Genomic DNA, 144179 nt, shown 5'->3' with positions numbered 1-144179 from the left:
GGTCTCCCAGATTGCAGGTGAATTCTTTACCAGCTGAGCCACAAGGGAAGCCCAAGAATATTGGAGTGGGTAGCCTATTCTTTTTCCAGGGGATCTTCCCAACCCAGGAATCAAACTGGGGTCTCCTGCATTGCAGCCGAATTCTTTACCAACTGAGTGAGCTACAAGGGAAGCCCAAGGCAGTGATCAAAACCATCTCCCCAAAAAGGAAATGCAAAAAGGCAAAAGGAGGAGGAGGCCTTACAAATAGCTGAGAAAAGAAGAGAAGCAAAAAACAAAGGAGAAAAGGAAAGATATACCCATTTGAATGCAGAGTTTCAAAGAATAGCAAGGAGAGATAAGAAAGCCTTTCTAAGTGAACAATGCAAAGAAATAGAGGAAAGCAATAGAATGGGAAAGACTAGAGATCTTTTCAAGAAAATCAAAGATACCAAGGGAACATTTCATGCAAAGATGGGCACAATAAAGGACAGAAACGGTATGCATCTAACAGAAGCAAAAGATATTAAGAAGAGGTGTGCAGAATACACAGAACTATATAAAAAAGATCTTAATGACCTGGATAACCATGATGATGTGATCACTCATCTATAGTCAGACATCCTGGAATGTGAAGGTAAGTGGGCCTTAGGAAGCATCACTACAAACAAAGCTAGTGGAGATGATGGAATTGCAGCTGACCTAGTTCAAATCCTTAAAGATGATGTTGTTAAAGTGCTGCACTCAATATGTCAGCAAATTTGGAAAACTCAGCAGTGGCCACAGGACTGGAAAAGGTCAGTTTCATTACACTCCCAAAAAAGGGCAACGCCAAAGAATGTTCAAACTACTGCACAATTGCACTCATTTCACATGTTAACAAGGTCATGCTCAAAATCCTTCAAGCTAGGGTTTGACAGTATGTGAACTGAGAACTTCCGGATGTACAAGCTGGATTTAGAAAAGGCAGAGGGATCAGGGATCAAATTGACAACATTTATTGGATCATAGAGAAAGGAAGGGAATTCTGGAAAAGTATCTACTTCTGCTTCATTGCAGAAGCCTGGCATGCTTCAGTCTAGGAGGTCCCAAAGAGCAGGACACAACTAAGAGACTGAACAGTAACGCTATGAGCCACATATTGTGCCAGGTGCTAGAGATAAAGGTTTGAGCAGCATATGCTTACCGCTATTTTGAAGCCTGGAATCTGGGACAGAGGAAGAGCATTAACCGATTAATGTACAGGTGCTTCCAGAGTTAGGACAAAGCTGAGGGGTGCCCCAACGAATATAATGGGAGACCTGTGGTGTAGAGAGCTAGGGACCATGCCCTATCAGAAGTGATTTTTGAGTTGAAGCCAGAAAAATAGATAGTTTTATGAGTGCATTTATATGAAAGATCCAGCATGGGCGAAACTAGAAAGACCAATGGTATACTAGTGAAAGTGACTACTGGTTGCTTAGGGATGTTGGATGGGGGACTGGGGTTGGTAATGACTAAAAGATATGAGATTTCTTTTTTAAATGATTAAAATTTCTAAAATTGACTGTGGTGATGGTGTGAAACTGTGATTGTACTAAAAATCATTCAATTGTATACTTAAATAGACAAATTGTATGATATATAAATTATGTTTCAACAAAGCTGTAAAAAGTTCTGCTAAAAATTTTGCTGAGAAAGAGCCTCCAAAATAGTGGGCAAAATAACTAAACAGACATTTCACTAAAGAAAACATACAGATGGCTAACAAACACATGAAAAGTGCTCAACATCACTCATTATTAGAGAAATGCAAATCAAAACCACAATGAGGTATCATCTCACACCAATCAGAATGGCTGTCATCAAAAAGTCTACAAACAATAATGCTGGAGAGGGTGTGGAGAAAAGGGAACCCTCTTACACTGTTGGTGGGAATGCAAACTTGTACAGCCACTGTGGAGAACAGTGTGGAGATTCCTTTAGAAACTGGAAATAGGACTGCCACATGACCCAGCAATCCCACTGCTGGGCACACATCCTGAGGAAACCAGAATCTAAAGACACACATGTAGCCCAGTGTACACTGCAGCAATATTTACAGTAGCTAGGACATGGATGTTGGAGAAGGCAATGGCACCCCACTCCAGTACTCTTGCCTGGAAAATTTCATGGACAGAGGAGCCTGGCAGGCTGTAGTCCATGGGGTTGCTACGAGTCGGACACGACTGAGCAACTTCACTTTCATGCATTGGAGGAGGAAATGGCAACCCACTCCAGTGCTCTTGCCTGGAGAATTCCAGGGATGGCGGAGCCTGATGGGCTGCCGTCTATGGGGTCACACAGAGTCGGACATGACTGAAGCGACTTAGCAGCAGCAGCAGCAGGACATGGATGCAACCTAGATGTTCATCAGCAGACAAATGGATAAGGAAGTTGTGGGTACATATACACGATGGAATACTACTCAGCTATAAAATGGAATGCATTTGAGTCAGTTCTAATGAGGTGGATAAAACTGAAGCCTATTATACAGAGTGAAATAAGTCACAAAGAGAAACACAAATACTATTAATGCATATATATGGAATTTTGAAAGGTGGTAACGATGATCCTAAATGCAGGGCAGCAAAAGAGACACAAGTGTAAAGAACAGACTTATAGACTCTGTGGGAGAGGGTGAGGGTGGGATGATTCGACAGAAGAGCATTGAAACATGTATATTACCATATGTAAAATAGATGACCAGTTCAAGTCTGATGTATGAAGCAGGGCACCCAAGGCTGATGCTCTGGGACAACTCAGAGGGATGGGGTGGGGGGGGAGGTGAGAGGGGTTCAGGACGGGGTGACACTGTGTATCCGTGGCTGATACATGTTGATGTATGGCAAAAGCCATCACAATATTATAAACCAATTGTCCTCCAATTAAAATTAATTAATTAATTTTTAAAAGTCCTCCAATGCTTCCAATTGTGCTTGGAAAATACCCTGCCTTAACCCACCAGGCTCTTGCCAATCTCTCAGCTTTCAGTCTGGCACCCTTATGCTCCAGTCACACTAGATTTTTTCTGTTTCTAGTACATCCCAAATTTGTCACCAGCATAGAGTTTTGGATTTAGTGTTTCTTCCCTGGAACTCCACACCTCCACAACCTCTTTAGTTATTAGTGAATAACCAGACAGCCTCATCCCCTTACTTCCCAGGTGCTCTAGGCCAGTGAAATCTTCTTCCCTGGTCTCCCTTCCTACCCTTCCAATATGTACTCTGACTTCCAATTTGGGATTAGCAACACTTTCTAAATATTCCTATTGTTAAGACCACCCAAGAGAGCTTTTATTGTAGGGCCTGGGTACTCCTGGCAAATGCTGCATTTGCCTGAGGCTTTCTCTCTGTAGATGCTAACTTGCACACAGGATTCTGTAACTTTTTCTTCAGCAATAGTTTGAATTCAAACTCAGATAATAAATAAGTTCTTAGCTTTTAGTGATATAATTAGGGAGAGTTATGAATGGGCAACCTAGCCCAGGAATGCTAGGACTCGTACCTTTGAGAAAAGTCATGACTACAAAAGTCCCATGAAAAGAAGCCCCTGAACCCCCATCCTGGAGCAGACCTGTCCATGGACAGGCCTTTGGCTGTTGCTCGAACTTGTTGAATTTCTTCATGGTGTTCCTTCTCCGTCTTGGGACTGGATGGCATAGACTCACTGTGTCTCAGGAAGCTGCAAGCTGCAGGAGTGACAACTGCCTGTACTTTGTAGTCTGCCTAGCATGTGCGGTGTCAGGGTGGGCTGCAACCCTCTTGGTGCCTTTTGCCTTCCCACAAAAGACTTCCTTTTGTTATAATTATTAATAGATCTGGTGAATCTGGCTCTCTGTATCCTCAAAGTACAAATAACAGCTCTCACAACTGGGAGATCAGTCTTGAAGCAGTGGAAAGTTTATTTACCTGCCTTTCAGCAGGTGCCCTTCATCTCCTTGACTTCGCTGACTTCTGACTACTCCCTGAGGACCTTATTTGTTTTTTCACCCTCTCAAGTGGAGGCTACATGTTTTTCACACCTCTCTTACATTGGGCTAGGCTTTACATTTCTCTGTGGAAGCTACTTCTCCACTATTTCTTTCTCTCCGTTTGGGGGAAAAAATTAAAAACTGCCCCTTTGACATTCATGCTCCTTAGGTGTACAGGTATCCATGTCTTTGTCACAGTCGTCTGCCTTTTCCTAGTCCTCCCACTTCCATGATGACTATAGCTTCTAGCTCAGCCTTCTGCACTCTGTTCCTACCATCATGCTCAAGGGACGACTTATTTAATATGATGAACCTCAGGTCCTTGACATTAACCTCCACTTTACCTTAACTACACATTCTTGAAATCATATGTGAGAACTTGACATCACCTGAGATTACAGAGTCTCCAATTGTCCTGATTTCAAACACCTTATGGTTGAGTCACCAGCCGGGCCTTCACCACACTTGCTTTACTGTCCACAGTCCTATAATTTTATCATTCAGATACCAGCCTATTGGACCGCACCCTTTTCTCGGTTTCCATCATCTCCTTCCTGTCTTTACTTTCTGCGTTACCAGGTTATTATCGTTATTACTTCCTAAAAAGTATCTTTGATTCATTTCTTCTCTTCTTCCAGTACACTTGTCTGGCAAAATCAACTCTAATTGAATCGAATTACCCACATCATCAGTGCCTATGCCTATGCTTCGTTTATTGGGTTGGCCAAAATATTCATTTGGGTGTTTCCATAACATCTTATGAAAAAACTCGAACAGCTTTGGTGGCCCACCCAGTATCAACACAGACCTTAAACAGGCGCCCAGCATTACCCAGAACGTCTTCCGCATTTCCCTTGGTAAGTTTGCTTTCCATTCCTAGACACGAGTTTCACAGCTTCTCCTTCTTTTCCCATGTGCCAACATGCAACCTCTGTTTCCACTTCGTCTTTAGGAAAGAACTGCCTCCATCATCTCACAGCAGCAAATCAATAGCTTTAATGACAGCTTTAGCCATTCTTCCCTGCTGATAAAAAGGTGAGAGTATCCTAACATCTATGTAAGGCCAACCTACAGTGGCTTATCATTAGCGCTCTAACAGACTAACTGAACCCTCACACACATGCTACTCCGCTATGAGCAGGTCTCTGTTCCTCCTGTCATTACTCCATTTATATGTCTCCTTTAACAAAACTTCTGAGAACAGCTGCTATACATGGTGCCTCTGTTTTTTTTTTTTTTTTCTTATCAATATCCACTCTGGTTTCTTCTATTTCCACAGAGGAAGCTTTAGCTGCAAATCAGCTTGTCTCTCAGTATCAAGCTTGATACTATTCCTCTGTTTCTTATGTGACAAAACTATCAGAAATTGCATATCTTTTGTCAAACACTGTGAATCAAAAACTGTTCTCAAAACCCTAAAGTAAACTACAGAAAGAAAATTCCAACAAAGTCAACCACACCTTTTGCAGAGCATAAATATGAGAAGGGCACCAGAACCCACAGTACTTCAGAGACTGTTAAGTGTGATTTGTGCTGCAATGCATTGATTGAGGGTTTACAGTTTCATCTGTCCAGGGTTAACTGTCAGTGCCTTACTCTAAGTCCAAGGGCCCTCTTCAAATATACCAGAACCAAGTACCATTATAGAAAATTAATGCTGACTGAGGCCAGGGTGGCTGGGGTGGGAGGTGGGCAGGACACTGCTGCCTACTCCTTCTGCCCATTCCTGGAATGCTGCTGGGGTTGAGCTGGGGCTCCAGCCTCAGTGATGATCAAGTGCCCCATTGCAGAAACTGCAAGCATTATTTTGGACTGCTACCTGCTACTGAATGCCAAGATGGTGAAACTTAAGGTCTTCATTCAGAAGAAGTAAGGCAAGAAAAACCCAAGGCTCACGTGCTCCTGAGCTGCTGTGAATGGCCTCAGTGTTCCTTACCACTGTTTTGTGTAGGATGTCACTGAGATCTCTGAAATGGAGCCTCCTGCTGCCGTCACTCCTGAGTTTCCCAGATGTGGTACCTTAGTCTGCCCTACTGCAATGTGATAAAACAGGTGAACTGGACATACTTCTGTGAGTATGAGCCCAATTACAGATAAAACTTCTGCTTCACACTTTGAGAGTATTCAGACTGCTCTCATTAAAACCCATTTCTTGTCATCCTGGTGACCTCACACCCCTCAGATGTGAAGGCTAGGCAGGCCATTAGACTTATGAGGTTCTTACATTTTTCTTTTTAGGCCAACAGACTGAAAGGAAGACAAAGTGTTAGCATTATTCTTCGAGGATGAGCACTTCCTTTATGTGGACATAATAAGACAAGGTAAAGCTCCAGTACTTTGGCCACCTGATGTGAAGAGCTGACTCAATGGAAAACACCCTGATACTGAGGGCAGGAGGAGAAGGGAGTGACAGAGGATGAGATGGTTGGATGGCAGCACCAACTCAATGGACATGAGTTTGAGCAAACTCCAAGCGATAGTGAAGGGTAACAAGGACGACTGACATTGCACTTGACCTGTGGTTTATTTTAACAACAATCAAGTTAAGCCTTTTGAAGATGATATTCAGTGGAATTAAATCTTATTAAGGAATGGGATGTTTTTGTTAATAAAACTAATAGGACCAAACAGTTTGGATATGTTATTCTATAGACTAGAGCTTCTAAAATGGATTTCACTGAGTTATAAGCTCATTTGTCTATAACAACAAAACAATGTGGAGTCTTATTCATTGAATAATCTAGGCAGTTCAAAATTTTGTGTATATCTTACGTGATTACGAGTTTAAAAAAATATTTAGTTCTGTTTAGAAAAAAATGAAGTTACACCAAGCAAAATTTCATCTGTTATTCGTCATTTGGAAGGTATTTCAAGATGCTGCAGTACTAAAGAATTAACAATTATTATTTAGTATTACTTAGAATTTTGTACTTCATGGATGTTTGAATGTTTTGGTTGTTTCAATACTGTATAAATAGTATAAAATTTTTCCATTTACAAAAAGAATTAGTGTTGAGGGAAGGAAGGAGGGGCAAATGGGGTAGTGTATTAAAAGGTACATATTATGTATAAAATAAATAAACTACAAGGATATATGGTACAACACAAGTAACATGGTCAATCTTTGCAATAACTATAAATGGGATATGACCTTGTAAATTGTAGATCACTATTTCATATGGCTGAAACTTACATGATAATGTACATCCACTATACCTCAACAAAGGCAAAAAAAGAACCTGGGAAAAACTATTGGTATATGGAACAAAATTAACTAAATAAGCCAGGCAATGTGCTTACTACTAGGGATGTAGAAATGAAATGACACTTCAGTTTCCTAAGAGCTCAAATTCTCAATGGGAAAGACAGCAGACTAATAAGACAACAGACTGGTTCCAAATAGGAAAAGAGAGTACGTCAAGGCTGTGTATTGTCACCCTGCTTATTTAACTTATATGCAGAGTACATCATGAGAAATGCTGGGCTGGATGAAGCCCAAGCTGGAATCAAGATGCTGGGAGAAGTATCAGTAACCTCTTTGCAAGGACATATTCTTCATATCTCTTGTTTATATACCTAGGAGTGGAATTACTGGGTCATATGGTAACACTGTGTTTAACAGTTTAAGAACTGCACACTGTGTTCCAAGGCAGCTATGCCGTTTTGCAGTCCCACCAGCAGTGCACAAGTATTCTGATTTTCCACATCGTCATCAATAATTGTTATCATCTATCTTTTTTATTATAGAAATCCTAGTGTATGTAAAGTAGTATCTCACTGTGAGTTTTTGAAAATTATAGTATTAGTTTCAGGTGAACAGCAATGACTCAAGATTTTTGCAGATTATACTCCATTAAAAGTTATTACAAGATAATTGCTCTACTCTCCTGTGATGTACAATATCCTGGTTTCTTGTCTATTTTGTGCATTGTAGTTAGTATCTCTTAATCTTCTCCCTCTAATTTATCCCTCCCCATCCCCCCTCCATTTTGATTACCACTAGTTTATTTTCTGTGTCAGTAAGTCTGTTTCTGTTTTGTATACATTTGTTTGCATTATTGTTTAGATTCTATGTATAGGTGATATCATACAGTACTTGTCTTTCTCTGACTGATTTATTTCACTAAGCATAATATTCTCTAGGTCCATCTTCAGTGTGGTTTTGATTTACATTTCCCTAAAGAGTAATGTTGAGCATTTTTTAGTATGTTTATTGGCTATTTGCATATTTCCTTGAGAAGTGCATTTATAGATCCTTTGCCCCCTTTGCATTGGGTTATTCATCTTTTATTGTTCAGTTGAAAAAGTTCTTTGTATATTTTGGATGCAAGGCCATCACCAGTTATATGATTTGCAAATATTTTCTCCCATTATGAGTGGTCTTTTCACTTTCTTGATAGTGTCTCTTGAAGCACAACAGTTTTTAATTTTGATGAAATCTAAGTTACCTATTTTTCTTGTTGTTGTTGCTCGTGCTTAGGTGTCATACTTAGGAAACTATCACCAAATACAAAATCATGAAGATTTACCTTCATGATTTCTTCTAAGAGTTTAATAATTTTTGCCCTTTACTTAGTCCATTTTTAAAAACTTTTAATTTTGTTTTGGGGTATAGCTGATTAACAATGTTGTGGTAGTTTCAGGTAAACAGTGAAGAGACTCAGCCATACATATATATCTATTCATTTTCTCCCAAACTCCTCTCCCATCCAGGCTGCCACATAACACTGAGCAGAGTTCCACGTGCTATATAATAGGTCTTGTTGGTTGTCCATTTTAAATATAACTGTGTGTATGTCCATCCCAAACTCCCTAACTATCCCTCCCCCCATCCTTTCCCCCTAGCAACCATAAATTCCTTCTCTGAGTCTGTGGGTCTGTTTCTGTTTTGCAAGTTTTGTAAGTAACTTCATTTGTTTTATTTCTTTTTAGGCTCAACATATAAGGGATGTCATACAATATTTCTCTGCCTGACTTACTTCAAGCACTATGACACTCTCTACGTCCAACCATGTTGCTATAAAGGGCATTATTTCACTCTTTTTAATGGCTGAGTAATATTCCATTGTGTATGTATATACCACATTTTCTTTATCCATTCCTCTGTTGATGGACGTTTAAGTTGCTTCCATATCTTGCTATTGTAAACAGTGCTGCAATGAACATTGGTGTGTGTGTGTGTGTGTGTGTGTGTGTATATATATATATATATATATATATATATATATATATAGTTTTGGATCATGTTTTTCTGTGGATGGATGGGCTTCCCCTGTGGCTTAGCTGGTAAAGAATCCTCCTGAAATGGCAGTGCAGGAGACCTGGGTTCGATCCCTGGGTTTGGAAGATCCCCTGTAGGTGGGAAATGCTACCCACTCCAGTATTCTGGCCTGGAGAATTCCATGGACTGTATAGTCCATGGGGTCGCAAAGAGTCAGACACGACTGAGTGACTTTCACTTTCTCTGGATAAAGTGAAATCCCAGGGTAGGATTGTGGGATCATATGGTAACTCTATTTTTAGTTTTTAAAGAAACCTCCATACTATTCTCTATATGCTATCATTGTGTCTTTTCCCATATCTTTGTATTCTTTCTTTTCTGCCCCTTTTATATTGGGCAATATTGAATAACGGTGGTTGTAGTAGGAACCTTACTCATCCCTGGCCTGAGTGAGGATGTTTCTAATGCTTTATCATTAAGTGTTGTGGATTCAGACAATTATCACTGAACTAAATCTTAAAAGGATGCAAGAGAGGCGGTCCTAAGATGGTGGAGGAATAGGACGGGGAAACCACTTTCTCCCTCACAAATTCATCAAAAGAACATTTCAAGCTGAGCAAACTCCACAAAACAACTTCTGAATGCTGGCAGAGGACATCAGGCACCCAGAAAAGCAGATCATTGTCTTAAAAAACAGGTAGGAAAAAATATAAAAGATGAAAAAAGAGACAAAGGAGGTGGGGAGGGAGCTCTGACCCAGGAAGGGAATCCCGTCCCGGGAAAGGACTCTTAAGAAGAGAGGTTTCCAAACACCAGGAAACACTCTTCCCGCCGAGTCTGTGGCGAGCCTTGGAAGCACAGAGGGCAACATAACAGGAAGGGAAAATAAATAAATAATTAAAACCAACAGATTACAAGCCCAACAGTAACTCCCCCAGTGGAAAAGCAGCACAGACACCTGCATCCGCCACTAGCAAGTCAGGGCAGGGCAGGGAGGCTCGGGAGGCGCAGGCTGCAGTGCTTTTTAAGAATCGGGCAGGACCGCCCCGCACGTAACCAGAATGAACTAACTTGGGCTAGCAAAAAATTGCAAGCAGGCTTCTTTGCTAAGACTTCTGGGGGTTCTGGACAGTCACCATCTGCCTCACAAGGGGCGCCAGTGGTACACCCAGAAAACTGAGCAGCAGAGATGGGAAAGGTGGTAAGTCACAGCGACCGTGCTTGCCAAACACCTGAGCTACTCAGACCTGGGAAGGGCACAAAACACAGTCCCAGCCAAATCTGCGCCTCTGAGGGCTACCTGAGTGCTGAACCTGAGCGGCTTAGACAGGGGAGGTGCATGCAGCCTAGGGCCGGCCTCAGACAGTTCCCAGCGGAGCAACGTAGAGCCTGAGCAGTTTGTGTGCCGCTAGCAGGGGCAGGCCCAGCGGGGCTGAGACACTGCATGCACACGACAGTGTTATTTGTTTTCAGCATCATTCCCTCCCCACAGTGCGACTGAACAAGCGAGCCTGAAAAAAAAAAAGTGTCTACCATTGCTCCCCCTGTGTCAGGACAGAAATCAGACACTGAAGAGACCAGCAAACAGAAGAAGTTAAACAGAGGGAATCGCCTTGGAAGTGACCCCACACTGCCCACAACACCAGAGAAAGGGCCAGATATATCTTTACCATTTTTAAGATCATTCTTTTTTTTTTGTTGTTGTTGTTTTTTGTTGATGTTGTTGTGTGGTTGTTTTTTCTTCTTCTTTTTTTTCTAACTTTTTAAAATTGTTAAGTCCTCTATTTCTCCTTTAATTTTTATTTCTATAACCTACAATTACTTTTCAAAAAAAAAAGACCGTATTTTTTAAAGCAAATGCCATATATAGTCTATGTGTGATTGTTGTTGTTTTTTAATAATTCTTGTGGCTTTTTTTTCTTTCTTCTTCTTCTTCTTTTCTTTAATATTGTATTTTTGAAAATCCAACCTCTACTCTAAATTTTTAATCTTTGCTTTTTGGTTTTTGTTGTCAATTTTGTACATTTAAAAACCCAAACTTCACTACCCAATTTTACCTGAGAGCGAGATTACTGGCTTGATCACTCTCTCCTCCTTTGGACTCTCCTTTTTCTCCACCAGGTGGCCTCTGTCTCTTCCCTCCCTCTTCTCTTCTCTACCCAACTCTGGGGATCTCTGTGTGTTCCAGACGGTGGAGAACACCTAAGGAACTGGTTACTGGCTAGATCTGTCTCTCTCCTTTTCATTTCCCTCTTTTATCCTCCTGGCCACCTCTATCTACTTCCTCCCTTTCCTCTTCCCTGCATGACTCCATGAATACCTCTGAGCGGTCCAGACTGTGGAGTGCACATAAGGAAGTGATTACTGGCTAGCTTGCTCTCTCCTCTTTTGATCCCACCTCATCTCATTCCAGTAACCTCTAACTACCCCCTCCCTCTTCTCTTCTCCGTGTAACTCAGTGAACCTCTCTGGGTGTCCCTCAATGTGGAAAAACTTTTCATCTTTAACCTAGATGTTTTATCATTGGTGCTGTATAGATGGAGAAGTCTTGAGGTTACTGTAAAAATAAAACTGAAAACCAGAAGCAGGAGGCTTAAGTCCAAATCCTGAGAACATCAGAGAACTCCTGAATCCAGGGAACATTAATCAATAGGAGCTCATCAAACACCTCCATACCTACACTGAAACCAAGCACCACCCAAGGGCCAACAAGTTCCAGAGCAAGACATACCATGCAAATTCTCCAGCAACACAGGAACACACCCCTGAGCTTCAATATACAGGCAGCTCAAAGTTACTCCAAACCATTGATGTCTCATAACCCATTACTGGTCACTCCATTGCACTCCAGACAGAAGAAATCCATCTCCACCCACTAGAACTCCAACACAAGCCTCCCTAACCAAGAAACCTTGACAAGCCACTGATACAACCCCACCCACAGTGAGGAAGCTCCATAATAAAGAGAACTCCACAAATTCCCAGAATATAGAAAGGCCACCCCAAACGCAGCAATATAACCAAGATGAAGAGACAGAGGAATACTCAGCAGGTAAAGGAACAGGAGAAATGCCCACCAAACCAAACAAAAGAGGAAGACATAGGGAATCTACCTGAGAAAGAATTCCGAATATTGATAGTAAAAATGATCCAAAATCTTGAAATAAAAATGGAATCACAGATAAATAGCCTGGAGACAAGGATTGAGAAGATGCAAGAAAGGTTTAACAAGGACCTAGAGGAAATAAAAAAGAGTCAATATATAATGAATAACGCAATAAATGAGATCAGAAACACTCTGGAGGCAATAAATAGTAGAATAACGGAGGCAGAAGATAGGATTAGTGAAATAGAAGATAGAATGGTAGAAATAAATGAATCAGAGAGGAAACAAGAAAAATGAATTAAAAGAAGTGAGGACAATCTCAGAGACCTCCAGGACAATATGAAACACTCCAACATTCAAATTATAGGAGTCCCAGAAGAAGAAGACAAAAAGAAAGACCATGAGAAAATCCTTGAGGAGATAATAGTTGAAAACTTCCCTAAAATGGGGAAGGAAATAATCACCCAAGTCCAAGAAACCCAGAGAATTCCAAACAGGATAAACCCAAGGTGAAACACCCCAAGACACATATTAATCAAATCAACAAAGATCAAACACAAAGAACAAATATTAAAAGCAGCAAGGGAAAAACAACAAATAACACACAAGGGGATTCCCATAAGGATAACAGCTGATCTTTCAATAGAAACTCTTCAGGCCAGAAGGGAATGGCAAGACATACTTAAAGTGATGAAAGAAAATAACTACAACCCAGATTACTGTACCCAGCAAGGATTTCATTCAAATATGAAGGAGAAATCAAAAGCTTTACAGACAAGCAAAAGCTGAGAGAATTCAGCACCACCAAACCAGCTCTCCAACAAATGCTAAAGGATCTTCTCTAGACAGGAAACACAAAAGGGTGTATAAACCCGAACCCAAAACAATAAAGTAAATGGCAACGGGATCATACTTATCAATAAGTACCTTAAACGTAAATGGGTTGAATGCCCCAACCAAAAGACAAAGACTGGCTGAATGGATACAAAAACAAGACCCTTATATATGCTGCCTACAAGAGACCCACCTCAAAACAAGGGACACATACAGACTGAAAGTGAAGGGCTGGTAAAAGATATATCACGCAAATAGAGACCAAAAGAAAGCAGGAGTGGCAATACTCATATCCGATAAAATAGACTTTAAAACAAAGGCTGTGAAAAGAGACAAAGAAGGCCACTGTATAATGATCAAAGGATCAATCCAAGAAGAAGATATAACAATTATAAGTATATATGCACCTATATATAGGAGCACCTATATATATATGCACCTATATATAGAAGCACCACAATATGTAAGACAAATGCTAACAAGTATGAAAGGGGAAATTAACAATAACACAAGAATAGTGGGAGACTTTAATACCCCACTCACACCTATGGACAGATCAACTAAACAGAAAATTAACAAAGAAACGCAAACTTTAAATGATACAATAGACCAGTTAGACTTAATTGATATCTATAGGACATTTCACCCCAAAACAATGAATTTCACCTTTTTTCAAGTGCTCACGGAACCTTCTCCAGGATAGATCACATCCTGGGCCATAAATCTCACTTTGATAAATTCAAAAAAATCGAAATCATTCCAAGCATCTTTTCTGACCATAATGCATTAAGATTAGATCTCAATTACAGGAGAAAAACTATTAAAAATTCCAACATATGGAGGCTGAACAACACGCTTCTGAATAACCAACAAATCACAGAAGAAATAAAAAAAGAAATCAAAATATGCATAGAAACAAATGAAAATGAAAACACAACAACCCCAAACCTGTGGGACACTATAAAAGCAGTGCTAAGAGGAAAGTTCATAGCAATACAGGCATACCTCAAGAAACAAGAAAAAAGCCAAATAACCTAACTCTACACCTAAAGCAACTAGAAAAGGAAGAAAAGGAGAACCCCAGAGTTAGTAGAAGGAAAGAAATCTTAAAAATTAGGGCAGAAATAAATGCAAAAGAAACAAAAGAGACCGTAGCAAAAATCAACAAAGCCAAAAGCTGGTTCTTTGAAAGGATAAATAAAATTGACAAACCATTAGCCAGACTCATCAAGAAACAAAGAGAGAAAAATCAAATCAATAAAATTAGAAATGAAAATGGAGAGAACACAACAGACAACACAGAGGTACAAAGGATCATAAGAGACTACTATCAGCAATTATATGCCAATAGAATGGACAACGTGGAAGAAATGGACAAATTCTTAGAAAAGTACAACTTTCCAAAACTGAACCAGGAAGAAATAGAAAATCTTAACAGACCCATTACAAGCACAGAAATTGAAACTGTAATCAGAAATCTTCCAGCAAACAAAAGCCCAGGTCCAGATGGCTTCACAGCTGAATTCTACTAAAAATTTAAAGAAGAGCTAACACCTATCCTACTGAAACTCTTCCAGAAAATTTCAGAGGAAGGTAAACTTCCAAACTCATTCTATGAGGCCACCATCACCCTAATACCAAAACCTGACAAAGATGCTACAAAAAAGAAAACTACAAGCCAATATCACTGATGAACATAGATGCAAAAATCCTCAACAAAATTCTAGCAATAAGAATCCAACAACACATTAAAAAGATCATACACCATGACCAAGTGGGCTTTATCCCAGGGATGCAAGGATTCTTCAATATCTGCAAATCAATCAATGTAATTCACCACATTAACAAATTGAAAAATAAAAGCCATATGATTATCTCAATAGATGCAGAGAAGGCCTTTGACAAAATTCAACATCCAGTTATGATAAAAACTCTCCAGAAAGCAGGAATAGAAGGAACATACCTCAACATAATAAAAGCTATATATGACAAACCCACAGCAAACATTATCCTCAATGGTGAAAAACTGAAAGCATTTCCCCTAAAGTCAGGAACAAGACAAGGGTGCCCACTTTCATCGCTACTATTCAACATAGTTCTGGAAGTTTTGGCCATAGCAATCAGAGCAGAAAAAGAAATAAAAGGAATTCAAATTGGAAAAGAGGAAATAAAACTCTCACTGTTTGCAGATGACATGATCCTCTACATAGAAAACCCTGAAGACTCCACCAGAAAATTACTAGAGCTAATCAATGAATATAGTAAAGTTGCAGGATATAAAATCAACACTCAGAAATCCCTTGCATTCCTATACACGAATAATGAGAAAGTAGAAAAAAAAATTAAGGAAACGGTTCCATTCACCATTGCAATGAAAAGAATAAAATACTTAGGAATATATCTACCTAAAGAAACTAAAGACCTATATATAGAAAACTATAAAGCACTGGTGAAAGAAATCAAAGAGGACACTAATAGATGGAGAAATATACCATGTTCATGGATGGGAAGAATCAATATAGTGAAAATGAGTACACTACACAAAGCAATCTACAGACTCAATGCAATCCCTATCAAGCTACCAGCCATATTTTTCACAGAGCTAGAACAAATAATTTCAAGATTTGTATGGAAATACAAAAAACCTCGAATAGCCAAAACAATCTTGAGAAAGAAGAATGGAACTGGAGGAATCAACTGACTTCAGGCTCTACTACAAAGCCACAGTCATCAAGACAGTATGGTACTGGCACAAAGACAGACATATAGATCAATGGAACAAAATAGAAAGCCCAGAGATAAATCCACACACCTATGGACACCTTATCTTTGACAAAGGAGGCAAGAATATACAATGGAGTAAAGACAATCTCTTTAACAAGTGGTGCTGGGAAAACTGGTCAACCACTTGTAAAACAATGAAACTAGATCACTTTCTAACACCGCACACAAAAATAAACTCAAAAAGGATTAAAGATCTAAATGTAAGACAGAAACTATGAAACTCCTAGAGGAGAACATAGGCAAAACACTCTCAGACATAAATCACAGCAGGATCCTCTATGATCCACCTCCCAGAATTCTGGAAATAAAAGCAAAAATAAACAAATGGGATCTAATTAAAATTAAAAGCTTCTGCACAACAAAGGAAACTATAAGCAAGGTGAAAAGACAGCCTTCAGAATGGGAGAAAATAATAGCAAATGAAGCAACTGACAAACAACTAATCTCAAAAATATACAAGCAACTCCTGCAGCTCAATTCCAGAAAAATGAATGACCCAATCAAAAAATGGGCCAAAGAACTAAATAGACATTTCTCCAAAGAAGACATATGGATGGCTAACAAACACATGAGAAGATGCTCAACATCACTCATTATTAGAGAAATGCAAATCAAAACCACAATGAGGTACCACTTCACACCAGTCAGAATGGCTGTGATCCAAAAATCTGCAAGCAATAAATGCTGGAGAGGGTGTGGAGAAAAGGGAACCCTCTTACACTGTTGGTGGGAATGCAAACTAGTATAGCCACTATGGAGAACAGTGTGGAGATTCCTTAAAAATTGCAAACAGAACTGCCTTATGACCCAGCAATCCCACTTCTGGGCATACGCACCGAGGAAACCAGAATAGAAAGAGACACATGTCCCTCAATGTTCATCGCAGCACTGTTTATAATAGCCAGGACATGGAAACAACCTAGATGTCCATCAGCAGATGAATGGATAAGAAAGCTGTGGTACATATACACAATGGAGTATTACTCAGCCATTAAAAAGAATACATTTGAATCAGTTCTAATGAGGTGGATGAAACTGGAGCCGATTATACAGAATGAAGTAAGCCAGAAAGAAAAACACCAATACAGTATACTAACACATATATATGGAATTTAGAAAGATGGTAGCACAGGGTATGGTGATGGACTTTTGGACTCTGAGGGTGAGGGTGGGATGATTTGGGAGAATGGCATTGAAACATGTATACTATCATGTAAGAAATGAATTACCAGTCTATGTTCGAGGCAGGATACAGGATGCTTGGGGCTGGTGCACAGGGATGATCCAGAGAGATGATATGGGGTGGGATGTGGGAGGGGGGTTCATGTTTGGGAACTCATGTACACCTGTGGTGGATTCATGTCAATGTATGGCAAAACCAATACAGTATTGTAAAGTAAAATAAAGTTAAAAAAAAAAAAGGGATGCAAGAGCAATCCAGAGAAAGTAGTGGAAGGAATTGTGGGGGCGTTTGAATCAGTGGAGAGGAGGACATTCTTGTCAGGGGTAATAGCATGAACAAAGACTTCATGTTGAGGGACAGTAAGGATATGTGTAAAAAACAGCAAGAAATTTTATGTTGTGTAGCATAAATTTTAAAAGTAGAGAATAGGGAGAGAAGAGACTGAGGAGCTAGGGAAGGATCAATCCTACAGGATCATAATGGCCATATTGAGAAATTTGAATTTTATTCTTTTTACTTTGGAAAGCCATGGAAAGATTTCAAGTAGGGTGTTGACACTGTCTCTGAGGGTCTTTATCATACCTTCTTTGTTAAAAGATGTTTAATTATTTTCATGGTTACAGTATGTCTGACTAGGTAATGAATCAATAGGAATTCCAGAAACACAGCAAGATTCTCTGGTACTTTCTTACCGTTGAAAGCATCTCCTCAGCCAGAAAGGCCTTCTGTCCACTCTAAGTCAGGTAAGGCATGACTACATGTCCCCTGTACTAACTGCTGTCAATGCATTTACCAAGTTGCTTGGTAAATGTACAAGCAATTACAAGTTAGTGTAATTGTCCACTGGCTCGTCTTTCTTACTCTTCTGAGTTCCTTGACGCCAGGAAGAATGCTTTTTTTCCCTGAAACCCATTGAGGGTATATAATGGAGAAGATTTAATAAAGGAGCAAATAAATGTAGTTGTGGGTTGGCAGGGAGAGAATTATAGAGGAGTTGGGAGAGGTAACGTCATACAGCTCATTAAGGACAGAATTGGTTAGAAGACTGTGTCTCAGGTCTCACTTTGCTCCCTCCCTGTACCTTAAAGTTGCTGAAGTGGGTAAAGGTGCTTCTACACCTTGTGCAGTCCTGGTGCATGGAAAAGCTTTATGGCATTATTGGACTCACACTCTCTAGCTCTCCCTGAACTCTGTTATGCTGTGCAAATTGGATGGGGCATGCAGTTCCTCTCTATCCCTTGTTTGCTGCTGAAAGCCTGGGTGGTTGGGAGCCATCTCTCTGAATAAAATAGTCAGACTATGGAGGGAAAGGGAGCGAGCCTATGAGTAATGAAGTGCACAGAGTTCTGGACAAGCCTCTAAATTTCATGATGAGCTCAATAAAATGACTTCAGGATATTTTAATCCCACAGTTTTGATCCCATGTTTAGGAATAAAAACATTTACATCTCTGAAACTAACTTGAAAGTGTATCTAAAAAGTTTTTTCCAGAGAAAGCCTCATTAAATAAATTTAATATTTTTATCAATTTTTTGCACCTTACAGTTAATTGTTTCAATTATTCCCCATCTTTACTCTGATACAGTGTTGTTGCTGTTGTTCAGTCACTATGTCATGTCCAACTCTTTGTGACCCCATGGACTACAGAGTGCCAGGCTTCCCTGTCCTTTATTATCTCTCAGAGCTTGCCAAACTCTTGTCCAATGATGCCACCCAACCATCTCATTCTCTGTCTCCTCCTTCTCCTCCTGCCCTCAATCTTTCCCAGAATCAGGGTCTTTTCCAATGAGTCAGCTCTTCCTGTCAGATGATCAAAGTATTGGAGTTTCAGCTTCAGCATCAGTCATTCCAATGACCATTCAGAGTTGATTTCCTTTAGGGTTGACTGGTTTGATCTCCTTGCAAACCAAGGGACTCTCAAGAGTCTTCTCAACACCACAATTTGAAAGCATCCGTTCTTCAGCAGTCAGTCTTCTTTGTGCTTCAACTCTTACATTTGTACATGACTACTAGAAAAGCCATAGCTTTGACTACATGGACCTTTGTTGGCAAGGTGATGTTTCTGCTTTTTAACACCCTGCCTAGGTTTATCATAGCTTTCCTTCCAAGGAGCAAGTGTCTTTTAATTTCATGGCTGCAGTCACTGTCCATAGTGATTTTGAAGCCCAAGAAAATAAAATCTATCACTTTCCCACTATTCTCCCATCTATTTGCCATGAAGTAAAGGAACCGGATGCCATGATCTTCGTTTTTTGAATGTTGAGTTTTAAGTCAGCTTTTTCACTCTGCTCTTCACCTTCATCAGGAGACTCTTCAGTTCGTCTTTGCTTTCTGCCATTAGAGTGGTATCATCTGCATATCTGGGGTTGTTGATATTAGTCCCAGCAATCTTGATTTCAGCATGTAAATCATCCACTCTGGTGTTTCCCATGATGTTCTGTGCATGTAAGTTAAGTAAGTGGAGTGACAATATGCAACCTTGATGTACTCCTTTCCCAATTTTGAACCAGTCCATTGTTCCATGTCTGGTTCTAACTGTTGCTCGTTGACCTGCAAATGGGATTCTCAGGAGACAGGTAAGGTGGTCTGGTATTCCCATCTCTTCCAGAATTTTCTACAGTTTGTTGTGATCCACACAGTCAAAGGCTTTAGCATAGGCAATGAAGCAGAAGTTTTTCTGAAATTCCCTTGCTTTCTCTATGATCCAGTGAATGTTGGCAATTTGATTTATGGTTCCTCTTCCTTTCCTAAATCCAGTTTGTATATCTGGAAGTTTTCAGTTCATGTACTGTTGAAGTCTAGCTTGAAGGATTTTGAACATTACCTTGCTAGCATGTGAAATGAGCACATTTTGCATGGTAGTTTGAACATTCTTTGGCATTGCCTTTCTTTGGAATTGAAATGGAAAATGACCTTTTCCAGTTCTGGAAAACACTGCTGAGTTTTCCAAATTTGCTGGCATGTTGAATGCAGCACTTTAACAGCATCATCTTTTAGGATTTCAAATAGCTCAGCTGGAATTCCATCACCTCCATTAGCTATGTTTGCTGTAATGGTTACTGAGACCCACTTGACTTCATAGTCTAGGCTGTCTTGCTCTAGGTGAATGATCACACCATTGTGGTTATCCAGGTCATTGAGACCTTTTTTGTATAGCTCTTCTGTGTTTTTGCACCTCTTCTTAATCTTTTCAATTTTTAATGATGACAAGCATTTTTTATATGAAAATCAATCTTTTTATCTGCATCATGAACTGTCTTTCATGACCACTTTTCCTGCCAGGCTCAATTTTACAGGATACAAATTTTGTCAATTTTCATTCTATCATTTTTTTTATAGTCAATTAGTTAAATCTATGATTTTTCTAGTAGTCATGTATAGATGTAAAAGTTGGACCATAACGACGACTCACTGCTGAAGAACTGGTGCTTTTGAATTGTGGTGCTAAAGAAGACTCTTGAGAGTCCCTTGGACTGCAAGGAAATCAAACCAGTCAATTCTAAAGGAAATCAACCCTGAATGGTTGTTGGAAGCACTGGTGCTGAAGCTGAAGCTCCAAAACTTTGGCTACCTGATGCAAAGAGTTGACTCATTGAAAAAGACCCTGATTCTGGAAGAGATTGAGGGCAGGAGGAGAAGGAAGTGACAGAGGATAAGATGGTTGGATGGCATCATTGAGTCTATGGACATGAGTTTAAGCAGACTCAGGACACTGAAGGACAGGGAAACCTGGCTTGCTGTAGTCCGTGGGATTACAGAGAGTTGAACACAACCTTAGCAATTAAACAATAATTGTACTGTCAATTTGCACTACTTTTAGTTGTCTTGTCTTGTTTTCTGTCATATTTAATTTTCCTAAGTTAATTGGGAGTTTTCAATGTTACCAATTGTTCTGTTGCTCAGTTGTGTCCAACTCTTTGTAATGTTACCAGTACAATCTGATTGTTTTCAGAAGATTGTTTAACTAAAACAGTGTCATGAATGAAATTAGAGCTTTCCTAGTATTATTATGTGTGAACTGGATAAGAATCACATAGTTTGTGTTTACATCTGGAAGCAAAAAGCAGGACAAATGAGAATCTGGATTTTCAGATGGTTCAAAATAATAAAGTTGAAAGAACATGCTTTGTGACAAATATGCTGGCTTTTTAAAGTTAGAAATCTTTGTTTTGTATTGTGCTAAGTTGTTTCAGTCTTGTCTGACTCCTTGCGACACTATGGACCATAAGCCCACTAGGTTCCTCTGTCTCTGGGATTCTCCAGGCAAGAATACTGGAGTGGGTTGCTGTGTCCTCCTCCAGGGGATCTTCCCAACCCAGGGGTTGAACCGCAACTCTTACATCTCCTCCATTGGCAGGCGGGCTCTTCACCACTGACGCAACCTGAGAAGCCCCACCAGTATTGAGTTGGCCAAAAATTTCCTTCCGGTTTTTAAGTTAAAATGAAAGATGCATTTTTCATTTTCATCAAGAACCATTTTGTTCCACTACCTTCTGCCATTTTTTCAGACAATGATGGAATTCCATCCTCCCCAGACTTTTTGTCTCCTTGAGCAAAGAACTATTCCAGGTGCCTTTTACAGTCTTCCAGGGAAGTGTAAAATTTTTCCATTAAGAGAATTTTGTAAAGACTGAAGTAAATGGACATCCAAAGGTACATTGTCTGGTGAATACAATGAATGAATCAGAACTTTCCACCCAAGCTGTAACAGCTTTTGCTTGGTCATCAAAGAAACATGTGGTCTTGCATTGTCCTGATGAAAGATTATGCCTGTTTTGTTGACTAATTCTGGATGCTATTCATCAACTGCTGCCTTCAGTTGGTCTCTTTTGTAGCAGTACTTATTGGAATTAATCTTTTGGTTTTCCAGCAGGAGCTCATAATAGAGAACTCCCTTCCAATCCTACCCTATATACAATATCACCTTCTTTGGATGAAGATAGGCCTTTGGTATGGTTGTTGGTGGTTCATTTCCCTTGCCCCACTATCTCTTCCATTCCACATTGTTGTACAGTATCCGCTTTGCATTGCCAGTCACAATTTGTTTTAAGAACACAATGCTTTTTATATCTAAGTAGAGGATTGCATGTGGAAATATGGTCAAGAATTTTTTGTTTTCGTTTAACTTATGTGAAACTCAAACATTAAAAGTAATTAACATAACCAAGCTAGTGCAAATGATTTTCAATGCTTTATTTGGATATTTTGAGTATGCCAGCTCTCTCCCACATGGTAAAACATTGTTTGATCACAATTAATGTCTTGATTTGATTGTTGCCAACTTCAACTGTTCTACCAGATAGTGGAGCATTGTCCAGCAAGAGATTTTCAGCATAAAACTTTGCAAACCACTTTTGATATGTTCAATCATGGCATCTTGTCCATACACTACACAATGTTTTTTTACATTTCAATTGTATATTTACCTTTCTTGAAACAATAAAGCATAATATGCCAAAAACGTTGCTTTTCCCTTCCACCTTCAATATTAAAACAGCTAGACCAATTTTAATAATTTTTTAAGATGCATGTGACAGCACAGGTGTCACAATATAATGCAGCAAAATTGTTTCAAATAAAGTTAAAGACAAGGAAGTGCTACTAGAACCATCTTACACAGAAGAGCTACTAGAGTCATCTTACACAGAAGAAATGTGCAAAAAAGCTCTTAATGACCCAGATAACCACGATAGTGTGGTCACTCACTTAGTCAGACATCCTGGAGTGTGAAGTCAAGTGGGTCTTAGGAAGCATTGCTACGAACAAAGCTAGTGGAGGTGATGGAAATCCTAAAAGATGATGCTGTTAAAGTGCTGGACTCAATATGCCAGCAAACTTGGAAAAGTCAGGAGTACATGAACAGAGAACTTCCATATGTACAAACTGGATTTAGAAAAGGCAGAGGAACCAGAGTCAAATTGCCAACATCTGCTGGATCATAGGGAAAGCAAGGGAATTCCGGGAAACATCTACTTCTGCTTCATTGCCTATGCTAAAGACTTTGACTGTGTGGATCACAACAAACTGTGCAATGTTCTTGAAGAGATGGGAATACCAGACCATCTTTCATGCTTCCTGAGAAACCTGTATGCAGGTCAAGAAGCAACAGTTAGAACTGAAGATGGAACAATGGAGTGGTTCAAAATTGGGAAAGGAGTAAGGAAAGGCTGTATATTGTCAGGCTTCCCTTGTAGCTCTGTTGGTAAACACTGTCTGCAATGCAGGAGACCCAGGTTCGATCCCTATGTTGGAAAGATCCCCTGGAGAAGGAAATGGAAACCCAGTCCAGTATTCTTGCCTGGAGAATCCTGTGGACAGAGGAGCTTGGCAGGCTACCTACAGTCCATGGGTCAATATATTGCCACTCTGCTTATTTAACTTATATGCAGAGTACATCAAGTGAAATGCTAGGCTGGATGACTCAAAAGCTAGAACCAAGATTGCTGGGAGAAATAACAACAACCTCAAATATGTAGATGATAAAGGCATAAAGTGAAGAGGAACTAAAGAGCATCTTGATGAAGGTGAAAGAGGAGAGTGGATTAAAAGTCAACATTCAAAAAACTGGAAGATCATGGCATCTGGTCCCATCACCTCATGGCAAATAGATGGGGAAAAAGTGGGAACAGTGTCAGACTTGTTTTTCTTGGGCTCCAAAATCACTGTGGACTGTGGCTGTAGCCACAAAATTGAAAGATGCTTGCTTCTTGGGGAAAAAGCTATGACAAACCTAGACATTGTATTAGAAAGCAGAGATGTCACTCTGCCAACAAAGATGCATATAGTCAAAGCTATGGTTTTTCCAGTAGTCATGTATGGATCTGAGAGTTGGACCATAGGGAAGGCTGAGCACTCAGGAATGAATGCTTTCGAACTGTGGTGTTAGAGAAGACTCTTGAGAGTTCCTTGGACTGTAAGGAGATCAAACCAGTCAATCCTAAAGGAAATCAACCCTGAATATTCATTGGAATGACTGGTGTTGAAGCTGAAGCTCCAATACTTTGGCCACCTGATAGGAAGAACTGATTCCTTGGAAAAGATCTGACGCTGGGAAAGATTGAGGGCAAGACGAGAAGGGGACAACAGAGGATGAGATGGTTGGATGGCATCACTGACTCAATGGATATGAGTTTCAACAAACTCTGGAGACAGTGAAGGACAGGGAAGCCTTGCACACTTCTGTTCATGGAGTTGTAGAGTCAGACATGTCTTAGAAAAAAGAGCCATCTTATGGAAAAAACCGAATGAACATTTTCATCAGCCCAATAAATGTGAAAGACTTCTGGTTTCTATACTTTCTTGTTATTCCATTTTTTCATAAATATATGAAAATTTCTCTAACAAGGTAAAATTTCCCCCAGTTCTTCTAAGGGGATTTTCTATCTAATGCTCTTCTATTCAAGGTCTCCTGTATGAATTTCTTTATGGTGGAATTTGGGCTTTTCTCATAGCTCAGTTGGTAAAGAATCCGCCTGCAATGCAGCAGACCCTGGGCCAGGCAGATCCCCTGGAGAAGGGATATACTACCCACTCCTGTATTCTTGGGTTTCCCTTGTGGCTCAGCTGGTAAAGAATCTGACTGCAATGTGGGAAACATGGGTTCAATGCCTGGGTTCAGAAGATCCCCTGGAGAAGAGAGAGGCTACCCACTCCAGTATTCTGGCCTGGAGAATTCCATGGACTGTACAGTCCATGGTGTTGCAGAGTTGGCCATGACTGAGTGACTTTAACCACCACTATGGTGGAATTTTGTTTATGAAAATAATCTTCTTTAAAAACTTAATTAATTAATGACTGCGTTGAATCTTCATTTCTACTCAAGGGCTATTCCTTAGTTGTGTGTGCACTTCTCATTGTAGTGGCTTCTCTTGTTGTGGCCAGGCGCTTGTAGGCTGAATAGTTGTGGCACACGGGCTTAGTTGCCCCCAACATGTGGAATCTTCCCCTACCAGGGATGGAACCCATCACTGGACTACCAGAGAAGTCCTATGACAATAATCTTCTAAGGCCTTTTTCAAATTTCACATTGAGGTCCAGGAGAAGAGTAAAGTTAGATTTATTTTTGCAGTTGATTCCAGATACTGAAAGTGAAACAAACAAACAAAAAACCAACAAAAAACTTGACTATTCATTTCTATTTACCTTTCTCAAAGGGGGGAAAAAAACCTTTAAAAAAGAGAGATTATAAAACAAAGTTCTGAGGAACTGATGAATCAAGACAGGGCTTAAACTCTAGGATTCCAGAATTAGAACCATCTAAACTTCCATTCTGGAAGAGCATTTGGTTTGGGGAGCGCTCAAAATACCATAACAACTGATAGAGTAGAGCACAGATCTTCACCACCTGTCTATGAACTATTGCTCTATTAATGCTTCACATTACATCCTCCAATGTGGCCATCCTGCTGTTGCCTTGAGGCTTAACTAAACAAGTAAAGGTTTTAAACGCGATCATTTTTTAGTGGGTAATTGCAATGGTTCCTCCAGTTAGGAGACATTCCTGGTAGGGTTGAGATAGGGGTTAGTCTAACCTGCTGTGGAAGCACGTAAATTAAACCATCGTTTTTCAGACTTTTTGGTCTCAGAACCCACCCCTATATGCTCTTAAAAATTACTGAGGGAGTTCGTAGACTTTTTGTTTATGTGGGTTAGTTACATGTATTGATATTTACTGTCTTAGAAATTAAACCAAAGGACAATAAAGAACATTTAAAAAATAACGAAATACATTGTTAACATAAATATTTATTATGAAAAATACATTCTCCAACAAAACATAATGAAAGAGTGGCATTATTTTAAATTTTTGCAAATATCCGCAGTGTCTGCCTTAGTACACAATGGCTGAATTCTCATATCTGCTCCTGCATTAAACTGCTACACGCTGCTTCGGTTGAAGGAGACGAAGAAAATTTAGTCTTCGACAGTTGCAAGAACTGGAGACCCTTTGAAACGTCTTGGGGCCCTGCAGGAAACCTATGGCCACCGTTGAAAGCTGCTGAGTTAGATCAGGGGCACTTGGAGGAGAAGGAGGCCTCTCGAGTCCTGAAAGCAGAGAGGATAGCTAACATGAGCAAGCAGAGGGCGAGGCGGTTCACGAACGGACTGTGGTGCAGGGCCAGCAGGGATCCCCCGGCTCGGGGTCGATCGGTTCCGCCCTCGCCAGCCATTCTGAGATCCCCCCCGTTCATAAAGAGCAGCGGAGGGGGAGAGACGTGCCCGTCAGTATCACACTGAGCAGGCGGTCACCGAGCCGCGGAGGAAAGAGCGCGCGCAGCTCCGGCGGGCCCGCGGGCGGGCCGCGCCCTCGGAGGCCCGAGGCCTGCAGCGCGCAGGCGCGGCGCTGCCCCGGAACGGTAAACAGTGTGGTCACGTGACGCGGCCGCGCTCCAGCCGCCGGGCCGCCGCCGCACGCAGATGGCCTCGGGGTCTCGCGCCGCTGCTCCGTCCCCACGAGGCGCGCTCTGCTGGGGCGCTGAGCGGCGGCGGCGGCTGCACGAAGGCTGAGGAGGGCGGCGCGGAAGCCGGGGCGCCGGGGTCCGCGGCGGCCAGCCGGCCGTGAGGAGGAAGAAGCCTCGGCAGCGACGCCTGCGTCCCGCGCGTACCCCCTCTCGGCTCGCCGGCCCCCTCCTCCGCGCGGCGCGGCCACCATCTTCCCTCGCTGCCTGAGGTAGCGCTTGTCGGCGGAGCTGGTGAGTGGCGGCGCGGCGGCGGCCGGCGACGCGCGGCCCTCCCCCTCTGCCCCGCACCCCGCGGCCTCCCGCCCTCCGCCGGCCGGGCTCCGCGCCTCCCTCCCGCGCAGACCGGGGCGCCCCCCGGCCTCTTGCGCAACGCCTCGGCCTGCCCGCGCCGCCTCGGCCGCCCGGGACCGTTTGGGCCGCGGTGGCGGGGCCGCCCGGCTAGGGTCGGGCCGCGGCCTCCCCGCCGGCTCCGCGCCCCCGCCTCGGGTGAGTCCCGCCGCCGCGCAGGCGCTCGGGCGGGGAGGCGCGGCGGCGCGGCCCGGAGGCCCAGCCCGCAGGCCTCGCCCCGGCACTGCAGCGTCGAGCCTGGGGCCCGGGTCCGGCCGCGGAGCCGAGCTGGGTCCCCGCCGCCGGAACGCGGGGCCGGCGCTCCATCCTCCCTCCCGCGGCCGCACGCTTTTGTGGTCGGGCCCCAAACTGTCTCCTCCTTTTGCATAGTTTGAAGTGAGGAGCCCGGAACCTGGCCTTCCACAATACGTGTAATTTAATGAACCACTTGTCGACCCGTGGGTGTTAATGGTGCTAAAGAGCTGGTCACCTGACCGGGGGCGGGGAGGACGGAGAAAGAGGGAGAATGCTGGTGCTGCACAGCGCCCCTGCTTCTCCCCAGCCGTGTATCGCGGGGTCCGAGGGTTCGTTCCCATCTTTGAGTTTTTAAATGCTGTTTTTCGAGACTCTGATTCTAAGAAGAGTGTGTGATTATTGGTGCTGTTTAGGAATTATTTGCATGATTATGAATAGTGATTACTGTAGGCGGCAAGAACGCTTTAATATCTTCCCAGTCCTAATTTTCAGTGCGTTTATTGACACTTAATTTAAAATGAAACGGAGGTAATTGAGCCTTCGCAAATGCTATCTTTACCAAGTTATTTTAAGCTGGTTGGGGGGGAGGTACTTAAATACTACATTGTTTCTGTTTAGTTACTATTTTGGATTCGAACTTGTCTTCCCTCTTCTAAGCTGGTTGAGATCTTCCAAAACTGTTTCCATTCATTAGCTACCATTTTTTGACTCTTGAATGAAGTGTTTGGGATTGAGAAAATGTTTGTAGATGTGTTTTTCTGGTAGGCGAGAGAGGAGTCAAAGAACCAGGAAATTTTTGCAGCATTCTTATGTTATTGAACTTGTATCTTCATTCCAGAGCACACATGGTGTGTTGTGAATATTATTGTTTGAAATAGTGATTTCTTTATCATGATTAGACCTTTCCTTTATTATTTCTATCCAGTTCTGTTTACTGGACGTATATAACGATGATGAATTTTCCCTCCATCAGCATCGTCATCATCACTATTTTAAAATATATGCTCCATTTCCCCATGATAGTAACAGAATTGAAGGAGGTACTTTTAACAGTTCTTACTGAGCTGATGAAACCAGTAACAGTTCAGTCAGTTCCTTAGCAGCAGAAAGACATCCACTCAACCGAGGTGAGCCTCTTGTTAAGTATGCAGAACTACAACCTTAGAGTGTAAGCTTTATTTGGTAGCTGTACCGGAGATTTGTGAGGAGTTAGTGATGGACAGAGGAGCCTGGTAGGCTGCAGTCCATGGGGTCGCGAAGAATCGGACACGACTAAGCGACTTCACTTTCACTTTTCACTTTGATGCGTTGGATAAGGAAATGGCAACCCACTCCAGAGTTCTTGCCTGGAGAATCCCAGGGAGGGTGGAGGCTGGTGGGCTGCCGTCTATGGGGTCGCACAGAGTCAGACACGACTGAAGCGACTTAGCAGCAGCAGTAGCAGTGATGGGACAAGTTTCCCGGTTTCATGCATGATTTGTAGGTCCATTTGTTGAAGAACATGGAAATGTAAATAATACTGCTTTTGCATCCATTGGGAGGATAGTGAACTTCCTTAACAATCACACTGAATTAGTTACGCTTTCAGTGCTCTTGGGGTAGACGTCAGATAAGTGTCTAGCTGATCCTGTGACATATTCATCTGTTGCATACTCAGATAAGTCAAATCTATGAGAAGTGGTCTGTGTAAATGTAGGTGAAAAATCACATTGGTTCAAAGCAACGTTCAGGATGGACATATGGAAAGGAAGTTGTCTTTATTTAAAACCGTAATGTTAAAATCATAATTATTTTGAGTACTAGAATCGGGAAGGGTTGATAATTTTTGACTTTATAATAGCAGTTAATAAAACTTTTTAAAATTAATTTTTCACTGAAGGATAATTGCTTTACAGAATTTTGCTGTTTTCTGTCAAACCTCAACATGAATCAGCCATAGATATACATATATCCCATCCTTTTTGAAACTCCCTCCCATCTCCCTCACCATCCCACCCCTATAGGTTGATACAGAGCTCCTGTTTGAGGCAGTTAAAAAAATTATTTTTGATGAAAGTTAGTTTTGGGTACTAAAATATAAATAATGGTTATCTTTCTTGACATGGTAACTTTTTACCATTTTGATATGTTTTCGTTTCTTAAAGGTGTTTTTTTTTTTTTTTTTAATCTTTACACAGATATCTCATGAAATCTTTTTTAGTTAATTTTTAAGGATAATAATCTGGAGGTAAGATCTTTATTATTTTTTTAATGAGGAAATATAGTTATTGATTAGCCTCTCAGGTTTGTGGATCACCACCAAAGTGTCAGGGAGTACAAGGTTCTTGAAGTGCTGACTTCTGAATGTTTTTATTCATCTACATTTCATCAATTCTTTTGGACTTGCGGTTGCTGGCTTTCTTTCTTGGAACAGGACATCTTAGGCTCTGCTGCTTTCATTTTTTAGAGCACCCTGTGAGAATCCTGTAATATCTTTTCAGAAGTGTAGATATCTTATTTTTTAACTACAAAAATAATTTGGCAAATTTTTACATATTTCTAGCCCTTGCATTTTTAAGAACAGTAAAAAAAAATTCTCCTTGAATGTTTCCCTTTAATTACATAGGGAATGATATTGACAGTATTGATTTGATTCAAAATATTTGAGACTCAGGTACTATTTGTATTCTCATGGAATGTATTCTAGGTTGAGAAACCAGATTCAGATGGGTGCTATTAAATCATTGGATTAGAGTTAAAAGAGGAAGATATTTCAAGAGTTACAAAACACATTCTATGAGGAATTGTCAAATGTATAGACTGGACAGTTATTGCCATGGATTGTGTATTTAATCTAGATCATTTTTAATGATCAAGATTTAAATATTTAGGATTATTTGTATAATGGAGTGAGGGTGAAGAGAAACAGTTAAGCAAAAACTTAAATAGTATCCTGACATTTTATCTTTTGTCGCAGTCTAACTTTATTAGACAGAATTTTGAATGGCATAGTGGATTGTACACAAAGGCTTAAGTTTTAATTCACTCATAACTTGTGTGAGATGGTCACATGAAAACATTCTAAAATTGTAGACTTTGAAAATAAATTGTGAAGTTTGTGGTTCATCACTTCCGCAATGATGATGTACGCACTAAAGATATCTATTTTATTTTTTATATGTAGGGAGTGGCTAAGTACATATTTCCCAATTTATTTTGGAAGTGGGCATGTCACTTTGTTTTCAATATTTTAATGATTTCATTAATGATATAAAGATTGATATATGTTATGCATGTAGACTTCATAAAGTACAGTAGGTTAAAAGTGCAGGCTCGGGAATCTTGCTGCCTGGATTCCAGTTTGGGTATAGAGACATACCTCTTTTATTGTGCTTTGCAGATACTGCAGGGTTTTTTTTTTTTTTTAAACAAATTGAAGGTTGTGGCAATCATGTATGGAGCGAGTCTTGCCGCCAGTTTTTTTTAAACAGCATTTGCTCACTTTGAGTCTTCTATATCACGTTTTGTTAATTCTCACAATATTTTAAACTTTTTGTCATTATTGTGTTATTGCTTTGTGATTGGTGTTGATGTTAATGTTGTCATTTTGGGTTACCTCAAACCACAACCCTAATAAGATGGTGAAGTTAATTGTAAATGTTGTGTGTGTTCTGACACCTCCACCGACTGGCTGTTCCCTATCTTTCTCCCTCTCCTTGGGCCTCCCTAGTCATTGAGATGCTATAATATTGAAAGTAGGCCAATTAATAACCCTGCCATGACCTCTTAACTTTCTGAGTAAAGAGTCCATGTCTCTCAGTTGAAATCAAAAGTTAGAAATGACTGAGGTTAATGAGGAAGGCATATTGAAAGCCAAGATATCTCCCAAAGTAGGCCTCTTGTGCCAAACGGTTAGCTGAGTTGTGGATGCAAAGAAAAAGTTCTTGAAGAAAGTTAAACGTGCAGCTCCAGTGAACATATGAATGAAGAAAGTAAAACGACCTTATTGCTGATACAGAGAAGGTTTTAGTGGTGTGGATAATCAAACCAAACACAACATCCTCTTAAGCCAAAGTCTAATCTAGAGCAAGGCCTTGCTGCTGCTAAGTCGCTTCAGTTGTGTCCGACTCTGTGCGACCCCATAGACGGCAGCCCACCAAGCTCCCCCATCCCTGGGATTCTCTAGGCAAGAATACTGGAGTGGGTTGCCATTTCCTTCTCCAATGCATGAAAGTGAAAAAGTCAAAGTGAAGTCGCTCAGTCGTGTCCGACTCTTCGCGACCCCGTGGACTGCAGCCTACCAGGCTCCTCCGTCCATGGGATTTTCCAGGCAAGAGTACTGGAGTGGGGTGCCATTGCCTTAACTGTCTTCTGTTCTTTGAAGGCTGAGAGATGTGGGGAAACACAGAAGAAAACTTGGAGCTAGGAGAGGTTGGTTCATGAGGTTTGAGGAAAGAAACTGTCTCCATAACATTAAAGTACAAATGTGTGAAGTAGTGCATGCTGATGTGAAAGCTGCATCAAGTTATCCAAAGGATCTAGCGAAGATAATTCATGAAGGTGGCTACCCTGAACAACAGATTTTCAGTCTAGTCAAAATAGCCCTCTGTTGGAAGAAGGTGCCGTCCTGGATGTTCATAGCTGGAGAGGAGAAATCAGTGCCTGATTTTAAAGGACAGGCTGGTTCTCTAGTTAGAGACTAATGCAGCTGGTGACTTCAAGTTGAAGCCAGTGCTCATTCTAAAAGTCCTAGGGTCTTTAAAAATTACGTTAAATCTACTCTGCCTGTGCTCTGTAAATGGAGCAACAAAGCCTGGATGACAGCACATCTGTTTACAGGATGGTTTACTGAATATTTTAAGCCCACTGTTATTCTGTTGCTTAGAAAAAGGTTCCCAAGTGTCATTGCTCATCGACCTGGTCTGCACCTTGTAATGCCTGCTCACAACAACATCCGTTCTGCATCGCATGGATCATGGAGTCACTTCGACTTTCAAGTTTTATTTTTAAGAAATACCTTTTGTAAGGCTATAGCTACCATAGATACTGATTCCTCTAAGGGATCTGGGCAAAGTCAGATCAACATTCAGAGGAGTTTGGAAGAAGTTGATTCCAATCCTCATGGATGGCTTGGAGGGTTTCGGAATTTCAGTGGAGGAAATAACTGCAGATGTGGTGGCAATAGCAAGAGAACTAAAATCAGAAGTGGAGCCTGAAAATGTGACTGAATTGCTGCAACCCTGTAATAAAATTTAAATGGAGGAAGTGTTGCTTCATCCATTGTTCCTTATGAATGAGCAAAGTCAGTGGATTCTTGAGAAGAAATCTACTCCTGGTGAAGATGCTATATAGATTGAGATGACAATACAGGATTTAGGTATTACATTAACTTAATTGATAAAGCAGCTGCAGGGTTTGAGAAAACTGACTCCAAATTTGGAAGAAGTTCTATGGTGTGTAATGTGCATTCAATAAGCATGTCATGTTACAGAGAAATTGTGGGAGGAAGAGCCAATCGGTGTATCAGACTTAATTGTTGTCTTGTAAGAAATTGCTGCAGCCACCCCAACCTTCAGCATCCACTAGCATCGAGGAAGGACCCTCCATTTGCAGAATGATTACAGCTTGCTGAAGTTTCAGATGATGCATTTCTTAGCAATAAATTATTTTTAATTAAGGTTTGTATCTTGTATTTTTAGACATCATGCTATTGTATACTTAGTAGACTAGACTATAAACATAACTTTTATATGCATTGAGAAACCAAAAAATTGGTGTGACTTACTTCACTGTGTACAATACTCACTTTATTGTGGTGGTTTGGGAATTACACTGCAGTATCTTTGAGGAACACCTGTCCTGGGTATGTGACCAGGACAATTTTTATATTTTATCATTGTTTTAGTAGTGGTACTTTTATTTTTTCTTACTGCTACTATTACCACCTGTTAGAAATTTGCTAATAGTGAGCATGCTTGGTGAATTGACAGCTTACTTGACCTACATAATGGTCTGGGCCTCAGATTGCTCATTAGCAAAACAGAGTAATCACATCTACTCTGTTTCTCAAGAGTTGTGAGAGACTAGTGAGATACGCACGCAGTACAGTTAGCATAGGGCCTCACACATAGTACACGTGAAGTGTGTGTTAACTTGGACTGCCATAGTTTTGATGACGAGCTGCTTGTACTATTTCTGTGGTTAATCCAAAGTACTGATGCTTCTGATAATGACAATAGGGCATCATAGTTGTAAATTTTAAAGGTAACTTTTTCACTGAGGGCTAATTAATTCTGCTTTTGCCAGTTTCAGCTTGAGGGTTCTTTTTCTAGGTTGTTAGGTCTTCTCTGATCTTAGTATGGCAGTCATGTTGGATTCTTAAATATTCTTTTTACCTGATAAATTCAGTGACAAAGTTATGATCCTTCGTTTTTTTGTTAGGTAGTCTTGCGCATAGATTCTGACTAAACTGGACCTGAATTTGAAATGGGCTTGTAGAGCAGGTAATGAGGTTGCATTGCTTTGTAGAAATGTGCTTTTTAGAATTATGTCATACCACACATATTAACCATTTAGTAATTTTTCTTGACTCTGTCCCAAAAGGATAATTTATTCTTCTTTAACTTTGTTGTATTAATGGTGGTGAAGAACTGACCTGTGTGTCAGAGGCGGTTTTGAGTTCTGTTACTTACTTATTCTGTAATATTGGGTGTAACTTGGCTCAGCTTTAGCTCACCAAATTGTGTGGCTGTGAAGTTTAAAGACATTATATATTTAAGTTAGCTTGTTGCCTGGCACATAATAGTCAATGAATTTAACTGTGAAGAGATAATACTAGGTAGTGGTTAAGTGTATTGACTCTTGAATGAAACATTTGGGATCCAAATTTCAGCTCCACCACTGACTACAGCAAGTAATTTAATCTCTCTGATCCCAATTTTACTTATTTCTGTACAATCAGGATTATAGCATTGTCGAGAGGATTAAATTAATAAGTGTAGAGCAGGATTTCTTAACCTCAGCACTGGTTTTTCGCTGGCTAGTTCTTTATAATGGGGCTTTCCTAAATGCAGTGTAGTATGTTTACTAGCTGCCAGTATCATGCCTGCCCTCCAGTCTTGTTGACCAAAAATGTCTCCATACATGGCCAAATGCCCTCTGGAGAGGCGTAATTTCCTCCGCTGGAGAACTGCTGATGTGGAGCACTGTCGACCAGAGCACATTTTTACATTTTATCATTGTTTTAGTAGTGGTACTTTTATTTTTCTTTTTACTGCTACTACTACCGCCTGTTAGAATTTGCTAATAGTGAGCATTCTTGGTGAATTGACAGCTTAATTTAAACTGTGGTGTAGTGGTTGGAAGGAACCCAGGGCCTTTGCGTTTAGGTCTTTACTTGAATTGTTGTTCCCCATTTATGTGTGGATCACTGCCTCATTTCAGGTTTTGGCTCACATGTTGCCCTTGTTAACAAGGCCTTCATTTACTGTCATACATGGAAGGCCTTTCTCTTCTCACCACTATTACAGTGTTTAATTATTATTCTTGGGTTTTATAATGTCCTGATATATGTTTGTCCCCTCCTCTACATTCTTATGTGCACACGCACACACACGACTTTAATAGCTTCAGTGATTTATTGTTAAGCTTACTATGTGTGTGTGTGTGTGTGTGATTTTTTTAAAAAGAAAATGTGATAAAATACATAATTTTATTTTGAAGATATTTCTGAGAGTTTGGGGTCGTTTTAATTCACTCTTAATTTAAAGGGATTTTGGTAGAAGTGTAATTTTTTTCCATTGATGCTTTTAAATCTTTTTGCATTTTGTGCGTGCAGGAAACACTTAGAAAACAATATATGTTGGTTTTATCTGTGTAAACAAAATTTGGCTGCACTGCAATTCTCTGTTACAGATGAAACAAGTGGGAAATATCTTTGGACTCAGATTCAGCATGTTAGTACTAATACTTATTTTTGGTTGTATTCTGAGTCTTTCTAAATCTTCCATTAGGACCAAACTCTACCTTTCATAGTCAGCACGTGCTGTTCATCTGTTTGAAGTAGTCCCTGGACCGTTAGGGCCCAGCTCACATCGCCTACTTAGCCTTTCTTGGCCCCATGGATTCTGCCTTGTTCTATGGTGCCATCTGAGCCCTTGAGTTTGACCCTTTCATATTTTGTTGTGATGTTTGCCTGTTTTCAAATTTGTTTATATGTCTATACTTTGTTTTGCATCATAAGTTCCTTGAATTTGATAATAGGGTTTGTTTCACTGGTATACTTACGATAGTGCTTTATAGTAGATGCTTGATAAATACATGCATGGAGGAATAATTTTGAATTAAGAAATTATTCAGTTCTCTGACTTATGCATCTTATTGTCATGTTGAGGTGTGACTGTGAGCCCCCAGAAGTAGTTTCTGATTTTAATATATAAGTATTCCCTAGTTAATATTATCAATTTAATTGCATAAATACATTTCATTAGCATCTTAAAATATATCCTGGATAGGTTTGTTATGTTTTAATTATTAACTTTATGATGCCAAATATAAAGATGCATATAAGTACAATTTCAGTATAAGAAACAGGAATTTGTCTATTTATTTATTTTTTGGCTGCACTGCGTGGCTCTTGGGATCTTAGTTCCTCTTCCAGGGATCAAACCCCAGGCCTTCAGCAGTGAACCTTCAGAGTCTAAAAACTCTGGTCTGGTGTGTATGTGCTCAGTTGAGTCTGACTCTTTGCGACCCCACAGACTGTAGCCTCCCAGGCTTCTCTGTTCATGGGATTTTCCTGGTGAAATAATGGAGTGGGTTGCCAGTTCCTTCTCCAGGGGATCTTCCCCACCCAGGAATTGCACTTAAGTCTCCTGCATTACAGGTGGAGTCTTTACCACTGAGCCTCTGGGGAAAAAAGGAATTCCCAGAAATTTGTTTAAATCAGGCAATTTGTTTAATTATAATAAAAGGGACACCGAATCATTTCTTAAATTTCTCCTTTATTGGATCAGTTATCTTTGTCTATCTGCATGACTAGGTATTTCAGGACACTGTATTTTAGGTTAGTGGGTTTTTTTTTTTTTTTTTTTACCTTATTTTGAAGTAGTTTTAGATTTATGGAAAAGTTGCAAACATGGTGTAGAATCGAGTTTTCTTGATTGTTACACCCGACATAATGCTAGTGTCCTTTTTTTTCCTGTAGTGTTTGTTTGACTGCGTTGGGTCTTAGTTGCAGTGCTCCAGTTTTCCTGTGGCTCTTCGGCTCAGTAGTTGCAGCCTGGAGCTTTGTTGTCTTGAGGCCTGTGACATCTGAGTTCTCTGAGCAAGGGTCAAACCCTGTCCCCTGCATCGAAAGGTGGATTCTTAACCGTTGGACCACTTGGGAAGTCCTAATGCTAATTTTTTTTAAAAAATCAGAACTAGAGATTAACATTACTATTACCCGAACTCCAGATTTTATTCTGATTTCACCAGTTTTTCCACTACTCTCTATTTTCTGTTCCATGATCCAGATCAGGATACCACATTGCATTTAGATTAGGGTATTTGTGTTAAGTAAGTTAATATTTCTATAGTTGGCTAAATTTGTTTTACAGTTTAGCATGGAGAGTTTTTATTTTTGATACTGAGTACTTGATACATAAAACTGATTAAAAAAAAGATTTATACTTCCAATCAGTGTTACTTTCAAGACAATCTTGCCGTATGGCTGTATACTGTGATTTTTTTGTCATTGTTTGGAATTGGCTCCAAAGCCTGTTGGAACAACTTATGAAAATTCAGTCTTATCAGTTTATAACAATTGTACAAAACACTTCTGTTGAAATTGTCTTGTTTGGACCCATAAGTTTGGGGTGCTTTATACCATATTTTGTCTTGTAGGATCCCCAGTTGCCTTGGCACATTCTATGTGTCTTGGTAACTGCTTAGTGATCACTTGCTGAATAAATTAAAGATATTAAAGAAATGTAACTTTGCTATACTGGTCTTTCTTGACTTTTTACACTGTTTGCCTAATCTGCTTATTTAATCCAGTGCAACATACTTTATAAGTCATACTAGTTTTGTCCAAAAAAAAAAAAATTTGGAGAATTAGGTTCACCCATCTTATATACAGTGTGCTTTACTTTTTAAAAAAAATTGATCTTTAAAGACTAAATATTGTCTGCTGTTGAAACTACCATGTATACAATAGATAGCTAGTGGGAACCTGCTCTGTAGTGCCGGGAGCTCAGCGCTGCAGTGACCTAGAGGGATGGGATGGGGGCTGGGATCTGGGTCCAGGAGGGAGGGGATATATATGTATATATGGCTGATTTGCTTCATTGTACAACAGAAGCTAATACAACATTGTAAGGCAACCATGTCTCAATTAAAAAAGAAAGCGGCTTTGCCAGAGGTTCTGAAGGGACTTTTCAGTTAAAGAGTTTGGGATGGTTCAGTAGTAGTATCACTGAAAAAAAATACTGCTCATTTAGAATGGGCTGGTCTTCAGTGTAGCTCGGTGATTTCAAGCCGTATAATACTGTACCTTCTGAACGTCGTGAATGTCCCCAAAATGCACATGATCAGAAGTTGGTGCAACAAAGACTGACCTTGGGTGAAATTTGTAGAATTTCCCAAACTTGTGTTGCTGTAGGAATGAGTGCATAGTTAGTAGATTCAACATACAAATTTATGAAGAAAGATAACTGTTTCTTGAATTGGAATTGCCGCCTTTTCTCTGTTTCACCTGGAATGCAACTCTGAAGAGGAGTTTGTTTTGGCTTGTGATTAACTTTGGATTCTAGCATATTCAGATAAACAAATTTGTTGGTAGTTCTAGCTAATTTGTAAACATTTAGTAACATTTTTGTAAATTATTTTTAATTACCAGAAATTTATTATACTAAAATTTCTTTGGAATCTAAAAATATATTAGTGGAAGTATTGAGGATGTATGATAATTGAACCTTTCTTAGGTACTGAGATCAGATAGCTTCAGGAAATTAAAACTTTTCCTGACTTTTCATCACTATTGTAGCTCAGTTTTCTCTAAATGTTGTGATTAGAGAATGCATGTAAGATAATCAGTTTATTTTGGTGCTTTGTTAATATTTCAGTGTAAATAATTTGCAAAATTTGAGAATAGATACCAAAATCTTATATTTAGAAGAGGATCAACTTTTGTAAGAGGCCATTTTTTTCCTTTTCTTTAAATTTTAAATTGAGTTGCAGTGAAACTGCATCCATTTTAAAATGAACAGATTGGTGAACTTTCGTGGGTATATGTACTCAGTCAAATTTCAGGGTATATGTACAGTCAAATTTCAGGACATTTTCATCATCCTTCAGAATACATTCCTGTTATTTGCAGTCAGTCCCTCTCTTATCCAAGGCCCCAGGCAACTACTGATTTGTTGGAAAATGTTTTTAAAAGAAGAACCTTTAAGGAGTCAAATCTAGTTAGTTTCTACCTGCCTTTCTACTAGTATCAAAGGGTTAGAGTTACAGCAGTGGGCCATATAGCCTTAAAACCTAGGTTTGGATGTTTAGCTCTGCCTTCAGGGAACATGTTTAAATGCCTTTTGTTTACAAAACTAGGATATTAATAGAGTCTATTGTTCTTATCACTGGGAATAAGTGAATTAAAAATGTAGGCAAAATGTTTAGCAGCATATAATATACACCCAGTAAGTTTGCAGAGTGTTTTTGAACTTCCTCTTCTCATTTTTATAGGGTAAAGAATTCAAGGACAGTTTGAGGAAAGTTTGGTAGAATTGGAGCTAATGTTTGGAATTTTGAAATCCAAGATGTTGTAGGTTAATTAGTGGAATTTTCTAGCTAATTAAATATTACTAGATCTTATGTAGTTGACTCTTCCCTGTCACCCAAAATACATTATTAGTTCATTATTCTCTGAAACCAGTAATAATTCAGCTTTTGATAATTAAGGCTCCTCTAGAGCTTGAAATGACCTTTGTTGAGCAATGCCTAGGTACAGTTTGAATAGGGGATTAGCTTGATATCTGTATAAACCCCACATAGCTCACTAAGACAAATATAAATCTCTGATACATTCTTTTCTTGACATTTATTTTATCTTAAAAGAGATGCTCCCTCTAAGTGTGTGTGTGTGCACATCTGTGCCTGCGTGTCTGTAGTTTTTTTGAGTTTTGATTTGTTGGGTTTAATTAATAGTTTCTTTCCATTTTTTTCTTGTTGTCCCACAAAAAAATTTTTGTGTTTCTTTACATAATTTAAATGCGTTGTAAATAAAGCAAGGGTGTTTACAGTTTTAATAAATATGGGACAGTACTTTAAATGATTTGATTTTAGTTCTTTTATATGACCTTTACTAATATGCAGTGTCTGAGTCTTAAATTTATGAAGAGAGTGTGGTTAAAAACATATGGTTTTTATGATTTAAACCATGGAATTCTTTCAAATGTGTCAAGTTAATGGACTATATATACATAGTTTTTTTCTCTAAAATTAATTAAGTGAACCTTTAATAGGATCTCTGTTAAAATGAAATTCTACATGCATGATGGAGAAACATTGTTTACCAAAGATTCGTTCTACATGTCCAAATGTATATTCTAAAAGCAGTGAGGATTTTTTTTTAAACAATTTAGAAATAACCTAAGTGTGTTCATAGACTCAAAACTATTAAAATAATTTGGTTTTAGGTGATTATCAGTTGATAGCTTTATTTCTTATGGTATTTTTTTTGTCTTTCTATAGGGCTGAAAGACACACAGAAGTCTTCATGGATATAGTTGATACATTTAATCATTTAATTCCTACTGAACACTTAGATGATGCCCTATTTCTAGGATCCAACCTGGAGAATGAAGTCTGTGAGGATTTTAGTACAAGTCAAAATGTCTTAGAGGACTCGCTGAAGAACATGCTCAGCGATAAGGATCCTATGCTAGGATCTGCAAGTAACCAGTTCTGTTTGCCTGTTTTGGATAGCAATGATCCCAATTTCCAGATGCCTTGTTCAACAGGTAATTCTTACTTTTTTTTTTTAGTCTGCAATTTAAAATAAAAGGAATTTTCAGCAGTTTTTTTTTTTTTTTTTTTTTTTTGATGAGGGTAGTACATTTAGGATTCTTTCCTTTGGATTTAGAGCTCCTTTTCTAGTCATCAGAATTAGAATTTAAATTTTCTTCCAAAGAATGTGGAGTTATCTTTGAGGATGTTGTGGATATAGATAGGGTAACTGTGTAATTTATCATCCAGAATGGGGTGCCTTTTTTGAGAATCATAGGGGGTGTTGTTCATAATTACATCATGACAACAGGTATAAATTGGGACTCCTAGCAGATAGTGATTGCCTCATCAATTGTGATGTGATGTAATCCTACATCTGTTGGAATCAAGGGAAATGGCTGAATTGACCTTTCCCAGTGCCCATCCTAGCTCTTACTGTGTGTTCTCATTTCAAGTCTTTTAGTATTTTGTACTTGTGTAATAGCTCAAAAACCAGAGAAAGAGCTCTAGGCCTGTGCTGTCCAGCATAGCAAGCACTATCCACTTAACTGGTAACCACCTGAAATGAGTCTCTCTTAGTTGAGATGTGCTGTAAATTGCACATTTTATTTTAAACATTCATTGTGAAGAAAAAGATTGTAAAATATTTCATTAAGTTTTAAAAATGTAGATTACATGTTGAGGTGATATTTTGGGTATTTTTGGTTAAATAAAACATTAAAATTAATTTCACCTGTTTTTAGTGTTTTTTTTAAGTGGTTCCTTGAAAATTTAAAATTACTTATGTGGCTTGCATTATATTTCCACTGGACAGATGACACTTCTTTTGGATCTATAGTTGAAGTAACTGAAAGTAACTTTCAGAGGATAGCTTTCTGTACTGCTAGTCAGATTCTTAATAAGAGATTACTTCAGAGATCATATTAATATGTGGAAAAATATGTAGGTTTTTTTTTTTTAATAAAGCAGAGAAAATATTGCAACAAACTTTGGAGCAGTTAGCTATTCTGTAAGCTAAAATCAGACAAAGGAAAAGCAGCTTCACATGGAGAAGTTAGGCTTTTAGTTCAGGTGTATGTGGTAGTGTTCTGTTTTTCAGTGACTCAAGACTTACGCACTATAGTTTTTCAGTAATTTTCATTACCTTTTAAAAATTTCCTACCTAATGTTTTGATATAAATACTTAAAGTTTGGATTAGGTGGCCTGCTATTCATTTGTAAATTTTTCAGATTACTCTGACTCAACACTTTTTAAAATCTTTCATTTTAACAACTCTTTAATACTGAAGTCTTTTTAATTGCTTGCTAATAATGGTGTATCTCTGAATTATATACATTGTATTGTGTTATTGCATAGGTTTACATTGTTTTTTGTTGTCATTGTATTCTTAAATGTTTTAAGCTTTTAAAGTTTTGTTTTATGTATGCATTGTTCCTGTGTCAGTACAGTATATCTAATTATTGTCAAGCACTTTTGGCACTGTTTGGTTATATGCACAAAGTTTCACAGCTTAGTCTGATTTCAGGAAGAACAATTATTGAATACTTATATGCTTATTACTAGAAGTACAGTTACCCTTAAGGATGTTCTGTTAGGCCTGCAACTGGCAAATTTATCTTTTAGTCCCTGAGTAATACTGGTGTTCTTACTTACAGTCTTTTTTAAAAATTTCTGTTGATGTGAAAAGTTTTTTTTCATGTGAAAAGTCTCTTTGGTTGAATATTTCTTTTGCTAATAGAAGACTTAGAACTCGATATTGAAATACTTAAATTTTTTTGAGTTCTGGTTAATACTTATTTACAATATCATTGTAAACTTTTAACTTTTTTATTAAGAATCTACAAATAGAAATATTTTCTAAATTTTTCTGTTTTGTTTGCTACAATTATCTTGGTTTTAAAGCAAAACTGTGTTAATGGTATGCATCCATACACTTTGAAGATATATAAGGAAATATGTGTGGGAAATTTTTAAAGCTCCTTGTAGGATTGCTTAGATTTCATTGTGCCATAAAGCAGTGGATTTATCTTGGATTATTTCAAAATTTCTTTGGTCCTTTGGGATATTTGGTTCAGTAAAAGGCCAACATATTTTCTAATGATAGCAAAGTGGAAACATTAAAAAAATTTTGTTGTAAATTAGTGAAACCCTATTGTAACTTTAAGCTGTTCACAGACTTTTGATATAAACGAAAAAGGATAAGCTTCTTACCCAGATGTTTGTACTCGGCTCTCTCAGTTCAGTTCAGTTCAGTTCGGTAGCTAAGTCGTGTCCGACTCTTTGCGACCCCATGAATCACAGCACGCCAGGCCTCCCTGTCCATCACCAACTCCCGGAGTTCACTCAGACTCACGTCCATCGAGTCAGTGGTGCCATCCAGCCATCTCATCCTCGGTTGTCCCTTTCTCCTCCTGCCCCCAATCCCTCCCAGCATCAGAGTCTTTTCCACTGAGTCTAGTCAAGGCTATGGTTTTTCCAGTGGTCATGTATGGATGTGAGAGTTGGACTGTGAAGAAAGCTGAGCGCCGAAGAATTGATGCTTTTGAACTGTGATGTTGAAGACTCTTGAGAGTCCCTTGGACTGCAAGGAGATCCAACCAGTCCATTCTGAAGGAGATCAACCCTGGGATTTCTTTGGAAGGAATGATGCTAAAGCTGAAACTCCAGTACTTTGGCCACCTCATGTGAGGAGTGGACTCTCTAGGTTTTTACTAATTGTCTTGACCAAAGCTTTGCAGGATAATGGCTCTTTAGTATTTCTCAGGCCATGGAAAGTTATAGATTATGGTTATTTTGTATCTTTGGTTTTAACAGTGCAAAAGATAGCAAACAATAACTGCTGTTTTGTTCTCCTATGCTGACATAGGTTGGTTGCTGTGGTTGTTAAAGAGCTATTGTTGAATGTCTTCCATTATATTTCTTATATAAATTTTTCGTTATATTTCATCGTCTCCAGAAATCCTAGAGAAGCTTTAACAGTTTTAAAAATAGGAAAGACATGGAGGATCACCTTTAGTGCTGTCAGATGCCCAGAGTTAGGATGCTCACTGTTTAATCTTGAGAGATAACCAGTAGATTTCTGGTCCTCTTTTGGATGCTTTTGACTCAAAGTATTTATGTAAATGTAGTGTTTGTGTATGGTTTTTAGACTTGCCTGATAATAAATTTAAAAAATATTCTAATAATTGAGGAAACCCTTTAAATTTGGAAAGTGTTTGATCTTGATGATGAAACCAATTATTTGTATTCTTAAAAATTCCTGTTATTTTTAAAACAAAAATAATACTTTCCCAATAATAGGTTCAGGATATTGACTATATTGGTTAAATATACTACATAAGGAATGTATTAAAAATCATTGAAGTGCTATTTGAAAAACTGACATTGTCAGTGTAATAAAGAAATGTTAATTTTATCTCTTACTTAACAACCATGATTCATAAGTGTGAAACAGATTTTGTATTTATGAAACCATTTCTTTATGTGGTAGAAGAGAAATGTTCAGTGGCTGTAATTTGATTTATTTCCTTGAGACCAGGAGGAGGAGGGCTGCGCTGTAGATAATATGGATATACAGAGGAGCCTTTCGTTTAGGTAGTGCTTGTAGCTACTGCATCCTTGAGTGAAACCAGGATGTCCTTTCCAGGCTATATCATTGCTTAAAAAACCATCATTGACTGAATTTAAAAAAAAAAGTCCCTAATTTAGCATGGTTTTGGAGATTAAAAGCATCAAACAGTCATTGAATTCAGTAGCTTAGATATTTGCCAAGAGTTGACTCATATCGTGTGGTTAGGTGTTTTCTCAGTTGTAAAGAAGTTCATATTGTGTAGTTTTTTCAGTTGTAAATTTCTGCTACCGTGTATGTGTGATAGTTGTTTCCTATCAAGAATGCCACTGGTAATTTATGACATCAAGTAGAGTTGTTTAATAAGAATTTTAGCTTGTGCTGCTTTTCTTCTGAGCAAAGTATTGTTAATACATGTTAAGACTAGTTTTACAAGCTTCTCAGCAGTAGTGTGATTTGGGCCTTTTTTTTTTTTTTAAGCACACAGATTTTTAACTTTTAAACATAGTTCTGTAGTTTGGGGCTCCTTCATCATTAAAGGCAAAATTCATCTGTGTAATATTAAAAAAATTATGGTACTTGTTCTGAAAAGATGATTGTTCTTTTTGCCTCACTGAGATTTGTTTAAAAGATATTTACAGCTTTTTATGGCTTCATGCTACTCTTCGACAACATTTCCAGTCAGTACGTTGAACTAAACACAATGGACCCTTGGTTCAGTAAGATTCAGTTGGCAGATAGTAGTTTTTGTTTTCCTTATTTGTATGTTGTATCGGCAGCAGACGGTGCCCATTTATTACATTTGTAGATCCAACTTCACATATGCATTCATTACATATTTGTACTGGGGTCTTTTTCCCACTAATATTATTTTTCTGAATAGTAGTGTTCACTGATTTTTTTTTTAAACTTCTGTGCTTTAGTGAACATCTCTTTGCCATTGATCTTATTTTTGAGTTACACTTGAATAATAAAATACAAATTTAGTACATGTAAAGTAGCTATGCAAATGAAATGACAGTATATTGGTTAAGACGAAATGTATACCCTTTAGTTGAATGTTAGTAAAGAGTAACTGATCAGCCTTGTAAGAACATTCACAGCTTTTAAGGATAGAGATTTTTTTCTGTTGAGATTGATGATTAATATTCTATGTTTTGAGTTAGAGGGGTTTCAGTGAAATTCGGGTGTGTATGCATGTTGAGTCATGCCTGACTCTTTGGACCCCGTGGGCTGTAGCCCGCCAGGATCCTCTGTCCATGGGATTCTCCAGGCAAGGATACTGGAGTGGGCTACCCGTGCCCTCCTCCAGGGGATCTTCCCAACTCAGGGACTGAACGCATGTCTCTCTATATCTACCTGCATTGACAGGGGGTGGTTGTTTACCACTAACGCTATCGGGAGAACAAACAAGAGAGAGGCAAACACTTTGTACAATCAGTGGAGAAGAGAAAATACTGGAAAGTGGAAACAGAGGACAAAACAGCAGTCATAGATTTTTGAAAGTTTGTCACTTGGACAAGAGATTTGACTCTTTAATGAATAATAGGAAAGAGAGGGGCAGAGTTTGATTGGCTGAAAGGGAGAACTTGGGATTCCCTCAAGATAGAATGATAGGTTCCCTGGGGTTATGGGATTTATGCCTTTGCTGGGTGTGACCCCTTGGCCCAGGTTTTTCATTGGGGAATTTTGTCTCAGAGTTTCTGTCAGGTGACCTTTCATGGCCAGTGTCCTCCCAGAGTCCTCTGTCATTGTCTGTCCCAATGTAAAGTGCCTGTTATTTCTTATTAAAAATTAAATTATGTTTACTTTAATATAAATCTTGTTTGTAGACTTAATATATTTCATTGCTTCTTTAAATTATTTGAAATACAACTTGAAAAGCATAGTGATAACTACTTTTATGTAAGCAACTTTCATTGCTCTTAATTCACTGTTTCTTTCCATCTTATTTCTTATTCCCTCACTGTATTCAGTTTAGACATTTTAAATAGTCAATTCTTCACACACATGTATTTTTCATTAATCATTGCCACAAGTCATCCTTAACTACCAAAATAACAGAATTGAACTCAGAGATAAAACAAATAAGCCCTTTAACACAAACATTAAAATGCCAGTTTCTAAATTCAGAAAATGAAGAGAGGAAATTTTTGGCCCAACCAGAGTTTTCCAGTTCATGGTTTTAGTTGGTATACTTTGTGGCCTTTCTGTTTTACCTCTATTTGATTCAGTTGACTTTTGCTTTTCTTAGTTTGATGTAGTATAAAGCAGAACATATTTTAATTTTGCTTTACATTGACTGAGCATTTAATTTTCTGTCTTTTAAGTTTAAAATGTGGAATAAAATTAATCATGTGTTCGTCACTATATTCCTAATATCTTTCGGTTTCTTCCTTTCCCCTGTTACTTAAAATTTGCTCTGTTATTATTATTTTTAGTTTCTGGCTGTCCTGGGTCTTCAGTGCTGCACACAGGCTTTCTCTGGTTGCGGTGAGTGGGAGCCACAGCCGTGTGCAGGCTGCCCTTTGCCGTGGCTTCTCTGGTGTGGAGCGTGGGCTCCCGGGCAGGGACTTCAGTCAGGGCTCTCAGGTTCGGTAGTTGCAGCTTGCAGAATCTAGGACAGGGGCTCAGCAGTTGGGGTGTGCTGGCTTAGTTGCCCTGAGGCGTGTGGAATCTTTTAAGACCAGGGATTGGCAGGTGAATTCTTTAACACTGGACCACCAGGGATGTTCCAGTGTTATTTTTTAGCTTGCATTTCTGAACTGTTACAGAACAGACTTCTTTACCCACAGTCCTGGGCATACTTCTGAGTTTATGAAACTGCCTGCTCCCAGCGCCTTCTGTCACTGTCCTGTTCTGTCTGCGTTTGCTGTGCTCCAGGCTTGTACACCTGTCATCCCTGAGTGTCTCTGCTCTCCTTGAGTGAAGCTGTTGTTTTCCTGGATGTCAGTTTCTTTAGCTATGCCCTCTTTACTTAATGACATCCTTAGTACATTTCTAATAGTATTACACTTGACTGATAATTTGCCTTTATAGAAACAAAATTGAATACCACTTTCCTTAAAATTTTGTAACTGGTGTTCCTGATGGGTTGGCTGCTTGGGTTTGTATGAGGTTTGTTGCTTTGTTAGGTGGCCTTTTCTGTACCCTACCCTGCTTTCAGTTTAGTTGCTCCGTTGTGTGTGACTCTTGATGACCCCGTAGACTGCAGCATGCCAAGCTTCTCTGTCCATCACCAACTCCTGGAGTTTATTCAAACTCATGTCCATTGAGTTCGTGATGCCATCCAACCATCTTATCCTCTGTCGTCCCCTTCTCCTCCCATCTTCAGTCTTTCCCAGCATTAGGGTCTTTTCCAATTACTCAGTTCTAGCATCAAGTGGCCAAAGTATTGGAGTTTGGGCTTCAGCATCAGTCCTTCCAATGATTATTCAGGACTGATTTCCTTGACTGGTTGGATCTCCTTGCAGTCCAAGGGACTCCAGTACCATATTACTAGCAAATCATTACTTTGCTAGTGTGTGAGATGAGTGCAATCGTATGGTAGTTTGAGCATTGTTTGGCATTACCTTTCTTTCGGATTGGAATGAAAACTGACCTTTTCCAGTCCTGTGGCCACTGCTGAGTTTTCCAAATTTGCTGGCATATTGAGTGCAGTTTCTCCAGTACCACAGTTCAGAAGTGCTCAACTCTTTTTAAGTCCAACTCTGACATCCAAACATGGCTACTGGGAAAACCATAGATTTGACTAGATGGACCTTTGTTGGCAAAGTAATGTCTCTGCTTTTTAATATGCTGTCTAGGTTGGTTGTAGCTTTTCTTCCAAGAAGCAAACGTCTTTTAATTTCATGGCTGCAGTCACCATCTGCAGTGATTTTGGAACCTAAAAAAATAAAGTCTGTCACTGTTTCCATTGTTTCCCCCATCTATTTGCCATGAAGTGATGGGACCAGCTCCTGGTCTTGTTTTTGCTGACTGTATAGAGCTTCTCCATCTTTGGCTGCAAAGAATATAATCAGTCTGATTTCGGTGTTGACCATCTGGTGATGTCCATATGTAGTCTTCTCTTGTGTTGTTGGAAGAAGGTGTTTGCTATGACCAGTGTGTTCTCTTGGCAAAATTCTGTTAGCCTTTGCCATGCTTCATTCTGTACTACAAGGCCAGATTTGCCTGTTACTCCAGGTATCTCTTGACTTCCTACTTCTGCATTCCAGTCCCATATAATGAGAAGGACATCTTTTTTGGGTGTTAGTTCTAGAAGTGGGTGGGCCTCATCAAATCAGTTGAGAAAAAAAAAAGAGAAAGAGAAAAAAAAGTAGAGGTTCCCCAAGTAGGAGGGAATTTTGTCTCCAAACTGCCTTCAGACTCAAGCTGCAACATCAGTTCTTCCCTGGGTTTCCTGTCTACCTTGAAGGTGTGGGCTCACTAGCCTCTGCTGCTGCTGCTAAGTCGCTTCAGTCGTGTCTGACTCTGTGTGACCCCATAGAGGGCAGCCCAGCAGGCTCTTCCATCCCTGGGATTCTCCAGGCAAGAACACTAGGGTGGGTTGCCATTTCCTTCTCCAATGCGTGAAAGTGAAAAGTGAAAGTGAAGTTGCTCAGTCGTGTCCGACTCTTTGCGACCCCATGGACTGCACCCTACCAGGCTCCTCCACCTATGGGATTTTCCAGGCAAGAGTACTGGAGTGGGGGTGCCATTGCTTTCTCCGTCACTAGCCTCTATAATTATATAAAACTTTTCTTAAGATAAGTCTCAATCAGTCAAGCAAGCAATCACATGTGCTCTCCATACACACACATTCCATTTTCTGTGTAAAATCTGATGAGAGGTAGGAGAGATTTGCAAACTCTGAGAAGTCTGTTAATAGGTTTATTACTAACAAAACTAGCAGTATAACTTATAGGTTAAGAAATTTTGAACAGAAGGGAACAAATGCCAACTGACCACAGAAGAAACAAACAATAAGGTAAAATTCAACACTGACAAAAGCTAGAGAGCAATATACAGGATTCCAAAATCCATTAAGTAAGAATTACTGGGTGTCAGAAATTTTATATCCATTATGGAATGATAGAGGGTACTGACAGTGAGTTAGGCCAGAAATAAGGAATTAACTGAAGGACTAAATACTGAGAAGTCAACTTCACACCTTCCCTGGCTTCAGCACCCAGTAAAGCCAATAGCCAAGCACTGAACTCCAATCAAGGAAGTATCTTCTTAACCCTAAACTGAAAGTGAATGAACACGCTGCAGGAAACAAGACCGCAACCTCGTAATAATAAGGAGCTTCTCTCCCTGACATTCAGAGATTCTTAAAATAACCATAAGATTATCCAGTTAAAGCCCACTTATCCCACAGCAAAATATAACATTAATTTTCTATTTCCTCCCATTTTAAACAGCAAGCAACCAAAAAATAATCACTTAGGGGAAGTCTGCAACATGGGAAACATCAAAATAAACAAATAGAAAAAACAGATTCACACTATAAAGAAACTCTTACTATATACCTATTCCTCTTGATGAAAGTGAAAGTGGAGAGTGAAAAAGTTGGCTTAAAGCTCAACATTCAGAAAACGAAGATCATGGCATCTGGTCCCATCACTTCATGGGAAATAGATGGGGAAACAGTGTCAGACTTTATTTTTGGGGGCTCCAAAATCACTCCAGATGGTGACTGCAGCCATGAAATTAAAAGACGCTTACTCCTTGGAAGAAAAGTTATGACCGACCTAGATAGCATATTGAAAAGCAGAGACATTACTTTGCCAAAAAGGTCTGTCTAGTCAAGGCTATGGTTTTTCCAGTAGTCATGTATGGATGTGAGAGTTGGACTGTGAAGAAAGCTGAGCGCTGAAGAATTGATTCTTTTGAACTGTGGTGTTGGAGAAGACTCCTGAGAGTCCCTTGGACTGCAAGGAGATCCAACCAGTCCATTCTGAAGGAGATCAGCCCTGGGATTTCTTTGGAGGGAATGATGCTGAAGCTGAAACTTCAGTACTTTGGCCACCTCATGCGAAGAGTTGACTCATTGGAAAAGACTTTGATGCTGGGAGGGATTGGGGGCAGAAGGAGAAGGGGATGACAGAGAATGAGATGGCTGGATGGCATCACTAACTCGATGGACATGAATCTGAGTGAACTCCGGGAGTTGGTGATGGACAGGGAGGCCTAGCGTGCTGCGATTCATGGGGTCGCAAAGAGTCGGACACTTCTGAGCGACTGAACTGAACTGATCCTGGAGAAGGAAAGGGCAATCCACTCCAGTATTCTCACTTGGAGAATCCCATGGACAGAGGAGCCTACGGTCCATAGGGTCGCAAAGAGTCAGACACGACTGAGATGGCTTATCACAGACACACACACACTATACTCCTATGACAACAGAGCACTTTAAAAAAATGTTATAGATAAAGAGAATAGTTCTCAGAAACCGTAACTGTCAAAATTACATATTTAAAGAGATAGAAAATATGTCAGTGAATCTTTAAAAAGACGGAAAGCAAAACGATGGAAAAGATGCAAGAAAGAGATAAGAAAAATGGGCAGTGAATCCAAAAGGGCCACCAGCTACTAGAGTTTGCAGAAAAAACATGAGAAAACTTCCCAGAACTAAAGGGATCACTCTTCAAATGAAAAGGCCCACCAACTGCCAGCAAAAATAAATCAAAGACTAAACACCAAAAGACAAGAACGTCCTAAAACTTGTACAGACTGTGGCTCAGATCATGAACTCCTTATTGCCAAATTCAGACTTAAATTGAAGAAAGTAGGGAAGTCCACTAGACCATTCAGTTAAGATCTAAATCAAATCCCTTATGACTATACAGTGGAAGTTAGAAATAGATTGAAGGGATTAGATCTGGTAGACAGAGTGCCCGATGAACTATGGAATGAGGTTCGTGATACTGTACAGGAGACAGGGATCAAGACCATCCCCAAGAAAAAGAAATGCAAAAAGGCAAAATGGCTATCTGAGGAGGCCTTAAAAACACCTATGAAAAGAAGAGAAGCAGAAGGCAAAGGAGAAAAGGAAAGATATACCCATTTGAATTCAGAGTTCTAAAGAATAGCAAGAGGAGATAAGAAAGCCTTCCTCAGTGATCACTGCAAAGAAATAGCAGAAAACAATAGAATGGGAAAAACTAGAGCTCTTTTCAAGAAAATTAGAGATACCAAGGGAATTTTCATGCAAAGATGGGCACAATAAACAATAGAAATTTTATGGACATAAAAGAAGCAGAAGATTTTAAGAAGAGGTGGCAAGAATACGCAAAAGAACTGTACATAAAAGATCTTCAAGACCCACATAATCATGATGGTGTGATCACTCAGCTAGAACCAGGCATTCTGAAATGCACAGTCAAGTGGGCCTTAGGAAGCATCGCTACAAAGCTAGTAGAGGTGATGGAATTCCAGTTGTGCTATTTCAAATCCTAAATGATGATGCTGTGAAAGTGCTGCAGTCAATATGCCAGCATATTTGGAGACCTCAACAGTGGCCACAGGACTGGAAAAGGTCTGTTTTTGTTCCAATCCCAAAGAAGGGCAGTGCCAAGGAATGCTCAAAACTACTGCACAATTGTACTCATTTCACACACTAGCAAAATTCTCCAAGCCAGGCTTCAACGGTACGTGAACTGTGCACTTCCAGATGTTCAACCTAGATTTAGAAAAGGCAGAGGAACCAGCAGTCAAATTGCCAACATCCGTTGGATCGTTGAAAAAGCAAGAGAGTTCCAGAAAAACTTCTACTTTATTGACTGACAAAGCCTTTGACTGTGTGGATCACAGTCAACTGTGGAAAATGCTTAAAAGAGATGGGAATACCAGACCACCTGACCTGCCTCCTGAGAAATCTGTATTCAGGTCAAGAAGCAACAGTTAGAACTGGACATGGAACAACAGACTGGTTCCAAATCAAGAAAGGAATACATCAAGGCTATATATTGTCACCCTGCTTATTTAACTTACATGCAGAGTACATCATGAGAAATGCCGGGCTAGATGAAGCACAAGCTGGAATCAAGATTGCCGAGAGAAATATCAATAATTTCATATGTGCAGATGACACGACACTCATGTCAGAAAGTGAAGAAGAACTAAAGAGCCTCTTAATGAAAGTGAAAGAGGCGAGTGAAAAAGTTGGCTTAAAGTTCAGCATTCAGAAAAGTAAGATCATGGCATCCGGTCCCATCACTTCATGGCAAATAGATGTGGAAATGGTGAGAGATTTTATATTTTTAAGCTCCAAAATCACTGCAGATGGTGACTGCAGACATGAAATTAAAGGACACTTGCTTGGAAGAAAAACTATGACCAACCTAGACAGCATATTAAAAAGCAGAGACATTACTTTGCCATCAAAGGTCTGTGTAGTCAAAGCTATGGTTTTTCCAGTGGTCATGTATGAATATGAGTGTTGGACTGGGAAGAAAGCTGAGCACCAAAGAATTGATGCTTTTGAACTGTGGTGTTGGAGAAGACTCTTGAGAGTCCCTTGGACAGCAAGGAGATCCATCTAGTATATCCTAAAGGAAATGAGTCCTGAATATTCATTGGAAGGGCTGATGCTGAAGCTGAACCTCCCAATACTTCAGCCACCTGATGCGAAGAACTGATTCATTTGAAAAGACCCTGCTGCTGGGAAAGATTGAGGGCAGGTGGAGAAGGGGACGACAGAGAATGAGATGGTTGGATGGCATCGCTGACTCTGTATATATGGATTTGAGTAAACTGGCTGTTGGTGATGGACTGGGAGGTGTGGCGTGCTGCGGTTCATGGGGTCGGAAAGAGTCGGACACGACTGAGCAACTGAACTGAACCCACGTATGTACAATAATCTGCTTCACTCAAACTCTGTTGTTTTAAATCTCATGTGAAAATACCTTCACAGTCACATTTAGGCTGGCACTTCACTAAATATCTGAGTACTGTGGCATAATAAAGTTAATTCAGAACATGATATTCTTTCAGCTTTTATAATTAGTTTATATGTGTTGTCCTGAAACTAGTTTTAATCTCAGGATTTTGGGGAATGTCATTTCATAGGCAGTTTGTAGGCAGAGTCAGCTTATATGGTCCCCAGGTCTTTTCTCTCAGGGATCAGATATAAAGGAAGTTGATAAAATAGTTAATACCATGTGGATGTTAATATGCCAGATACCGTATAGAAGTACTTTGCCAATGTTATCTCTTTGCTATAGATAAGTAGAAATAATCCCATTTTATAGCTGAATAAACAGATTTTGAGGTAGTTAAGTAATTTCCAAAATTTATAATAAGTCACATTACTTGAACTGGAATAGATTTTCTTCCTGCCTTCAAGTACATGAGTGCTCTTAAGATTAAGACTAGAAAAATTAGAAGATGTTTTCTTTTTTTGTTTTTTAAGGTCTGTTAAAAGATCAGAGGAGGTGGTAGTAGATATTAAGTACATTTTTTAACTGGAAAAAGAAAAAAAGAAAAAGAGTACAAAGAAGGGAGAGAAGTAGGGCTCCGTCGTGGGACCAGAGATTAAAGTAGGAAATAAAGTACTGTCTGCAGGTGGGGCACTTTGGTTCTCAGATTTTTCAAAGTTGTTGAAGAGGAGAACAGTGTAGGTAGAAACAAATCCAGTGCCCAGGGAAAGGGAAGCTATTTCTGATATTAAAATTAGATATTTCATTCACAGTTTGATTGTGATGTGATACAATAAAAGAATATCCTTAACATATTTTCAATGAACATAGGACCTTTTCTTGTGGTATCCCTCAATGTGTATCCCAGTAGAATTACAGGGACTAATGGAATGGTCTGACGTAGTCCTAGGTTCGATATTAGGTTATTTTTCAGACAACTCATCTTGGATATCATTTTCAATGTCAGATTTCTGAGTATATTGATAACTCATCTTCTCTGTCTGAGAACTGTTGGCAATGCAATTATCTCTCACCTTTCCCCTTCTTTTTTGCCAGCTAAGTGCATAGAAAAGCTTTATTTATAAATAAACTGGGCTGTGATGGGATATGAAATTTTAAAGGCACTGGCAGTGACATCTTTGTGAATAGTAGGAGGCTGCTCTGCCCTCCTGTGGAGAGGAGGACAGAGTCAAGATTTTTCTCAGAAAATGATTTTGGATTCTCTAACACGTAAATAGGAGAAGCCTAATTTCAGACCTAAGTGAAGATCATTTTATAGCCCATGGTTAAACTGGCAACTTGTTGAGTAAAATTCATAGTCTTCTAAACCCTTTAGTTCCAGTATATATATTATTCTTGGAGTTTTCTTCCAGTCAGGCAGCATTACAGAATTCTTTGTGGCCATTGTCACCATGAGCATTGCCTGGATTCTGCTGGAATTGCTTTAGCCCTGTACTTTGTACCTCTGCCACTTGTACTTTTTCATTCTTATTCTGTTTGCCTTAGTTGAGAATGTTCTGAAAAGATTTCTGGACTGGAGCTACTGTCTTTGGTACTGTCCTTTGTGATCTTTTCTTCCCTAAAATACTGTTTTTCCTTAATTTTGAATCTTTTATCATAAACTTTTGTCTATGTCTCTAGGTCATCTTGAATGATAATTGATTACTCAGTTTATATTTACATAGCAAAGAGGTAAATTGTTAGGGTATGATTATTTAGAAGTTTACTGAAATCAAGGAATCTAAAATGATGACATTATTCTAAACACAATTTTACTCCTTTTGCGTGGTAAAGCTGTTTTCCTGTAACTAGAGTTCAAGATTAGGATGAGAGCAATTTACTGGTTGGCTTGTACAACTCCAGTGAGTACCAGTCAGAGAATACAGTGTGATTGATGCCCCTTTGAGTGGATAGCAGCCTGGGGTAGGTAAAGGGAGTGAACATTAATTTCTGTTTAGATATTTTAACTTAAAATGATGTCTGAGAATTATTTGATTGCAGTGTGGTAATTTAAATAGTTTTATGCTTTCTTTAACAGGAGAAAAGGTACAGCTGAGAAATCTCATTGTAAGACCACTGGTTTGGGAATGTAGTCTAAAATTTGATTTCAGTCTGTAATTATTGAACTACCTACCTCCTGGTGGTGGTGTACAAAAAGAGAAAACAATCACTTGTATTTTAAGTCAGAAAGGCAAGGTATTTTTTTCTCTTGCCAGAGTAAAAATAGTTTAATAATTTTATCACTTTTGTCACAGTCTGGAAATTTTTTGTTGTTATTATTTAAAGATGTAGAATTAATAAAATATGGCTGGTACAGTATTTTGAAGGGAATACTTGTCAGATTTTAAAGATATCTTAAATTGTATTTAAAATACAAGAAGAACATAACAGACATGAGTCAGTTTTGAAGATACATAAATTTGAAGTTTCTCTTTAACAAGGTTTAGAATGGTCATATTTTCAGATTGGCTTTTCATAAGTTTTTTAAGTCCGTAACTCTGTTGTTTTAGAGTACTAATGCAGTGAGCCTGACCTGTGAGTCCTAGTTTTGTGCAGAGGTATGAAAGAGAGGTGTTTTTAAATCCTTTATCCTACAGTATTTTGAAAATAATGTGTTATGCTTCTTGTTGACCATCTTTTATTTTCTGAATTCTCTTACCTCGCTACCTCTTCCTTTATTCTCAGCTGAATTCCTTTCAGCCTCATTCTTTATTTGCAGGATGTTTTCTTTTCCCTCCAGAATTAGTTGCTTATTCTATCTATAATGAAAATTAGTTTTTATACCTTATATGGGTCATAGCTCAGAATTAAAGCATGTAAGCATATCACATTTGTATGTAGCTAATTTTTTCCCTTTTTTTAATATTTATTTTTAATTGATTGACTATTGTTTTGATTTCTGTCACACATCAACATGAATTAACCGTAGCTGCACATATGTCCCCTCCTTCTTAAATCTGCCTCCCACCTCCTACCTGATCCCACCTCGCTAGGTTGTTACAGAGCCCCAGTGTGAGCTGCCTGAATCCTGCAGCAAACTCCCATTGGCTGTCTGTGTACATATGTTAGCGTATGTGCGTCCATGCTGCCCTCCATTCATCTCACCCTCTCCCTGCTGTTCCCCACCCTTGTCCGTAAGTCTGTCCTCTATGTCTGCATCTCAGTTGCTGCTCTGTTTACAAATTTGTCAGCACCGTGCTTCCAGCTGCCATAAGGATGTAGCTAATTTAAACAAGATCATTAACTCCTTAACAGTTCCACAGTTATTTGCATTATTAAATTTTTTCTTTTGTAGGTGATTTTGCAAGTAATTATGTTGGTACATATTAACATAGTGGAATAAAAAAGTTTTATGGCACTGTGTGTGGGTAATGGGTAGTATTCTTTGGGCAGAAAGGCTAGTAGTCTATGATTTTGCAGTTTGATAGACTAGGGTTCTTAATTTGATAATTGTTTAATGTGGTACCAAAAGATAGAATATATTTGTAATTATCAAATATTGTTCCATGTTAGATGAGTGAAAGTTGGTACTTAGCTTACTTATTAATCAACATGAATGGCTTATAAACAGCTTGTTTATGTTTAAAGTGGTGAATTATTCTGCTTCGTAGTTTGAAAATAATTTGGATATAAAGAAACCTAAAGATCCTTGCTTTCTTCATCTTGATTTTGATTTTCTGTTCCTTTATCTAATTACTCTGATACTTTTATTCTAATTTTTTTTCCCATCACGGAGAAAATTGAATTATGAAATCTCTAAACTCTTTACTTTGCTATCTTTTGCTAGTGAAAAAGGAATTCTGATAAAAGAGCTGTGCCTGCAGTTCTTCTTATGAGATCTTGACAGGACTGTTTGACTGACTTTCATTGGTCAAAGAGAGAGATTAGCATGTTTTAGGGCCCTGCCCCTGGCCTGCCCTCCTTGTCCTGGAGATGAGTGTACCTGCCAGCCAGGGGAGTTGAATTTTGTAATTCTGTGGCAGTGGCTGCTGCTGCTGCTACGTCGCTTCAGTCGTGTCCGATTCTGCGCGACCCCATAGACAGCAGCCCACCAGGCTTCCCTGTCCCTGAGATTCTCCAGGCAAGAATACTGGAGTGGGTTGCCATTTCCTTCTCCAATGCATGAAAGTGAAAAGTGAAAGTGGCTATTAAAAAATTAGGAAAATCTGGTTACCTGGATTTTTCCATATCATAGATCTAGGCATCCTCGGTCTCCTGGCTGACCCTAGAAGTGCTTTATCTGTTCAAGGCTTTCTGTTCTTTTCCTGGTCTGTTGCTGTCATAGATTTGACTCTCGTGGATTGTAACTCACTGGGTCATCTTGATGAAAAAGTTTTGGCTTTTTGGCCTTGGTTTAGGTTCAGCTGGGAGTGACGGAAACTTCTAAGTAACAGTGGTAATCAAGGAATGCTGCCAGCAGAGAACCCACTTCAGTATTGCCTTTGTGATGGAGTTGCTTCACCCTGAGTCACCCACTCTTCCCAGGGCAGTCTGCATCCAGTGACTGGGTGCTGTGGGGGTACGAAAGCTGGTGCCATCATCACAACTCCTGATGACTCACCTCAGGCAGTGATGCCTGAGCTCAGGAAGATCCCCTCAGCTTCTGAGCTCCCCCCAAGGCTGGCCGAGGCCTTTGTTCTGCTATACCACATCCCAGCTTTTCCTTCGCTCCATCTCTGCTTCCTCCCTTCCCTTCTGCAGACATCTGTCTCAAGAGCACTCCCCAGTGACTCTTCTGCATGGCATGCTGACCCTCCCTCTGTCTGGCTTACTGGCATAGAGTTAAACACCACCACCACCTGTGTTAGATAAGTGCATCTTGAAAAAAAAAAATTTACTTTTTCATGAAATAGCTCAGAAGAAAGTAGCCTAGAGCTGATGGGGCTCCACAGTGTCAGGGACTTCAGTTCCCTCTTCCTTGCACTATCAGGTGTGATCCTTGGCTCTAGAGTCACTTCGTAGCTTGTGATGGCTCTTCCAGCTGTCAGGTTGGCATGCCCCCTTCCTTTACGATCACATCCTGAGAATTGCATGTACTTGGACAGTGGCCAGATCTGATAGTAGGGTAGATTGAAAGCTGTAGTCTTAATTTGGATGACCATGTGAAATAACAGGAATTCATGAATGAGGAAGGAAGGCTGAATGGACTGTGATCAGCTGCTAGCCAGCGGGCTCAGGCACAGTATCTTTAGTTCACTCTGTTCAGGCGCTGAGATCAGGACCTGTTTTTAATGATAGGTCTGTGCCAGCTCACAGATCTACCTGGGTTTAAATACTTGACCTGTTTTCAGAACTGAACCTGCTATACTCTTCAAAGATTTTTCTAGGGTGAGTGTATGTTTTTCACTCCTAACTAATAGAACATGGGTCTTAGTTTGTAAAACGACTTTCCAGGTAGCTCAGATGGTTTAGCATTTGTCTGCAATGTGGAGACTCCTTGGGTCAGGAAGATCCCCTGGGGAAGGACATGGCAAACCACTCCAGTGTTCTTGCCTGGAGAATCCCATGGACAGAGGAGCCTGGTAGGCTACAGTCCATGGGATTGCAAGGAGTCAGACACAACTGAGTGACTAACACACTTAGTTTGTGAAGTTTAAGTCTTTGTTGATAAACCATCATATAAAAAGTTTTAGCCGGAGAATGATTCTTGTATTGTTGCACCCTGAAGAGGGGGTGGGTGTCAGAATTGTTGCTTCTGTACCGGAAGCTTCATTTCATTAAGGGACGATATCCAGACCTTCTGACTGTAAATGTTTATCAGTAAAGCATTTTAAAGTGCTCATTCACCCTTATACGTGTGTTTATATACTTGTCCTACTTTGTTGTTCAGTCACTCAGTTGTGTCAGACTCTTGCGACCCCATGAACTGCAGCATGCCAGACTCCTCTGTCCTCCACTATCTCCCAGAGTTTGCTCAGATTCATGTCCATTGAGCCAGTGATGCCATCCAGCCATCGAATCCTCTGCCCCCGCCTTCTCCTTCTGCCTTCAGTCTTTCTTGGCATCAGGATCTTTTCCAGTGAGTCAGCCAGCTCTTCTCATCAAGTGGCCAAGTATTGGAGCTTCAGCTTCAGCAGCTGTCCTTCCAATGAATATTCAGGGTTGATTTTCTTTAGGATTGACTGGTTTGATCTCTTTGCCATCCAGGGGACTCTCAAGACTCTTGTCCAGCATCACAATTTGAAAGCATCAGTTCTTCAGCACTCAGTCTTTATGGACAAACACTCACATCCATATATGACTGCTGGAGAAACCATAGCCTTGATTATACAGACTTTTGTTGGCAAAGTATGCCTCTACTTTTTAATATGGTATCTAGGGTTGTCATAGTTTTCCTTCTGAGGAGCAAGCATCTTTTATTTCATTCCTGTAGTCACTACCTAGAGTGATTTTGGAGCCCAAGAAGATAAAATCTGTCATTGCTTCTGCGTTTTCCCCATCTATTTGCCAAAGTGATGGGACCAGATGCCATGATCTTCGTTTTTTGAATGTTGAATTTTAAGCCCGCATTTTCACTCTTCTCTTTTCACTCTCATCAAGAGGCTCTTTAGTTCCTCTTCACTTTCTGCCATTAGAGTGGTGTCATCTGTATATCTGAGGTTGTTGATATTTCTTCTGGCAATCTTGGTTCCAACTTGTGATTCATCCAGCCTGGCATTTCACATGATGTACTCTGCATATAAATTAAATAAGCAGGAACCTTGTCGTACTCCTTACTCAGTTGTGAACCGGGCTGTTGTTCCATGTCCAGTTCTAACTGTTGTTTCTTGACTTGCGTACACATTTCTCAGGTCAGATGGTCTGGTACTCCCATCACTTTTAAGAATTTTCCACAGTTTGTTGTGATCCACACGGTCAGAGGCTTTAGTGTAGTCAGTGGAGCAGAAGTAGATGTTTTTTTCTGGAACTTTTTTGATTTCTCCATGATCCAATGGATGTTGGCAATTTGATCTCTGGGTCCTTTGCCTCTTTGGAAACCCACCTTGCATGTCTGGAGTTTCTCGGCTCACATACTGCTGAAACCTAGCTTGAAGGGTTTTGAGCATGGAAATGAGCACCGTTTTATTTATTTTAAATTTATTTTTTAAATGCGGAAAATTGCTTTACAATGCTGTATTGGTTTCTGACATATAGCAACACTAATCAGCCTTAATTGCATATACATCCCCTTTGCCTTGAGCCTCCTCTCCCCTCATCCTAACCCTCTAGGTCTTCACAGCATCAGGCTGGACTCCTCATGTTGTATAGCAGCTTCCCACCAGCTGTCTGTTTTACACATGATAGTGTACAGTGTCAGTGCTGCTTTCTCCTTTCAGTTCACTCTCCCCTTCCTCTGCTGTCCCCACATGTCCGGACTTCACGTCTGTATTTCCATTCCTTCCATGCATGCATACGTTCAGCAGTACCATTTTTCTAGATTCCATGTATATGTGTTAATATATGATATTTAGTTTCCTCTTTCTGATTTAGTTCACTGTGTATAACAGGCTCTGTTTCATTCATCTCAGTACCACCGACTCAATCACTGGATACCTAGGTTGCTTCCATGTCCTGGCTATTGTAAATAGGGCCGCAGTGAATTTGGGGGTACACGTGTCTTTTAGATTTGTGGTTTTCTTAGGGTATATGCCCAGTATTGGGATTTCTGGGTCATATGGTAGATTAAGTTCTAGTTTTTTAAGAAATTTCTATACTGTTTTCTGTAATGGCTGTATCAATTTATGTTCACACCAACAGTGCAAGAAGGTTCCCTTTTCTCCTTATCCTCTCCAGCATTTATTGTTTGTAGATTTTTGACGATTGCCATTCTGACTGATGTTGATTTGCATTTCTCTAATAGTGATATTGAGCATCTTTTCATGTGTTTATTGGCCATCTGTATGTCTTTGGAGAAATGTCTAAGTCTTCTGCCCATTTTTTGATTGGGCTGTTTGTTTTACTGATACTAAGCTGTATGAGCTGCTTATATATTTTGGAAAGTAATCCTTTGTCAGTTGCTTCCTTTGCAATTATTTTCTCCCATTCTGAGTGTTGTCTTGTGTATTGTTTCCTTTGCTGTGAAAAATGTCTATGTTTATTAGGTTATGTTGATTTTTTTTTTTCCTCCATTTCTCTAGGAAGTGGGTCACAAAGGGTCTTGCTGTGGTTGATGTCAAAGAGTGTACTGCCCATGATTTCCTCTAAGAGCTGTATAGTTTGTGGTCTTATGTTTAATTCTTTAATCTATTTTGAGTTTATTTTTGTTTATGGTGTTAGGAAGTGTTCTCTTCATTTTTTTACATGTAGCTGTCTAGTTTTCCTGCAGTTCTTATTGAAGAGGTTTTCTTTTCTTCATTGTATATTCTTGCCTCCTTTCTCAAAGACAAGGTGCACATCGGTGTGTGGGTTTATCTCTGGGCTTTCTGTCTTGTTCCATTCTTCTGTATTTCTGTTTTTGTGCCAGTACCATACTGTCTTGATGACTGTAGCTTTGTCATATAGTGTAAAGTCAGGAAAGTTGATTCCTACAGCTCCATTTTTCTTTCTCAAGATTATTTTTGCTATTTGGGTTCTTTAGTGTTTCCATATGGGTCTCTTGGTGGCTCAGCTGCTAAAGAATCCACCTGCAATGCAGGAGACCTGGGTTTGGTCGCTGGGTTAGGAAGATCCCCTGGAGAAGGGAATAGCAACCCACTGCAGTATTTTTGCCTAGAGGATTCCATAGATAGAGGAGCCTGGTGGGCTACAGGCCATGGGTTTGTGAAGAGTTGGACACTGCAAAAATTTTAATAGTCATTTCCCATTTCATTAAAATTATTGCAAGCAGTCTGTTTAAAAGTTTTTAAAAATATATGTAAAAAGAGCTACATTGATAACATCCTTAAGTATTGCAGAATGCTGAAGGCAAACAAATGAGATTAAAGGTGTCAACTTTTCTCATTTTATGAAATTCTTTTCTCTCATGAAGCTATCGAGGTATCATGTCAGTTTGATTTAATTTTGGTAAAGTTTAATTTCTTTTTAGTTTAGTTTTTAGCTCACAATATACATAGTGATATTTTCTCTTTGGACATAGATTGATTTTGTATGTACCCCTTTAGGTCTTCTTAGGACACCACTGGCAAATGTATACTTAAGTCTAATGAAAGCTGTTATACAGGTGTCTGTTGAAAGAAATGGTAAAGCATTTTATTTAGAGGCAGTACTGTTTGAATATATAATGACTATTTCTTCATACCTTTCCCCTGAAGTGTTTTACCAAATGTTAAGTGTTTTGTTTGTCTGACAAACTTTAAACTTCATTAAGAATCGAGGAACTCCTAGTAAAATGTCAATATTTGTAGCTCATTCAGTTTATTGATATAATCCTTGACCTCACCTTGGTGTCTTACATGTATTTTTCTTTTGCTTAATTTTTCTTACCTTTTTTTCTTAAAGATATTACCTTATATTGTATATCTTTTTAAAAGCCATTTTAAATCTGTTTTGAAAGAAGATGGACTATAAATCACTTAAACGCTGTTTAGATATCTAATTAAGGACATACTTTCATCTTGGCCTTTTTTTGTCCTGAAACTTTGTAGTTTGAAAACTAAAGACATACTGAAGCAAAGAATAGTAGAATATACACACATTTACCCAGCACCAAGATTCACCTCTTCATGTTTTGCTGTATTTTCTGCATCCATTTATCAGTTTACTTATTTATCCAGTTCTTCTGCCCAATTAGTTTAACTTCACCATGCATTTCCAGAAAAAGGATTTCTGCATAGCAGTGTCTACACTAAAAAAATAGTTTCCAAAAATCTCATACATATCCATATTCAAATTTGCCATTTGTCCCCAAATTCCATTTTCACTTGATTTGCAGTCAAGGTCCTAGTCTTTAGTTTCATATCTGAGGCCTCCCACACACTTTTCCAGTGATACTGACTTTGAAGAGATAAGACCAAAAATGTCTATAAGGATTATGCCAAGTTTTGGAGAGAGAGAGAGAGAGAGAGAGAGAGAGAGAGAGTGTGTGTGTGTGTGTGTGTGTGTGTGTGTGTGTGTAATGTCAGTTGGCTTGTTCCTCTATTTCTTCAATTTCCTGTAAATTGTAAGTTAGGTTTTAAATAAACTTGATGAGATTCAGGTTAAATGTAATTTGGCAAGACTCATGGATGAAACTAGGTAGTTAATATTACATCACAATAGAAGTTTTACACTGTTTAGTTTTGATGTTAAGTTTTGTTGCTGGGTTAAGGTGGTGGCAGCCAAAGCTCTCCATCCTAAATATTTGAGTTATTAGCAAGTAATTTGTAGGGGTATAACTTTGCAGTTTGGAAATATTTAGTTCCTCAAATAGCCTTTATGGTTTTGTGCATCTGTTGATGGTATTTGGTGGAATTAGTTATAGCAAATGATAATCAAGTTTGATACAAACAAGTCACAGGAAAATTGTCAAACAAATGACTGACTAATGGGAAGAAATGTTGTCTTTAATATGGAAATATTCATATGATATTTTAGGGAAATAGTTATTGCATGAAAAAAATTTCCAAAGGAGCAGATAGTTTTAAAGCCATTTTTTATTTTGACTACTTTGGATGGGTCATTTTCTAAAATAATTAGATAGCTCTTCCTTTCTAAAAGACAATATAGTGAGCATAATTTAATTGTTGATTGCATTATCCTAGGAAATAAATTATTACATAATTCATTATTGAGGGCTTCCCAGGTGGCTCAAGTGGTAAAGAATCCACCTGCCCATGAAGTTTGATCCCCGGCTTGGGAAGATCCTCTGGAGAAAGAAATGGAAACCCACACCAGTATTCTTGCCTGTGAAATCCCATGGACAGAGGAGACTGGTGGGAAGCAGTTCATTGGGTCACAAAAGAGTCAGACACAGCTTAGTGGCTGAGCACACCATCACTCGTTATTAGTGTCATCCTGAGGCATTGTGTTAGTAGGTGGGGCTTTCGGTTCCTACATTAATTGAATCTGAGACAAGTACACCTGGAAAAATTTTTTTAATGGTTTACTTCTTTTTTTTATATGATGTCTTTGGACCTCATGGTATATCTTTCTCAGACATGTGGTGTATTCTGTCCATCTAATTTGAGAGTCCAGGAAACAGATTACTAGAAATGTGTGAAATAAATGTAAGATTGTACATGCTTATGGATGAAGTTGTCTTATAAATGTTGTAACGTGGCAGAAATAAACTTTAGTAGTTTTTCTCTAAGGACTTCTATTTACTTGATTTTCCTTAGAAAGGGTTCTAGAATTAGAATTTTAACTAAAATGAACTTGGTGAAGGATCTCGCAGTCCATTACTGCTCACAGGAGCCCAGAGGGGCTATTGAAGATAACAAAGTATTTACTGACTCAAACCTATATTGTAGAATGGAATGAGATATGTTTTATGCTATATAGTTGCTTGAGGCTAAATATGTAAAATATTAATTCATTTTTTAAGCTCCTTAGGCGTTAACATTTTACAGCTGAAAGTTTGTACCCTTTTACCAATCTTAGTCTCATTATTTCCCCTGGGAAACTACCTTTTTACTTTTTTTGTCTAAGTTTGACCTTTTTTTAGATTCCACATGTAAGTGATAGCTGTGTAGTATTTGTGTTTTCTTTGCTGGCTTATTTCACTTAGCGCAGTGACTTCAGGGTCCATTCGTGTCATCCCTAATGACAGGATTTCTTCTTTCTCATAATATTCTGCAGAGTATATATTCCACATCTTTACCTAGTCAGCCTTTGTTAGATGAGGTTGTTTGTATCTTGGCTGTTGTAACTAATGCTGCAGTGGATGTGGGAGTGCAGATATCTCTCCAGTATCTTGTTTTCATCCCCTTTGGATATATACCCAGGAGTGAAATTGCTTCATCATATGGTAGTTCTAAACGCATGTTCAATCACGTCCCACTCTTTGCGACCCTAAGGACTCTAGCTTGCCAGGCTCCTCTGTTCATGGGATTATCCCGGCAAGTATACTGGAGTGGGTTGTCATTTCCTCCTCTAGGATATCTTCCCAATCCAGGGATAGAACCCACGTCTCCTGCCTTGTCAGGTGGATTCTTTACCAGCTCAGCGGTAAAGAATCTGCCTGCAATGCAGGAGTTGTGGCAGAAGCTGTGGATTCTATCCCTGAATTGGGAAGATCCTCTGGAGAAGGAAATGCAATCCACTTCAATATTCTTGCCTGGAAAATCCCACGGACAAAGGAGCCTGGCAAGCCAAGAGTCCATGGGGTTGCCAGAGTCAGGCAGGCCTTAGTGACTAAAACAACAACATGGTATTTCTATTTTTAGTATTTTGGGTAACTTCCATAGCGATTGTACAGTTTACATTCCTGCCAACAGTACAAATGTAGTTTTTCTCCACATCCTTGACAACACTTATATTTCTCTTGTTTTTCTTGAAGATAACCTTTCTGACGTATGAGGTGATATTTCATTGTGGTTTTTATTTGCATTTCTCAGACACCCCACTCCAGTACTCTTGCCTGGAAAATCCCATGGATGGAGGAGCCTGGTGGGCTGCAGTCTATGGGGTCGCTGAGGGTCGAACATGACTGAGCGACTTCACTGTCACTTTTCACTTTCATGCATTGGAGAAGGAAATGGCAACCCACTCCAGTGTTCTTGCCTGGAGAATCCCAGGGACGGGGGAGCCTGGTGGGCTGCCGTCTGTGGGGTCGCACAGAGTCGGACACGACTGAGGTGACTTAGCAGCAGTAGCAGCAGATGATTAGGGATTGTTGGCACCTTTTCATGTATTTATTGGCCATTTATTTGTATGTCTCCTTTGGTAAAATATCTATCTAGTGCTTCATTCATTTTTTAATTGGATTATTTTCTTGCTGTTGAGTTGAATGAATTCTTCATATATTTTTGATATTAACCTCTTATCAGCTATAGGATATGCAAGTATTTGCTCCAGTTCTATAGGTTGTCTTTTCATTTTATTGATGGTTTCCTTTGTTGTGCAGAAGCTTTTTAGTTTGATGTAGTCACACTTATTTATTTTTGCTTTTGTTGCTTTTGCTTTTGGTGTTAAATCCAAAAAATTACTGCCAAGACCAATATCAGGGAGCTTTTTCTCTTATGTTTTCTTCCAGGAGGTTGTATGGTTTCGTGTCTTATATTCATGTCTTTAACTCATTTTGTGGTGATTTTTGTGTGTGATATAAGATAGTGGTCTAGTTTCATCCTTTACATGAGCTATTCAGTTTTCCCAACACCATTTATTGAAGAGACTACTGCTTTGTGTATTCTTGGCTCTGTTGTCATAAATTAATGACAGTGTATGCGTGAATTTGTTTCTGGGTTCTCAGTTCTGTTCTGTTGATCAGTGTGCTTGTTTTGATTGTTTTATGGTATGATTATATGGTATATATGATATATTTTGAAAATGGTATAGCTTGAAAACAGGAAGTATGATGTCTCCAGCTTTGTTCTTCTTAAGATTGCTTTGGCTTTTCAAGGTCTTTTGTAGTTCTATACAAATTTAGGATTGCCTATTCTATTTCTGTGAAAGAGCCATTGGAATTTTGTTAGGGACTGCGTTGAATCTGTAGATTGTTTGGGGCATGTTATTAATAGATATTTTGTTGTTCAGTTGCTCAGTCGTGTTTGACTCTTTGTGACCCCCATGGATTGTAGCCCACCAGCCTCCTCTGTCCATGTAATTTCCCAGGCAAGAATACTGGAGTAGGTTGCCATTATTAGCTATGTTCTTCTCCAAATATTTAAAACATTAAAATGTAGCACAGGCAGTGAAGATTTCATTTTTGGCAAATTTCAGTCTGCAGAACCAATAGCTTTAATCTTTGGTTTTCTCAATTCTTGATGAAGATTCTTTAATCTTCATCTTTTAAAAAATATACATATAATTATCTTTCCACTTGATGCAGTTTACTAGATACCCAAATTTTTCTTTTAGTCTTCACATCAGCAAGAATATCAATAAGAAGATGAATTAGGTTGTTTAGTTAAATTCAACCTAGTGAAACTGCTCTATTAACTCTGTTCCAGCATCCACTTACAGGTATATATCCAAAAGGAATGAAAACAGGGGCTTGAATACTTGTACAACAATGTTGACAGCAGTATTGTACCCAACAGCCAAAAGTTGTAAACAACTCAAGTGTCTGATCACTAAGCAAAGGCTGATTTCCTCCTTGATACAAAGCATCACAGAGCATGTCCACATCATTATTTAGTTTGGACAGTAAGAAAGAATATTCCTGAGGAGATTCTGCCAACTGTTGTTGTACCAAAGAAACATCCTGTTTTAGTTTCTCGGCCACTTCTCTAGATTTACATGGGTAATAATTCTTTTTTCCTATTTTCTCCTTCTAAAAGTCAATAAAGCCTGTGAGTAGAATAATCCTTGGTATCAAAGGTATTCCTAGGATTTATCTGCTGAGATACTGATGGGTCTGTTAGCATTTTCAGTCACTGCTGGGGCATCAAATTACTTTGACTAAGTACTTGAACCAAGTTTTCAAGCAGACAATTCATGTGCTAATGCTTTCTCAGTTCAGTTTCATGTGATAATTGTACATGTTCAAATGATGCCCTTTGTTTTATCAGCTGATTTAAAAATAACTTTTGTCTGGCTGTGTAATAGTCTTGTTTACTCTGCAGATCAAATCTCCCTTTCCAACTGGCATATTCAATAACTGGACAATTTTTTTTTTTTTTTTTTTTACCATAGCAGGCAAAATCTTGTCTTCATGTGAATGATTTGTTCGTCAAGTATCAGAACTTCACTGTTCAAGCTAGAAATTTTAGCATCCAGATTATCTTTGCCAAGAGCCTTGCTAGTGAGGCTATGAAGATTCTTCTCTGCCCATTTTATACTTGATTTCAGGCTCAAATTATTTGCTTACAAGTGAATTAACTGATGTTGAGCAGAATGTATGTCAGCTGCAGTCCATAGCAGCCCAGGAGATGACTTTTACTGATATTATACACAACATTAAGTAGACTATAAACTCCATGAGGGCAGGAATTTATCACTGTTTTCTGATATATCTGGAATTCCTGTAACAGCAGCCAAAACATACAGTGAATTTTCAGTCCTAAGCACAGCTTCGATAAACAGATACATGAATATATACAAAAATTCAAGGATTCCAAATTTTTATCTCAAGAGATTAGAACCACCTTGTAAATTTGACTCCAATCAGGAAGTTACCATGAGTAACAAAAGAAACAAAATAACAAACCTCTACTCCATATAACCATTCAGGTATGACCTAAATCAAGTCCTTTGATTATACAGTGGAAGTGAGAAATAGATTTAGATAGAGTACCTGATGAACTATGGATGGAGGTTTGTGGCATTGTACAGGAGACAGGGATTAAGACCATCCCTGAGAAAAAGAGATGCAAAAAAGCAAAATGGCTGTCTGAGGAGGCCTTACAAATAACTGTGAAAAAAAGAAAAGCGAAAAGCAAAGGAGAAAAGGAAAGATACACCCATTTGAAAGTAGTGTTCCAAAGAATAGCAAGGAGAGACAAGAAACCCTTCCTCAGTGATCAATGCAAAGAAATAGAGGAAAATAACAGAATGGGAAAGACTAGAGATCTCTTCAAGAAAATTAGAAGTACCAAGGGAACAGAGATGGGCACAATAAAGGACAGAAATGGTATAGACCTAACAGAAGCAGAAGATATTAAGAAGAGGTAGCAAGAATTCACAGAAGAACTGTACAGAAAAGATCTTCACGACACAGATAATCACAATGATGTGATCATTCACACTCACCTAGAGCCAGACATCCTGGAATGTGAAGTCAGGGGGGCCTTAGGAAGCATCACTATGAACAAAGCTACTGGAGGTGATGGAATTCCAGTTGAGCTATTTCAAATCCTAAATGATGATGCTTGAAAGTGATGCACTCAATAAGCCAGCAAATTTGGAAAACTGAGCAGTGGCCACAGGACTGGAAAAGGTCAGTTTTCATTCCAATCCCTAAGAAAGGCAATGCCAAAGAAATGTTCAAACTATGACATAATTGCCCTCATCGCACACACTAGCAAAGTAATGCTCAAAATTCTCTAGGCCAGGCTTCAACAGTACATGAACCGTGGACTTCCAGATGTTTAAGCTGGATTTAGAAAAGGCAGAGGAACCAGAGATCAAATTGCCAACATCCGCTGGATCATCGAAAAAGCAAGAGAGTTCCAGAAAAACATCTGTTTCTGCTTTATTGACTATGCCAAAGCCTTTGTGTGGATCACAATAAACGGTGGGAAATTCTTGAAGAGATGGGAATCCTAGAACACCTGACCTGCCTCTGTTGAAACCTGTATGCACGTCAGGAAGCAACAGTTAGATCTAGACATGGAACAACAGACTGGTTCCAAATAGGAAAAGGAGTACGTCAAGGCTGTATATTGTCACCCTGCTTACTTAACTTACATGCAGAGTACATCATGAGAAACGCTGGACTAGAAGAAACACAAGCTGGAAACAAGATTGCCAGGAGAAATATCAGTAACCTCAGATATGCAGATGACACCACCCTTATGGCAGAAAGTGAAGAACTAAAGAGCCTCTTGATAAAAGTGAAAGAGGAGAGTGAAAAAGTTGGCTTAAAGCTCAACATTCAGAAAACTAAGATCATGGCATCCAGTCCCATCACTTCATGGGAAATAGATGGGGAAACAATGTAAACAGTGTCAGACTTTATTTTGGGGGCTCCAAAATCACTGCAGATGATGATTGCAGGCATGAAATTAAAAGACACTTACTCCTTGGAAGGAAAATTTTGACCAACCTAGATAGCATGTTAGAAAGCAGAGGTATTACTTTCCCAACAAAGGTCTGTCTAGTCAAGGCTATGGTTTTTCTAGTAGTCATGTATGGATGTGAAAGCTGGACTGTCAAGAAAGGTGAGCGCTGAAGAATTGATGCTTTTGAACTTTGGTGTTGGAGAAGACTGTTTGAGAGTCCTTTGGACTGCAAGGAGATCCAACCAGACCATCCTAAAGGAAATCAGTCCTGAATATTCATTAGAAAGACAGATGCTGAAGCTGAAATTCCAGTACTTTGGCCACTTGATGCAAAAAACTGAATCGTTTGAAAAGACCCTTATGCTGGGAAAGATTGAAGGCAGGAGGAAAAGGGGATGACAGAGAATGAGATGTTTGGATGGTATCACCAACTCAGTGGTCATGGATTTGAGTAAACTCCAGGAGTTGGTGATGGACAGGGAGGCCTGGCATCCTGCAGTCCATGGTGTCTCATTGAACTGGACACGACTGAGCAACTGAACTGAATGGAACTCCATATCACAGTAGCATTGGCTAACTCCTTCCAGAACTCAGAGTAAGAATGCTTATAGTTTTTAAACACCAGAGAGTAGAAGGAAGGATCCCATCATGAAACAGCCAAACAATAGAAAAGCTACTTGCTCAGAGAGATAGAATTAGTAATACATCAGAGCTAAAGCTGCATTACAAGAGATCAATGTTACAGTGTAGAAGAAACTTTGACATTAAATAGAGATTGAAAACAATCTTAACTGCACCAAAGAGAATAAAATACCCAGGAATTATATTTGAGTTTTGGTGCAGTTAGGTTATGTTTTCAATCTGCTGATGTTAATAGGAATTACATTGGTTGTTATAGGAGTTACAGACATACCAGAAAACAGTGTCAAATTTCTGCTCTCATGGAGTTTATATTCTATTTAGTTTTGTGTAAAATATCAGAGTCTTGTCACGGGGTGCTATGGATTAAGGATGTTAATCAGTCTTACATACTGAAAAATATGTAATCCTCTAAGAACTTTTTGCTTAGCCTCGTCTCTGGTTTTCTTTTATGTTTGAATAGAAGCAAACAAAATATTATAGAACAAAGTGCGTTGTTGGGATGTGGTTCATTGCAGTGTGAAAATAAATAAGATCCATATTATAGGAGAGTTAGTCACCTTCTTTTCACCCCATTCCTGCTTTATGGTAACATTCTCATTAAAATGCATTCCAAGCACCAGCAGCATGTGATTCCACAGTTGTAAGGTGTAATGATTTGGCAAAAAGTGGTTGGAGCTCTTTATTCATTTAGGAAACAGTTGTTGGGTGCCCATCATGTGCTGGAGGATACAGTTGTGTTTGAGACAAAATCCCTGTCGTGGAGCTTTCAAGTAGAATGTAAGGTGACAGAGACTGTCTGGTTGGTTGTTCGGTGGCCAGTGTCATCTCAGAGAGTTGGGCTGGTCAGGGCAGGTCTGTGGGTAGAGGTGACCCAAGAGAAGCAGTGTGCTTGGACACATGTAGTGGCCAACCTTTTGAAGATCGTGGGTTCCTGGGTAAGGGAAGAACATTCCTAGTAGAGAAATAGCAAATGAAAAGTATACTTAATTTAACTGGTTGTTCAGTTCAGTTCAGTTCAGTCGCTCAGTCGTGTCCGACTCTTTGTGACCCCATGAATCGCAGCATGCCAGGCCTCCCTGTCCATCACCATCTCCCGGAATTCACTCAGACCCATGTCCATCGAGTCCGTGATGCCATCCAGCCATCTCATCCTCTGTCGTCCCCTTCTCCTCCTGCCCCCAATCCCTCCCAGCATCAGAGTCTTTTCCAATGAGTCAACTCTTCGTATGAGGTGGCCAAAGTACTGGAGCTTCAGCTTTAGCATCATTCCTTCCAAAGAAATCCCAGGGCTGATCTCCTTCAGAATGGACTGGTTGGATCTCCTTGCAGTCCAAGGGACCCTCAAGAGTCTTCTCCAACACCACAGTTCAAAAGCATCAATTCTTCGGCGCTCAGCCTTCTTCACAGTCCAACTCTCACATCCATACATGACCACAGGAAAAACCATAGCCTTGACTAGACGGACCTTAGTCGGCAAAGTGATGTCTCTGCTTTTCAATATACTATCTAGGTTGCTCATAACTTTTCTTCCAAGGAGTAAGCGTCTTTTAATTTCATGGCTGCAGTCACCATCTGGAGTGATTTTGGAGCCCCCCCAAAATAAAGTCTGACACTGTTTCCACTGTTTCCCCATCAATTTGCCATGAAGTGATGGTACCAGATGCCATGATCTTCTTTTTCTGAATGTTGAGCTTTAAGCCAACTTTTTCACTCTCCTCTTTCACTTTTATCAAGAGGCTTTTTAGCTCCTCTTCACTTTCTGGCGTAAGGGTGGTGTCATCTGCATATCTGAGGTTATTGATATTTCTCCCAGCACTCTTGTTTCCAGCTTGTGTTTCTTCTAGTCCAGCGTTTCTCATGATGTACTCTGCATATAAGTTAAATAAGCAGGGTGACAATATACAGCCTTGACGTACTCCTTTTCCTAACTGGTTGTTAGTTAATCCTTTTGTCAGATTAAAGTAATCCAATGTTAATAAGTAGTTTTACAGTTGACCCTTGAACACTGTGATTTAGGGATGTCAGTCTTCAGCACAGTCAAAAATCTTGAGTATAATGTACAGTCTGCCTTCCATATCAGAGGTTCCTTGCTGTCCACAGTTCCTCCGTATCTGTGGTTTCAAGTTCAGAGATTCAGCCAACCATGGGTCATGTGATAGTATTTACAGTTGAAAAAAAAGTTGTGAATAAGTGGACTCCTACAGTTCAAACCTATGTTATTCAAGGGTCAACTATAGTATCTCCTTGGGTGTTGCTTATAGGAATACCTTAATATTTAGTTTTTCAGCCAAGTTGAGTCTGTAATTAGTGGATTATGTAAATCAACTGTAAGACAATGATTTCCATACAACCAAGGAGCAGATTCTGAAGCAACTCAATACTCCCCAGTACCCACTTAACACTCCAGTTTGTATTGATGAGGCTTACCTGGCTACTCTTAAGTTTTCTGGAGTTGGCTGTGTTGGTGGCCAAGTGCCTCTTCTCTGTGCTTCTTAGAATTATGGAGTGGAGCTAATTCAACTGAAAAACTGTTATGTACATTTTGATATTTTCCTTAATTTCATAATGTTGCCTGGTAGTTAAAAAAAGAAAGAAAAACATTTGGTATTTTTTTTGCCCTTATAGCCTATACTTAGGTACATATTTAGATATTCATGAAATCAGATACTTAGGTATTTGTGATATTAGGTTTTTGTGTTTTCTGATTAGGTTTCCTTTTTAAAACACTTAATTAATTTGACTGTGCTGGGTCTTAGTTGTGGCACATGGAATCTATTTCCTTCACCAGGAAACAAACCTGGGCCCCCTACATTGGGAGCATGAGGTTTAGCCACTGGACCACGAGGAAAGTCCCCTCTGATTAGGTTTCTATTTTCTGTATTTCATGGATGTGATATGTAATTAACATAATGGAATATCTCTTTTTCTCTGTGCTTGGTAGAAGTCTGAAAGAGTCTCTGTCGAGGTCCTTACAGTTGAATTTCAGTGTTAGCCGCATATCGTCTTTTATATTTATTCATCAGTATAGTTGTCTTGCCCTGTTCTTTTTGTCTGTTTACAACAAACTCCTGGAAAGGATTTTAGTGCTGTCATCCCCAGAATCTCTCCTCCACATTCTGATTTCACTCTCATCAGCTGCTCTGGGTTGCACGCAGTGTCAGTCTGCCAGCTGCCATCTTTGGGTCACCATTCCTGGTTATTCTCTCACCTTCCTGTCTTCCTCTCAGTTTCTTCTGATTCTCCTCTTCATCTTCTTGACCTCTAGGCACTGGAGTATTTCAGGGTTCAGATTTTAAGCATCTCTATTTCTACTCACTTTTATGGTGATGATGTATGATTTTATGAATTGAAAAGTGAAAGTGAAAGTAAAGGTCGCTCAGTCGTGTCCAACTCTTTGTGACCTCATGGACCCTGCCAGGCTACTCTGTCCGTGGAATTCTCCAGGCCAGAGTACCAACCCAGGGATTGAACCCAGGTCTCCCACATTGCAGGTGGATTCTTCACCCTCCGAGTCACTGGGGAAGGCCTAATTTTATGACTTAAAACATGCTTTATAATTCAGCTCTTAAATATATATACTCCAGACTCCTGTATTTACTTCTTTGGCTGTCTCTTGGGCATTTTAAGCTTAATGTCTTAACACTGAACTTTGTCGTACCTGCTTCTCCAACTCCCAGTTCTGCTTGTACCACTTTATGCCTACAGTCTCCCTCATTTCTAGAAATGTTAACTTCTTTTGAGTTGCTTAACAAAAAACATAGAAGTCATTTTTAATTCTTTCATGTTCTGTATTCACTTGATCAGCAGATCCTGTTGACACTGTTTTCAGAATATATCCAGACTCTGGTATTTCATACAATCTCACTTTGTTCACTGCCACTGTGGTTTTAGTCATTACCATTTCTCATCTGGATCATTGCATTAGCCTGGAAGTGGTTTCCCTGCCTCTGTCTCTGGGGTTTCTGTCCCATATGTTCTCAGAACAGCATCTAGAGTAATCTTGGAGAGTTAGATCCTATCACACTTTTATTCACAGTGCTCTGGTCACTTTCCATTTCACACAAAGGAGAAAACTAAAGTTCTCCTGGCCTGCGAGACTGAGCCTGGCTTGCCCCCTGTACCTTTCTATTTTTACCTGCTCTTCTCCCTCTTTTTGCTAATCAGGCTATGTAGACTTGCCCCCATTTTTCTGTTCTTCCACTATCCTGGGCATGCTCCTGCCTCAGAGTCTAGGTACTTGATGTGCCTTCTAACTAGAAAGCTATTCCCTCAACTTGTTCTGCTTTTGCTGAAAATTCACCTCGGCATTGCCATCCCCAGGTTCTTTCTGGCCTGAGCAGTGAGCTTTCTCCTGCCCTGGAAGCTCTTGCGCAGGAGACAACTGGTACCAGTATCCCTGGCTCTCCCTGGCCTCTCAGTTTAAAATTATAGACTACTGTTTGTTCCCTTCTTTGTACTCCCTATTATTCTTCCCTTTTGTTTATACACTGTATATCTTTTTTATTTGTCTCATCCTAGTTAAAAGGAAACTTCATGGCAACAGTTTTTAAAATTTTTTCTGTTTTATGGAAAACATCAAAGCAGCGAAGTGAAGTTGCTCAGTCGTGTTCGACTCTTTGCAACCCCATGGACTGAGGAGCCTACCAGGCCTACCAGGCTCAGTCCTCAGTCCATGTGATTTTCCAGGCAAGAATACTGGAGTGAGTTGCCGTTTCCTCCATCAAAGTAGTGAGACTAGTATAATAAATGAATCTCCCTGTTACTTATACAGTTAGTTAATAGTTCTTCTTTTTCCATTTAAACCCCACTCCTCCTTCACTGCAGTTAAGTCACTCAGTTGTGTCCAACTCTTTTCTACCCCATGGACCTCAGCATGCCAAACTTCAGTTCTCCTTACCTCCCCTCAACCAAGATTACTTTGAAGAAGAGCTCAGAAATCATTTAATTTCATCTGTAAATATTTTAGTATGTATCTCTAAAATAAAATAATTCTTTATTTTAAAAAAATAGCATAAATGTTATCCTGTCTAAAATAAAGATACTTTTTAATGTTTCCAAGTATGCAGTCAGTGTTCATTTATTTACCCAGTTCCCACACATTTTTCTTTTTACAGTTTGAATTAGAATTGAAATAGGTCAGTATGTTCATATGTTCATTTGGTTGCTGTGTGACTTTAGTATGTATCAGTCTATGTAAACACTTACCCGCCCCTTACTATTACTAAATGATCTCCCAGCTGAATCCTCCTGCCAGTGCAGGAGGTGCAGGAGAAATGGGTTCAATCCCTGGGTCAGGATGTTCCCCTAGAGAAGGAAATGCAACCCACTCCAGTGTTCTTACCTGGGAAATCCTATGGACAGAGGAGCCTGGAGGGCTATCGCCCATAGGGTCTCAATGAGTCAGACACAATTGAGCGACGGAGCATGCACACACGTTTCTATTTCTAACCCCTTACTTCTTCACACTTAGTGAAGAAACAGATTGTTTGTCTTGAGAATTCTGTGTCATTGGTATCTGGAATAATCTACGCCAGCATGTGACACATAGTAGGTGCTCAGTATTTTTGAATGAATTACTATAAAGGTACATAATTTATGGGTATTTTAGGATGGAATTAAAATGCTCAAAAGTTAGGGAATGATTATCATCTCACTTTTATAATAATGTGATAGAATCATTTTGGCAATAAGAGAAATTATTTTGACAGTTGGGGAGGGGTCATAGTGAAGGGTACTTAGGGCTACAGAAAATGGTTTGAAAAATAATTAGTATCTGCTAAGATATTATAATGGCTACTGTCTTATGTTTTCAGTCAAGCATGCAGTCAGGCACTTGTTAGGATAGTTTTTATAGTAGCCTTTCAGTGGAGGGAGATACTACCTATATTTTCCCAGTGAACTGATGTTCAGTGGGAGAAGCAGAAGGAAAGTGAGTGGGTGCTGAGCATTAGTGTTTTTCTTCATAAATTTTATAGAATTAGGCACAATTCTTTAAAATCAGGTACATGTATAACTTTAAAAAGAAAATATTTAAAAAGTGGCACCAGTGATTATATATTTTTGGGGAAATTCTTTTTGACAAAGAGTTTTTAATATGATATGGATTAGAAAGCATGAATAAGAAGGAGGAGAAAGCTGCTTTCTGAGATAACTATCGTTGCATTTTGGTGTGTGTGTTATTGGTGTGTGTGTGAGAACATAAGAGGTTGGGAAGCAGTTTTACCATGTGCACTTCTTTCCCTCATATTATATGCCTTTAACATACTGAAGGCTCTAAAGATTTGCAGTGAAAAAACTGTTTCAACTTCATTTAGCCTAGTGTCTTTTAGATTTGTTTGATAGAAACTCTCTTTCTGGAAATATGAATCAGTTTTTCCCCAAAGTATGAATTGTTTGACAGAAGTCGAAATATTTGTTTAAATATTTAAATATTTGACAAAAGTCCAAATATATGTTTAAATATAAGACTCTAGAATGTGTTAAATTTCAGCAGAAAGGATGGATAATTTAATCCTGTTGGAGTAACTGAAGACAGTATTCTGAAGAAAAATTAGATTATGAGATAATCGGAGAAGGTAATGGCACCCCACTCCAGTACTCTTGCCTAGAGAATCCCAGGGACAGGGTAGCCTGGTGGGCTGCCATCTATGGGGTCGCACAGAGTTGGACATGACTGAAGCAACTTAGCAGCAGCAGCAGCATGAGATAATACTAAAATACAGATAAATGAGGGAAAATACTTGCATTAAATAGGTAATGCAGATATTACACAAAGAGTTCGTATAAATTATTGAGAGAAAAATGCATTAAGACAAGCCTATAAGAGAAGGCTGAGCTAAAAAAAGACACAGAAAAGCAGTATGTATGTCAGGATTATAGTAACAGTGTTTCTTTTAAAAATCTGCAACTCAGTGCTAGTAAGTTCTTAATTGAGACTTAATATGAAACTTTTTGTACTGTAAATTGTTTATACTCTTTATCAGAAGTCATGTGATGAGATTGAAAAATAGTAGAATATATAAATTTGCCTTCTTTGACTCAGTAAACTTGTGTTTTTAAATTTATTGTAAAGAAGAAGTTTAAGAGGGAAAAAGGGTAGTAGCATTATTTGTATTTTTAAAATGACAAATGTACCAATATTTAAAATGATAAATTCACCCCCAAATGACTCACTGTATATATAGCACACAAATTGATGATGTGTGTCATAACGTGGACTCTTTTTGGAAGGAGCGTGTGAATCATCCATAAAGGAAACACCTTCTGAAGGGAGGCCCTTAGAGCCTGAGTGGTGGTCTGCCGCTGTGTTAGAGGAGAAACCTGAGGGGGACTCTGTTAAGAGGATATATCTGTGGAAGTTTTTATTTTACTTCAGATCACAAACTCTGAAATAGATACGTAACCTTTATCGTTGTGACTTTGCAAAGAAACCATGCTCTTTAGGTTTTTCTCAAGTCTGATAATTAGGGCCAAGTTTTATAATAGAGGAGATAAGTTCCTAGAAGCAGTGGGGTTTGGCCTTTGTGCTGCCAGAGTTGAATTAAGGCTTGTCAGATGTGAAGTCTCTGCAGTACTGTGGTTCTCCCTTCTGTATGGTGTAAAGTGACTTAAACTTATGCCAGTTGTGAGAAATTTAATAAATTTTACCTTAACAAGGGAACATTTCACCTAAAAATGGGCACAATAAGGGACAGAAACAGTAGAGACCTAGTAGATGCTGAAGATCAATAAGAGATGGAAGGAATACACAGAAGAACTGTACAAAAAAAGATCTTAATGAACCGGCTAACTATGGGGGTGTGATTCTGGAGTGTGAAGTCAAGTGAGCCTCAGGGATCACTGCTGTGAAGCTAGTGGATGCAGTGGAATTCTAGTTCAGCTCAGTCACTTCGTCATGTCCACCTCTTTGTGACCCTGTGGACTGCAGCATGCCAGGCCTCCCTCTCCATCACCAACTCCCGGAGCTTACTCAGACTCACGTCCATTGAGTCAGTGATGCCATCCAACCATCTCATCCTCTCTCGTCCCCTTCTTCTGCCCCTAAGCTTTCCCAACATCAGGGTCTTTTCCAGTGAGTCAGTTCTTCACATCAGCTCGCCAAAGTATTGGAGTTTCAGCTTCAGCATCACTCCTTCCAATGAATATCCAGGACCAATTTCCTTTAGGATGGACTGGTTGGATCTCCTTGCAGTCTAAGGGACTCTCAAGAGTCTTCTCCAATACCGCAATTCAAAAGCATCAATTCTTTGGTGCTCAGCTTTCTTTATAGTCCAACTCTCATATTCATACGTGACTACTGGAAAAACTACAGCTTTGACTAGATGGACCTTTGTTGGCAAAGTAGTGTCTCTGCTTTTTAATGTGCTGTCTAGGTTGGTCATAACTTTCCTTCCAAGGAGTAAGCATCTTTTAATTTCATGGCTGCAATCACCATCTGCAGTGATTTTTGAGCCCCCCAAAATAAAGTCTGTCATTGTTTCAATTTTTTCCCCATCTGTTTGCCATGAAGTGATGGGACCAGATGCCATAATCTTAGTTTTCTGAATACTGAGTTTTAAGCCAACTTTTTCACCCTCCTCTTTCACTTTCATCAAGAGGCTCTTTAGTTCTTCTTTGCTTTCTGCCATAAGGGTGGTATCATCTGCATATCTGAGGTTATTGATATTTCTCCCGGCAATCTTGATTCCAGCTTATGCTTTATCCAGCCCAGTATTTGCATGATACACTCTGCATATAAATTAAATAGGCAGGGTGACAGTATACAGCCTTGACATACTCCTTTCCTGATTTGGAACCACTCTGTTGTTCCATGTCCAGTATTAATTGTTGCTTCTTGACCTCCATACAGATTTCTCAGGAGGCAGGTAAAGCGGTCTGATATTCCCATCTCTTCAAGAATTTTCCACAGTTCGTTGTGATCCACACAGTCAAAGGCTTTGGGATAGTTAATAAAGGAGAAGTAGGTGCTTTTCTGGAACTCTATTGCTTTTTAGATGATCCAGAAGATGTTGGCAATTTGATCTCTGGTTCCTCTGCCTTTTCTAAAACCACCTTGAACATCTGGAAGTTCACGGTTCACGTATTGCTGAAGCCTGGCTTGGAGATTTTTGAGCATTACTTTGCTAGCATGTGAGATGAGTGCAGTTGTGCGGTAGTTTGAGCATTCTTTGGCATTGCCTTTCTTTGGGATTGGAATTAAAACTGAACTTTTCCAGTAGTAGGATTTCCAGTAGAGCTATTCAAAACCCTGAAGAATGATTCTGTCAAATTGTTGCACTCAACATGTCAGCCAATTTGGAAGAGCCAGCAGTGGCCACAGGACTGGAAAAAGTCAGGCCTCATCCCAGTTCCCAAGAAGAGTGATAAAAAATGTTCAGACCATCAGACAGTTGCACTCATCACCTGTGCTAGTAAGGTCATGCTTAAAATCTTGCATGCTAGGCTTCACCATTACCTGAATCAAGAAGTTCCAGACGTCTGAGCTGGGTTTAGAAAAGTCAGAGGATCCAGAGACAAGTTGCTGACATTCCCTGGATCATAGAGAAAGCAAAGGAATTCCAGAAAAACATCTACTTCTGTTTCATAGACCACATTAAAGCCTTTGTCTGTGTGGATCATAGAAATTGTGGAAAGCTCTTAAAGAGATGGGAATACCAGACCATCTTACTTGTCTCCTGAGAAACCTGTATTTGGGTCAAGAAACAGAACCATGTATGGAGCAACAGGTTGGTTCAGGATTGAGAAAGGAGTATGACAGAGCTGTCTGCTGTCACTCTATTTAACCTGTATCCTGAGCACATCATGAGAAATGCTGGGCTGGATGAGTTACAAGCTGGAATCAAGGTAGGCGGGAGAAATATCAGCAACCTCAGATATGTGAATGATACCACTCTAATGGCAGAAAGCGAAGAAGAACTAAAGAGCCTCTTGATAAGGGTGAAGGAGGAGAGTGAAAGCTCCAGCTTAAAACTAAATATTAAGAAAACGAAGATCATGGCATCCAGTCCCATTACTTCATGGCAAATAGAAGGGGAAAAGGTGGAAGTAGTGACAGATGTCCTCTTCTTGGGTTCTGATATCACTGCAAATGGTGACTGTAGCCATGAAATCAGAAGATTATTGCCTCTTGGCAGGAAAGCTATAACAAACCTAACAGAGTGTGTTGAGAAACTGAGACGTGACTGCCAACAAAGGTCTGTATGGTCACTGTGGTTTCCCCAGTGATCACTTATGGCTGTGAGAGCTGGACCGTAAAGGAGGCAGAGTGTCAGAAGACTTGATGGCTTTTGAGCTGCAGAAGACTCCTGGATGTCCCTTGTACCGCAAGGAGATCAAACCATCAATATTAAGGGAGATGAACTCTGAATACTGGTTGGAAGGACTGCCACTGAAGCCTGAAGCTCCAGTATTTTGGCCACCCAATGTGAAGAGCCAATTCATTGGAAAAGTCTCTGATGCTGGGAAAGATTGAGGGCTGAAGGAGAAGAGGGCATCAGAGGATGAGATGGCTGGATGGCATCACTGACTGGATGGACATGAGTGTGAGTGAACTCCGGGAGTTGGTGATGGACAGGGAGGCCTAGCGTGCTGCGATTCGTGGGGTTGCAAAGAGTTGGACACGACTGAGCAACTGAACTGAGAATAAACAGAAATTTGAAAAGAGCACAGATTCTACGTCACTGCTTTCTATTCATTTTCTTAGTGGAAGTTGTGGGACTGAACTTTCCAAAACTTAAGTATCTAATTGGATGGGTTTTACAAGAGATTGTTCATTCTGGACTCTGATTTACTTTAATCAGACTAATGGATTAGAAGAAGGAAATTTCAGATACATTTTTAATGGAAGATTTGTTCTCCGGGGAATTGAAGGGAAAAAGAATACATAAATTGTGATGGTGGGGTCCATGATAGGGGAGACTGTGAACCAAAGTCCACAGTTCTGATGTAATCATTACAGTGCGCCGCTGACCACTAGCATGGTCTCTGCTTCATAGATAGAGCAGCTTGAGGCACAGCAAGGTTAAGCAGATGCGTTGGTTTTGGGGGCGTACTGCTTGAGAGCCCTGGACATGTTGGAAACAACCTAGAGCTTGATTTTTTTTTTTTTTCTTCGCTTCCCCGTGTTATGGAGAGACCAGTGTGACTGGAGCACTGTGAGTCAGTGGTCGAGAAGTCAGGAAAGTGGGTTGGGGCTGCTCTTCTCTGGATCCCGGAGGCCCTGGCTGGGATTTTGAAAATGTATCTGAAGTGTGTGAACATACATCTGTATTGGTAAGGTTTGGGGGATAGAAGAATGGTAACATGATATAACTTTATATTTTGGAAGAATCTAAGATATAGTTATGACATCTGGAAAACAAACTTTGAGTATGAGTGTGTGTCTGTAGCGGGTGGCAGTGGAGGATCCTGGGACACTAGGGGGCTTGATGGGAGATGATGGTAGTGTGGGGAGAAGGTGAACTGTGGGAGTGGTCAGTGGTGATCAGACAGGTGATGTGTTTTGTAGATAGAGCCAGCAGGTTGAGCTGACCCTTGAATGTAGGATATGAGGAGGATCGTTCTGGGGATAGTTCCAGAGCTTTAGCATTGAGCAGCTGGGTTCCATGACCAGGACTGTCTTAGGAGGGCAGTTTTACTGAGGGGAGGGGAAATGGGTAGAATTGGTGTTTCTTTTCTATATTGATCTTGAGATACCTGTTTGACAACCTAGTGGACATGTCAGATCACACTCTTAGGAGGTCATATGTGAGTTTGGAGCTGGGGAAGATAACTTTGGGAGTCAAGCGCGTATATATGGACTGGATAAAGTCGTTCGGGGAGAAGTGAGTGCACATAAAGGGGAGATGGGAAGACTGAACCTTTTAAGTCCTTTGGTGTGTGATACCTGCAAGAAATCCATAAAGGGTGTTGAGAAGTAGCCAGTGAGGCAGGAGTGTGTGATGTTCAGAAATCAAGTAAGAAACAGGGCTCAGGATGGGGAGAGGGGTCAGCTGTAGCTGCCAGGAAAGGGAATAAGGTAAAACCTAGTAACTGACCTCCGGATTTGTCTTTGCTAAATCCTGTCAATCCTGCTGTGCAGTATAACCCTAAAATTCAGACTGCCCTTTTGTAATCCTGCCAATGAACACTGTTAATCAGGTTTTAATCACTTTTCTCCTGGACTGTTTTTTGAATTATTACTTTCTCTCCTGATTACAATACAAAATGCATGTTTATTGTAGAAAATACACAGTGATTTAAACCTCACTTCCCCAGTTCCTTACCCCACCTTACCACCAGATAGCCACAGATAACCTTCCTTCCCGCATCCATTTCTATCTCTTCATACATGTATGCATATAATGCTTAACTTTTGCTTTTTAAAATAAACGTGGTAGAACTAGTTATCTAATGTTAGAGATTCTCTGAGAATGTGTTAGAATGTGTGGCAGCATCCATCATGGTGGAGTAACCTTCTAACGGAACTCCCTGCGTTTCCCCCAGTTTACATCTTAAATGAGTCCTGATGAATTTTCCTAAGATAAATTCTTCTCTAAGCCTTTAGTACATATAGCATAGTGATAAAAAACATGGACTCTGTTTTTGAGAGTAATCCATGCATATAGCAGGAAATGTGGAAAATAGCAAAAAAGTGTATTATTTTATAGAATGATTGTTGTTATAATTTTCATCCATTTCTTGCTGATCTTTTTTTTTTTTTCGTTTGTCTAAATGTGCATGCACACATTTTGTTTGTCTGTTACTAACAAGGATCACACTGTTTTCTAGCCAGCATTTTTTTCATAATTTATTCTCTCTTCTATACTTATATAATACTTTGGTCAAAGTATGTAAGGCGTTTCATAATTCTGTTTGTTGTCAAATTGCTCTTCGAAAGGATTGTACCATTTGAAAGTATATTTATAAAGAATTTTGTTCTCTTTAAATTTTTAGGATAGACCACTTTCTTGTTGAACTCTTAAATGAAGTTCTACTTGGATACAAAGATGAGGACTAGATAACTTCTTGAGGTTCCTTCTAACCCCTAGGATGAAGATAATAACTAACATTTGTGTAGTGCTCTAAAGTTACAAAGTGAGTTCTCATACATCATCTCACTTGATCCTCACAACAGCCCTGTGAGGTAGGTAGGACAGGTATTGTTGTTCTCATTTTAGAGATAAAAGAAACTGGTAGAGAGGTTAAGGATTTGGTCAGGTTTTATTTAAGTGTTTTAGCAGGGACTTGAATCCAGGTCATATGTCTGCAATAATCACGTTCCTTTCACAAGATTTTATACAACTGCACATTTAGAATTGCGATATGTCAGCTAGTAAAATGACATTTGTTCAGTACAGAAATAAACCTGTTGATAATATAAATACAGTGTCTTGCATTTCTTTTCCATGCCTCCTCCCCTGCCATTAAATGAATGACTCTCTTTTGATTAGGGGAAGGTAACTTAATTATATAGTTATATTAAACATCTACTGTTTTCCCCAACTTGTAGGGGGAGGGGGAAGTTACATTGTGTTTTTCATTCTGTGTGTGTGTGTGTGTGTGTGTGTGTGTGTGTGTGTGTTTGCGTGCGCATGCACTTGATGTAACTCAAAAGTATATCTCCATTACTTAGTCTCACACATGTAGCATAAAAGTCTTCAAGGAATACAGTACAGCTAGAACTTGAATCTTTTGATTCTAGCATGATCCTAGAATTGCAAGCTTTTCAGGGTATTTACTCTTTTTTGTATTTCTTTAACCAAAATTGGGATTAAGTAAGTACTCCAGGTGTAGCTGCTTATGATGTTCACAGAGGTACAGTGAGTGATAAGTGAGAGTGTGTGACAATGGAGGGCAAACCAAGAAGAATCACAGCCAGTCTTCTCTTTGACCAGTTGCCTCATACGGTAGAAGTTTGTAAACTGAATTGGGAGCTTGTTAGTGGCATTATCGCATTTTAGGAAACTGTCTCACAGTGTTTTCTGTACTGCCTTTAAACACTTAACATCACCAATATTTTTAAAAAAAAATTGTTTTTTTTTTTTTTTTTCCCCTAGTTGTTGGTCTTGACGATATTATGGATGAAGGAGTTGTTAAAGAAAGTGGCAATGATACCATTGATGACGAAGAACTGATTTTACCTAACAGGAATTTGAGGGACAAAGTAGAAGAAAATTCAGTGAGATCACCAAGAAAATCACCTCGTTTAATGGCACAAGGTAACTACCGAAGAGAACTAGCTAGAAAATCAAACGTAGGGACAGATGTGATAGAGTGTAAACTTGTAATACTGATAGTATTTTCTTGGTGTTTGCTAACCTGAGGCATTTTGATCATCAGTTTTGAGATTGTATCAATCTGTTGGTATGATTTTTAAAAAATTTTCGTTGAAATTACACGATTCAGAGTTGACTAGTCCTGAGTTTCTAGTACTTGCCATCCTACTACTTTTTTCCCTTTTCTCAGAGGAAACTTTGGTTTTATTAATTATTGTTACTTTTTTGGTATTCCATGTCTCTTAAGTATCACATGTATATTGCTACTTCTTGACTATTCTGATGATTGTATTTATTGATTTCCCATTCTGGATGGTGAATTTAGCACCCTTTTCTCCTCTTGTTCCCCCATGAAACAAAAGTATATTTTCTCATTTTTCTAGTAGATAATTTCACAAGATCAGTAGGAATTACTTACGTTATTATGAGTCAGTATGCTGTTAGTGATGATCCTTTTAATAAACTGTTCTATACAACTTTGTCTTTCTGATTTAATAATTGATCATTTGCTTATTAGTTTACACATTTGCACACAGAGCTTTTAATCAGTAATTACACCCTAACTACTCTGCCAGTGGTCTGACTCTTTTCTGAATATATTTGTGCATATCAGGCATTGTGTTCATTTTCATCTTGCTGAGGAAAGTGTCTTTGGGGACCTTCTGATCTGCTGCTGCGTGCAGTGCTATGTTAGCCCTACGTAAGCTGGAGGCGTGGCTCTTGTCCACAGAGCTCCCTTTACTGGAGTTCTGAGGATTCTGTTCTGTATTGCAGTTCCTATTTACTTTGCTTTGGTTTAGTTCCTTCGTTGTGGTGACACACCTCTTCTAGCAGTTTTGTGAGGAAAAGGAGTATGTGTGTATATATGTGTGTGTGTGTATATATATATGTATATATTTAAACCTTGTATGTTTGCAAATGTATTTATAATCTGTTCTCACATTGGAATCATAGTCTGATTAAACATAGAATTCAAGGTTGCTAATTGTTTTTCCTCAGAAACTTGAAAGTGATACTCTATTTTCAGTCTGGGAAAATCTCTTGAATTATTTCACTGATTATTTTCCCCTTTATTTTCTTAGCTCTTGTTTCCTGGAACTCCTGTCATTCAAGTATTAGATAGTAGGGACTGGCTCTTCTATTTTCTTCACTTATCCACCTCTATCTTCTTCCTCTTCTTACTGAGTTTTTCTCATGTTTATCCATCAACTTTTTCATCAAATTCTGAGTGTTCCTTTTTGGTTTTTGGAATAATGCTTTTTGTAGCATTTTGGCCTTGTTTCACGCATGTGGTATCTTATGTTGTCTTTCATAAGGTACTTAACAGTGTTTTAAACTTTTTTAAATTTTTCTTCCTTTTTCTTTTTTTTCTTGCTTCTGTCTTTCATGTTAAGAGACTTTCCTAAAATGTCTGATCATTGGTAGTTTGCTCAGTGTTTAATGTTTTGTTGACTGTGAGCATTCTCTATGGTAATCTGGCTGTGTAACTTTTTGGAGGAATCCCTGATATTAGAATTTAGATTGTTAGATTGTTAGATTACTAGCATACATGGAAATCCTTTAGGGAAGCTGATGGGGGCATCTCAGCTTTCAGCACATAGAGATTCACATAATCTTAAAAATTTCAGTGTACTTTACTGCCACTCTTATTTGTGCTTAATGTTCCTTAGTCTTAAAACTGTTTTTATACTCCTTAAAGAGTAAGCGTCCGGTCTTGGATAAGAAACTGGGAAGAGCAGTTGCCCAATAGATGGAACAGAGGAGAGGGAGCTTGGGGTCCAACTGCTTCTTAAATAGCTTGGCTTTCAACTCCTCTGGTGAACTGCCTGCCTTCCTCCCTGCTTTAGGATCATCTGGGGTCACCAGTTTCGAAACCTTTGGAGATGACAGTGGTATTGGTTTGGCCAGTGCTGCCAGTTAGTGTTTACCTTGGGGGGATTTTCTGTATCAGTGTTTGATCATCTGTTGTTAGGCCTCCTAAATTGTCCGTGTTTTCTCTTATTCTTCCTTTCCTTTTAGATTTGCAGCTTTTGGGTAGTTTTGATGTGGGGTTTAAGAAGTAAATTAACTGAGATGTATATATTTACTTATCTTTTCCTCACTTTTTTTTTAAATTGGTTATTTGGTGGATATTTGTGACTTTGAGAAATGAAAGAATGAACATTACAGACAAATAACGATAAATGTTTGGCCTATGTAGTCCAGCTTCAAACTAAGGCAGTTTATAGTTAGAGGAGATAGTTAAATTATCCTTTGGTAATTAATCAATTACTATTGGAAAATAGCTTTTTGTTTAAATACCTTCACAGTTGAATGTGCTATTCATTTATCAACCACTTAGATAATGGGTTTTAAAAGTTTTTCATTTATTTCAGGGCAATTAAATATAGTAGAGTTATAAATTACTACAGACTGCCTTCAAAACTTTAAAAATCATCAGAATATTGATAACAAACCATAAAAATTTTAGTTATTTAAAAATGTTAAAGTATCTGAGTTAGAGTGGTTCATAATCCAGTAAGTAATTTTTTTAAAGTTGTTGGGTAACCTACCTGAAGACTAGATATTGCACCAAGTCTTGGGAGGATTAGGAAGGGTTTCTAAGGTTAGGATGACCATATAATTTATAATCCAAATGGGGACACTTGAGTGTCGTGACTGCAGGCGTTTCCTAGGGAAGTTAAGAGACGGAGGAGGACGTGTAGTGCCTTCTGTGAGACAGTCACAGCTCAGGGTCAGTGATACGTGACAAATTAGGAGAAAGTTCTAAATATCGGTGCATTGTAGGGTTTTGTGTTAAAAAGGAAAGAGGCTTTTTAAAATTGGTGACTTTTAGTTTTCATGCAGAGTTGATGCAGAGGTATTGATGTGCCGTAGGCTTGGATATATAGCTCCTTATTTTGTATTTCAGTTTGTGGGTTGTTTTTCTGCTTAGTTAATTGTTATATTTTTTTCTTAGTGTATTATTTAGCTTTCTTTTCAATTTTTTTTCACTTTGTGTTTCTGTTTTCTTTGGAGGATGTATCCAGTATTATTTTCATACTTTCCTCATTTTCCCTTCTGAAACATTTTCATGGTTTCAATCTTTTAAAATATAATTTCTTTTTTGGTTGATCTGTGTCTAGTACTTCAGTGTATATTTGACTTCTTGGTATATTTAAACTAGTCAAAGAATAGATTGAGTGCTAAAATGGAGATACAATGGAAGTACATTTATAAGGGCATTAGAATTCCTTTGAGGCTGTAGTGAAACTCACACAGATCCTATTGTGATAGATAGTTTGGTTCAGATTTAATTGGCACTTGAATTGTTTGGTTTTATATATTTAAAGGTATTTAATATTTAAAACTGTATGATAATCTTGTTTGAGATGGGTAGTAATATAAAGGATCTTAATTAATTTTAGTCTCAGCTTATTTTTATAAAAAGGAAACTTGATAAAAATATTTGTCTTATTGTGAAGTATAATATCAGTCTGAATTTTATAGAGGTTTTTTTCCTGCCTCAGATAGAACTTTGATAAGTATAAAATTTAACATATCTAAAATATGGTCCATCACGAGTAGATATTTAGTACATTTTCATTGAAATGGGAAGATAAATTTTATAGCTCAGAATAAATTGCACTGAAATAAAAATACGTGGCAACATAACTAAGTTATTTTTATTTATTTTTTTCCCTTGTGATAGAACAAGTAAGAAATTTGCGACAAAGCACTATTGCCAAGCGTTCAAATGCAGCACCTTTAAATAGCACAAAAAAGGCACCTGGGAAGACTGTGTCTGCCCCTAAAGTAGGCGTGAAACAACCAGAAAGGTGTCAGATTAAAGAAGAAGCTGGTACATCACCGAAATTGGAACACCAGAAAGAGAGCAGAAGGAGCAACCGACACAGTGGACAGGTTGAAGCAGCAGTTTCATCTTGTCTTGAAATGAAGGATGAAGCTGGATTAGATTCTGAGCAGAAGTGTAATAATCAGGGAGAAGCAAATGTGCCATCTCATGAGTTAAATTGTCCACTCCTTTCAGAGACTTGTATTAATATTGAAGAAAAGAAAAGTGAAACTTTGGAATGTAAAACCAAGTCTGTTAGCCCATTATTTAAGTTTTCAGATAAAGAAGAAAATGAACGGAATGATTCCATTTCAGGTAAAATGGATGAGACTATTGTTGAAGAAATGAAGGCAGAAGAAGTTGAACAAGAATCAAAGGAGACAGTTAAATTACCCCACAAAGATGACAATGTCATTAAGGAACCTGCATCTTCTGATGCTTTCTCTGGCAGTGCTGCTTGTACAAACCCAAACAAGACAGAAAAGAACTTTGTCAGTTTGTCTGGTTCTGTGGATAAAGTAAATGAATGTAGTTTGGAATTGCAAGATAGCATGGAAGTTGCTGATAAAGCTAAGAACTCCCCTCTATTTCAAAAAAATGAAATAGAAATGGCTTATTGTAAAGGTACAGAGTCTAATGATAAGCAATTGGAGGGCACCAGATTTAATAAATCAAACTTGGAGGTGGTTAATACTGGTGCTTTTGAACCAGAAAGGAATACTTTAGAAAATGCTATTTGTGATGCACCTGACCAAAATTCAGAACAGTTGAATATTGTTGAAGGTATTAAAATGGAGTTACATGAAACAGCAACCCTTCAGGATGATAGAGATAGCCAGTCAAGTAGTGTTTCATCCTTAGAATCAAAAAACATAAAATCTAAACATAAAAAACCTGTAATTCATCCTAAGCAAACCTTGACAGCAGATATTCAGAAAAAAGTTGCTACAGCAAAGCATGAATTAATGCATAACAAAACTAAAGCTAATGTCAAAAGTGTGAAGCGGAATGCTGATGAATCAGAATCTAAGCAGAATTTTCAAAGGCCAGTCAAAGTGAGAAAAAAACAAGTTGATAAGGATTCGAAGATTCAGAGTTGCATTTCTGGGGTTAAATCTGTGAAAAACCAAGCTCATTCTATATTCAAAAAAACATCACAGGATCAAAATTTAGTACAGATTTCCAAACCTTTAACTCATTCTATGAGTGATAAACCTCATGGTCACCCTAGTTGCTCTAAAGAACCTCACCATCCTGTACAAACTGGACATTCATTGCAGGCCAGTCAGAAACAGTGCCATAAACCCCAGCAGCTGACTCCAGCTGCGAGAACCAATAGTCATGCGAAAGAAGAGCTGGAACATGCAGGTGGTGGAGAACATTTAAAGGAAGAGGAAAAATTGAAATTAAAAAAACCTGAGAAGAACCTACAACCCCGCCAAAGAAGAAGCAGCAAAAGTTTTTCTTTGGATGAGCCACCGTTGTTCATTCCAGACAACATAGCTACTGTAAAAAGGGAAGGCTTAGATCATAGCTCTTCATTCGAATGCAAATATATCTGGACTCCCAGCAAGCAGTGTGGGTTTTGCAAAAAACCACATGGCAACAGGTGTGTGTGTGTGTGTGTGTGTGTGTGGTGTGTGTGTGTATGTGATATGTACATTAAAGAGAAATTGCTGTTTTTTAGAGTGAGATGAGTGTGAGAACTTTTTATAGAAAGATTATTTATATGCAAAGACTTTTGCAAAAACAAAAACCCCTCCTCAGTCCTGGATGATAGAAAGATGGAGCCACTGAGTACATCAGTATTCTAGAACACTTTAAAATATATAGTCTGACCAAAAATTGATATATATGGAATTGTTTTGTCATTGTAATCAGTTAGAGACTGTAACTTAGTCATTGCATCTTAAAAAGAAAAAAAAAAAAATCAGAAAATTTTTATAGGGCTTTGGGCCTGTAAGTTATATGTTATTTTGTTTGGCTTGAGAAGAACTAGTAATAAAATGTGAAGGGCATAATGGAAATTTTATATATATATATATATATACACACACACACACACACACACACATACACTTTTGTTTGTTTATTTTTAATGAAGCAGTACCTCTGACTTAATACTGCTACTTTATAACTATCAAACTTGACTTTAGAATGAAATTTTATAGCTGAAACAACTATTAAATTACCCAGGGGAATTTTGTATGTAACATGGGATGGAGTGAAACCTATATTCTGTTTTTTGCTATTTTAGTGATTTGGATTTCCTGTGAATTCTCCTCTTTTAGGAGGTGATTTTATAGCGCTGCCCTTGACATTCTTTCTGCAGGACTCAGTGTTATCCTTAGTTTTATGACACTGCCATCCTCTGCTTCCCCTCTGCCCCCCTGTGTTTTTTATTTGCTAGCTTTTTCAGAAAAAGAGAACAAGAGATGAAGTGGAGTTTTCAGCTACAAGATTATCCTGTTCAAGTGTTGAGATTGCTGTTGGAACTTCTATCAACATTGATATAATAAAAGAACATTGTAACTTGCACATTGTAATATTATCTTTACTCATGAAAGTGAATGTTAGTATGAAAATGAAACTCTTTAGGGAGGGACAGTTTAGTGCAGTGTGCTGTAATACATTATTTGGTGTGGAAGATGGTAGTTGGGAGTTGCTGGGGCTGTTCTGTAAAAAATAACTTTTATGTCAAGTTCCTTCATTTGTGATTCAGCCTGTAGCCTATTTTTAGTGTCAGTAGTTACTTTATAACAGCATATTCCCAGTTTTTAAAACTGACATTTGAATATAGTACTACATTTGTCCTCACTTTTGTGCTGTTTATGCTTTTTTGTTTGCTTGTTTAAAATACCCTATTAAAATATTCTAAAGTGGGTTTAAGAGAATTAAGGGCTAGATGGGCCTTGTGTCTTTTAGAAGACCTTGTTTCTTTGCAAGCATCTTCTAAAAATGATCACACTGACCTGTTGTTAGAGTAATCAGATAGAAGCCTTAAAGTGAATAAGTTTCTGAAATCAAACTTTGGCCTAGAGTTGGAAGCCATGATATAAAGTAGCTTTTTTGAGATAACTTCTATTATGATGGTCTCAGGAGTTTGCTCAGGCTTTTGAATGAAGACTGTCACTTCACCAACATCAGTTATTTTCCTAAAATAAAGATTTAGTGTTAAGTCCCATTGTTCTTTTACCTAAAGCTGCCTTTTGGGTCTACCCTATAAAACCTAGAGTTTCTTTGCCTCCATCTGGAAAATGACCTAATATTCTAATATTAGATGTGTAGGGATTTTGAGTTTACCCTATGTAATTGAAATGAATATTATAATATTGGAAAATCAATTTTGGAAGCAACATTTCTCATTACTTCAATTATGTGAATAAAGAAGCTTAAGTTAATGATTGTTTTTTTCTTTACATGTTAATTAGCCTTCACTACTTCTTTGATGCTTTCTGCTTGTATACACTGAGGTTACTCAAAAAAATGCAACCGCCATGCAGCATGTAATTTTCCTAGTTTAATCCATGTATAAGTATATGAATTTATTAGGAAGGACATATGTGGAAATAATTTTCATCCATTTCTTTGATCTCATGCACTAGCTACATTCAGTGAAAACTATTTGTTAATGTGACTTTTTTTTTTAGCACTTGTGACATATTTATTCCTATAAAGGTTATTTTATTACTTCAGCATTTTATATATAATGCAACTGAAGTTAGCTTCGTGTTTATGCTTCCATTTGGAAATTGTATTTTTAAATACAGATTTGTTCATGGTGTGGCCAAATACAATATTTGACCTTAAACTTCTGTACATGGCCTAAAGGCAGTAGACATCGACTGCCTTACGGTTTACGCTTCATCCTGTTTCGGCTTCCATTTATTTTCTGGATTCTCCTTACAGCTAAGGCGTATTCATTACTGTAAAAACCAGACTATTTAATCCTTTTTTTTAAAGTTACCTTTGAACTTCTTTTTAAACATAAACTAGTTGGCATTTTGGAAGGAAGAAATCTTAGTCTTTTCATAATAACCTATGTTGTAGTTTCTAGTATTCCCTCCCTCTTCAGGTGACATTTGCGTCTTCAGTTTGTATTACACTTTCTTGTCCAGTTTTAAAAGATTAGTTCATTGGATGAAATTTAGAAACAAAAAAGTCTACTTAGCATAATTGAGTCATAACTTTAAGCAAGAAACCTTTTTCTTAAAAGGAAATTTTCTCTGAGTGATTCTGGTTTTTCTCAGGAGTTTACAAGTTTGATAGATAAATATTTTTCTCTGCAGATTAGATTGTTAGTAACAACAACAATGATTTAGTGTTTATGTGGAAATCATTTTATCCTAGGGAAGAGTGAGTACATGTACACTCACAGTAATACAGTCTCAATTACTTTTATACTTAGAACTTGATGGCTCATCTTAAAATATCTCTGTTGTTAGTGAGTTTGTGACTTTTTAAGAACAGGAATTCTCAATGTTGCCTTTGTGGTTTGCTCTGAAGAAACATGGAAATTTTCTAAGAATATGTTTTAATTTGTGCCAAAAAGATTAGAATTAGGATTACATTTTAAATTGTTTAAATTATAGTAGGATTTAAAATTTTGTATATGAACATATAACAGTAGTAGAACACAACAGATATTTCTGAAGTTTTCCATTTAATTGATTTCATGCTGACTTGGCCCAATTAATTCAGAGCTAAACTTCACACGTTAATTGTTTTTGGTGAAATATTTAACACCCAGGTTATAGTCTTTTCTTTGAGTGATTTTGCCTGTTGGTGATGAGAATTTCAAGGACAGAGCAGAAAGTAGGAGAGTATGTTCACTATTTGATCCATACTCCATTTGTAAGCCATGAGGAATATCATGAAAAGGGAAGACAGTGTATCTTCTCTTTTTTGAAAAGCCATTTAAAAATACATATGTGGTTAATAAAGTTTGTAATACTGCTAATTAGTTCCTCTTGAAATTCTCCAGTTTCATTTTCAAGTCAATTACATATTCCCCTAGTACACGGTAATAATATTCATCAGTGTAATTTTGTGGTTTTTCAGAATTATATTTAAGTGTATTTATTACTTAAAATATAAATCATTAAGATTACATCTGTGGTTGGCACTATAGTTTTGAGATTTGTTTTTCATAGCTTCTCAAGTTCGAGGAGATATTTCCAGAATAAACTTGGGGTATGGTGATATAGTGAATACATTCTACATCATAAAGTGACTGTTCCCTGGTCAAATAAAGATTTGAAATTTCCTAATATGTGCTTTATAGTTTGTTAGTTAGGTTTGGATTTGGGACAAAAGCATAGCCATGGTCATAGCTGAAACTATTCCAGGCTTGCTTTGAAGAAATTGTTAATATAGTTGTGATGGGGAACACATTAGCTTTCCTTCAGTATTTCAAAAGAATCAACCTAGATAGTTATTTTCAAGAAATGGGAGTTCTTACAACTTTGCAGTCTGAAATAGAAGAACTTTTCTATTTTTTAAGCTTTGTATTTTTCTGTTGGCTATATGATCTGTGTCATTGAAACATGCAATAGTGAGTGAAGTCGCTCAGTCGTGTCCGACTCTTTGCGACCCCGTGGACTGTAGCCTACCAAGCTCCTCTGTCCATGGGATTTTCCAGGCAATAGTACTGGAGTGGACTGCCATTTCCTTCTCTAGAGGATCTTCCTGACCGAGGGATGAACCCGGGTTTCCTGCATTGTAGACAGACGCTTTACCGTCTGAGCCACCAGGGAAGTGAAACATGCAGTAGACCTATCTAAAATCTTCCACACCTAGAAACCGTTCCTATCTTGCAGACAAATACCGCATTGTTAGAAAGTTTTCTCACTAGTGCTTTGAATCCAAAATATTCTGTATTTTTACTTAAGGCATGAGTTTTTTAATTTGTTTTTTTTCAATGAATTTTTTTTTTTTTTAATGAACCATGGAAGAAATGGTGACTTAACCCTGAAAAGCTAGCATAAATATCACCACTTCAAGAATGGTGAATTACAGACAGGAAAAAACACAGTTTCCTTAGTGCACAGCAGTGGTTGGTCCACAATATAGACAAGGGCACACGAGATGAAGAGTGGAGTGGTCTGCAGTCAGGGACTTGATTTCAAGATATCCTACAAGGTTTGAAACTCAGTGCTCTGAATTTTATAGTCTCTGTGTTAAAATAGGACCTCTGATTATATTTAGAGAGAGTCCGCTATATCACCCAGTATATTACCTTTAGCATCTTACTGGACAATAGGTTTTTAAAAAGAGTTTTACACTGGTGTCTGTCACCACCAGCTGCTTTATTTTACCATTTCAGTTTTTATTCGTGGATTATGTATGGTTTAATATGCAAGTCTACTGTGTTCCAAATGTCTGTAATTATATGTTTTTAGGGCTTTTGTAAATAGGCATTTGATCTAATACAACCTCTTCTATGGTTAAGTACAGTAACAGAAAAAAAGTTTTGTCGGTGATGGTGGCACTATTATCAAAATCAGCACAAAGTTTTTAGATCATTAAAGAACATATTTAATTCTCCTAAATCTTCCAGATATACCATGAGTTACTAACCTGAAGAAGAAAAAAAGAAAATGTTAAACATAATTAAGTGAGCTTTTGTCATTTTCTTAACAGTGGGTTGAAAAGTATGTGAAAAAGAGAATTTCACCCTCAAATTGCTGTTTATGCATCTGTTTTGCTATTTTATTCTAAAGTAATTCCAGATATTCTAAGTTAAAAAAGCCAACTTTTTAGAGTGGTAAATATGCCCTTAGACTTTAATTGGCTAATGAAATAATTTGTTAGATAAAATGCAGTAAAGGGGAAATATTAGAAGATTGTTTGGAAATTAAAGAAAACTTAGCCTGAATAGTAATATCTTCATGTTGATACACTGTTGGTCATTATTTGGGAAAACAGGTTTATTATCTGAGGTACAAGGTCAAGTAGTAAGCTCACACTCAAAAGTATGTAAAAAGTTCTTAAGCTAAATCAGTCTGACGTGATGAACCAAATTATTTTGAGCTCTAAGAATAGTTATATAGTTAAGGTGGTTAATAAGGAGCAGTCAGTGAGGCTTAATGAAATTAGTTTTTGAGTTGCATTTTTGTTGCATCTGGTTTTTCTTTTTGTCACTTAAATTAGTTGGGTAACTGACTGCAATTTTATGTATAAATTCAGGTCTGTGTGGTAAATGTAACTTGGATAGGTTGAATGTCAAAGCTTATCACCCTTCTCAGTGGAGAAATACCCTTATTCTATGTGTTAATTATTCCATACAGTATGCAGACAGACCAGTTGCCCTTTGTTTTTATCTTTATGTGCTCCACCAACCCCCTGCCCCCAGTATTTTCTCACTTACATTAGAGGGGAAATACTGACTTCTTTAAAAAGTTTCATTTTCATACAATATTCTTTGCTTGGAAAACTTTGACAATGTTGAACTGATAGAATGTGTAAGGACAGAAAACATGCACAATACCACAGTACAGAAAATTCAGTTTAGGCTCACTTGGCATTGGTTTTTTAGAAAATGTATCAAATCAGAGTGTTCTTTTTTCTTTCCAGGTTTATGGTTGGCTGTGGGAGATGTGATGACTGGTTTCATGGTGATTGTGTTGGGTTAAGTCTTTCTCAAGCACAGCAGATGGGAGAGGAAGACAAAGAATATGTGTGTGTAAAATGTTGTGCTGAAGAAGATAAAAAGACTGAAATAGCCGACCCAGATATTTTGGGAAACCAGGCTAAAGCTGAAATCCATAGTGAAGATAAAACAATGGAACATGAAAAGCTTGGGTTACCAAAGCACACTACAGCAAATGATAAAACCAAGTATGTAGATGATCCAGTGAAGCACAAGGTCAAAATTTTAAAACGGGTGAGCTGCTCATTATGCATTCTTTTTATTTAAGAACTTGTATGGACTGACTGAGAATTTGAAATTTTTTAGATTTCACTGTAGTGTACATTTTCACATTTATTTTTCCACAAAAATGAAGGTTTACTTAAAATGTTTTGTGAGTTTTGGTGAAACCAGTTAGTGACATCTTCGAAATATGCAGACTTATTCCTTAAGTCTTTGTGCTATGTCTAGTCTCTAGTTTGGTATTTGGATTTTCAGTGGTAGAATGTGTATGTAATCTTGTGGGGCGAGATATAAATTGTGCTTACTGAGAAGTTTTTCTAAAAAGCTTTTCAGTCCATAAGTATCTGTGAATGTTCTCTCTGGAAGGAAATGTAATCTTAATTCTTTTGATTTTTGTTCCCAGTATTTGCTTGGAAGCCTTACTTCATAATTCCTCCCTTATAATGTGGTGTCTTAAAAAGTTAGTTTCCCCTCATCTTTCATTTTCAACTACTGTATTTTCTAAATAGAAATTTTAAGATATTTGGTCAGTTACAGGAGAAGTGTACACAGCCTTTTATCTAATTAAGTTTTATTTTCATTTTCTACCTTTTTTATACTATGATTTTTTTTAATCATTGGTTATTCTTGTAGGTAGCTCTAGGGAGGAAACACTGGTAACAAACATATGGATGGTCAAATATAATAATTCCAAGATACAGAGAACACAAGTTATAGAGTTGGAAGGAGCCTTGGAAATTTTTTAGTCTGACCATTCAGATTGAAGAACATAAGCATGTTTTCTCTAAAACTTTCTCTTTTATTTACAGATGTAGTTCTTCCAGACATTCCTTATGTGACAAATCTGGATTAAATTCTAGTTTGCCAGATCCTTGTGGCATCCAGCATTTTCTGTCTGCCAAGACTTTCTGAGAATTAGATTGTGTCCTCCTAATATTTACTATTTTTCTGTTGATTTGATTAGCACCAAAGTAACCAATAATATAGAACTGAGAGTGCCGTTGCAGACAGTTTATAGCAAGTCTTGGAAAGGTTCTTTTAACGTTTAATCGTCATTCCTTGGGTACAATTTCTTGGCCACTCAGAAATACAGCTCATTGTTTTGTCATAGAAAACCTCCATCTTGTCTAAAAAAACATTATAAAGCATTAACACTGAGTGTTTTAAGAAACCTTCTAGCCAGTCTTACAGATAAGGAACTGAGGTTAGTCTGATTTCATAAATAAATACATGAATGAAGTAATTACTGCTTCCTTTTCTTTTTCATGTTGAATTGTTAAATCTTCTTTGAACTACTCTGAATTTAGTTTATGGAATATGCTTTTTAAAGATCACTTCTTATGATTTTATGTTGAACCATTTATTGGGTTCCTATTGTGTGCCAAGCATGATACCAGATTTGAGTATGTATCACTGATTGAAATATGTCCCTGCTCTCAACTCTAGTTGGAGAGGTAGAAAATAAACACAAGTAAGTAAAAAAGAGGATTCCCAGTCCAGAGAAAATCAGTGTTTTTTTTTTTTTTTTTTTTGTATATACTGTCTTCCTAAAAACTATGATTTTATTTCTATACATAATGTTCTTATTAAATGATATTACTTGTTTCCAGGGGTCTCCAAATTCTGGTTTCATTTGTAGTTCTTTGTGGGTTATAATTATAGCTACACTGAACATTTGATACTTTTATAGGTAAATATGACTTTGTTCTAGATAGTAGTAAAGAAAAATATAGATAATTGATATCTTTACAATTTTTCCCTGCCCTTCTTTTTTTTCCATATCCACAGCTGATGAAGGGAAATCTTATTTAATTTTCTTTCTAGTACAATTATTGGGAATATAATCTCAGTGTTTTTTAGTTCCCTTTATAGACTACTGTGTGTTCTGCAGAAAATAGGTGCTTAACAGGTGGGTTTTGGATGAAAGGATGAAGGTCCTTTTTGCTGTTGAGAGTTATGTATATCTTTACAGAACAGTTACTGGGCCAAAGAATGGGGTATGATCTTAAAAAGTTGTCATACTAATTAGGTTTAATTTGTTTCATCTACATACTCATGAAGGTTGCTTTGTATTTTAAAGATATTTTAGTAGTTTTCATTCTAATGAATTAAATACTATTTTTCCTAGGAATCTGGTGAAGGCAAAACCTCATCAGACTGTAGGGATAGTGAAATTAAAAAATGGCAGCTAGCACCTTTTCGAAAGATGGGACAACCAGTGTTACCTCGGAGATCCTCAGAAGAAAAAAGTGAAAAAATGACAAAAGAGTCTACAACTGTTATTTGCACAGGAGAAAAAGCTTCAAAACCAGGTAGTAAGAACAGTAGAAATTATTGTATACTAATGTTTTTATATTTTAATGGCAAGAAAAATAGGTGATTGACTTTACTTGAAATAAGACATTATTGTTTGGAATTCTTGGGCAGTACTAACAGCCTCAGTAAGATAAGACCTCTGCCCTCATGGCATTTAAATAATAATGGGAAATGACAGATAATAGGGAGACAAAAAAAAATTAGAGAATTTAGGCACTGAAGAAAAACTTGAATAATGGAACAGAGAGTCAAGGTCAAGGAGAATGGGAGGAATTTGTGTCAGAAAATGGAGGTGGTGGGATCTGAAGGAATGCAGAATTGTTTTGGAGGCAGGAATCCACAGAGGGCGCAGCGGAGCTGAAGGCTTTGAAGTGGAAGCAGTCTGCATTTGAGGAGCAAGAAGGTCCCTGTGGAATGGTTAGAATGTTACAGAGACATGAGGGATAGAATGGTGGCGGAAGGTGAGTTGAGAGAAAATTATGTAGAAGCTGAGGCCATGACAGGAGTTTATTGTTTATTCTGAATAGAGTGGGGAACCTTTAGAGGAATTTACATGAGGGAATGCTAGCTCCCTTTTTTTTTTGTGGAGACTAGACTGTCAGGGAATAGGAGAGAAGGAGAGTAGACTGGTTAGGAGTCTACCAGGATCTAGAAGAAAGGATGGTAGCCTGAAACAGCACAGTAAGGGTGGTGAAGGTGGTCAGGTTCAGATACGTTTTATAGTAGACTTGGTAGAACTTGCTGACAGGTTAGATGTAGGTAGGTGAAAGAAAAAAAGAGTCTTAGCAGATGATTAGATCAGTGTTGGTGTTCTTTGTGGAGATGAGAGAGATTTGGGGAGAAAAAATTGAAAAATTGTGTTTTGGGAATTTTGAGATGCTTACTAAGAGATCCACAAGGAGATATTTAGAGTAAATCTTTGGCTGATGAGTCTGGACTTTGGGCCGTGGAGTATAAATTTGGGATTTAGTGTTGTGTAGTCGTTACTTTAAAGCATGCACTTAAAGGTGAAGAGCTACATAGCGAGTTTGAGGATGAAGGAATAGAAGTAGAGGCCTTGGGGCATGTCAGCATTTAGAACTTGGGCGGGAGAGAGGCTCCAGCAGAGGAGATCAAGAGATGGCCTTTGATGTACGAGAACTGAGAGACCATGGTGACCTGGAGGCCAGGTCAAGTTCTGAGAAGAAGGTAATGATCAACTGTCAGATGCAGTCTAGATAGCTATTTGGGCTTCCCTCATACCTCAGTTGGTAAAGAGTCTGCCTGCAATGCAGGAGACCTGGGTTTGATTCCTGGGTTGGGAAGATCCCCTGTAGAAGGAAATGGCAACCCACTCCAGTATTCTTGCCTGGAGAATCCCATGGGTAGAGGAGCCTGGCAGTTCATGGGGTCTCAGGAGTCATACATGACTTAGCAACTAAACCATCCAACCAACCAGTGGGGACAAAAGCCAGTTGTAGTGGTGGATGAAAGAATGGAGGGTGAGGAAGTGGAGATGGTGATTGTGTGTAACTCTTCCTAGGAATTTTGCTGTTAAAGGAAATAGAAATGGTGTAATGACCTGAGCGACTTGAGGTGGATATGAGGTCAGGATTTCTCTTTAAGGAGATAACATATTTGTAAGGTTATTGGGAATGATCCACTAGGGAGAGAATTTGATGAGATAGGAAAGAGATGATGGTTGAGGTTCAAAGTCCTTGAAGAGATCAGAGGAGATGGGATTCCCCCGGATGGGTTGGTCCTAAGAAGGGACAGCTGATGCCCTGTAATGGTAGGAAGGCTGCATGCAGAAGGAGCAGGGACGCGTGAGTGATGTTAGTAGGTTTGGTGATGGGAAAATAGGTGACGTTTTTATTTCCTTAATGAAATACGAAGTGAGAAAGTCAGACGAGGTTGAAGTTGGAGAGGCAGGTGTTGTTGGTTTGAGAAGAAAGAAGAAAAAGCCTAAAATATATGTTTTGGAAAGTGGGAAAGCAAATTTAAATTCTAGGACCTTTTAATAGGATTAGGGTAGTACATTGAGCTATCCACTTGAGATTTTTGGTTATAAATTTAAAGTGAGATCTGTTAGTACTAGTTCTTGCTTTCTCCAATTATGTTTACCTGTTTGTAGGCTATTTGGGTGAAGGATAAAAGTTAGCTTTCACCAGGTTATTGTTTTTGCCAACATAGATGTTTAAAGGAGAGAGAATAAAGATGCGAAGGCTACAGGGGAAGGGTACATTTTGGGCTACCTGATCACACTGTGTGGATATATATAAAAATAAAATGAACTTCCCTGGTGACTCACTTGTAGCAAATCTGTTTGCCACTGCAAGGGACAAGGGTTTGATCCCCGTGTCAGGAAGATCCCCTGGAGAAGGAAACGGCAACCCACTCCAGTATTCTTGCCTGGAAAATCCCATGGACAGAGGAACCTGGTGGGCTGCGGTCCATAGGGTCGCAGAAAAGTCGGACATGATTGAGTGACTAAACAACAACATATATATTCCCTTCTCCAGGGAAACTTAGTTTCTAAGTAAAATTCATTTAGAACTTTTTTTTTTTTTTAGCTATAATTGCCATATAACATTAGTTTCAGTTGTACCATATAATGTTTTGGGATATATGTATATATTGCAAAGTGGTCCACTGCAATAAGTTTAGTTAACATCTGTCGTCATATATAGGTTAGAATGTCCTTGTCAAGAATATTTGAATGTGGGATATGGATTCTGATCTAATGATTTTAAAAAGTGATTTTTTTTTCCCCTCGTGGCACATGGGATCTTAGTTTGCCAACCAGGGATCGAACCTGCACCCCCTGCGGTGGAAGCAGAGTCTTAACCCCTGGACTACCAGGGAAGTCCCTAAAAGTAGTGATATTTAATTAGTCAGCTCTGTTATAAACTTAGATTGTGCATTAAAGAGGAAAATATTTTTTTAAAAGCAGCTTAGTGAGTTTTGATATTTATTTAAATTAGGTGCTCATGAGAAGCAGGAGATAAAGAAGAAGAAAACTGAAAAGGGACTGCCTGGTGTGCACCCTCCAGCTGTTCCTGCTTCCAAGCCTTCTGCAGACCAGATCCGACAGAGTGTCCGACATTCTCTAAAAGACATTCTTATGAAAAGGTAACACACGTTGATACTGTAGAAGATTGAATAATGTACGCTTCATGTATTTGAAAAATAATTGAGTTATTCTAATTTTAAGACTTACAGACTCAAATTTGAAGGTACCAGAGGAAAAGGCAGCAAAAGTTGCCACAAAAATTGAAAAAGAGCTTTTCTCTTTTTTTCGGGACACAGATGCTAAATATAAGAACAAATATAGAAGTTTGATGTTCAATTTGAAAGATCCTAAAAACAACGTAAGTATATTTTGTTCATGTCTGGACATTTATGTTCCCAGCTTTCCTACTGAGCACATACACAATACGTACGGGCTAATAATTTAACACAATAGATCTATAATTTATTTCTTGAAGTGAGACCAGTAATTTAACTAAAGTCTTCTGCTATTGAATTGAGTTACAAATTCTGCACAGTGGTGACTAGTGTTATACAGTGTCTTTTAAAATATAAAATACTAAATATGTCTTAACCTGATTTATGTGAATTCTTTCCTTTATGTTCTTTGTTTAATCCAGTTCATCAAAAAATTCATTCCTATGTAATCTTCAAAAATTTGTTAAGGCAAATTTTATAACACTATAATTAATACTTTCTGATTTAAATTTGATAAAAAGATAGCTTTTAAAATATTATGATTAATTTAAAAATGACTTTAAAAAATCTTTTAGCAATGCAGTAAACTTTAATTGAATACCTGATCTTTTCCTAGGGTTTTTTATTTGGGACTTAGAGGCTGTGGGTGTAGATTCAAACTCCTTAAATATTTGCTTAAGTTTTACAAGGTTTTCACATGAGTGCAACAGTTTGTGTAATGATACTTGCTGTAAGTGTGATATGAGATATTTTCTTGAAGTCTTCTAACTACTACTTAAGAAAAATCTTCATGTAAATTCTGCTCTCATGGTCCAGGGGATCAGATACTTTTTGCATTATATAATCTGAAAACTTTTCTTCAAGTAAATGTTTATTTCCTTTAGATTTTTTTCTTTCAATTGTTTCTTTGCTTGGGAGTTCCTCCAAGCCTGTTAGGATTTAAAGATGTGAAGTTTTAAGAATATGAAAGACTGTGTTCAGTAAAGTTCCTTTAGGCAGTAGCTTTTATATAGTCATGGGTTGGCTGTTGTGATAGTGTGTGTCCCTGGGAAGACTTAATACAATTTTGGATAGGTGTTGTAATAACTTCACGACCATACATGCTTCTCCATTATGTGTTGATTTTTATATAAAATGTTTATTTTGCTGCCTTATTTGATGTTTCTAGAACACAAGGCTGTCATTTATTCTCTTTGCAGTAGGTGATATGTGAATCATTAAACATTTATAAATCAGATTTCAAAACTGCATCTTTAGTATGTTTCTATACAGCAGCTTCTCCTTGTTTTAAAAATGTTTTTCTCTCCTTCCCATTTTTAAATACCTCCAGATATTATTTAAAAAAGTGCTGAAAGGAGAAGTAACCCCTGATCACCTTATAAGAATGAGTCCAGAAGAGCTTGCTTCTAAAGAGTTAGCTGCTTGGAGACGAAGAGAAAACAGACATGTAAGATTATCTATGAATACGTGTTTGTCTATATGAAAACGTACATTTTTTAGCCACAGAGAAAAGGTATATACACAGAGGAAATTAAACTCAGAGTACACAGTTACAGACCTTTTGTTCTGTACTTCTCATTACTTATCCTCCATTGCTGCTGCTGCTGCTAAGTTGCTTCAGTCGTGTCTTACTCTGTGCGACCCCATAGACTGCAGCCCACCAGGCTCCTCCATCCATGGGATTCTCTAGGCAAGAGTACTGGAGTGGAGTGCCATTGCCTTCTCCGCATCCTCTGTTAGCTAATCTTAAATTTTTTCTTTTTTCTTTTCTGTTCTGCTTTTTCCTCATTTTCTCCAGTTACCAGCTTACATAACCTTATATTTTGTAAATCAGAAGGATGGAAAAATTGGTGAATCTATTCTCACTCACATTTTCACATTTCAGAAACACACTTTGAAGATTTTGGTAATTTGTGGAGCCAAATTAAGTCAGAATGAAAAAGTCTATGTTTATGACCCCATACTATTCAGTTTCAAATACCAAATGCTTTGAAAAATAAGGGCTTCTTTTTCCCCTGTTACAAATTTATTGATAAAATATGATCCTGAAGTGTCATGTATGAAAGTTCATAGTCACAGAAATACTTCTTGTTAAGTGGCGGTGTTCCAGACCTAACTAGTGTATTATATAACATATGTAGTATGTATACCGTATTGCATTTTGTAACTGAAAAATCCTGAAAGTCACCATGCCAAGAGTTTTCAATTGGGGTTTGTGAACTTGATATACCTTTGAAGGTGAGGTGAATATGTATCTTTGAGTTACTGTGTCAGCAAGATAGCCACATTATCCCATGTTTTTTATTACAATAAACTTAGAGTAGTAGCCCTTTATTCTAGAAAATACTGATTCCTTATAGTTCATATTAGTTGTCCATGATATACTTGATCTTAAGCCTCTAAATTGATTTTCTACCAAATCTGGTTCAAAGTGCAAGAGGCCTTAATTTGATAGATTGCATTCATTCACATCATTTATATATTTTTTCACTTTCACTTTGTGTAATTTCTCTTATTTTGCAAATAGTATCACCATTTCCTTTTTTCCGTCTGAATCCCAAATATGCACATGCCTTGCTTCTGCTTTGAATCTATGCCTACAAGTATCATCTGCATCCAGACACTTCTTTCTTTGAAGGAAAATTTGCACTTAACAATGGCAAGACAAGTGACTGGACCTATCTTTCTGCTGACAACTTCCTTTTCCTAGTTCTTTCTGTGCTTACTTGTTTATTATGTTTTATTGCTGAGCTTATTCACTGTAACCAAGTATGTTCCATCAATAGACCACTGATGGAGGACTGCCTGTTTTTGTTATTTGAGTAAATTACTGTTCTGGGGAGTGTTAGAACATCAGGTTAAGAACCTAAGAGGAACTTGTTCTCATTTATTTCTCTTTGGCAGCTGCTAAAATAGTAGGTCAGAAAGCAGGTTTTAAATGTAAATATTATGTTTCATCACTTTGCAAATAACGTTGCACTTCAATTGCCTCCAGTTACTATACATTGACTTGGAGAAGGAATGGCAACCCTCTCCAGTACTCTTGCCTGGGCTACAGTCCATTGGGTTGCAAGAGTCGGACACGACTGAGCGACTGACACACACACACACACACACACACGTACACACACTACATTGAAACCTTTCTGGGCTGAGAAATGAGGTGTCATTCTTAAAACCCTAGCACTTAAAACAGTCTCTGACATTTGCAAGTACTCAGTATATATTTGTTTTTTGACAGACAAACTAAAGGTTAAAAATCATCTATGATTTTAATTGTAAAGTATTTCTTTAAAATATTTCCTGTTAGACCATAGAGATGATTGAGAAAGAGCAGAGAGAAGTGGAAAGACGACCTATCACAAAAATAACACATAAAGGTGAGATAGAAATTGAGAGTGATGCTCCAATGAAAGAACAGGAAGCAGCCATGGAGATTCAGGTAAATGATGATGATAAAAATAGCATGTTTTGTAGTGCCCAAAACATGAGGATTCAGAAAAGGTTTATTTGCCTAATATTCTTAAAGCAGAAAAAAATAATTTTTTAACCTGTGTATTTATTAGAGTAGTTTGGTGGTTTTTTTGAGAGTGTTTAAAGTATTGTTTCTCTCTATGAAGCGTACAGACCACCTGCATCACAGACAAAGACAGTTAAACACTTGATAATGTAGATTCCTAGGGTCTTTATGACTTAGAAATTTTCTTAGTAGGCCTTAAACTCTGTAGGTGCTTCTCAGGCAGACTGTACTTTGAGATCTGGTGTGACTTCTCTTATTTTCAAATATCAATGAGGTAATAATATGAAATCTTATTTGAGGCCTTGGAGAATGGGAATGTTTGAGTTTTTACTCCATTTTATGTCATAATTAACATCTAGCACTTATTTTTTAAAGAAATAGTGAGAAACAACATATGAATGGGACAGTTTCATTTTGGGGAAAAAATAGCAGTATGAAATACAAGTTCATAAATAACCGAGGCCAACTATTTTCTGTTAACCTAATTTTTACTTTCACTTTTGTTAGGAACCTACAGCTAATAAGTCAATGGAGAAGACAGAAGGATCTGAAAAACAAAAAGGAGAGGTTGACTCGATGTCTAAAGATACCACTAGTCAACACAGACAGCATCTTTTTGATCTTAACTGCAAAATTTGCATAGGTAATTGGAATTATTCCTTCCTAAAATGTTGCTTTCATTTTGAAATGTGGACACTTGTGATTTAAGTTGGTTTTTGTTTCCCCAGTGTTGATGTGAGTCAGTCTATGACTTAAAGGGTAGTAGTGAAACCAGTTTAGTGAGTAGTGACTAGCATTTCAGAACAAACAAAAACAGAAAATGGGAAACATCGCAGTGAATTGCACTGATAAAGATAAGCGCAATTTTGAGAGACTATGTTGTTCAGTCGCTCTGTTGTGTCTGACTTTCTGCGACCCCATGAACTGCAGCATGCCAGGCTTCCCTGTCCTTCACCATGTCCCAGAGCTTGCTCAAACTCATGTCCATCAAGTAGGTGATGCCATCCAACCATCTCATCCTCTGTCGTCCCCTTCTCCTCCTGCTTTCAGTCTTTCCTAGAATCAGGGTCTTTTCTAATGAGTCAGCTCTTCGCATCAGGTGGCCAAAGTATTGGAGTTTCAGCTTCAGCGTCAGTCCTTCCAGTGAATATTCAGGACTGACCTCCTTTAGGATAGACTGGTTGGATCTCCTTGCAGTCCAAGGGACTCTCAAGAATCTTCCCCAACACCACAGTTCAAAAGCATCAATTCTTCGGCTCTTGGCCTTTATGGTCCAACTCTCACATCCATACAGGACTACTGAAAAAAACTGTAGCTTTGACTATATAGACCTTTGCTGGCAAAGTTATGCCTCTGCTTTTTAATATGCTGTGTTGGTTTGTCATGGTTTATCTTCCAGGGAGCAAGCGTCTTAATTTCATGGCTGTAGTCACCATCTGCATTGAGTTTGGAGCCCAAGAAAATAAACTCTGTCACTGTTTCCATTGTTTCCCCATCTATTTGCCATATTATAAAAAACTCCACACATGCCTACATACATGTATTACACACATCACAAACACACAGGGGTATATGGAGTGTGTATGTATGTGAGTTACGGATCATGATATAAAATATAATTTACAAATTACAATGAAAACTACTGAAAACCTACTTTGGTAGGCCATATTAAAGATTTTAGTCTTTTATCTAGGAGCAGTGGATAGTGATTGAAGGGTGTTTAGCAGGGGAATGACATGATCAGATTGGACTTTTGAAGATTTCTTTGACTTTGAGTAGAGATTATGGTGAAGGAACCTAAGTGGTAGACATTTATGCACTGGTGCAAGATGGAGATGAAATGGTTTTATTTAAAGTGGAAGCATTGGAGGTGGAGGTGAGTAAGCTTTGATATACTCAGGTAATACTGATAGAATGTTAGAGACTGGACTTAGGGCATAAGAGATGGGGATGTGAAGAAAATGGAATGTGTTGAGAAAGTTTATATTCAGTCTGTTGGGAGAGATGGAGGATTAAGAGTTTTTTAAATTAACTCTAGAGTTGTTGCTCTCAGTTTTAATTTTTTTACTGTGGTATGCTAAAGGAATACTGAACATACTTTGTTCAGTAAGATGAAAGATTCTTTAATCAGTATGCTATCCTCCATCACTGTATTAGAGACTGACTGAAATGTATTATAAATTTCGTAACTTTCTGATAATACAAATCACATGTCTTCTCAGAATGGTGTGTTCATATTTTTACAATGTATATAATGGTAAAGACTTAAAGACAGGGTGCTTTTAGATATTGTTATCCCTGAAGAAAGCTGTCTTGTAGTGTCATAGTATTTTTAGTATACTCATTAGTTTGTTTTGTTTGGGAAAAATCTTAGTAATTTTTCTATTATTTTGAATCTATTAATTTCTATCAATTTTAATGATTAACATTGTAACATTTATAATTAATATATTGTTTAATATTGTAATAGCTCAGAGTTAATGGTAGCCCACAATACATTTGTTAAACACTACTAAGACTTGACCTATTTTTAGAAAGGTGGAATGATTTTTTCTGTGGTTCTATAGGTAAAACTAGTGTCATTTTCTAAACTTTACTAGTGTTTTTCATTCTTAGTAAATAACTAAGTCACTTTGCAGTATGCATATGTCATGAATTGCTGTTGTATGTAATACGATGTAGTATACAGATTTATTTTACTTGGTCTTCACATTACCTCTCAAGACTGTTGGAATTTGGTGTAGTTTAATTCGAAAAATGTTCGCTAGGGGATCAGACTACCTGTTTTAGGGTATGGTTATCATGTTTCCTTTTCAAAAGCTTGTCTGAATTGTTTAAAGTTCTCTTTTCCCACATCAGTAAGAGAGGTGTGTTCCATAAATCATTGTGAGAAATGATGATAATTAAAAACTACCCCAGGTATGCAGCAGTGCAGTCAGGGAAAATGAATAACTCTAGAAGTGAAAATGGATAAAGTTACAGAAATTTCGGTTTACGAAAGTGGTCTATTTTGGTGTTTTCTGACTTTAGGTAGAATGGCACCACCTGTAGATGATCTTTCTCCAAAAAAAGTGAAAGTTGTTGTTGGCGTGTCTCGTAAACATTCAGACAATGAAGCAGAAAGTATAGCAGATGCTTTGTCTTCAACCTCAAATATTTTGGCCTCTGAATTCTTTGAAGAGGAGAAACAAGAATCTCCAAAGTCAACATTCTCTCCTGCTCCACGGTAATTTCCCCTTAGTTATAAATTCTAATCTTTATACCTCTTTGCTAGATTGTACTTGGAAGTCTTCAGAAACAGAAAAGTGACATGTTTCTTAAGAAAGGAATCTTTCTTTTGAGATGGTAACTGTACTTTCCTTTATTTTCAACTAATTGAGATTTTTAAAGACTCTAAAAGTTAGAATTGAGTATGTGCAGACTTGACTTTTGGAGAAGGCAATGGCACCCCACTCCAGTACTCTTGCCTGGAGAATCCCATGGACGGAGGAGCCTGGTAAGCTACAGTCCATGGGGTCGCTAAGAGTCGGACACGACTGAGCGACTTCACTTTCACTTTTCACTTTCATGCATTGGAGAAGGCAATGGCAACCCACTCCAGTGTTCTTGCCCGGCGAATCCCAGGGACGGGGAGCCTAGTGGGCTGCCATCTATGGGGTCGCACAGAGTCGAACACGACTGACGCGACTTAGCAGCAGCAGCAGACTTGACTTTAAAGCTCTCTTTCATTATATTAGTCCTAAGAGGCAAGAAGTAAGTCTAAGAAATAAGTCTTTCCTAAGAGGCAAGAATTAAAGAAAAATTGCTTGCATTTCTCTGGACCCCATTAGTCCACCTAAGCCAGTCTAGAAGAAAATCATGTAAAACATGACTATGTTAATATGAGTATGTTTTATGAAGTGAAAATACAAACTCTAATCATAGCTTTATGTACTTCGGCCTTTTGGTTCATTTCTTTACTTTCGGCTCTGCTGGGTCTTTGTTGCTACATGTAGGCCTTTTCTAGTTGCGATGCATGGGCTTCTCATTGTGGGAGCTTCTCTTTGTTGGGGAGCATGGGCTCTAGGAATGCAGGCTTCAGTAATTGTAGAGTGCTGGCTTAGTATTTGTGGTGCACAGTCTTAGTTGCTCTGTGGCATGTGGCATCGTCCCAGACCAGGGATCAAATGTGTGTCTCCTGCATTGGCAGATGGATTCCCAACCACTGGACCACCAGAGAAGTCCTGCTTTGGCCTTCTTGACATGCTAAAGTAGAAACAGTTGATGAGCAAGTAGAATATACATTTATCATGAGCAGATCTTCAGGGTGAAAATTTCTTAATGTCATTTTTTTTAGTCCAGAGATGCCTGGAACTGTCGAAGTTGAGTGTACCTTCCTAGCTCGATTGAACTTCATCTGGAAAGGTTTTATCAACATGCCGTCGGTAGCAAAATTTGTTACCAAAGCCTACCCAGTATCTGGTTCCCCTGAATACTTGACAGAGGTACTGTAAACTTCTCTGCTCTGCTATGACTGGTTTGACATATATGTTTCTGAAGGCAAAGGGCAAGGAAACAGCGTAATAAAATAATAAAAATATTTATTTTCATTCATGGTAAAAGTATTTATTGACAGTGACTGTTAAACATTGAATTAATGTAATTAATTATAAGTTCACAAATGGAGTTTCAGAACTATAGAAAATTGTTCTCCGAAAGTTTTAAATCCACGTCTTGTACTCTTTCCAATATCAATTGTACTCACTATATCAATTAAAAATTAATGGATATTTTGCATGGATATCTAAGTTTTTCTTGAAGTACAGACTTACATGAAAGATTAACATGTTTATGGCCTCCAGTGCTAGTCTCTTGGGAAGACTTTTCATTGTTAACAAGTCTTCTGATTCCCCTGTTGCTTGTATTTCCAGAACTTCACGACTATGGTTCTTACCTGCCCATTTCTGTGAATGAGGTAAAGACCACAGTTGAGCCTTGAGTAACATGAGTTTGGACTACTTGGGTCTACTTATACATGAATTTTTTTCAATAGTGAATACCATAGTACCACATGACCTTCAGTTGGTTGAATCCTCAGGTGTGGAACTGTGAATACAGAGGGCCAGCTATGTGTTACACTGAGATTATCTACTGCACAGAGGATGGGTACCCTTAATCCTCGTGTTGTTCAAGGGTCAGCTGCCTAGTTGAATCTTTCCAGCTAGTTGACAGTCCTGAGGTCAGTGACCATGGTTGCTGCAGTGGTGCCCTTGGTTGGTTTTATACCTGAGGCAATAGGAAAGGACTGTTAAGCAGCATTTGTGGGAAATAAGCAGCTGTAGTACTACAGTATATACAATATTATATCAGGAATATGATAAATGAGAAAGTACGACTTTTAAAAATTCTTTTGAATAGTTTGTGCTTTTCTTTGTTTATGCAAAAAGGAAAATAAATCAGTATATGTGTACTATATTTTTGTTGAGATTATGTTTTGCTATTATGCTATTTAACATTAAATTTTCTATCCATTCTTAGTCTGCTGACCATAAAGGCAAAACAAAGTTTTCAGTATTTTATAAGACATAAATCTTACGTATGCCTGTTTTCTTTTAAGACTAAGATAAACTCTTCTTTGTATTAGAATGAAATTAATTTAAGTCAGTGTAATATTGCTTATCTATCAGCTTATTTGTCTACTTGTGTTTTTGATTAATAAACAACTTAGTTATTACTTTTGCATATAGTTTGCTTGGGAAGTAATATTTCAGACACATTGATTTTATAAGAAAAAAATTCAATAGACCCATTATGCTTTTCTTATAGCATAATTAGTGTTCTAAATTTCTAGATCAGTCCACAGTGAAAATAATACTTCTTTTAAATGAATAATTAAGTCCTAAACTATGGAAACCTTTTGATTTTAAACAAAACTATTGTTATTTTTTCTGAGCCAGTTTATTTGTGGTTGTTTTTCAGAACTCCACCTCTGCTTCCTACTTATTTCTAGTTTGATTTGGACTAAAATTCCAAATAAACTATTTAAAGCAATTAATTATTTAAATTTAATTGAATTAATATTGATTATGATTTTTCTGTCTTCATCAAAAAAACAAATATACTGATTAAAGTTTTAAATATTCTTAACTATACCCCTCATAATTGATTTTATGTATAGTCATTTTTCTCAGAAAGATTGGGCCTTTAAAAAAGAAATGAACTTTGCGTTATTACAATATTATCCTCTTCTGTGCAAAATTATACTGTATAGTTAAACTTGATAACTTCTGAAATCCAGCTGTTAGTGATTAAGGCATACTCCAGTTTACTATCACCAAAAAAAAAAAAGGATGGGGAAAACAGTGCCCCCTAATATTCTGAAGTCTGCTGTAGTCTTCCTGGGTTATCAGAATGGGATGCTGGTGCTGCTGCTTTTTCTTGACCTGAGATTCTTTCTTAATTATATTTGAGCATCCACCTCAGTCACCTCTCCCTATATTTTCTTATATTCATTGATGTATTTTATAATCTTTTTTTAAATCACTTTTTCAAATTAGTCTTAGAGTTAAATTTTTATGAAATATAGATATTATAATGAAGATAAACTGTATACATTGATCACCTTCATTTTTTACCACAGGACCTACCAGATAGTATTCAAGTAGGTGGTAGGATATCACCTCAGACAGTTTGGGATTATGTGGAAAAAATTAAAGCTTCAGGAACCAAGGTGAGGAGAACTTTTTTCTCTCTACCAATATGTGAAAATATTTGAAAAGTAAACTACTGAGATTTCTTATGCAAGGTCCCCTAGGGAGGACCTATATTGACATAATATGCCATTGGCTAAGGTTCAAACCCATTATTCCTTTAGTTTTTTTTTTTTTTCTTTTCCCACTTTTGGTATGCTGTCTCAGTGATTTCTATCCTTGTTTTGAAAGGAATGCTTTAGAATAAGTATTGAGATTCATTCTGGAATGTTGCCTTGCTTTGATTATAGACATTTGTTTTGGTTGGGGCACAGGCTAAGCTGTTGGGACAGAGATCCTAAAATACAGTGGCTCAAAAAATAAACTTTTCTTGTTATGATAGGTAGGTCCATAATTCAGAGTCTTTCAGTTGTTAGATCATTCATGGATTGGGCTCTTCTGTCTTATTGTTTTTAAGACTGTGGCCCTTAGCAGTCAAGCAAAATCAAAGCTGATTTATCAGCTCCAAGTGGGGGAAAAAAGAAGAATGGCTGTTGAGTTGTTTTAAAAGCAAGACCTGGAATGTGCAGTTTTCTTTTCACTTCCTCTAACTGCCATTGGCAAGAGCTTATATGCTATTAGGAGGCTGGGAAGTGTGATCTCTGTTGGATGGCCATGTGCCCAACCGAAGGTTAAGAGGGCTCTCTAGTAGGAAATGAGGAGGATAGATATTGGGATATAGTTAATAACCTTTACAGCAATATTTCTCTTTTTCTTTTCTCTCTATATCTTCTATCATTTCTTTAACTCATAGAACACTGCTACACAGGAATATTTAATCATTAGAAGAAATCATTTTTCTCTCCAAGGATGTTAATACTCAGCATGTTACAGACATTCAAAAAATAAATCTTGAATAAATGAACATTAATTTTTTTCTCTTATGATCAGAAGTCTTTAGTAAGGTTAGTAATAATTCAAAATGGATGCTCTTCAGCTGAAAATAATTTTTTTTTCCAATATAGATTGTAGAATTTAAACTGATACAGTGTTAGAGTACAGATAAAACTTTGAAGCACTATAAGAAAAGTTTTATTTATTTGCTTTCACTTTCTTATGATAGTGGAAGTCAGGAAAGTGTTGGGAAGTGTTACTCTTGGACATTTGGGGAATTGCTCTTCATCTGTCCCTTTATTATCGCAAATACGGCATAGTGTGCCTCCGTCTAGAACTGACCAAGACACTGTCACGGTTGTTGCCTCCAGATGAGGGCATTTGAGGTGACAGATCTAAGAGCTGGAGCCGTAGTCCAGCTCACGTGCTCTCCTCCTGCGGTCTTGCATCAGTTTAGGCTTTGTGGTTGACCTGACTCTCCACTTTTTGATTGTATACTTTCATGAAAAAACATCAGTTTTTCATTCTACCAAATTAATACCAAATTGAGACTATTTTTTTATTTTTTAAATCTGAAACAAAGCCAAGAACTCAGAGTCAAGCAAATAAGTTTCTGAGTAAGCCAAATGATTTTATAAAATTTATGGCCTATGTGTATTTGAGGTCATTTCACTCAGCCCCTTTTATTCCTAGATTCAGTTCCTCTAAGTTGGAATATCAGTGGACTTGTGCATTTCTCTGTGTTTGTACATAGTGGGGCAGTGGTGGTGGCTGCTATTAATTTGCAGTGTGCTGAGAATATAGACAGCCCTCTGTAGAAGTTATAACATTGGAAATAGGACATAGTATAGATATCAAGACATGTGGCTTTAAATATCTTCTTTGCCACTGATAATTGTGTCACCTTGAACAAATTAATTACTTTAGGACTGAGTTTCTGTGAAACACTTTCAGATAAAACAGATCCACCTCTGGATCAGCAAAGATCTTTTCCTAAAAGTTGTTTCCTTATAGTATTCATATCTGCATTTAAGTTGGTAAGCCATGTTATTACTTGGTAAATGTCAGAAAACGCAATAGATTATTATAATTGAGAATGGTATTTAAAACCAAGCTATTGTTTAGGTTGTTATTTTTATTATTTGTTATTTTCTTGAATAGGAAATTTGTGTGGTTCGCTTCACACCTGTGACTGAAGAAGATCAAATTTCTTATACTTTGCTGTTTGCATACTTCAGTAGCAGGAAGCGCTATGGAGTGGCCGCTAACAACATGAAGCAGGTCAAAGACATGTACCTCATCCCTCTGGGCGCCACGGATAAAATCCCACACCCTCTCGTGCCCTTTGATGGACCTGGTAGGTATCTGTTTAATTAGTAGAATATGAGTGAAATGGGGTGAGAGGGCCCGAGTGGGAAAGCTGAGCCTGCTTTCCTTCTTGGGACTTGGCCCTCAGGATCTGCCCAGATAGGAACAGGCACCTGTTTAGGAGACTGTAGTAAGCAGAATTTTACTCTTTATTGTAATGATTGGAAATGACTCTTGATTGATGTTTTTGATTCTGTACAGGCCTTGAGTTGCATAGACCTAATCTGTTGCTGGGCTTGATTATTCGTCAGAGGCTGAAGCGGCAGCACAGTGCTAATGCTGGTGCTGGTGCTGGTCGCACAGCTGAAACATCTGACAGCGCACCGGTGACAGTACCACCTGACAAGAAAAGTAAGACAGAAGTGTCCACAGAGGGGGCAGCAGAGGAAGAAAGTGACTTTTTTAATTCTTTTACAACCGTATTGCACAAACAGAGAAATAAGCCTCAGCAAACTCTTCAGGAAGACCTTCCAACAGTCATTGAACCTTTATTGGAAGTCACCAAACAGGAACCACCAAAACCTTTAAGATTCCTTCCTGGGGTCTTGATTGGCTGGGAAAATCAACCTTCTACTCTGGAATTGGCAAATAAACCTCTTCCTGTGGATGATATCCTTCAGAGCCTCTTGGGCACCACTGGTCAAACATACGAACAAGCTCAGTTAGGGACAGAACAAAACACTCTTAAGGAAATTCCATTTATAAATGAGCAAGCTAATCCAAAAGCAGGGACGATAGATACAGGAGAAGCAACTGGTGGTGAAGCCAAGGAAGTGAAAGTTAAAGGAGATAACCCTTCAGAATTGACAGATAATGCAGTAGGAGAAGAGACGTCTGCACTGGGGGTCTCTTCAGTTTCTGCTGGGCCTTTGACAGGTCTTAGTCTCAGAGGTAAACCACCAGATGTTTCTACAGAAGCATTCCTAACAAATTTATCAATTCAGTCAAAACAAGAGGACACTGTGGAGAGTAAAGAGAGAGTGTTAAAACAGCTGCTGCAAGATCAAGAGAATAATTTGCAAGATAACAGGACTTCAAATACTAGTCCTCCCTGTAGGTCTAATGTAGGGAGAGGAAACGTAGATGGTAACGTGAGTTGCAGTGAAAATGCTGTTACTAACACGACAAGGGCCCCACAGTTTATCAACCTGAAAAGGGATCCTCGGCAAGCAGCTGGAAGAAGTCAGCAGGTGACTGCTCCTGAAAACAGAGAAGGAGAAGGCTGCCGTCAGGGAGAGAAGCCGCCGCTACCTGGCCCATCGCACTTAACTGAGCAGAGCAGCGTGGAGGAGAAGATGCCTTCTGTAGAGAAAAGCCCCTGTGTTCAGCAGAGTGACGATTCAGGGGCTGTACAAGACTCACCATCAGTAGAAAACATACAGTCTTCTCAAGTGGAACAAGCAAAACCCTTACAGGAAATTTTAATGCAAAATATTGAAACTGTGCACCCATTTCGAAGAGGATCAGCAGCAACAGCATCTCATTTTGAGGCTGGAAATACATGCCAATCCGAATTTCCTTCTAAAAGCATCAGTTTCACTTCCAGAAGCACCAGCCCCAGAACAAGTGCAAACTTTTCACCCATAAGGCCGCAGCAGCCCAGCCTTCAGCATCTCAAATCTTGCCCACCTGGGTTTCCATTTCCAGGACCTCCTAATTTCCCCCCACAAAGCATGTTTGGATTTCCTCCACATTTGCCACCCCCATTACTTCCCCCTCCAGGCTTTGGCTTTGCCCCAAATCCCTTGGTTCCCTGGCCACCTGTTGTCCATCTGACCGGCCAGCCGCAGCGTATGATGGGTCCCCTCTCACAAGCGTCAAGGTATTTGGGCCCACAGAATTTTTACCAAGTTAAAGACATTCGGAGGCCGGAACGGCGCCATAGTGACCCTTGGGGTAGGCAAGACCAGCAGCAACTGGACAGACCATTTAACAGGGGTAAGGGGGATCGTCAGAGGTTTTACAGTGACTCACACCACCTGAGAAGAGAGCGCCATGAGAAGGAGTGGGAGCAGGAACCTGAAAGGCACAGGCGCAGAGACAGAGCCCAGGACAAGGACAGAGACAGGAAGGGCAGGGACGAGGGGCATAAAGATAAAGAGCGGGCACGGCTGCCTCATGGGGAGCGCGGGGTGGATGGCAGGGCGAGCAGGGAGAGCAGGAGTGCAGACAGGAAGCCCGACAAGCCGAAGGGCGAGGACCAGGAGAAGGACAAGGAGCGGGAGAAGAGTAAGCATAGAGAGGGAGAGAAGGACAGAGACAGGTACCACAAAGACAGGGACCACGCTGAGAGAGCTAAGAGCAAGAGGTAAAGCCGGCGGGCGGCTGCAGGGGTGCATTTAATAACTGTTCGATGTTGTGTCTTTGAAACTTCATGACTGCCTGCTAGGATCGTGCCATCTTTTGAATTTTTAATATTGGTGGTTTGCAGAAGAATAAATTGTGTGTGTTGGTGCAGAGTGCTCTGTGCCAGTTGCTCATCATCCCTTTTTCATACCAACAGCCCTAGTTACAGGAATTTAATATTTTTAAAAATTTACATCGCTGTATATTCAAAGATTTGTTTTATTAATATGCAATAAAGGCTTAGAAATTTTAGTTTTATTCCTTAATTGGTAAATATGGTTAACTGTGGAATATATTTACCACCTCTAGTGAATGTCCTTTCTATAATGACTAATTTGAGAGTAATGTGTACTCTGTAACTTTGTTTTAAATTGCACTGTTTTTAAAGAAACTCTAAAGGAGCAACAAAAAGCCAAGCAAGTTCGTAATCAGATTATATTAATCATTTCATTTGGCAGTTTTTGACCAAGAATCAGAAGCCCAAGGAGTACATGTATTGCTTTCAATCTGCACTCGCTGAAGGCGTTTATTATTGTGCTACAGCTTTGTGGTAGTCCATTATTTTCCTTTTCTTTTTGGCTTTTCAGAAACTTGAATACTTAAGCTTGTACATGATCTTGTGTTTTGCTATCCTTTTTACTGTAAAATGTAAATATTTTAAGGGATATTTTGATTCTAAATATGATAAAAGAATTTCTCACCTATTTTGTGTTGTGATTTGAAATTCAGTAGTAAAAGAGTTTCTTCTTTGAGGCTTTAAATACCTTTAGACATTGTTTTTCTCTTACTCAACCAAGAGCATATAGGTTGAGTAAGATGAAGGGAAAAATGATTTCTTTATCTTAGATTATAGGCTGTTGAGATAAATCATGTAGTTCTGATGAGACTAGAATTTAGAGTTACTGTTGAAAAACTGCAGCTGTAATCCAATTTATAGGTATGTTTCTGAAAACTGGTGCACCATCAAAATTTGATACACTGACTAATCATTGTAAGACCATAGAACTTTTATTTAGGAGAAACATGTGAATCTCTTTGTAAAATGTGTAATTAACCCTAGCTTGTTTGGGGAGTAAATATAATGTTGGATGCTCATTTTTCTTGAAAGCACAGGTAGGCTATTGTTAATCCAAACCTAAGTTTATTTCCACCCTAAATTGCATAATACTATATTGATTGCTTTAAAGTAGTAGCTACCAAATGGTGCTAATCCTTGAGACTAAAAGGAGAGAAAGAAAAGCCAGTATTTTTATTTACCTGTATTAGTGAAGAAAAATACACACGACTTCACAAAATTAGGAAGATAAGTTTGTTTTCCTAAAAAGTTTACAGATAATGGGTTTTGAGACTGAATCAGCCTTGCTGTTTTTAACTGGAGAGAAAATGAGTGGAAATTCAAAACCAAATTATTTTGTCTAATTTGCAGCAACTTGAAATCCCTTTTTTTTGTTGTTATCCTTATCCTCTGAAATTTATCATCACGTGGAGTCTGAAACAGGCTTCCCTGGTGACTCAGATGGTAAAGAATCCGCCTGCAGTGCAGGAGACCTGGGTTCATTCCCTGGGTCAGGAAGATACCCTGGGGAAGGATATGGCAACCCACTCCAGTGTTTTTGCTTGGAGAATCCCCATGGACCGAGGAGCCTGGCGGGCTACAGTCCATGGGGTCGCAAAGAGTCGGACACAACTGAGGGGCTAATCAAAACATACAGCACAGGTTCTGAAACAGGAGGATTTGTATTTAAATAAAAGTGTGGTTTTTTTTTTTTTGGATTTGCACTTTTTCTTTTGGAAACTAGCTTGTTAGAAAACAAACTAGTGCAGATTAAAAAAACTAAGGTCAGTCAGCTTTTGCATCATTATGAAGAAATTGTTAACTAAGGTTTTACCAAAAAGCCCCTGAACCAAAGAAACCTTAGGTTTTTTATTTCACATATAATTATCCCTTGGTGATCAGTGGGGAACTGGTTCCTGGACCACCCCCTACCCCCCACTGATACCAAAATGCATGGATGCTCAAGTCCCTTATATAAAAGGGCATAAATTTGCATATATCCTATGTACTTATATACTTCAAATCATGCCTATCTAGATTACTTACAATTTTGTAAGTCTAATACAATGTAAATACTATTTAAATAGTTGTAAATATGAGGCAAATGCTATGTAAATAGTTTCCAATGTACAGTAAACTCAGGTTTTAGTTTTTGGAATTTTTGGCATTTTTTAGTTTTTAGTTTTTGGCATTTCCCCCCCCCCCCCATCTAATGTTGAATTCAAAGATGAAAATCAAAAAAAAGATGAAAATCCCCAGATGTGGAAAATCAACTATTTGTATCTCAGTAAATGTGCTTTCACTGATCCAACTGATCAGACAACAGGTTTCTTCTGCAAAATACAAGTAAAGAAGAATGGGTTAACCAACTGAGGAAAGCCTTTAAGTCAGTTTTTGATTACTCTTAGCAAATAGTTTTTATACATATAGCTGGGAAATGTACAATTCTTTGTTCATATCTAGTAGAATCATGGTAGATTCCATATAGCTCTCTGTTAGTAATGACGATCCTCTGGGATTGCAGGGCTACTGAATGCTGGAACCAGGTCTCTTAACCCCAGGGACTGACTACTGTGGAGAGTAAGTATGGGTATATTGAGTATTTTGAGGGTTTTGTGAGAAAAGAAAGGGAAAATGAGAGAAGTTTTCAGTGAGGAGCAGTAGCTCCAAAGCCATTCTCATGCTTCGTCTCACCTACCAACCTCCTTGCACAAACTAGTGAAAGTCATCTCTCTGTTTCTCCTGTTTTAAGAACAGCTTGCTCTTTAAAAAGTTTGATGCTTTAAAAAATTTAGAACAATCTTATGATTAAAAGTTTAAACACTTGTTAGTAAAATGTACCAGGATGTCTCAGTGCTTACCAAGTCCACTCCTTGTAATCCTTGTGTTCATAAGAAAGCCTCCATGTACCCTCTGTGGGTCAGACCTCATGCTGAATGCTTTATGTGAACCTTGGTCAGCTTGCCAGGTGAAGACTTACCTTAGAGCGGAGGAAACTGGTACTCAGAAACCGGTACTGCCCCGAGGTTATATTGATGTTGTCAGAACTGGAATCCTAGCTCAGTTCTACTTTTTCTCCGAAGTCCAGTGGTGTGGTTGTGCTCTGAGGCTGGAGAATGGAAGAGGGACAGAAGCCTCATGAGTGCACTTGCCTATCGCAGCCCTTTTTCCTGCTGTCTCATCTACCCATGGACCACCCATGCCTCAGAGTGAGCAAGAAGACATGGCCAAAAGTCTGTGGGTTCTGTACAGATGTGCAAAGTTTGTATTCATTTCAAACCCTCATTTGCCAGTCCTTTTATTAGTTTCCTTTTGCTGCTCTGACAAATTATTACAAGCTTAGTGGCTTGAAATCATACAGATTTATCTTACACTTCTATGTAAAGTCTGCTGGGTATCTCTGGTGTTAGAGGGTGCATTCCTTATCTGGAGGCTTTGAAAGTAACTCATTTCCTTTTGTTTTCCATCTTCTGGAGGCCACCTGCCTGCTTTGCCGCATGGCACCTCTCTCCGTCTTCCAAGTCAGCAACATGAGTTTTACTCTCTGCCATGTCTGACCCTTCGTATTTCTTGTTCCACTTTTAATGACCCTTGTGAGCACAGTGGGTCTATAGTCCAGACAGTCCAGGGCAATCCTACTTTATGATCCACTGATTGGCAACTTGAATTCCATCTGTGACCTTAATTCTCCTTTCCCTGTGTAACCTAGCATATTTACATGTTCCAGTGATGGAGATTTACAACTTTGAGGGCCATTATTTACATTATTAATTTGCTTAAATTATAGTGAATGAGATCTTAATTACAAGTCTTGGAGTTATAAAACATCTCAGTTCGTCGCTCAGTCGTGTCCGACTCTTTGCGACCCCATGAAATGCAGCATGCCAGGCCTCCCTGTCCGTCACCAACTCCCAGAGTTCACTCAAACTCAGGTCCATTGAGTCGGTGATGCCATCCAGCCATATCATCCTCTGTCGTCCTCTTTTCCTCCTGTCCCCAATCCCTCTTTTCCAATGAGTCAACTCTTCACATGAGGTGGCCAAAGTACTGGAGTTTCAGCTTTAGCATCATTCCTTCCAAAGAACACCCAGGACTGATCTCCTTTGGTATGGACTGGTTGGATCTCCTTGCAGTCCAAGGGACTCTCAAGAGTCTTCTCCAACACCACTGTTCAAAAGCATCAGTTCTTTCGCACTCAGCTTTCTTCACAGTCCAACTCTCACATCCATACATGACTACTGGAAAACCATAGCCTCGACTAGATGGACCTTTGTTGGCAAAGTAATGTCTATGCTTTTGAATAAAACATCTAAGGCCATGTAAATGCTTAAAAATTAAGGAAAAATACAAACAGAAGAAAATGGAGTGACAAGCTTCTTGAATATTAACATGTTTTTGTATGTGTGGTAACATAAAAGTCAAGTGTTGATTATGTTTATTGCACTTTGTGGTCATTAGTAAGTGGCAACCTGACCTAAAGTTTTCGAGGGATCTGAGGAGATGAATATAATGCAACTGATGTGTTCATACATTGAACTGTTTGCTTTAATAAGGCCTGGTTCTTCTTCAGCAAGGTGCTAGAATGCACAGAACTTGATTTATGCCCAGTGACTGTTAAAAATACTGAAAACAGCTATATGTAACTTCACCAGTTAACAAGTAGTTTGTTTCCCAAAGCAAATCATGAGTAAAATTGGTTACTGCTATTATGAAGGTGCCAAACACCCTGATGTTTTGATTTGTTTCATGAAGAATTTCAATAATGTGTAGAGCAAGAGGGTACATGAATGTGTGAGTTGAAACAAAAATTATGTAAATAGAAGTGCAATTTCTTGGCTAAGGTGTTTCAGCTTACTTTAAAAAATGTTCTCCTGTTTATATTCAACACTTTGGTTACAAAAGCATCATGCCATTTGTAGTAAAATTATCTGAAAGGAATTACTTTTGTTTTGTGCTGGAAAAGCATGTCACACAGGAAATCATCCTCAACACCGTCATCACTTTAGGATAGCAAAAACAAATAATGTTGATAATTTACCACAGGAAAATTTGGATTTTAAGATTAACCATTTTGACATGAATTTTACCTGCAGACTCTAGGTTGCAATTTTCAGTCTTGTGCCTATTCTTCAGGCATTTGCTCAGTTCTTGGAATTCAGTGGTGAGTAGTACCCTGTTCAGTGCTTGCAGTGAGGTGTAGAAGGCATCTGAATGTAAGATGCCAGCTGTGAGAAGCAGCTTTGAAGCAGCAGTTCTCAAAGAACTAGTTTCAAGACCCCTTTACACTCTTAATAATTATTGAAACCTCTAAAGAGCTTTTGTTTTTATAAATTGTCTATACTTAGCATATTAGAAATCAAAATTTTATTATGAGCACTTTTTTATTTTTTAAATTATTAATCTTAATTGGAGGCTAATTACTTTACAGTGTTGTGGTTTTTGCCATACATAGACATGAATCAGCCACGGGTGTACAGGTGTCCCCGATCCTGAATTCCCCTCCCCCATCCCTCCCCATCCCATCCCATCCCATTCCTCTGGGTTGTCCCAGACAACCAGCTTTGAGTGCCCTAATTGTAAAAATAAATACTTGTTTGACAGTAATCTCATTCTGTGTTAATAACATTTTATATAAAATAACTTCCAAGCTAAGTCAATTTAGTTAACAGGTGGTTTTCATATTTGTACATCTCTAATATCTGATAACCGCTGGACTCTCTTCTGCATTTAATGTTTAGTAGTAATGTCATTTTGTTCGAAATATGAAGGAAATTTGACTTCCCACCAATTTTTGTTGAGAAAGGAATCACTCTCTTTGTGGATCCCGTGAAAATATCTAGGGGTCCTCGGGGGTCCTTCAGCTATACTTTGGGAAGTGACTCTTTAAAGAAAAACCCAATGTGAAGGGTGTGTGGTTTAGGCGAAGCCTTCATAACCTTCCTAGAACAACTTTCTTGCCTTTATGCATAAAATGTGTACCTTTAAAAGTCAGCTATCAAGAATTTATTTAGAGCATTTGTGATCTCAATAATTCCAAAGTTAAATGGTATGGATTAAGCAAATTTATGGCAGTTTTTCAGCATGTGTTGGAGTTGTGTGGTTTCTGTTACAAAACCTTTGAATCAATGCATAGACATTCTGCAGTTTTGCCTTACATTATATTTTGCTCACACACTTTCGAATGTTGATGGTAATAGTATGTATGGGGGCATTTGTATCTTATCAAATGACACGAAAGTTCTTAGCTTTGATTCTGGAGCTTTTCTAAACTAGCTTTCTGATTGCAGTATAGGGGCAAAAGTAAGTAAAAAAAAAAATCTCAGATTCTGCAGTGATAAACTGTTCACCTAGCTTCTTTGTATAGACTGGAATCTGAACAGGCAGATTTTGCTTTTTAATAGCACTTGGAAGTTAAATGTGCATCAATCTTAGGTGTGTAAAAATCTTTTCTCCAGTTAATAGATAATTACAGAGTTTTTCTTTTCAACTTTACACATGCTCCTTATTACTAAGATTTTTTTCCTCCTCACTGTCCTGTTCTACCTGGTAGTACTTTCTGTCAGTCATGTGTTGTCAGGTGGTTTTTTCGGTGGCAAAATTATTGTAAATCCCAAACTGAAAATGTTAAGTAACAACAGCAATGATAACTACCTCCCGGTCTAAGTGGAGGGGGGGTGCAAATGTTGTTCACAATTATGTTAGTAACAGATGTATGGGCAAAATGGACTTCCCCAGTTATGCTTTTAAAGGTACAGATATCAGGACAAAAATTTTCAATAACATTAGTCAGAACCTGTTTTAAGCTCAATTTGGAGACCTGTAGAATTGAATAGTTAAACGTAAATGTTTAACTTAAAAATTTGAACAGTTATATAAGTACATGGCTTAAAATGTCAAGAAATTCTACAAAGTTTATAAACAAAACCCAAAGTAACTGCTTTCAACTGTTAAGACATTTCTTAGGATATTTGCCTTTATATTTGTGAGTGACATGTATATGCTTTTTTTTTTTTTTACTTAAAAAACGAATATCTTTTGATAACTTGCTGTGGAAGACAAGGATTTAACCTTTACAAGCCAACTCTCCTTTCTCCCATTTTCCGCCTCCCCACAATCACTCTGGTTTTTGGCTTAGGTCCATATTCAAATTTCACATTACTTCAGTTGTAACTATTCATAGCTGAGCCGTGTAGTAGACTATGATATTTCCTTTCTTAATAACTTAAATTTTTCCTTTGGTTAATACCTTTTACCTTTTTCTTATTTTTCTTTGTATCACTAATTTATTCTCATCTAAATTTCATTTAAAAGCAATTTACAGATGAATAAACACCAATGGAGTGAAAACCAGGACTCAGATAAATTGGATGTTGGATAAAATGATCAAAGTCTTTTCTTCAGCTATATTTTATAAGCTTATATAAAAAGAACTGTTAACATTTAAACTATTTTAGGTAATAGTAAACAGTTGATTCGAGTAAACGGTATGCCAGAGAAATAACTATCAATACATATATATATAATATTTAAATTACTAATTTGTTAACCTAATCTTGTTCATCAGCATTACAAACATTGTATCCTGATTTAATTAACTCGATTTTTTTTTTGTATCCTGAAAAAAATACATCTTTAATTTTGCCAGCAGAATTTCTTTTAAAAATCTCTTGAGTAACAATATTTACCTTTTGGCCACATTCAAAGCCTCCTAGATAACAAATACCTTCATAGTTTAGAGCAGCACATTTTTTGTTTGTATCAGTATCCTCAGAATTAGGTTGTCATCTAGGTAGGCTTTAATAAGTGTCTGATTTTGAATTATGATTAAATGGTGCTATTTATTACAACAGAATGTCCCATTGTTATAAATCAAAGATACAGAGATACTTTCTCCTAAGTTAACTGCTATTTTCAAGGTCTGATTGTGGAGGCCAATTGCCAGAAAACCATTTTCATTTTGAGCTTTTCCTATCCATACAATTAAAACTTCAGTTTCAGTAGTACCAAAGTTTAAGGATATAGTAGTGAACTGAAGATTTCTCAGTCTGTAATCTGGATCAATGTATTTAATGTAAGGATTAGTCATGAATTTTGCAGTTGAAAAGGAAGTATTGTTTTCACAATACCTTCCCACCCAACCCAGAGCACAAACAACTGTAAGAAAATAATTGTTGAGGTATACATAGAGATTGGTGGAGGCAAAGATTATTCAAACAGTACAGACTGGTCACATGTGTTTCCAGCCCAATGTGTCAAGCAGCTGCAAGAAAAAGTAGTGCCATTTACTATACATTTACCCCTATTTTTGCACACATCATATCCAAAGGCTGTCCCATCACTGTCACCTACATTTGAGCCACCTTTTGCTCCTAATTCAGGTAATTGTAATTCTTGATTATTTATAATAACTTCCCAGACACAACCTTGAAAACCTATGGGTTCATTTGCTGTTGCCATGGGATTTACAAAATTTAAGGATGATGTTTTTTCAATGTAAAAATCAGTATGTATGTCCAGGGAAGCTCGTTTTAGTCTTGATGTTTTCTGTTACATTTATCCCATCCATATCCAGGTAGCTTTCTGCACCATCTCTTCCTGCTTTAATCACATGCCAAGTACTTCTATTAATAGTACTTTTTGGAGAGTTTCTAGAAGGATGGTTCTGTCACCAGGATTGTAGCTGCTTTGAACAGAACTATTTACTAAATAAATACATAAAAAATCACCTCCCTCACTTCATTAGAGCAGTTCTTCAGAGTGATTTCAGAGTCCTGGCTCCTAGGTTTGAAGTCCTCAGAAAATCCATCAAATAAAAGTGGAGAAAGAAAAAACATTAAGATAGTTACTCACATATCCTGTATTCGTTTGTTCTGGAGTTGGCCACATATATTATCCCTATTTGTAAATGTTTCACAGTGAAGGAGTTTATTGTACCAAGTTAAAATGAGGTTTTTCTTTTAACTAGTTAAGGGTGAATGTGTAAAGCAATAAATTGGATACTTTATTCCAAGGCACTGATGCTTTTTTTGATAAACTGCTGGGTGAGGAGGGATAAGTGACTGGAAAAAAAATGCACAAACTAAAAGGTGAGAATTCTGTTTTATTTGATGGATTTTCTGAAGACTTGAAACCTGGGAGCCAGGACTGTGAAATCACTCTGAAGGACTGATAGAGTGAGAGGGCCAACCTGGATGTAATCAACGAAGACCAGGTAGTCAGAACATCAGAAGAGTACTGTTAAAGAAAACCCGACATCTCAAGGAAATAAGTGCTTTTCTATGTATGGGAGGATGCAAGAGTCTGGGCTCACTGAAATCATTCCTTTGATACGCTTGTCAGCTATCTGGGGCCAGTATCCTGGTATCCTGTCCTCATCCTGAGTCTTTAGCGTGCACTGTTGGTTCAGGGAGGAGGGGTGCGGTGGTGGTGGTGGTGGTGGCAGCTGCATCAACTGATGGCTAGGCGGTGGGCATCCTGTACAGAGCTCGCCTAGGGAGGCTGTCGTGTGATGGCTGGATGGTTGCACCATCCTGTTTACTGACAGGTAGCAGCATTTCTCCACATAACAGCCGTTAGTGGTGGTGCTCTGAAAATCCTGTATCTTGGGCTTTCCCAAAGTTTCAACCATGCTCTTGACATCAAGTTCTATCTACAAGTACACAAACCTCTAGTTGAACTCTGCTTGAGTTATTTTAAAGGTACCTCAAGCTCCAAAGTTTCTCTCAATGTGTGAACTTCCTTCCATACACCTGGCCTTTCCAAACTCAGTCACTCAATCCACCCAATTTTCAAATTTAAGTGTGATCATGGCCAACCTAGATAGCATATTCAAAAGCAGAGACATTACTTTGCCGACTAAGGTCCTTCTAGTCAAGGCTATGGTTTTTCCTGTGGTATTATATGGATGTGAGAGTTGGACTGTGAAGAAAGCTGAGCGCTGAAGAATTGATGCTTTTGAACTATGGTGTTGGAGAAGACTCTTGAGAGTCCCTTGGACTGCAAGGAGATCCAACCAGTCCATTCTGAAGGAGATTAGCCCTGGGATTTCTTTGGAAGGAATGATGCTAAAGCTGAAACTCCAGTACTTTGGCCACCTCAGGCAAAGAGTTGACTCATTGGAAAAAGACTCTGATGCTGGGAGGGGTTGGGGGCAGGAGGACAAGGGGACAACAAAGGATGAGATGGCTGGATGGCATCACCGACTCGATGGATGTGGGTTTGGGTGAACTGAGGGAGTTGGTGATGGACAGGGAGGCCTGGTGTGCTGCAATTCAAGGGGTCGTGAAGAGTCAGACATGACTGATTGGACACGACTGAGCGACTGAATGGAACTGATGGGTGTATATAATCAAATGGATTTTACTAACATTTTGTTCATTGTAAACATGTTTTTTCTGTCCGCTTCTCTCCTGCCACTTTAAATTTACTATCCTCTCTAGCTTAATTTTTTGTATTTTATTGTTCAGTTTGCTCATTTCAAAGTATTAAATCTTCAGCAGAAACAAAACAAGATTTATCTTTTAAAAACTTTTTTCCAAAATTAGAGATCTAAAATCAACTAGGGTAATTTTTATCATTTTGTTTTAACATTGTGTACTATTTGAAATTGTTCAAGTCATTAAACTCTAAAGAGAAACAGAAACCTTGTTAAAAGTTAAGAGTTTGTTTTTCACCATATGAAAACTTAACTAGCTGCTGATGTCTAATGTGGGTTTTGACATTGTGTATTAAGTGTTTGGGCATTTTTACTAATAGATCTTAGCAGAGGATTAACTAGAAGCCTTGGTTAATGTTTACAGCAGACAACTCTTAGAGAAGGTCGAAGTACGGGGCAGTCACCTGTATTTTATACAACTTAAAGCAATGAAACATACTTTGCTGCTGCTGCTTAGTCACTTCAGTCGTGTCCGATTCTGTGTGACCCTATGGACTGCAGTATGCCAGGCTCCTCTCTCCATGGGATTCTCTCGGCAAGAGTACTAGAATGGGTTGCCATACCCTCCTCCAGGGGATCTTCCTGACCCAGGGATCGAACCTGGGTCTCCTGCATTGCAGGCAGATTCTTTACTGCTGAGCCACCAGGGAAGCCTGAAACATCTTATCACCTGATTATTAATAAGTTTATGTTTTTCATCTGATAATTACCTTCAAGTTAATCCAAGCCTGAGAATGTAGATAGAGATTTAATATTTTAAGCTTTTCATGAATTCCTTACATGAGTGTCAAATGCAGCACCAATTATGACATGAAACTGATAAATCTCTTCATCTTTGTAAATAGTGTCTAATGGACTGAACAAGGAAAATCTTGACTGTTATGAACTGAAATGCAAAGCCATTTAATAACAGATGTAAGAAGATGTGCTTTTTTTCTATGTGTGTTAATGTAAATGAGCTTTTTATTTTATATACATAAACATAATGATGTATCTATCTCCCGGGGTTTGCTCAAACTCCTGTCCATGGAATCAGTGTTGCCATCCAACCACCTCATCTTCTATCGTCCCCTTCTCCTGTCTTCAATATTTCCCAACATCAGAGTCTTTTCCAGTGAGTCAACTCTTTCCATCAGGTGGCCAAAGTATTGGCGCTTCAGGCTTGGTATCAGTCCTTCCAATGAATATTCAGGGTGGATGTCCTTTGGGATTGACTGGTTTCATCTCCTTTCTGTCGAAGGGACTCTCAAGAATCTTCTCAAACACCACAATGCAAAAGCCATCAATTCTTTGGTGCTCAGCCTTCTTTATGGTCCAACTCTCACATCCATACATGAATAACCATACTGGAAAAACCATAGCTTTGACTAGACAGACCTTTGATGGCAAATAAATGTCTCTGCTTTTTAATATGCTCTCTAGGTTGGCCATAGCTTTTCTTCCAAGGAGCAAGCGACTTTTAATTTCATGGCTGTACTCACCGCGTTTAGTGTTAAGTAATCTAGTTTTTTTCCTCTTCTCCCTCTGGGTCAGGCCTGTGCTAACTTGTCTTTTAGACTGATAGCTATCATAAGTATTCATCCCAGAGGCATTTGCTGATTTTTAAGCAAATACATTCATTTTGGCTTACTGAAATTTAGAATGACAGAGGTTAAGATCACCCAGTGTGGTTGCTAAGGATGCAAAGACCTGTACCTCATGGCTAGAATATCTGATTTACTAAAATTGAGATGAGGTCTCAGAAGTATATTTTAATAAACACCAGTATTTCTGACTTAAACGCGGCATCAATTGGATTCAGTATTTTCACATATACTGAGTTAAGGTTTAAGAATACAGAGAAGGTTTATAAAGTGTGTGTCCTTTTGAAATTATTGCTAAAGCAATACAAAATTCATTGTAAGATGTTTAAACAATATAGAAGAGTGTAAAGTAAAAGGGTGAATTTCACTGTTCTTTCTCTTAATTCCCAGGAATCATTATTAACAATTTGTTTCAGTGCACATACAGTTAATATATACTAGTATAAGTATACATATTTAATATATGTATATATCTAGATAAATACATATATATGTATTTAATATATGTATATATCTAGATGTATATATCATATAAATGAAACCATAGCTATAAACTATACATAGTATACTTATTATTTTTTACTCCACATGAAAGTTTGATGTTAATGAGTTTTGCCTATTGCTGCTTTTAAATACTTGCAAAATATTTTAAAAAATAGACCTGGTTAAAAATAGTCCATGGATTACATGGGACGACAGAGGATGACATGGTTGGATGGCATCACTGACTCAATGGACGTGAGTTTGAGTGAACTCCAGGAGTTGGTGATGGACAGGGAGGCCTGGCGTGGTGCAGTTCATGGGGTCACAAAAGAGTCGGACATGACTGAGCAACTGAACTGAACTGAACTTACATTAGGGTTCACTTAGTGTACATTCTGAGGATTTTGACAAATATATAATGACATGTATCTGCCATTATAGTATGCAGAATAGTTTTACTGTCCTAAAAATCCTCTTTGCTTGGATACCTCCCTCCCCTTCTATTGGTAATTACTGATATTTTTATTGTCCTCATACTTTTGTTTTTCCAGCATGCCATAGAATTGGAATCACACAGTATGCGGCCTTTTCAGGTTGGCTTTTCTCAGTTCAGTTCAGTCCACTCGCTCAGTTGTTTCCAACTATTTGTGACTCTGTGAACCGCAGCACGCCAGGCCTCCCTGTCCATCACCAACTCCCTCAGTTCACCCAGACCCATGTCCATTGAGTCAGTGATGCCATCCAACCATCTCATCCTCTGTCATCCCCTTCTCCTCCTGCCCTCAAAGTTTCCCAGCATCAGGGTCTTTTCAAATGAGTCAGCTCTTTGCATCAGGTGGCCAAAGTATTGGAGTGAAACATCAGTCCTTCCAGTGAACACCCAGGATTGATCTCCTTTAGGATGCACTGGTTGGATCTCCTTGCAGTCCAAGGGACTCTCAAGAGTCTTCTCCAAAAACTACAGTTCAAAAGCATCAATTCTTCAGTGCTCAGCTTTCTTCATAGTCCAACTCTCATATCCATACATGACCACTGGAAAAACCATAAGGTGAAGTCGCTCAGTCGTGTCCGACTCTTTGTGACCCCGTGGACTGTAACCTACTAGGCTTCTCCGTCCGTGGAATTCTCCAGGCAAGAATACTGGAGTGGATTGCCATTTCCTTCTCCAGGGGATCTTCCCAACCCAGGGATCGAACCCAGGTCTCCCGCATTGGAGGCAGACGCTTTAACCTCTGAGCCACCAGGGAAGGCTATAGCCTTGACTAAACAGACCTTTGTTGACAAGGTAATGTCTCTGCTTTTTAATATGCTATCTAGGTTGGTCATAACTTTCCTTCCAAGGAGTAAGCATCTTTTAATTTCATGGCTGCAATCACCATCTGCAGTGATTTTGGAGCCCAGAAAAATAAAGTCAACCACTGTTTGCACTATTTCCCCATCTATTTTCAATGAAGTGATGGGACTGGATGCCATGATCTTAGTCTTCTGAATGTTGAGCTTTATGCCAACGTTTTCACTCTCCTGTTTCACTTTCATCAAGAGACTCTTTAGTTCTTCAATTTCTGCCATAAGGGTGGTGTCATCTGCATATCTGAAGTTATTGATATTTCTCCCGGCAATCTTGATTCCAGCTTGTGCTTCTTCCAGCCCAGCATTTCTCATGATGTACTCTGCATATAAGTTAAATAAGCAGGGTGACAGTATACAGCCTTGATGTACTCCTTTTCCTATTTGGAACCTGTCTGATGTTCCATGTCCAATTCTGTTACTTCCTGACCTGCATACAGGTTTCTCAAGAGGCAGGTCAGGTGGTCTGGTATTCCCAACTCTCAGAATTTTCCAGTTTATTGAGATCCGCATAGTCAAAGGCTTTGTTACAGTCAGTAAAGCAGAAATAGAAGTTTTTTCTGGAACTTTTTTGCTTTTTCCATGATCCAGTGGATGCTGGCAATTTGATCTCTGGTTCCTCTGCCTTTTCTAAAACCAGCTTGAACATCTGGAAGTTCACGGTTCATGTATTGCTGAAGCCTGGCTTGGAGAATTTTAAGCATCACTTTACTAGCGTGTGAGATGAGTGCAACTGTGCAGTAGTTTGAGCATTTTTTGGCATTGCCTTTCTTTGGGATTGGAATGAAAACGGACCTTTTCCAGTCCTGTGGCCACTACTGAAGTTTTACAGATTTGCTGCCATATTCACAGAGCATCATCGTTTAGGATTTGAAACAGGTCAACTGGAGTTCCATCACCTCCACTAGCTTTGTTCGTAGTGATGCTTCCTAAGGCCCACTTGACTTCACATTCCAGGATGTCTGGCTCTAAGTGAATGATCACACCATCGTGATTATTTTGGTTGTGAAGATCTTTTTGTACAGTTCTTCGGTGTATTCTTGCCATCTCTTCTTAAATCTTCTGTTATGTCCCTACCATTTCTGTCCTTATTGAGCCCATCTTTGCATGAAATGTTCCCTTGGTATCTCTAATTTTCTTGAAGAGATCTCTAGTCTTTCCCATTCTATTGTTTTCCTCTACTTCTTTGCATTGATTGCTGAGAAAGTTTTCTTATCTCTCCTTGCTCTTCTTTGGAACTCTGCATTCAAATGGGCATATCTTTCCTTTTCTCCTTTGCTTTTCGCTTCCCTGTTTTCACAGCTATTTATACGGCCCCCTCAGACAGCCATTTTGCTTTTTGCATTTCTTTTTCTTGGGGATGTTCTTGATCCCTGTCTCCTGTAAAATGTCATGAACTTCCGTCCATAGTTCATCAGGCACTCTATCAGATCTAGTCCCTGTCATAATAGTTCATTTTCAACGATGAAAAATATATAATTATCTGGATGAATCACTACTTATTTATCCATTTACTGGCTTAAGGACATCCTAACTACTTCCAAGTTTGGGCAGTTTTGAATAAAGTTTCTAGAAACATCTGTGCACAGAGGTGTGTGTGTGTGTGTATACAAGTTTTTAACTCATTTGGTTAAATACCAAGGAGTGTTATTGCTGGATCAACTTAAGAGCATGTTTAGCTTTGTAAGAATCGCCCACTGTAAAGTAGCTGTAGCATTTTGCATTCCTGGTAGCAGTGAATGATCATTCCTGTTGTTCTACACCTCTGCCAGCATTTGGTGTAATTTGCAGTTCCTTTATGTTAGAGAAGACTCTTGAGAGTCCCTTGGACTGCAAGGAGATCCAACCAGTCCATTCCAAAGGAGATCAGTCCTGGGTGTTCTTTGGAAGGAATGATGCTAAAGCTGAAATTCCAGTAATTTGGCCACCTCATGCGAAGAGTTGACTCATTGGAAAAGACTCTGATGCTGGGAGGGATTGCAGGCAGGAGGAGAACGGGACGACAGAGGATGAGATGGCCGGATGGCATCACCGACTCGATGGACGTAAGTCTGAGTGAACTCTGGGAGATGGTGATGGACAGGGAGGCCTGGCATGCTGCAATTCATGGGATTACAAAGAGTTGGATACGACTGAGTGACTGAACTGAACTGAAAGACATATGATGCAGAACATTTTCCTCTGCATGTTTGCCATCTCTATATCTTTAGTGAAGCATATGTTCACATCTTTGCCATTTTTAAATTGGGCTTTTCATTTTCTTGTAGGTGAGTTTTACAAGTTCTTTGCATATTTTGTATAACAGTCCTCTCTCAGATATCTTTTTGCAGATATTTTCTCCACAGTCTTGTGGCTTATCTTCTCACTATTTTGAAAGTGCCCTTTGCAGAGCAGACGTTTTTAATGATGTCCAACTTAATTCTTTCTCTCATGAATCCTGCCTGTGGTGTTGTATCTAAAGTCAGTACCAAACTCAATGTTATTTAGATTTTTCTCATATCTAATAGGAGTTTTACAGTTTTGCATTTTATATTTAGCTCTATAATCCATTGTGAGTTAATTTTTGGGAAGATAATATCTGTCTAGACTTTTTTGCATATGCACATCTAGTTTTTCAGCACCATTGTTTGAAAGACTATCCTTTATTCCATTGTATTCCTTTTGCTTTTTGTCAAAATTAATTGACTCTATTTGTGTGGGCATACAATTTTATATGGCTTTCCCAGGTGGTGCTAGTGGTAAAGAATCCACCTGCCAGTGGAGGAGATAAAAGAGACATGGGTTCAATTGCTGGGTCGGGAATATCCCTTGGAGAAAGAAATGGCAATCTGCTCCTGTATTCTTGCCTGGGAAATTCCATGGACAGAGGAGCCTGTTAGGCTGTAGTTCATAGGGTTGCAAAGAGTCAGACATGACTGAGTGCACACACACAGACACACAGACACACACACAGACACACACACAATTTTATTCAGTTCAGTCGCTCAGTCATGTCTGAGTCTTTGCGACCCTGTGAATCGCAGCACGCCAGGCATCCCTGTCCATCACCATCCCGGAGTTCACTCAGACTCACGTCCATCGAGTCCGTGATGCCATCCAGCCATCTCATCCTCAGTCGTCCCCTTCTCCTCCTGCCCCCAGTCCCTCCCAGCATCAGAGTCTTTTCCAATGAGTCAACTCTTCACATGAGGTGGCCAAAGTACTGGAGTTTCAGCTTTAGCATCATTCCTTCCAAAGAAATCCCTGGGTTGATCTTCAGAATGGACTGGTTGGATCTCCTTGCAGTCCAAGGGACTCTCAAGAGTCTTCTCCAACACCACAGTTCAAAAGCATCAATTCTTTGGCGCTCAGCCTTCTTTCACATCCATACATGATCACAGGAAAAACCATAGCCTTGACTAGACGGACCTTAGTCGGCAAAGTAATGTCTCTGCTTTTGAATATACTCTCTAGGTTGTTCATAACTTTTCTTCCAAGGAGTAAGCGTCTTTAATTTCATGTCTGCAGTCACCATCTACCGTGATTTTGGAGCCCCCCAAAATAAAGTCTGACACGGTTTCCACTGTTTCTCCATTTCCCATGAAGTGATGGGACCGGATGCCATGATCTTCGTTTTCTGAATGCTGAGCTTTAAGCCAACTTTTTTGCTCTCCTCTTTCACTTTCATCAAAAGGCTTTTTAGCTCCTCTTCACTTTCTGCCATAAGGGTGGTGTCATCTGCATATCTGAAGTTATTGATATTTCTCCCGGCAATCTTGATTCCAGCTTGTGCTTCTTCCAGTCCAGCGTTTCTCATGATGTACTCTGCATATAAGTTAAATAAGCAGGGTGACAATATACAGCCTTGACGTACTCCTTTTCCTATTTGGAACCAGTCTGTTGTTCCATGTTCAGTTCTAACTGTTGCCTCCTGATGTGCATACAGATTTCTCAAGAGGCAGGTCAGGTGGTCTGGTATTCCCATCTCTTTCAGAATTTTCCACAGTTTACTGTGATCCACACAGTCAAAGGCTTTTGCATAATCAATAAAACAGAAATAGATGTTTGTCTGGAACTCTCGCTTTTTTGATGATCCAGCGGATGTTGGCAATTTGATCTCTGGTTCCTCTGCCTTTTCTAAAACCGGCTTGAACATCAGGGAGTTCATGGTTCACATATTGCTGAAGCCTGGCTTGGAGAATTTTGAGCATTACTTTACTAGTGTGTGAGATGAGTGCAATGGTGCGGTAGTTTGAGCATTCTTTGGCATTGCCTTTGTTTGGAATTGGAATGCAAACTGCCCTTTTCCAGTCCTGAGGCCACTGCTGAGTCTTCCAAATTTGCTGGCATATTGAGTGCAGCACTTTCACAGCATCATCTTTCAGGATTTGAAACAGCTCCACTGGAATTCGATCACCTCCACTAGCTTTGTTCATAGTGATGCTTTCTAAGGCCCACTTGACTTCACATTCCAGGATGTCTGGCTCTAGATTAGTGATCACATCATCATCATTATCTGGGTCATGAAGATCTTTTTTGTACAGTTCTTCCGTGTATTCTTGCCACCTCTTCTTAATATCTTTTGCTTCTGTTAGGTGCATACCATTTCTGTCGTTTATCGAGCCCATCTTTGCATGAAATGTTCCCTTGGTATTTCTAACTTTCTTGAAGAGATCTCTGGTTTTCCCCATTCTATTGTTTTCCTCTATTTCTTTGCATTGATCGCCAAAGAAGGCTTTCTTATCTCTTCGTGCTAGTTTTTGAAACTCTGCATTCAGATGCTTATATCTTTCCTTTTCTCCTTTGCTTTTCGCCTCTCTTCTTTTCATAGCTATTTGTGAGGCCTCCCCAGACAGCCATTCTGCTTTTTTGCATTTCTTTTCCATGGGGATGGTCTTGATCCCTGTCTCCTGTACAATGTCATGAACCTCATTCCACAGTTCAACAGGCACTCTATCTATCAGATCTAGGCCCTTAAATCTATTTCTCACTTCCACTGTATAATCATAAGGGATTTGATTTAGGTCATACCTGAATGGTCTAGTGGTTTTCCCTACTTTCTTCAATTTGAGTCTGAGTTTGGTAATAAGGAGTTCATGATCTGAGCCACAGTCAGCTCCTGGTCTTGTTTTTGCTGACTGTATAGAGCTTCTCCATCTTTGGCTGCAAAGAATATAATCAGTCTGATTTTGTTGTTGACCATCTGGTGATGTCCACGTGTAGAGTTTTCTCTTGTGTTGTTGGAAGAGGGTGTTTGCTATGACCAGTGCATCCTCTTGGGAAAACTCTTAGTCTTTGCCCTGCTTCATTCCACATTCCAAGGCCAAATTTGCCTGTTACTCCAGGTGTTTCTTGACTTCCTACTTTGCATTCCAGTCCCCTATAATGAAAAGGACATCTTTTTGGGGTGTTAGTTCTAAAAGGTCTTGCAGGTCTTCATAAAACTTCAGCTTCTTCAGCATTACTGGTTGGGGCATAGACTTGGATAACTGTGATATTGAATGGTTTGCCTTGGAGATGAACAGAGATCATTCTGTCGTTTTGAGATTGCATCCAAGTACTGCAGTTTGGACTCTTTTGTTGACCATGATGGCTATTCCATTTCTTCTGAGGGATTCCTGCCCACAGTAGTAGATATAATGGTCATCTGAGTTAAATTCACCCATTCCAGTCCATTTTAGGTCGCTGATTCCTAGAATGTCGACGTTCACTCTTGCCATCTCTTGTTTGATCACTTCCAATTTGCCTTGATTCATGGACCTGACATTCCAGGTTCCTATGCAATATTGCTCTTTACAGCATTGGATCTTGCTTCTATCGCCACTCACATCCACACCTGGGTATTGTTTTTACTTTGGCTCCATCCCTTCTTTCTTTCTGGAGTTACGTCTCCACTGATTTCCAGTAGCATATTGGGCACCTAATGACCTGGGGAATTCCTCTTTTGGTATCCTATCATTTTGCCTTTTCATAGTGTTCATGGAGTTCTCAAGGCAAGAATACTGAAGTGACTTGCCATTCCCTTGAAGAGATACCCCACACCCAAGGTAAGAGAAACCCAAGTAAGATGGTAGGTGTTGCAATTGGGCATCAGAGGGCAGACACACTGAAACCATACTCACAGAAAACTAGTCAGTCTAATCACACTAGGACCATAGCCTTGTCTAAGTCAATGAAACCAAGCCGTGCCTGCAAGGCAACCCAAGACAGGCGGGTCATTGTGGAGAGGTCTGACAGAATGTGGTCCACTGGAGAAGGGAATGGCAAGACACTTCAGTATTCTTGCCTTGAGAACCCCGTGAACACTATTCTATAGGATGGGTATAAGTTAATTTCCTTAGCAGTTCCCTCACTGAAGGACATCTCAGCCATTTCTTCTGGCTTCTTCTATCTCTAGCTGCATGTGCCTCTGTCTTCTAAATTTTATAATTCCTCAGTGCTTTCCTGGCTTCTTCCCTCTTTTTTCTTTCTATTGGTGATCTCTCATCTAGTTCTGTGGACTCAAAAACCACATCACGGCTCCTGGAAAATTTGTATCCATCTAAACCTTTTCTCTGAGCTCAATCTCTTGCAGCCATCTTTATCACTGATAAATTGTCCTGGATGTCTCAGTCATATCAAACTTAGCATGTTTTAAGTTGTACTGCTCAAAAATATTCCTCCCCGAGATTGCCTAAGGTAAGTAAATAGATCCATCATCTTCTGACAGCTTCATGCAGAAAACAAGTCACCCTAATTGCACATCCAATTGCATCCAGTTTCCTCTCCCTTTGACAGTATAATGCATCAGCAGATCTTGGAGATCCTATCTAGAATATCTATGTTTGTCCAAAACTTTCCATTGCCATTCTTCAGATTGAGGTCACTGTTATCTCTTGATTCAGTTCAGTTCAGTCGCTCAGTCGTGTCCGACTCGTTGCGACTCTATGAATCCCAGGAGTTCACTCAAACTCACATCCATCAAGTTAGTGATGCCATCCAGCCATATCATCCTCTGTCGTCCCGTTCTCCTCCTACCCCCTATCCCTCCCAGCATCAGACTCTTTTTGAATGAGTTAACTCGTCACATGAGGTGGCCAAAGTACTGGAATTTCAGCTTTAGCATCATTCCTTCCAAAGAACACCCATGACTGATCTTTAGAATGGGCTGGTTGGATCTCCTTGCAGTCCAAGTAACTCTCAAGAGTCTTCTCCAACACCACAGTTCAAAAGCATCAATTCTTCAGTGCTCAGCTTTCTTCACAGTTCAACTCTCACATCCATACATGACTACTGGAAAAACCAAGCACGGACCTTTGTTGGCAAAGTAATGTCTCTGCTTTTGAATATGCTATCTAGGTTGGCCATAACTTTCCTTCCAAGGAGTAAGCATCTTTTAATTTCATGGCTACACGCACCATCTGCAATGATTTTGGAGCCCCCCTAAATAAGTCTGACACTGTTTCCACTGTTTCCCCATCTATTTCCCATGAAGTGATGGGACCAGATGCCATGATCTTCGTTTTCTGAATGTTGAGCTTTAAGCCAACTTTTTCACTCTCCTCTTTCACTTTCAAGAGGCTTTTCAGTTCCTCTTCACTTTCAGCCATAAGGGTGGTGTCATCTGCATATCTGAGGTTATAGATATTTCTCCCAGCAATCTTCATTCCAGCTTGTGCTTCTTCCAGCCCAGCGTTTCTCATGATATAGTCTGCATAGAAGTTAAATAAGCAGGGTGACAGTATACAGCCTTGACGTACTCCTTTTCCTGTTGGAACCAGTCTGTTGTTCCATGTCCAGTTCTAACTGTTGCTTCCTGATGTGCATATAGGTTTCTCAAGAGGCAGGTTAGGTGATCTGGTATTCCCATCTCTTTCAGAATTTTCCACCGTTTATTGTGATCCACACAGTCAAAGGCTTTGGCATAGTCAATAAAGCAGAAATTGATGTTTTTCTGGAACTCTCTTGCTTTTTCCATGATCCAGCAGATGTTGGCAATTTGATCTCTGGTTCCTCTGCCTTTTATAAAACCAGCTTGAACATCTGGAAGTTTACAGTTCACATATTGCTGAAATCTTGTTTAGAGAATTTTGAGCATTACTTTCCTAGTGTGTGAGATGAGTGCAATTGTGTGGTAGTTTGAGCATTCTTTGGCATTGCCTTTCTTTGGGATTGGAATGAAAACGGACCTTTTCCAGTCCTGTGGCCACTGCTGAGTTTTCCAAATTTGCTGGCATATTGAGTGTAGCACTTTCACAGCGTCATATTCCAGGATTTGAAATAGCTCAACTGGAATTCCATCACCTCCACTAGCTTTGTTCGCAGTGATGCTTTCTAAGGCCCACTTGACTTAACATTCCAGAATGTCTGGCTCTAGGTGAGTGATCACACCATCATGTTTATCTTGGTCATGAAGATCTTTTTTTGCACAATTCTTTTGTGTATTCTTGCCACCTCTTCTTAATATCTCTGCTTCTGTTAGGTCCATTACCATTTCTGTCCTTTATCAAGCCCATCTTTGCATGAAATATTCCTTTTGTATCTCTAATTTTCTTGAAGAGATTTCTAGTCTTTCCCATTCTGTTGTATTCTGAGAGGAAAACAAAGCCATTTTGCTCTTTTGTATTTCTTTTCCATGGGGATGGTCTTGATCCCTGTCTCCTGTACAATGTCTCGGACCTCTGTCCATAGTTCATCAGGCACTCTGTCTGTCAGATCTAGTCCCTTAAGTCTATTTCTCATTTCTACTGTATAGTCATAAGGGATTTGATTTAGGTCATATCTGAATGGTGTACTGGTTTTGTCTACTTTCTTCACTTTCAGTCTGAATTTGGCCATAAGGAGTTCATTATCTGAGCCACAGTCAGCTCCCGGTCTTGTTTTTTGTTGACTGTATACAGCTTCTCCATCTTTGGCTGTAAAGAATAGAATCAATCTGGTTTTGGTATTAACCATCTGGTGATGTCCATGTGTAGACTCTTCTCTTGTGTTGTTGGAAGAGGGTGTTTGCTATGACCAGTGCATTCTCTTGGCAAAACTCTATTATCCATTCTTTAAAATATATCATATAGTCGTCTTTAGTTTCCATAACCTAGGAGGCTAGATAGCATGGTTAACCCCATCTCCATCATGAAAATAAGTAGAAATGTTGGAGAAATTATTTTAAAACACCTTTTTAGATAAATTGATGATTTGGGAAGAAAGAACACTAAGAGGCAAAACAGATAATAACAGAAACAAAAGAATAAAGTGAAAAAAATGGAAATAGAAGCTTAGTAAATATGATGATAAAATCAGATTTTGCCGTCAGGTTATTTTTCAAGCCTGTTAAGCTTCACAATTCAACTCTCCAAGGAAAAAATACATTATACTGTACTTAAATGCTGCAGATATTAAAAAGATGAGAGATTCTAATGGCATATTTATGGCAATAAATTGGAAGATTAAGAGAGATCAATGAATTCCTAAAGACATACAGCTTATAAAAACTGAATTAATAAAATTAAAAAAAACACATGGTTGTGTCCATAAGAATTAAGGCAATTGAATCAGTTATCAAAATTTTCCCACAGAGACACATCAGGCCAAGATGATTATACTAGTTCTGCCAATTAAAGAGAAATAATTACCATCCTACACAAACTCTTCCACATACATGAAAGATATAATACTCTATGGTTCATATTTTGAGTATAGCGTAAGCCTGATATAAAACTCTGTGAAGGACACTATCAGTTTAGTTTATTTATTTATTTTTTTAAAATTTATTATTTTTTTATTTTAAAATCTTTAATTCTTACATGCGTTCCCAAACATGAACCCCCCTCCCACCCCCCTCCCCATAACATCTCTCTGGGTCATCCCCATGCACCAGCCCCAAGCATGCTGTATCCTGCGTCAGACATAGACTGGCATTTCGATTCTTACATGATAGTATACATGTTAGAATGCCATTCTCCCAAATCATCCCACCCTCTCCCTCTCCCTCTGAGTCCAAAAGTCCGTTATACACATCTGTGTCTTTTTTGCTGTCTTGCATACAGGGTCGTCATTGCCATCTTTCTAAATTCCATATATATGTGTTACTATACTGTATTGGTGTTTTCCTTTCTGGCTTACTTCCCTCTGTATAATCGGCTCCAGTTTCATCCATCTCATCAGAACTGATTCAAATGAATTCTTTTTAATGGCTGAGTAATACTCCATTGTGTATATGTACCACAGCTTTCTTCTCCATTCATCTGCTGATGGACATCTAGGTTGCTTCCATGTCCTGGCTATTATAAACAGCGCTGCGATGAACATTGGGGTACGTGTGTCTCTTTCAATTCTGGTTTCCTCGGTGTGTATGCCCAGCAGTGGGATTGCTGGGTCATAAGGTAGTTCTATTTGCAATTTTTTAAGGAATCTCCACACTGTTCTCCATAGTGGCTGTACTAGTTTGCATTCCCACCAACAGTGTAGGAGGGTTCCCTTTTCTCCACACCCTCTCCAGCATTTATTGCTTGCAGATTTTTGGATCGCAGCCATTCTGACTGGTGTGAAGTGGTACCTCATTGTGGTTTTGATTTGCATTTCTCTGATAATGAGTGATGTTGAGCATCTTTTCATGTGTTTGTTAGCCATCCATACGTCTTCTTTGGAGAAATGTCTATTTAGTTCTTTGGCCCATTTTTTGATTGGGTCGTTTATTTTTCTGGAATTGAGCTGCATAAGTTGCTTGTATATTTTTGAGATTAGTTGTTTGTCAGTTGCTTCATTTGCTATTATTTTCTCCCATTCAGAAGGCTGTCTTTTCATCTTGCTTATATTTTCCTTTGTTGTGCAGAAGCTTTTAATTTTAATTAGATCCCATTTGTTTATTTTTGCTTTTATTTCCAGCATTCTGGGAGGTGGATCATAGAGGATCCTGCTGTGATTTATGTCTGAGAGTGTTTTGCCTATATTCTCCTCTAGGAGTTTTATAGTTTCTGTCTTACATTTAGATCTTTAATCCATTTTGAGTTTATTTTTGTGTGCGGTGTTAGAAAGTGATCTAGTTTCATTCTTTTACAAGTGGTTAACCAGTTTTCCCAGCACCACTTGTTAAAGAGATCAGTTTAGTTTAATTGCTCAGTTGTGTCTGACTCTTTGTGACCCCATGGACTGCAGCATACCAGGCTTCCCTGTCCATCATCAACTCCCTCAGTTCACCCAGACTCATGTCCATTGAGTCTGTGATGTCATCCAGCCATCTCATCCTCTGTCATCCCCTTGTCCTTCTGCCTTCAATCTTTCCCAGCATCCAGGTCTTTTCCAATGAGTTAGTTCTTTGCATCAGGTGGCCAAAGTATTGGAGTTTCAGCCTCAGCATCAGTCCTTCCACTGGATTTCCACTGCAGAAGACAGTGGCAAACCACTTTAGTATTCTTGCCTTGAGAACCCTATGACAGTATGATGGACAGTATGAGAGGGGATAGCTATAGAGTGATCTCACCTAGCTGTTAGAATTCTAAACAGAATACTATCAAACAGAATCCAACTTTATGTGTAAAAAAAGATATGTCATAACCAATTTGAGTTTATCACAGGGTTACAAATTTAATTTATCATTAGGAAATCAACCAACATAATTGACCATGTGTATATATGCATGGGAGCTTTGCAACTCCAAGAACTATAGTCTGACAGGCTCCTCTGTCAATGGAATTTTCCGGGCAAGAATACTGAAGTGGGTTGCCATTTCCTTCTCCAGGGGATCTTCCCAACCCAAGGATCAAACCCATGTCTCTTGAGTGTCCTGCATTGTCAGGTGGGTTCTTTACTAGCTGAACCATCAGGGAAGCCCTGATAACTCACTACATTAAAGGGGAAAAATCATATGGTTATCTCAGTCTATCCAAGAATATTTGATAAAATTCAACATCAAATTAACAATGAAAACTCAACAAATTAGGGCTAGAATTTTGTTTCCTAATAAAGGGGGATTACCAAATACCTGTAGTGAAATTTACCATAATTAATACTGAAATGTTAAAAATATTCTTTTTAAGATGAACAAATTATGTGTCCACAAAAAGAAATAATATGTATAAGATTGGAAAGGAAGAAAAAACTGTCATTATTCTTAGATGAAATATTTATTTATTGAAAAAATCTTTAATAATATATCTATCAAAATTGATAAGATTTAAAACTAGGTTACTTAAAAAAAAACTCTATATGAAAAAGCTAATTATTTTTCCAAGTGTCAGTAAGAAAATGTATTAAATAGTTTGAAAATGTATAAATCTCACAAAACTCATGTAGGATTTTGGGGAGAGAACTGTAAAACTGTGTAAAATTTAAAACATGTAAACAGAGACATATTCATGAATCAAAAAGGTAAAGCACTGTGCCTACAGAGAAGCAGCAAATAAGTCATGTGATATGATGGCAGGAGCAGATCACACTGGAAATTGTGAATTAACAAATAAGAATTTCTTCCACTAGCACAGGGAAGACTGGAAAGCATGTCACCACTTGAAATAGCTGGTTTGATGAGTGTTCGACAAGGCCAAAAGAAGAAACCAACCAATAAGTAAAAGTTGCCCAGATTTACAAATTTGTCACAGTTCGATTTAAAAATTTTCCTCCAAGTATAATGGAAACATTGAGGGTAGGAGGTGGCACTCACCAAATTAAATCCATAATCCAATCCCTGGATGTTTCCAAATTTGGACCCTAGTTGGCTTTTCGTCTTCTGAATTCTGGATCTACATAAACACCTTCCTGCAGACTGACTGATATATAAATGTTATGGTTCTGTAATACCTTCCTTCAGGACACAGCTCAGGTGTGAGTCTTTCACTCGGCACATTACTGGTGTCACTTGTTTAGCTCTGCCTTGCCACCCAGACCTGGGGGCCCTGTTGGGCCCTGCCAGCTTCTGAAATGCTCTAGGACAGTCACTTAGCTGTTTGACCCTCCATTTCCTCACTTGTAAATTAGATGGAATAATAGATTCTACCTCAGGGGGCAGTCCCAAGATCATGGAGGAATAGGACAGGGAGACCACTTTCTCCCCAACAAATTCATCAAAAGATCATTTGAATGCTGAGCAACTTCCACAAAACAACTTCTGAATGCTGGCGGAGGACACCAGGCACCCAGAAAGGCAGCTCATTCTCTTTGAAAGGAGGTAGGACAAAATACAAAAGAAAAAGAGAGACAAACGAGTTAGGAATGGAGACCTGTCCTGGGAAGGGAGTCGTGAAGGAGGAGAAGTTTCCAAACAGTAGGAAACCCTTTCATAGGCATCTGTGGGGAGTTTTGGAATCTCGGAGGGCAACATAGTCAGGAAGAAGAAGAAAAAAAATACCCCACAGATTACGCACCTAACCGATGCCAGCAGAGAAGTAGCACAGATGCCCATGTCTGCCACCAGTGAGTAGGGGCTGGACAGGGAGATGCGGGCTGCATAATTGGTGTTTAGGGTAAGGATTGGGCCTGAATGCCCTGAGGACAATCTGAGGGAGCTAACGTGAGATAACAACCCAAATTGTGGGATCACCAGAGAGAGAAAAAAGAACTTTCCTGTGAAGGCACTAACGTGCAGCCTGGCCTCAATCCTCAATTCTCAGCAAAGGACTGAACGAATACCAAAGGAGAGCTAGCCAGCTTCATACAGTCCAACCACCCCCCCCCCCCCACCCCCCCATGCCCCCACCGGAGGCAGAGAGGCAGGCTTGCCACAGCAATAGCTGCAAGGGGCTGCTCCAGTGTTGACCCCAGAGACTGGCATCCTCCACCTAACTGTGAGCAGGCTCCTAGTTGCTAACCATGTCTCCCTGGGATCCTGGATGGTTGACATCTTCCAGGAGGGTCACAGCCTGTGATCAACTCCCTAGAGGAGACACATGACATATCTGAGACGGTCCTCTCCTAGCGCACTCAGGAAACTGAGCAGCCAGGACCCGGGAGGTGATTAAGATACATGGTCCACCTGGGACAGTGCACTTGCCAAGCACCTGATCGCCTGAGCTGCTCAGACCTGGAAAAGGCAAAAAATGCACGCCCAGGCTGAGTCTGTGCCCTTGCAGAGTACCCAAGAGTCTGAGCAGCTTAGACCTGGGAAGTGCA

The 144179-nt window shown here is 38.7% G+C and overlaps 1 protein-coding gene across 4 annotated transcripts; it reads left to right on the top strand.

Annotated features, from left to right (window-relative positions):
* Nucleotides 1-26484: 26484 nt before the first annotated feature.
* PHF3 (PHD finger protein 3) lies at nt 26485-116922 on the top strand. Of its 4 annotated transcripts, XM_015097696.4 has the most exons (16): nt 26485-26790; nt 39850-40118; nt 83973-84134; nt 87883-89635; nt 95602-95911; nt 98028-98211; nt 101179-101326; nt 101409-101565; nt 102753-102869; nt 104733-104864; nt 105450-105585; nt 107973-108168; nt 109279-109426; nt 111562-111651; nt 113666-113861; nt 114074-116922. In XM_015097696.4, the coding sequence occupies exons 2-16, from the start codon at nt 39875-39877 to the stop codon at nt 116182-116184; spliced, it is 6084 nt and encodes a 2027-aa protein (XP_014953182.1). In that variant the 5' UTR covers nt 26485-26790; nt 39850-39874; the 3' UTR covers nt 116185-116922. The 4 variants fall into 4 exon arrangements, with proteins under 4 accessions (XP_014953182.1, XP_014953183.1, XP_042109786.1 ...); XM_015097697.4 differs by lacking the exon at nt 39850-40118; XM_042253852.2 differs by lacking the exons at nt 26485-26790; nt 83973-84134; nt 87883-89635 and having other exon boundaries at nt 40022-40118.
* Nucleotides 116923-144179: the final 27257 nt, after the last annotated feature.

Source organism: Ovis aries, chromosome 9, assembly GCF_016772045.2.
Source record: "Ovis aries strain OAR_USU_Benz2616 breed Rambouillet chromosome 9, ARS-UI_Ramb_v3.0, whole genome shotgun sequence".
NCBI classification, from domain to species: Eukaryota; Metazoa; Chordata; class Mammalia; order Artiodactyla; family Bovidae; genus Ovis; species Ovis aries.
Note: the sequence above shows the minus strand (reverse complement) of the source record. Positions and strands in the feature narration are given on the sequence as shown.

Excerpts from the sequence above, each read along its gene's own strand:
- PHF3 (XM_015097696.4), top strand. The coding sequence starts at position 39,875 with ATGGATATAGTTGATACATTTAATCATTTAATTCCTACTGAACACTTA. Across the intron at positions 101,327-101,408 it reads AAAGACATTCTTATGAAAAG|ACTTACAGACTCAAATTTGA; the intron begins GTAACACACGTT and ends TCTAATTTTAAG. Across the intron at positions 113,862-114,073 it reads CGTGCCCTTTGATGGACCTG|GCCTTGAGTTGCATAGACCT; the intron begins GTAGGTATCTGT and ends GATTCTGTACAG.